Consider the following 144,179-nt stretch of genomic DNA (forward strand, 5'->3'; position numbering starts at 1 on the left):
TTGACTCTGGTTCTTTGGATATTGCACTTGGTCATATTGCAATTTTATTGCAATTGCAATTAACTGTGCATCCTTGCCACTCAGTATAACCTAAACATAACTATCTCACTAAATCAGAAGTTGTCAAACTTCTTCTGGCATGCTTAAAGAAGTTCACGCCCCACATCCCACCATTTATATGAACAGTGATAGAGGAAATAACCTATAAAAAGCATCTAATTTGAATTTTAGTGACATAAAGGTCAGCATAATAGCATCAGCTATTTGTTTGTTTATTTTCTAAATCATATTCATTTAACTTAGTTCACTCTGTATTTTCCCCTGGTCATCCATATCCCACCTGCAGTGGGTCTATGCCCTGACAGTGGGGTTTGAGAACCACTGAGCTAAATGATCTGAGGACAAAATCTAGTTCGAACTGGAATTAACATTTTCTTCATGGAGGATTTCACCTACCAGCACATTCTGAGCGGGTGATGGACTGAATCTGCAGTGTGTTCTGGGTTTTCAACAGGCTGTGAAGAGTTCTCACTATACCTGTAGATGAGAGGTCACCTTGCAGTAAACTTAGCAAACCCATACGTGTATTTGAATGGGGAGTGATTTTGAGATTCAGTTTGTTGGAGGCATGAAAAGTCTTACCAATCCTTCCATTCTGCTTGCAGAGAACCTTTTTATCCAGTAGTTTGTGTGCACTCAGGTCTTTGTTCCAGTCCTCCTCGGCTTCCATATTCCGCCTCCTGCTGACAGAGGCACAAAAACCTTCAGGCTCAGGCGGCCCGTCATCTTTGGCAAGCCGAGCAACACTTCAGCTCCATCGGACAGATTTAATTTCAGCAGCTCGCGGCGTGGACTCACACTCCTGTTAGCATCACTAGCTAAGTTAGCTGCTAACGGCAGTCAGCTAACCCAGCTCACAGTGTGTGAGTCATGTTGTTGAACTGGTGGAGGCTCTAACCGTCGGTTATTTCTGTCCCGAGGGGAAAAGTAAGGCCGAAGCAAAGTAAAGCATCCACACCGGAGGACGGGACTACCATGACGACTGCAGCGGTTGATGTTATCGGTAAAAAATAGTGGAAGGTTAGCAAGCTAACCGCCGCTAGTTACAACTACCCGCTGTCTACGGCTCCACTGCTGGTATCGCCTACCCCAGCATCTTGCATTTCTCAGCCGTTACACAACACGGTCTAATATCGCTGACAAATTCCACAAATATGATCATTTATCCGGAGTTCCACTGAGTAGCTGGCTGGCTATCTATCAGCTTCGCCAGCCCAGCAGCATCACTTTCGTGTCCAGAGGGAAACCTTTGATTTGCGAAACTCTCGCGAGATTTGTAGGCGCTGTTCCTTAAGTGTGGAAGCTATATAAGCTAATCAAGTTTTATAACACGATGACGCGTTGAATGCAATCTGTTTATGCGCAGGGCCAAAAAAAAAAACTTGCGTATGGTTGGTAGAAATTCGTCTTTTTTCTTACAATGATCACTCTCGCGAGATCTTTCGTGTGTCTGGGGTTCCCTTCGATACACGACAGCAGCATCACTGCCGTGAGCGCGAGCCCGACCCCCTGCCGCGAATGCGGTTGGATGGGGGGATTTTTAAATCCCAAAGCTGTGTCTTTCAGGTTGTATTAAACCCCACGACAGGCTCCCCAAATCAAACAGTTCAGGTAATAAGCTGCTAAAATGAGGCTGGAGGTTTTGACTTGTGAAACAGTGTGAAGAAGAGGAAGAGTTTTAAGAATCTTAAGAGGAAAACAACCTGAAAGACTAAACTCGGCGTATAATTTTTAAAAATCAAGAAATGCTCGATAAAAAGACTGGTGTCTCTCAGACGGGCGGAATTATCCAGTTTTTCAACGAATTAAACGCCAGTGAGCCCCCTGTATTCATCTAACGGCTGACGGAGAACTCTAAAACTAATGCCTCTACAACAATGTGACGTTACAAGGATATTAATACAGTTAATAATGATTAATGACCCATCACTGATTAAAAAAATATTTGACTCTTTCCTCTGACAGATTGTGCTGAAAACCTTTATAAAATTGTCGTTTTTGGACTATTTGTCGGGCAGAAGGAGCAATTTTAAGATTTTGGAAAACTGCGATGAACATTTTTACAAAATAATAATAATAATAATAATTTTCCTAAAAAAAATTTCCTAGAATTGACATCCATAGCTAACTCAGGGCCAAGACCTTCCACCAGCAAAATTTAAAGGAAAAGGCACAGAGCCATATAGCCAAAAATGTACATTATTTGCATAAATATTTGAGGCTCAAACTGTTAAAACTCTCCAATATTTAACCAAAAAGGAAAATATTAAAGAAAAGGTTGAAAATTTTGTATCAGAACTTCATTTTTTCAGTCTTTCATCTCCCATTAATTATCTCAACCCCTCAGATTTGTCTGGTGACCTTTTAGAGGGGCCTCAACCCTCAAGTTGGAAACCTCCAGACTAAACTATAAAGTAGTTCAAACTAGTTCAGCTCACTGCTTATACATTGATGCATCAGAATTAACAATTTATTATAATATATCAGTCATGTGGGCAGATTTTCTGCAGAAAGAGTACTGTTAGTTAAGTTTGGTTTTAAATGCAGTACTTTTACTTAAGTAAATGATCTGAGTACTTCTTCCACCACTGCTGTACTGGAAAGAGCCTGTGTTCACACTGTGAGGAGTTTGTTAGATGAAACTCAGGGTTTCATCACTATTGCTTTGAAATCTACTTGTTTGCCATAAATTTTTACTTGCCCCTGATCAAATTGTTTTATTTATTAGCCGGTCCCTCCAGGATTTCACAGACTGTATTTGGGATTGTTGCAGCCTAAAATATCTGATTTCACAGCAGCTTTTTTAAAAAATTGTGATGCATGTTACAGTGTTTTTTGGCTTTTTTGTATAATTCATTAAAGGTTCTAAGTAACCTCACCAAAAAGGTTCATGTTTCCGCTTTATTTGCAGATAAAGAAGTGCACCTGAGGCGTATTACACAAAAAAAGTATTTTTGGAGAAAAAGTGGACCAAGCATTGATAAATGTCAATAACAACAACAACCCTTATGTTTGTTTTAGTGCTTGTGAAAAAAAACAAACAAAACATTGAGTTCACTGAGTCATACATGTATGAGGTTTGCCTTGGTCCAAATCGTGAAAAAGCTGCCGAGTTTGGACAAAATTGTCAGGTTGTGCAGAGTTCACAGGGATTGGTTGAATTTGCGTGGATTGCTGTGATCGCAACATCACAACTTCCTGGAGGGACTGAATAGCGGTTTTCAAATAACAACAAAGACTGAAGGTGGTTGTTGTGTTTCATCTCGGGCTGCAACATCTAAAAATGTCAGAAAATGGTGAAAAATGTCCATCCCAGCTTTTCAAACTTAGAGGTGACGTCTTTAATTGATGATATTCAGTTTAACGTGATAATAAAGAAAGAAAAGTGGGAAATCTCCATATTTGCGAGGCTGAAAACAGCATTTTCTTCATGATTTCGAGAAAATTGCTTAAATTATTAATCAAAATAGTTTCATAGTTATATTCTTTTTTACCACTTGCCCATCCAAGCTGCTAGATTTACTAGCCCAACAAGGCATTTTACTTGCCCTTGCCTCAAATTGATTCACATTACAGTGATAAAAGCAGAAAATCATCACATACTCACACTCTATCCATTCTTCTCTTGTGTTGTGTATTTCCTCTGTGTGTAAAACACTTTGGATCACCTGTGTCGTGTGTAAAGTGCTGTGTAAATAAAGTTGAGTTGATTTGATTAATTTCCAGTTGATCAAATATTAGTTAATAAATTGCACCTGAACAGTGCAGGCAGGTATCAGGTTAAGTTCACAGCGTCCACCATGACAGAATAGTATCATAATAATTGGACATGTATGTTTACACATGAATTACATGTCCAGTAAAACTAATTTTGACTCTAATCTGGTTTAATAAACACCAGCAGGTCAGATATTTTCTCCTCTCCTGCATCTAAAAATCCCTTTAGCTTTCAGTCAGACGAACAAAGACTGAATGTTGTCACATGATTTGCCTGCTTAAATAAAGACATGCATCAAGTCACACATTCATATTAAAAAAAACTCACAGCATATAAATTATAAGCATCATTTCTAATCTACATGTCTGTCACACACCATCAATCTGTTGATGCACTTACCGTGTGTGTGTGTGTGTGTGTGTGTGTGTGAGGCTGGTTGGAGTCGATCAGTTGTCTCTCAGTGTGTCAGCAGACTGACTGACTGAAGCAGCAGCAGCTCGGTCTGAAAACAATTATCTTGGAGACGATCTGGAGCGTCTTTTTCTTTTTCTTTTTTTTTTTCTTCTTCTCCTTGCGTTTAATTGGATGGCCGGGCCGCTCTCCAGGTATCCTGGTAACCCACCGACCTGCTGATGTCACTGATCTCCATAATGAAGAGCGAGTGTATCTAGCAGCCTTTGTCAATAACCGGGCAGGGAAATTCACAGGAGATAAGAGCGACAGTGAAGGCCACGTCTGCCGTGATGTGATTTAAAGGGATAGTTTGGATTTTTTTTCTTGAAGTGGGGTTAGTCTTTAGTCTGTGTATTTGCCCACAGTAGATGGAGGTCGAGATGGAGATGGAGTCCCGTTGCAGGAAGCTAAGCAATGTGCTGCTGAATCAATATCAGTTTAAGTATAAACTATATTTAGAATATCTTCACCACTTTACCTTGTTGTTAGACAGCCTGTTCTGACAGGAAACTGCTGTGACACGAGCCAAATGTCGCTCTCTGCAAACAAACCAAACCCCATTTGCAAAAACAGTCATTTTACCTCGCAGAACACGGGAGTTGCTGGTCTTCCGCAGCGTCAATCAGTTAGTTTATGCATGTAGTTGTGTGACTTTTGTAATTCCAAACTAAACCTTTAAAACGCCAAATTCACACAGTTTCACACAAACAAGCTAACCGATTCAAGCAGCAGTAGAGCAGAAACTCCTGCATCCTGCAAGGTAAAATGACCGATCTTGACAAAGGAGTCTGGTTGCTCTGGATTGAGTAGTAAAAGCTGGGTAATTATTAATTATCTGTAGCTGTAGTTGTTTTTTTTAACGTTTGAAAACTGGTCACCATTCACTTCCATTGTTTGTGAGACTCCGTTTTCCTGTGAAACTCCAGCAGTGTTTTGTGGACTAAAAAACTAAACCCGACCTTCAATCAGCATGGGGGTGAGTAGATGATGAATGAATTTTTATTTTTGGGTGAATTGTCCCTTTAGAAAACATGTAAAAGTGTTGCATCACAGCTGAACGGGTGGGTGTGATATTTGCACTTCAAAGAACCTCCTTGAGCTCCTCGTCTGTTGGACCGTCACTGCCTCCTTTACACCACAGAGGTGCCAAAAGTACTCATGTTCTGTACTCAAGTAGAAGTACAGATACTCGTGTAAAAAGTAGAAGTACTGATTCAATGTCTTTAGCCAAATAAAAGTGAAAAAATGAAATGCACTCAAAATATAAATATAAAAAGTAGCTGTCTTTTACGTTTATGTTTTTTTGTCTTGATACATCTTTGCTGTCTTGTTACATTGTTTACATTGATTTTTGTTTTGTTACATGTTTTACGCTGTTTTTAAAAAAATCTTATTACATCTTCTCTATCTTGTTAAGCCTTTTTTGTCTCTTTTGTAATTTTTTGTGGTTACGTTTTGTGTTGTTACATCTTTTACATAGTTTTCTTCATGTTATGTCCTTTAGTTTTTTGTCTTATATCTTTTACGTCTTGTTACGTCTCTTACATTTTTTTCTTCTTGTTGCATCTTTTTGTCTTGTTGCGCTTTTTTTGGGCACCTGTAATTTTTCATCATTACATCTTTTATGTTTTTTTTGTCTTGCTACATCTTACATTGTTTTAATCTTTTTTATCTTGTAAGATCTTTTTTTTTTTTTATATTATATAATAATATATTATATAATCCCATTATATGTTATCTGTCTCTCACAGGTCAATTTCAAATTTTAAAAATGGTAGAAGTAAATATATCTGTTAAATAGAAAATGTGTGAATTAATTCATCACTAATAATCACCTGTGGAGGCTTTTTGAAGTATTCTGGGTGTGTCTCCTCCTCCTCCAGGTAAAATCACACCTGAGCATCAGGTGCAGACGGAGCACAAATCAAAGTCCTCGTGTTTCCCCGTGGTTGGTTCGAGTGCAGAGCAGAGTTCAGGGACTGTTTAATGAAGATGAGTCTGATCTCTGGAGGCCTGAAGCAGCAGGAAGACACACCTGCTGAACTCAGCTTGATTGATTCAGAGTCTTATTTTAAATCTTCGTCTATCTGGGGAAAGAAGAGTGAGAACGCAGAACCCACAACCTCAGTCTGCAGCTGGTCAGGAGAACATGTGGAAGAAGCCCATTTTATGCTTTGAACCCACGTTTGTAGACTGAAATAGATTAGAAAATAATTTCATCTCCATCTTTGTGTCTATTCTCATGTTCATCCATGCTTACAAAGCTTTGCAGTCATTTCCTGCATTCAATAATCAGAATAATGAGTCCCGACAGGGAAAAATCATGTGAACACCCCATTAAGTACAAAACTCAGATGCAAAAAAAAAAAAGCAGATAATTTGTTGCTTCTGTTTTATTTGTAATATGGTATTATGTTGTAACTACTAGTTGCTGTCCATGTAGAGTGACCGATTAGTTAGAAATGTTATTTATTTGAATTAACCCTGAAAACAACTCAGGTAAAATTCAGTTTTTGTGTCATCAAAGTCGGAGGGACGACTTCCCAACTTGAGAAATGAGACCATGACCCCCATCATCCTCAAGTATGATTGGCTATCTGTCCAGTGAGAGGCGGGACCTTAGTTAGTTTAGTTAGTTCTTTGATTTCTTTTATAATGTTAATTTACATTATTGATCACTTAACACAGGATTGTATAATGAGATGCAGTTGTAGTTTTTTTATGCTATCCACAAAAACAAAAAACTACATTTATGCCACCAAGGACACGCTGTCCCTGCAAAACAAAGTCTGAGGAGCACATGAATGCAGCACCGGCCCTCAGACTTTCCCACTGATCCCAGTCAGTTGGTTTTTACACACTGGTCACGAAGACACAACATTTAATTTCAGCTGTATTTATTTTCTTTATAGTGAGAAGGACACATGAAGTCTGAGTGGTGATTTCATTATAAAACTTTATAAAAGTTCCGTGAATAAAACTACAAACTTTTTTTGGCATTCAGGTTTCGGCTCGGCAAAATTATCCTGTGACACATTTGGGGTCCCAACCCCCAGGTTGAAAACCACAGACCTTGGTGTTCACAGCTCAGGATGTTGAATATTTATGTCCTATTAATGAGCGTCAGCGTGCACTGATGTCCACCACAGTGTCATTCTTAATGCTACCAACAGATGGCGCCAAAAAGTTCCAGAAAGTTTTCGTTGAGCTGATTCTGAACTTTTTAAAAAGGTAAGATGATGCATTAAAGAAGTGTTTCCTGATCTAAAACACATGAAAAGAATATGTTTAATACACAAAACTACAAACTTTATCATAAGTTTGAGGGATGAAATTCATTTTGTATGATATAATTCATACAGGAAGAAAGTGCTCATGTTTGAAATTAAAATATGATTTCTAGACTAAATTTAATACTAAAATATAATCATTCATCTTATGTGTAAAATAAAAAGTAATTAATTTTAATAATTTCCTTCCCTGAGGATAATCTGAGAGATTATTTTTGAACAACATATAAAATCTCCTCGTCCTGATGTAAGTGAAATGTGTTCGTGCTGGACGCCGCCGTGAGTTTCCCATCAGAAGGGCAGTTTGCCGGGCAGTTTGCTGGCGAGGGGTATCTTCTTTTTCAGGGTCAGGGTGGAGTTGACCTGCTCGGCCGACAGCAGGTTGTGCCACTGAGCGACCGGCCGCCGCGGGTTGGACAACATGTCGGCCCAGTGCCTCAGCTGGTTCCCAGTGGCGTCGCAGCCCAGGAAGATCTTCCCCATGGCGTCGTTTCGGGTCATGGCGTCGTGGTCCCACACCGAGATCACCAGGTTCACCCTCTGTGGACGGTCGGAGACTTTAGTCTGATTTAAGATTTATACCCAGGGGTGGAAGTAACTAATTTAGTTTCTAGTTTTTTTTTTGAGTATTAGTAGATTTTCAAGTCTGTACTTTTACTCGTACTGAAGTATTCATTGCAAGGTGTAATCTACTTAGTTACTTTGAGTACTGAGTACAATTTGAATGAATATTTAAACCTTTCGTCTGCATTGTAGTAGCTAATAAGGTGATCTGACTGCAAACAGACCAATGAAAACCAAGACATAGAAATGGAAAACAAAACAAAACGCTGGAGCAAGGATGTTAATAATTAATCATTAATCAGTTAATTAAACTGTATAAAATTGTATTCATGTATATTTAATCAATAGTCATTTGACAGTGTTCTGTGGTTGAACGAGGAAAATTAAACTTGGATTTAAAATGGGAAAATAAAGACAAAAAAGAGGAAACGTGTGTTTTGTGTCTTACAAATTATTAACAATCGATTGATTGAAGGAAAACACAAAATTTGCAGCCCAAGTTCAGAGAGGTGACTGTGACATCAACGGTTAAAAGTAACTAATACTCTGAGTAGTTTTTGTGATGAATTTTTCAACACCAGTTCTTCTATTTGTAATTAAGTAATTTAATGTAACAGTACTTTTACTTGAGTAAAGATTTTCAGTACTCCTACTACTGTTTAAATCTGCGGTACACCTTTTATAAAACATTTAAAATCTGTATATTTTTTTACTGATGTGAGGAAAAAACAAGAGCCTGTTAAATCCATGTAAATGCACTTATTTCACCTCGTTTATGAATTAGGCTAAAAAGTCCAGTGTTGTTTTCCTGATAAGAGGAAATTAAAACAATGAGATGACCTGGAAACTCAGACAAAATACATTTTTTCTCATTTCTAAAATTGTAGGATATGTATATGTGTCAAGACAATAAAAGGTGACGTGGAAATGGGATCAGGAACGTTCATTTATGCACAAATGAACTCCATAAGGTTTGGGAAACACCGGCCGGCCGGTTTCCACTCACCTGGATTTGTTCAAAGGTCACGTCGAAGGTGAAGGACTCGTTGTAATAAGGGTTCAGAGTTTTCTTTTTAACCGACGTCTTTCTTTTCCTCCACTTTCTCTTGTCCAGAGCCAACTGCACCTTCACATAAGGATCTACACACAACAAGTGGATGTTAAATTAATGGGAAAAAAGACAAACACCTGAATTGAAATGAAATTTGTTTAAAAAAGATGAAATATCACAAAAAAAGTCTTTACTTGTCTGAGAAGAAAAAGTGCTTTTAACTACAATGAAAAACAGAAAATATACATTAAAAAAAAGTTGTGTAAATTAAAAAAAAATCACAATGTTAAAGGAGAAATATGTAAAATATTTACTGTGCAGACAGACAAGTGACAGTTACGTTCAACCTATAAGAAATAATTTGAATTTTAATTTGGATTTACACCGAAAACAAATTACTTGTACAGACATGAGGATTATGGACAGGGGGACAAATTTTTCAGAATTAGATTCCATGGACACCAGCAGCACCACCACCAAACATTTGCTCTAATAACAACATGGACAATTTCAAATCAGCTCTTTGCCTTCAAAGTCTAACAATCATCTCCAAGTCCAGAGGTGGGACGTAACTAAGACCAAATATTTCTTTACTGTACTTCAGTAGATGTTTCAGGTATCTGTACTTTACTTAAGTGTTTATTTTTCTGAAAACGTTTTAGTTCTGCTCCCTAAGTTTTAACACAAACGTCTGTACTTTCTACTCCACTCATTTTCCAAACAGGCTCATTACTTCGGTTTTATTGTTTATCTTTTGTTTTGCTCATTGCACGTCGCCTTCTGATGATGGAAAATGTTGTAAATGACTGTGACGCCCCTCCCACTGTGCTGGAGGCCGCCATGGTCAACTTCATCAGGAGACTGACTGACATGAAGTGTCTGAAACCTGGGCTCTTTGTTCACTCTGTCTCTCTGCATTATTGTCTGCTGGTTTGTCTCATGATTTGTCTTAACTTCACTTTAATAAATCATTGTTGCTTTTACATAAAACTCTTGTTTGGACCCGCCTTCTTGCTACATTCCTTCAGCCAGTTTGTGACGATGACATGAGACAAAAAACATGAAAGATGCAACAAGACGAAAAATGACATAAAGGACGGAAAAAGACAAAAAATTATGCAACAAGACAAAAAAAGACACAGAAACAATGAAAAAATCACGTATCAAAATGAAAAATCACTTAAGATGAAAGAAGACGTAACAAGATACAAAACAACAAAACAAGATGAAAAATGATACAATAAGACAAAAATGACGTTACAAGATGAAAAAGGTGTAACAAGATGAGACGACAAAAAAAGAAAAAAGAAAAAGATGTTTGTCCATGAGTGTGTATCACACAGGACAAAAAGACGTAACAAGACGAAACACAGTGAAGGAGACTCGACCGCGGAGAAAAGATGAGGCTCGTTTAGTTTTGCACAGAAACAGAAATGTCCTTCAGAGGACGACTTTTTAGTTTTAAGAAGACAAAAAATAAAAAAAAAATTGGCTGTAGTTTTTCACTTCTACTTGAGTAAAGATGGTGTGAACTTTTGTCACCTCTGGTTACAGACCCATCCAGGTCATAACCTGTTTACATAAATATACACAATATAATTATGATGCACAAAAAGTCAAGTCACTTATTTCAAAACACAAAGAAAAAACATTATTTTGAATTATTGTTATTATTATTATTATTATTGTTATTTTAAATTGATTGTGACAGTTATATTCCTCTGATTATTATTATTATGTGAGTGATTAGAGAAAAATCAAATCACAGATTGATTAAAGCTACTGCAAGGAGTTTATCTCAGATTATTACTGATGTGACCTACATAAGATAATGAGAGCATCAGTGAAATGTTACAGTTACAGTGAACAGTACATTTACCAGTTCAAATGCAGGAAGAGGATTTTTTTATTTAGATCATTTTATTTTTAACATTACATTTTGTGGTTATTACGGTGGGAACATTACCACTTCTGTCCACAGGGGGGCAATAAAATCAATAAAATATGAAAGTTCCTTGTAGTAGCTTTAAAGAAATTACTGCAAACCATGTTTGTTCGTGACGAGGTCAGAGATACTCGGTAATCACACCAGATCAAACTCTGACTGATGTCTTTCCTCTAAATTTCAGTAACATCTTTGGTGGCTGTGTTGTGCCACTGATTGTAACCCTGATCTAACCGTTGGAGAATCTTTGAGAACTGATTGATTTCAGGATGACATGACGTCTCAGTCTGACCTGAACTTCCTCCTATGTCCATGCTCTTCAGGTTTTTGGCCTCCAGGATCACCACAGTCAGTTTGCCGGCAGTGGGGACGTAACGCAGAGAGAAGCAGATCTCGCCCAGATTTTCATCCTGCGTCACACCAACGAGACGCAGAAATCTTTACAAACAAAATATCATCCAACAACTCAGTACAAACAAAACAACACTTTATCTGAAGGTTTGTCCAGTTGAAAGTTTTGAAATGGGTTAAAAATATTTTCTATCGTGCAGCAGGCATGATATTTTTGTCTTTTATTCTGAAAAATACCTTCAGAACAGGACTATGTTGTTAAAAGACTTGGGTTTTGGGAAAGAACGTGACAGATTTGTCTTTATAAAAAGGCTTAAGACCTCAGCTAAGACATCTTCATCTCTCCAGCTACTATTAACTCATGAAATGTACCCAATGTGAGAAAGGGACCAAAGAAAACCTCAAACTTGGCGGGCTCGGCGAGGTCCTGCCACTCCTCGATGACGTGGTTCCAGTCGACGTTGCAGAGCTGCAGCCTGAGCTCACCGATGATGTTGTGTTTGGAGAATCTGTTGAAGTCGAAGACCTGCATCACCACTGTCGACTTCAGGAGGGAAGACTTGCTTATCTGTGGAAAAGATCACGCGGGTTAGAAGCAGAAGCATCCGATTGTTTTCTGGCTTTAAATTCATTAAAGGGTCAGTCCACCTAAAAAGAATAGATACGACAGAGGTAATTTGTCACGACCACAGCCTGCACACACACGAGAACATGTAGAAACAACACAAAACAGCTGGAATAACAGACACAAAATACAAAATACAGTATACATTAGACTGGTTTCTTTTCTTCAGTGGTTTTCTAGCCCCCATAAGGCTGTGTGGCATGACATTTTGACAGAGTGTCCCTATCTGCTGATCTGATCTGTGCACAGTACAATCAGAGATAGTAGAGGACACAAAGCTCTTGCTGTAGCACGCTTTTTTTCAGGCATCTATATCTGCGGCCTGATGGATGGAGAGTGACAAACGAGTTCAGGGGGTGACCGGGGTCATGTGCTATTGTGAGGGCTGCGTGTGTGATGGACGTGTCAGTGAGGGCTGACAGGTTGGGAGTAGGGGGACAATGATTTTTGTGTGGTCCTGAGCGTTTGTACCTGTTTGTAACGGTGAGCATGGTCAGGTCTTGGACGTATGCAATCCTATTGGTGTCGGGTCTTAGACATTGTTACATGCCACAGTGTGTGTGTTGGTGTGTCTCTCCTGTACCCGGGTTCTGCCCCTCCTCCTCCTTGCAGCTGCAGTGATTGGCAGCAGCTGCAGTCAGTCTGCAATCTGGGCCTGGTGGTTAAAAGCTGGGATTCTGCAGCTGGACGGGGCCAGTGGGCGTTTCGACAGGCAGAGGTCTGTGTGTCTGCAGTCTAGTCCTGCAGCGGCGGGCTAGACTGCTTGTAGTGTTTTGTGTGTTACATGCTTTGCTCACACAAGTTAACATGAGATGTGAACAGACTTACTAATCATACAACACCATAATGTCACCACAACAGGTTCTAAGGAGTGCTGATAGGTCGTTACTGAGTTATTGTTCTTGAGAAGTGCGAGTATGACTGTGTCATCTGACTATTTGAAATACTGTGTGATGTGCCTTACACAACTTAACTTACACTGAAGTCAAAATAAGTCTTGGTTTCAGATGGGATACAAACCCTGGTCTCCTGAGTGAAAGTCTTGAGGCTGATCTCCTCAAAACCAACTTTGTTGCTCTTCATACGTCACTTGTCATTTCTTTCTCTATGACATTCATGCATTAAATGGCACACCACCTCTGCATAAGTCAGCACAGACTAGATGCTATGAAATGACATGCAAAAAGCAAAAAAAGGTTGAATCTGATGCTCATTATGACCTTTGAAGACCACCTCTTACCGGGAAGTGGAATTGTTCATTGAAGACGGGGTTCAGCGTGTTTCTGAACACTTTGGTCTCGCAGGTTCTGGATTTGTCGGGTAAGATGTAGACTTTGACGTACGGGTCTGAACTTCCTCCCAGGTCCATGGCCTTCAGGCTGTCAGCTTGTTTGATCCCCACTGTGAGCTTCAAGACGGGAAAACAGACCACGAGTTAAAGTGGAACTCCTGCACATCAACAGTGTCTGCATAGCTGTTGGCCTGCGAGTTGCATTGTGGGTAATGTAGGCACCAACAGATCAACAATAAATCTGTGGAGAGCTCTTTGAATGCAGGCTCAGTGGTCAGACAGGCTTTTACAGGTAAATCACCTCAGACTGAGCAGCGTTGTACTCCAGAGAGTAGAGCAGCTTTCCTCTCTGCTGTTTGGTCGAGCCGTAGTCCACATCCGACACATCTGGCTGAACCTATCAGAGCACAGGAAACACATCAGGTTAGACTCTTCATATAAAAGAGGGGCAACAGTCAGAGCTAACATGAGCCTTTTCAAGCAGCTGCAAGCAGAATCTGATTTACCCTCCAACTTTTGATAAATAATGACATCATACTGAGGACTAAAAGTAACTAAATAAACCAATGCAAGTTCAACACACAAGAGAACGGTTATAATCTTGTTTTCACTGACCAAAGTTGTGGATGATAGCAGTAGAACCATCTTATGGTTCGTCACTCTTGTGCGATTTGGGACTCAATCTACAAACCATTGTGTATATGCATATATATATAAAGATGGACAACATGACAACTCCTGAAAAAAGAAGCAGAAACATCTGGATCGCCCCCTGGTGGCTGGTTGCAGTATAGGTCATAAATCCTGCCTCGTTAATGTTAATCTGTAGGACATGGGCCGACCTGAAAAATCAAAGTGATCATGAAATAAATTTTTCCCAAAGATGGTTTCTGTTGTTTCGTAGCATCACATGTCTCAGTGTAAAACAACAAGACGACGCCACAACCACATGCAACGGGAGCTTTGGACCACTTTGAGGAGGAGGCTGAATAAAGCTAATAAAACTTTATTTAAGCTTTAAAGCTGATAGGAGTGATAGCTGCATGGCTAACTGAGCTAACTGCAACTACAGTTAGCAGTTAAATTAGCAACAAGCAAACCTATCTGTCCATCAGGAAACTCCTTAGATCACAAAGACTGCATCAGGAGGACATCAGAGGGAAAATCAGAAAATGTTTCCTCCATTAAATATGATCCAGTTTCACCAAAATCAGTCAATAAAAACCTGTTTTTGTACATTAATCAGTGAAGCTCTGCCCCCAGAAACACTTTCCAACCTAATTCTTGTCTCATTTTTGGTCTGACAAACAGTAAATGAATCAAATTCAGGTTGAAACTGCCATGAGATGATTGTTGTCAAACACTGACCTCCAGAGGGCGCTGACTGTCACTCACCAGAGCTGTGGTGGTTTTCCCGTTGACTCCGTTCAGGTTGATCTTCTCGTCCTTCTTCTGCTGCCGTTTCTTCTTCTTCCCTTTGCAGCAGCACTTGATGCAGATACACAGACAGCAGAGCAGAATCAGCAGAGCGCCGCCCGCAAAGATGGCGTAAATCGCCCATCGAGGCACTGCAGGAGACGAGACATCAGGATATCTTTTCACTAAAGTTTACATGAAATCCTGTTCTGTAAAAACTTTAAAATCACTATAAAGAAACACAAAAATACAACAAAGAGACAATAAAGAGACAATAAATGACCACAAAGAGAGAAAAGGGGGAAATAATGAGACAAAAGTCTCACATAGTCACATAATGACTACAAAGAGACACAACTTGACCAGAGACACACAAAGACAATAAAGAGGCATAAAATTACCACAAAGAGACACAAAAGGACAATAAAGAGATACAAAAGTACCATGAAGAGACACAAATATATATAAATGATATAAGAGGAGAGCTGGGAGCCTTTCGTTGTCTCATAATCTGTCCACACGTCCACCGCTGGAGTTTATCTGTCACTGAATGATCAACACAGATCCTGCAGCTGCTAACATTTTAAGTTTGTCCTCCAAACTCATCTGAATCCTTCTCTATCAGTTAATCTTATTTTTCGGGGATGGGTGTGGGTTAGTTGGGGGTGAAGCAGCTGTTTGGTGACTCACAGGGGATCTTGTCCAGCAGGTCATTGAAGAAGTGGGCAGCGGCGGCGGCGGCGGGGTTGAGGGTGGTGTTAGTGTGGGTGGAGGTGGTGGAGATGATGGTGACGGGGTGAGAGGTCGGTGGCACGGAGGACGTATTGAGCGGAGACCATGAAGTTGGTGTGTGAGTTACAGGATGAGATGAGTTTGATGATGAATGGAGGGTCGGCATGATGAAGAGGATGAAGAGAGGCGCTCTGGAAGCAGAGGAGGAGAGAGGAGTTTCAGCCGGACACTTCAACCACGACACCACGCCACGTCACACACACCTAACCCTGAACTTGACAGATATAAACCAACATCAGTACTAAGAGACTTAAATAAATAGATAAATATAAGAAATAAAAATAAACATCAATAATAATGATGATAAAAAAAACAAAAACAAAGCTGCAGCATTATATATTTAACTCGGGTACCTGAAAGCAGGTGTGGACTTGAGTCACATGACATGATGACTTTAGACTCAAACAGAGACTTGCAACTCGACTTCAAGACCTCGACTTGGACTTGAGCCTTAATAATACTAATGATGCTTATAATCAGTTATTTCCTCACGAGCTCTTTATCACATTAAAAAGCATAAATATTCACATTAGCTGTATTTAAGTTCTGTTTTTCCCTGTGTGGGTCCTGATGATGCAGGATGACAACTGCCACAACTCTCTAATCAACATCCCTGTACAACAGTGTATCCTCGTCTCCTGCAGGAAGTGGAAGATCCTTCATGATGGCGGAGTGGAAACAACTTCCAGGTCGATGCAGCAGAGAGGAGACGAGGAGGCATAACTCAGGGTGAGGAGGAGGAGAAGGAGGAGGAGGAGGAGGAGGAGGAGGAAGAGGAGGAGGAGGAGGAGGAGGAGGAGGAGGCAGTAAAGAAAGCTAGAAAAAAGTGTTGCCATAGAAGCTGCACAACTTTTCACCGTCATGGTGTGTTTGGACAGTGAAATCTTCTTAACTGGAGGTTTCTTAACAACAGTGACGTATAAAATCAAACAAACATCAGAAGCATCAAACTGCTCTGACATGACTGAGTGGAAACTCCACCTGCAGGCCTCCACCATGAACAAACAGCAGCAGCACATTAACCTGAACGGCCTGATTCACACACTGATAACAGAACAACGCCGTTTCTGTCACAGCAATCCATTAGATTGACTAATGCACACAAACATAAGTGTTCCTCTATCAATACGTCTACTGCCAAACACCTCAAACCTGATCCTAATTCTAATCATAACCCTAAAACTGAGTCTTAACGGCCCCTTGAAATAATGTGGACCACACAAAATGTGCTTGCTTTCTAAAAGCAGTCCTGACTCTAAATTAAATCCTCGCACAGATACAAGAGTACAGTAAACGCTCTGTGACCGCAGGAAACAAATAAAAACGCTGCTGCAGACTGGCAGTAAATTCTTCCTCCATTTCAGGCTGGACGACAACAGAAATGTGAGGAGAAAACGTTGGGTCTTTTTAGAGTCACAACATATTGTACAGGTTTAGCGCAGGTCACATTTACCTCAGGTTGTAGACCAGAGAGAGACAAATTAAAACTTTCAGTCCTTAGTGTGAGATCAAAAACACTGGATCCTACTTTTCCCATAATTCAACCAATGGAATCTATACTTCCTGCACATTTAATTGACTCTTTGCTAAACTCCACCGGCCTGAGAGTATATTATAATATATTGAAATACGAGGTCTTTGATTCCACAGAGATGTAAACAAAAGCAGCTTCTCATCCCAGCTGACAACCGTGGATTTTGTCGGCTAAAATCTCAGCAGCAGATTTCATAACATAACACAACATAACATAAGAACAAACGATGAGAGGAAAATTAAGACATAACAAGAAGAAAACTGTGTAAAAAACTGTAACAAGATTAAAACGACATCAGATGAAAACGACTAAAACATGTAACGAGACAAAAGTGATGCAAAAGGTGTCGCAAGACGAATATGATGTAAAAGACAAAAATGACATAACAATACATAACAAGACTAACATTAAGTAAAAGACAGACGAAAACAAAGTAACAAGACGAAAATTATGTAACAATATACAACAAGACAAGAATGACGAAAAAAGACAAAATAAAAGATGCAACAAGCCGCCAATGATGTAGCAAGACAAAAATGTCTTAAAAGATGTAAGAAGACAAGAAAACATTAAAAAAATGTAACAGGACATAAGACAAAAATCATGAAAAAACGTAACAAGACAAAAACAACGCAAAAGACATAAGAAAATGAAGCAGACAGAGAGGGAGACTCGACTGTGGAGAAAAGTTGAGCTTCAGTTGACTTTGAGCAAAAAGTGAGTAGAAATGTCCTTCAGAGGACGACTTGTTACTTTTATACTTTGAGGACATTTCAGATCCTGGAATTTTTCACTTTTACTTTAGTGAAGAAGTTGAGTCAGTACTTCTACTTTTACCAGAGTCTTTTTGTTTGCACAAGTATCTGTACTTCTACTTTTGCCACCTAAAGTTCTCAAATCTAACAGGACGGTATGTAAAAGACTTCATTTGACTCGTACCATTGGACAGAAGTCCTTGTCTTCAAACTGCTTCTCTTTGCTGGAGCAGTTTACACTCTGACAGAGGAGATAAATAGAAGTGAAGGCTACGCTAGCTGCCTTCCTCCATTTTGGATTTTCTGACTGTCCGTCCGCTCAAAGGACAGGACTCTCAGAACAGCTTGCTATTGGTCAACTGCACAAATTCCCATGTCAGAGTTCACCGACACTGAACGTTCACACGGATTACTTTCCGTTCATCAAGCAGATCCTCTGATTGATGGTGAGTTTGTTGGGTTTGCTGCAGAATTTCAGTTTTTTTTATTGATTCATCCAGTTGGAAAGTTATAAAAATAAAATCGAGCATCTCTAAGACAAAAAGCAAAACAACACCCGACAGTCCAGTTGACAAAAAGTTTCCGTCTCTTAAGTAAAAGCTGTAAGTGAAATATTTTACTCACTAGTGATGTGTTTCAGAGACTCGTCGACATCCCTACTCGCTCCGAGTGTTTCTGATCTGTACGGCTCAGAATAAAACGGGAGTCGTGTTGGAGAACGAGTGAAGAGGAAGGAGGTGACGTTGTGCACAGAGACTGGAGCAGATTTTTCCTAAAAACAAACCTCAAACTGTTTGATCAGAAAGAGGAAACGTCTCCTCCCTCCATCTCCACACACACTGTTTTCACTGCAATCAGCAGGAAAACACACCGTCAACAGTCCATCTGAGACAGGCCTCCAGTCCGGCCTCTTTAACAACATCAGGGAAAGTTCACTTCCTGATCTGGAGCTGAAAAACTCCATCTTTACTCAAAGATCCAAATTTAAACACAGCTGGAAGACAAACACTCTGATATCTCAAATACTTCTTACATCTTACACTGAAAACTTGAGCTTGAGATCTTGAGATGGGTTCAGGTCGGGTCAGGTCGGGCCTTATTTCTCATGTTTCACAGGCTCACGTCGGGTTCGGGCTGTACTATATTTAGTTATTTATTTTCCCTGCAAGTATCGTCGCTTGTCACTAAAACTCATAGTGTTTGGTGCACAGAGGGAAGCTTGTTAAGAAAAATATCGAGCTGTAATCGGGTTCGGGCTGAAATATTCTAATGAGGGTCGGGTTCAGGTCAGTTTTGGACAGAATTTTGTTGACATCAGGCCACGACGGGCTCAACTTTTCAGGCACGATTAAAGTGCCAATGGGATTACCAAATTAGGATACAAAAAAGACGTAATCAGATTACAGACACATTTAGTTAAAACAGGGATTATTAGTACAATTACAATTTTAAAGCACATTTTTAAACAAAGCACAGTATACTGCCATGCACATCACACACATTATAACACAAGTCTCACAACTCCTCTCTGGTCTTCACTGGCAGTTTATCTTACAGTCAGTAAAATGATTTTCTAGACTGAAAAAGCACCAACAGAAGAAGGAGCAAAGAAACTGGTCCATAAAAGCTGCACAGCCACATCAGAACATGTCTGGACACTGAAAATTCCTCAAGTGGAAGTTTCCCAACAACACTGACATATAAAATCATCATCACAATAAATATACTTGTGAATATTATATATAATTTCTGGCACATTTTGCCAAAACATGCCCTTAAATTTTATTAACTTTTATTTTATCATCACAGGACTGAAATGTAAATGAGGCTGAAAAACATGTTTGCTTTACTGGAGGTCTGCAAACGGCCAGAAGCTGTTTGAACATTTTATACACACACGTGAAACTAAAGAAGAAGACAGAATGAAAACATCTGTAGATTTATAGATAATATTATATGATCCAGGTTCACAGACAGGGTGGTATTATCACATGTACTATTTTGTTATTGTTCTGTGTTTTTTACTTCTTCATAACTTTGTGAAACTTTTATTTGGTGGAGGCTTCAACTAAACCCTCTGGGGTTTTTTTTCCTCTCCCTGCACTATATTTCACTTTTCATGTTTGTGTTTTAATTGTGCAAAATAAAACTATAAACTATAAACTATAAGGGTTAAGATTAATCCAGGAGTCGGCCTTAATCTGTACTAGTTAAAGTAGGACATTTAAGTAGCTTTTATGAGCACATCTTAACTTTGTCTTGGTTAGTTTGAGACTGTGGAGTCCTGGAGGTTTACGCTGCCATTTTGCATCTTAATGTATCAACACACTTCATTACAACAGGTGTTTGTTTTAGTCCTGTGGCCGACAACTAAGTGGAAAAAGTTTGATCATCCCTGATTTAGAATCCCAGACACAAACGGCACCAAGCAGAAGTGAATTTAATCCTGCCTCTATGAAGGATTTAAGTTTCAGCTTAGTCCTCGAGAAACTTTATTTTTTTCTTTTTTTAGTTTGTGGAATTGAACATCATGAAGAACTTAGCGGTTGAAGGTCAGTGTTATGTAAGACCAAATCATGTGAATGTCAAGTCAATCAAAGAGTCAATCAGCCAATCAATAAATCAGGTACAAGGTGATGAACGCGGGACTGGAGATGGAGAGTAAAAGAATGAATAACAACCAGAAAAATGTGCGAAAAGAGGGGAAGTTTGGAAAAAGACATTTAAAGAGAAGAACAAGAGAGGAGGAAAGATGAGAAGAATAAAAAAAATAAAGAAAATGTGAGGAAGGGAAGAAAGAAAGGAAGAAGGAAACAAGGAAGCAAACAAAAGACTCAGAGAAGACAAGAGAAAGGAAGAGACAGATATGAAAAGTGAGAAAGATGGAAAAAAGACAGATGAGTGAAGTTAATGCTGAAACAGTGAAAGTGTCTGTTGTGTTTTTGGGATTTAACCACAAAACAAAACAAACGTCACACGTTTGCAAGTCAAACAACCAGAGAAAGTTTTCACACGAACACAAACACAAACTGTAAAACTGTGATATTAACAAGATATTTTTACCATATAATTTAAACATCATTAATGCTGTTTAATATGACATTAATCTGGATGTTTCCCCTTGATGGATATAAAAGACTGACCAGCGGTACCTGAGTGTAACGATGAGAGTTTCTGTCCAGAAGTTTTATTTTCTTTTATTTAAATCTCATTTCTTCTCCTTTTGTTCAGTCGGCTGTTGAGTTTGGTTTTCCGTCCTGCTGAACTTCAGTCGGCCATCTTCAACTTTTATGGTCTGTCTGCTTCAACCTGCAGCAGCCACCACACCTGCTGAACACACACACTAACACACACACACACACACACACACACACACACACTAACCTACGTAGTCAGTGTTCAAACAGAGGTGGAGTCGCTGCTGCTGAAGTACAAGTTATTCAAATATGTGTCATCTAACAGAGCAACAGACACTGAAAGAAGAATAAAGTCTCTCTGCTGCCTCCTTTAAATAAGGACCAGTGGATATTTTCATATGTTGTTTAATATTATTTTAATCTCTTCATGTTTGTATCTTGAGTGTCATACCTCCACTGCTCCTCTGATGTGACTCAGCTGCAGATCATTTGTCTGTACAGTTAAATTTTCTGGCCTCTGACAACATTTAAGGGCAGTTTTATGGATGGAAATGTTCACTGGTTAACTCAGGGGGGTAACTGCCCCTCCTGCTGCCCCCGTCTTCTGAAAACACTGCATGCAAACATGAAACTGCCTTTTAGGATGCCTTCTGCTGGACAAAAGACGATCAAGTGTCCTCTGGGGTGACAAAACATGACAAAGTTGATAAAGTGCCTTCAGGGGAGGAAATTATTTCACCATAAATGCATCATGACTTTCACTGCACTGGTGCCCTTTTATTTTTTTTTCGCCCCTGCCCCTCAGGCAGCCCGAGTCCTCCACTAAAAGTCAGGGGTCAGCGTCTCTTTCCAGAAATTATGACCCGGTTACCCAAGACGATCCACAGACCTCGTTGTGAGCAGTTTCATGTAGGAATCTGGTAGTTCTGGTAGATTCTACAGCAGAAAGAACATGAAACCGCTCACGACAAGGTCTGTGGATTATTCTGAGCAACCGGGTCATGATTTCCAGAGAGAGACACTGCTGTTGAGTTTTTCAAATCTTTTTCTTGGTGCTTCGAGCACCGCAGGACTCGTGCCATCTAGTTCCATAATATTCAAGAGAAGGCAAACATCTCTATGGATGTTATCTCCAAAACTCTGCAACTCACCAAAAAATCTACATGGATAAACAGCAGAACGGGTAAGAGGCAAAATATGTATTTTTGATTTTGGGGTGAACTGTCCTGTTAAATATCTGTCTCAATCCTGATGAAGGTTGGAGGGACCCCAAAAATCCACTTAATGGAAGAAATAAAACCCCCGAACACTGCAATTCATCAGCACAGTCATACAATTAATGTCAGTGATGACACAAAATGATAACTTATGACAAATGTCTGAAATATTAATTTACAGCTCATTATAGTTACTGAGTGTGTGTTATGTTAAGATGTGAATGAGAAATATTTTGAACACATGGACAAACTTTTATCTTTAGATGTGGTCATTAAACTTTAAAGCACACTGTGGATTTCAGTAAATGTAAAATTACACACTGTAGTCTTATTTAACTGATACTGCATTTATTGGTTTAAATGGTGGAATAAGCATGAGCAGGCCAGAGCCAATCACAGTGCAGTAATCAGAGCAGGAAACAGCAACCATCAGCAGCACTCTTCTCCAAATCTGAATTCATGTTGGCCTTTAAAGGGTGAGTCAGTAGTAGAGCTAATAAACCCCGCCTCCCTCCATGTTAGCAGATGAGACATGGACCAAAATTAAACATCAAAGCACAAGTCAAATAATTTTTTCATAAAACTGGGTAACTTTTATCATGCCGATGAATTAATTTGGATTTAATCAGTTATTTAATGCTGACAGTGAGTCAGGCGGGTGTATAGTGTACACTGAGAAGAAGTGGAGACGCGACGTCCATCTTTATATACAGTCAGTAATGTGTCCTTGAGCGTGTGCGAGAGGAAACGGCTGCCCAGACAGAAACACAGCTCCACTAGAAGACTAAAGCTCCAGAGGGAACCTTTAAGTTGAAAAAGGCAAATGTTGTCTTTAATAAATAAGTCAGAAATCATAATTCTCACACAAGTGAACATAAACTTGAGTCAGACAGGAACATTTCGGCTAAAAAATAAAGTCAGTTTTTATTTTTGTGCATTTTGTATTCTTATTTTATTCCCTCAATGTAATTATTTGTGTCACCAAACTATTTCTCTCCTCTGCTGAGGATTTCTTACTTTTGTTTTCATCTTCTTGCTTTAAAGGACAAAAGTGTAGGACTAGAGGCATTTAACAGTGAGCAGATACCCCTCGCCTCACCCTTACATGTGTGAAGGGCCGTGACTTTTTCTAAAGCCAGTGTTGGTTTGTTCGTTCTGTGCGACTGCATCATCACGGCGGCCTCCATGGAGGAGGACCTGTGCCCTCTGTACATATAAACACCTCATTCTATAACAAGACACAACAATTCTCGTTTTCAGATGATTATACACCAATGAAAACACACTTGTGAATATCATATTCCATTTCTGGCCATTAATCCACCCTAAATCTGACAAACTGGACCTTTAATATCAACATAAACTTGAATTCTCTGGTGTGAGAAAGTCAAAGAACATTTCTGATAAATAAATTTTTTATGGTGCCTTATTTTGTCTCAATTCAATAATTTATAACTTTAAATTATCGCTGTCACTGTTTATCATTTTATATTTTCATTTTAATCTGCAGACTTGAAATAAAATGATTTACATCAAATCAAATATAATCCGAACTCAAGTTACACTTAACAGATTTTGCTCAGTTGTCATGACGACTTTAGCATCGCTTATGGAGACTGGACGGTAAGACTCCGGAAAAAGCGAGTAAGTAGACCTTGAAAACTATTTTATGTCTGACTTGTTGAGCTGCAGTCTTTGCCTGAGGGTTCCCACCTGAGTGGAACTTAATGGCTAAAAAAAAAACATTAAAAGTTCCAATATGTAGGATTTGTTGGAATTTATTGGCAGAAATGGAATATAATAGTCATACATATGTTTTCATTAGTGTTTAATCACCTGAAAATAAAAATCATTGTTACCTTAGAATGAGCCCTTTAAAGCCACAGAGGGTGTGAACTTCATGTTTCTACAGCAGCCAGGAACAGAAAAACTAAACACTGACTCAAACAGACTACAGCTAAATCCTACACACTGTGCCTTTAAATGAAGGGAAGAAATGAAGTAATTTGTCTAAACTTACACTGCAATGTCTCTGCCTCTAGATGTGCATTTCAGTTTCCAAACCAAACACACTGATAGTCCAGGTTTGACAGTTTGGACTCACAGAAAGCAACTTTAAGACTAGATTTAACCTCTCAAACTGTGAAACCTCGAGTCGCTATCGTTTCCTGCTCTCATTACATCATATTTGTGGTGCTGAATTCTTTTACACTGTAAAAAACAAACAAAAACACTTCCTTCTTCCTTTACAGGATAAACTGCAGCCCCCCCGAGCAAAAATAATATTTATATCTCTATGTACTGTGAATGAGTGAATAATATGCTCCTCTGGGAAGTTTTAAACTGTGTTAGGAGAGCAAAAAGACTGATCTGCAGTCAAGTGTTTCTTTAGCGCCCAAACCTCCTTTTATCATTTTATTGAGAACATTTAAATAACATTAGAACTAAATGTGGTACAGTTTGGATGTACACAGAGGATCCCAGCGGGTTGGATGAAGGTTTGTACGCAGACACACACGCGGCTTCCTGTTTCTCCTCTGTTATGTACACTGAAGGTGCGACAGCGGCTGGTAGATCAGAAGTTGATGGCTTTGCCGAAGGAGGCGGCCAGATTTGCTTCTCTGAAGGCCTCCGACACGGTCTGCAGGAGGAGGAGGAGGAGGAGGACAGGGTGGATGAAGAGAGGGATGAGAAGCAGAAAGAGATGAGAGAGAGGAATAAGGATGTGTCGGGTTGTGGTTCTCATGTATATGTGGTACATGCAAAAACTGCGTGACCACTTTTGTTTATTTATTTGATTTAGTTGATTTTCTTTGATTTCCAGGGTTTGATATTATCCCTAATAAAATACATGACAGTGACGTTATTTTATTTTTCATATGCACTGTGAAGAAACCCAGGTGGAACTTTTGTCACAGGAACAGATGCACTCTGGGTTCTCAGGTGGAACCTTCCACTCACACCTCAGTCACAGTCTGGACGGCAAACTGAGCGCTCCGTCTCTGCTGCTGCTGCACTTTATATGTATTTTACAGATTTTGATGCTGTGGTGCCACATTCAGGCAACCGTAACAAATATGCAAAAACTTTTGATTTTTCAAAACAAAAGGCTGTCTTCTTATTTCCCAGCCTGACAGATATGGATTCATGGGTGTGACTGATATTCTAACATACTTTGGTGTGTGTGTGTGTGTGTGTGTGTGTGTGTGTGTGTGTGTGTGTGTTGCAGCAGGACGTACAGGATGGGCATGACAGACTCTGGCGACGTCCTCACAGGAAGCACCATACTCCATAGCCAAAGCAGCTTCATTGATCATCTCTCCTGCCCCCTGCAGGGAAACACACAGACAACAACTCTTAACAAATTCTCTTTTCATCTTGAGCCACAATATTATCATGTCTCTGGTGATGTTTGTAGATCAGTCCAGCACTTTTATCCACAACATGAAACATGTCGCGAAGGACTGCAGGACAAGCACGCTCAAGTTAGCATGCTAACATGCTTATATTGCTAATATGCTACATGCTTGCATGTTCATACTAACATGGTAATTATTAGTAACAATACTGATTTTACTGTTATGGAAACTGTAGTTTATACCAACCTGCTAATCATCAGCAAGCTGCTCTGCTAGCTGTGAACATGCTAACATGAACTAGTCCTTCATTCCCCTTGGAGATTTTAAAGTTTTAGTATCTGATGTTTTGTTTATGATTCTTTTAACCATTTTTATATATGTTTGTTGTTGTTGTTAGTGTATTTCTGTTGTTTGGGAGTTTTCACTGATTCATCAGCCCACTTTGTATCTACAGCAGGCGGTTCGCTGCTGGTGATTCTCACTCTGAGTACAACTCATTCAGTTAGTCATGTGTGTTTTCTGTCTGATGTTTGGGATGAAAGCTCTTACTGATCCGAGGATGTGAGCTCCCAGCATCCTGTCTGTCTCCTTGTGGCTGAGGATCTTCACCATGCCGTCGGTGTCGGCGTTGGTCTTGGCTCGGCTGTTTGCTGCGAAGGGGAACTTGCCGACTTTGTATGGGACACCCTGAAGATGAGAGGAGCAGAGTCAGACTGGACTTTCAGGACCACAGACACCACAACATCTGCACAAATCACGTCACATCAGTTTAGGCTGAAGCCTGATGCAGCACGTTCAGTCTACTGTTCTCACCTCCTCTTTGACCTGCTCCTCTGTCTTGCCCACCCAGGCCACCTCAGGATGTGTGTAGATGACGGAGGGAACGCAGTTGTAGTCGATGTGCACGGCGCCGCCGGCCATGCCCTCCACGCAGATGATGCCCTCGTCCTCCGCCTTGTGGGCCAACATCGGCCCAGCGACCACGTCTCCGATCGCATAAATACTGAGGGGGAGAAAAATCAATGAAGCAATAAACAATTAAGCTTCTCAGTTTTCAGTTCCCCATGTCTTTTATGACAGTAACCTGAATATCTTTGTGTTGTGGACAAAACAAGACATTTGAGGATGTTACCTTGGGCTCTGGGAAGAAGCAATCACAATTTTTCCTAATTTTCTAGACCAAAAAACTAATCACCTAATCTGGAAAATGACTGTCAGAGTAAAATAATCATTTGTTGCAAGTGTATTTTTCAACTCAACCTAATTTGGTCACAAGCCCTTCAACTTCAAATTATGGTAACTGTCTCTCAACACAGCTGATAGTTTACCTGGGCACTTTGGTCTGGAAGCGGTTGTTGATGGGGATGCGGCCTCTGTTGTCCAGCTCGATGCCGACAGATTCCAGACCCAGGTTCTGGGTGAAAGGTCGTCTGCCGATACAGACCAGCAGCACGTCACACGTCAGAGTCTCGCTCTTCCCTCCGGCCGCAGCCTCCACTCTGAAGCACAAACAACCCCAACACAAACACGGTTACTTCTACAAGTCACGCCTCAAAAAAAGACTCCAAACAGGACCAGAAGACTCAGGACAGCTTCACTCACGCCACGTCGATCTTGCCGTCGGGCCTCTTGGTGGCTCCCATGACTTTGGTGCTGAGCTTGAACTTGACGCCCTGCTTCTGCAGGATGCGCTGGAAGTTCTTGGAGATCTCCATGTCGATGCCCATGCCGCCCACATGGCCCAGGAACTCCACCGCCGTGACTTTAGAGCCCAGACGCTGCCACACTGACCCCTGCAGGACGGGAGGGCAAAGGCTCATGAGACTTACAGACCTAAAAGCTGAGGCAGTGATACGGTGCTATTCGTTGTGAATGGAACTCAGCTATGCAGCCTGTTTAACTGCAAGTTCAAGTGCACAAATGTCCTGCGACCCAACGCGAGAAACATTAAGCCAAGAGCCAAAAAAAGTCATTTCAGTTTATCACGTCATTATCTTCATTACTGTAACCATGGTTTTAAGTTTGATAAAAACTGGGCTATTTCTACGATGATTGGACTGAAGTGAAGCTGACCAGCTCGACTCCGATGACTCCGGCTCCGATCACAATCAACTCCTCTGGAACTTTCTTCAGGGACAGAGCTCCTGTCGATGACACGACGGTCTCCTCATCGATCTAAAACAAACAAAAAAGAAAACATACAAGACTGTAAACATGTTTCAACACACAACTTGACATTTCAAGTTTCAAAAAGGCCTTAACTCCACACCTGGATGCCGGGGAAGGGCGTGACCTCAGAGCCGGTGGCGATGAGGATGTTCTTGGTGTTGATGACCTGTTCGCTGCCGTCTGCTACTGTGGCAGTCACCTGGTTCTTACCGGTCACCCTCCCAAAGCCGTTGACATGGGTCACCTGAGGGGAGTGATGTCACGCTGTTATCACCGGTTCAGCCTCTCGATAAAAACCATTTTAAAATTAAGCAGAGAGAGAAAGAGGCCTGACTTTGTTCTGTTTGAATAAATGTGCGATTCCTCCCGTCAGCGCTTTGACCGCCCCGCTCTTCTGAGCCATCATCTTCTCCAGGTTCAACGAGATGCCAGAAACTGAGAGAAAAAGAGACGGCAATCATTATTTTTATCCTGAAATATTCATAAAGAACTTTTGCTGAGTTACTAATGATCAGCTTTGTCTTTAAATTATTTAAAATAATAAAATAAAATGTTAATACCAATGTTCAGTTTCGAGGTCTAATGGAAAAATGCTATTGGCTCATAATCACGTCACAGTTATTTTTAGCCAGCAGCTCTGGAGGTCGCTCTGCTGGTTGGCGCCCTCAATGTTGCTGCCACAGTTTTTGCCCCAGGAGGCTGAAATTTGTCATGTTGGTTTGTGTGTTTGTGTTCATGTCAACTAGCAAATGAGGTGTAGTAATGGGAGTGGCTTGTAACAAAAAGGCGCTAGGATTGGGTGACTGGACGAATACAATGACACACGCTGCTCAGCAACACACTCTCATCCAGCGGTACAGGACAGCCCCCATTCAGCCAGACCATGAGCGCACAGAACTGGGTGAGGAGTGAGACGTAAACAGCCTGCAGAGTCACACTGTCTGCACTCTTTTCACACAGTGAATTAAGGATTTAATTCCACCAAACCAGAGCTGGACAGACAGGTTTGTCGGGTCTGAATGACGTGTAGGCAAATTTAAAATTATATTTAGCGCAGTTTCACTATCAGTATTACATAATAAAATACACATTTTGTTGGGTCTTAATAAGATCAAACTAAAGAGATTTCAACCTGAAAGTCTCTCTCAGTGCCTGAACTGACCCGCTGAGAAACACAAAATGTCCCTTTAAACTCCAGTGAAGTCTCTTACTTTCGATGCCTCTGTTTTCAAAGTCCTTGCCATGAGCCAAGTGGTACAAGTAGGAGTTGTTCAGCAGAGCCTGCACACACAAATTATCAATTACATTTTAACATTTATAAATCACACATTTCATGTAACTTGAGTTCATTTATGTGTTTGTTTTGTTTCACCTGGCTGAAAAATTTCCCTTTAACAGAACTTGCGCTAACTTATAAATTAATAATCAATTTTCCAGTTGAACTACGCGAACTTGTTCTCAGCCTTTCAGCTCGTCACCCCCAGTAGAGAACAAGTTCTCCTGATAATGAGAAATTCATCTCTGCAGGTTCGTGAACTCAGACTGACTGGACCCGTGTCTGTTTTTCACACCTTCCTGATATTTCACTTATAGAGGTATACGATATATGATGAATGACTAGAAACTAAGAAATATATAGTAATACCATGAAACCTTGACCAAGCTTAAACTCAACTATTGGCTGAGTCCTGCAGACATTTATCACATTGATGAAGATGAGATGCCCTCAATCACAGAAATAATCACAGTGTGAATGTTTTCCTGCTCAGTTCTCTCTTCCACTCCTCAAACTGCAGGTGCAACATTTTGATCAAGAAGTAAAGCAGTTTGTTACCTTTGAGGGGATGCAGCCGACATTCAGACAGGTCCCACCCAGGGTGGCATTTTTCTCAACACACACTGTCTGTCAAAGGAAAGAATGTGAATCAGAGACGTCCGCATTAATGTGTGTTTTCTGCACTTCAAGGAAGACCTGCATTATTCACTATAGCTATTAAAAAACTGAATTAGATGGGGCGGGTAATGTGTCCAAGCAGAGACAAAAAACAAATGTCACCATGTCCAATTTTTAAAAATGAAAAAGAGGTTGCTGAAATAAAAGCAGAGAGAGCAGACCAAACTTTTCCTGTATTTGTTGCTGCAGCTCTTCAGTGTCAGTGAATGTTTGAGTCGACAGTTTATGATGATTCAACTTGTTTGCTAATTGTTTCCAGCAGCCATGAAATACATCTTTACATCTTTTATTAATGAAAACCATGTCAAACAAGCACAAAGACATTTCTGCACTAATGAAACAGATTCATCGTGTTTTGATATTATATCCAGGATTCAGACGGATTTTTTTGAGTTAAATTCAAGCAATTTTAAAGAACTTTCAAGGAACCTAACCCAAGATTTTCCAGGACTTTATCATCATATCTTAATTGTTACTATAAATGCAACTGCACAGCACAGCAGAGAACTGACACTTTATTGTACCAACTGTTGACAGACCCTTTGATTGTACCGTGTGTTTTGCTCATGATTAACACTGTACCGAGTGCCTCAAAGCTTCTGAGTTTGATTCTTTAAAATCTGAAGGCAGCTTACCTTGAAGCCGAGCTGTGCAGCTTTGATGGCAGCGACGTAGCCGCCTGGACCGGAGCCCACCACCGTGATGTCTGCATCAACTGCAGAGAGGCAACACAGCAGCTTTTATCACGAGTTTATCACAGCAGCTCAGAGTAGAGAGATAAAACTCTGCAGAGATTTCAGACTGTAGAACATTAAAGTCAGTTTAAAGTGTAGGTTTAAAGATGCTGAGATTAAATTATATTTACAATTCAAACATGATTGGATGGGAATTTATTTCTAATTTTGGATAAGATGATTAATACTTATATTAAAGGATGAGCAGTATATCAAATGTTAGAGAAAAAGAGGTGTAGCCCTGGTGATCTCGGGATTAAAGCACCAAACATGAGCATCAACATCCTGATTCGTGCCCTTGTACTTTTGTGGCAAGTTATCCGAATTTAAGTTCTTTGTTCATTCAATAAATATAGTTTAATGAATGAATCACTGCAAACTGCAGTGCAAATGCTAACTTGTTTCTAGGGTTGCAAATTTTGCAAATTTTTCTTAACCAGTAGTTGAAAACCCTAACAATTAATTAATCATTAATAAGAGACAAAATGCATGTTTTCTTCTCATTCTGATTTTTTTTTTCCTGTTTTTTATTCAACAAATGCCTCAAACAGGCAAAACAATGTCAAATGAGGTGTGGTGAAGAATTAATGCCATTAAAGTCATACTCATAATTATGGATTAAGTCAGTTTTGTATTACATCTTTACATATATTTTAAACTCTTATGGTTGATTAATCATTAATATCCTTACATGTTTCTGACTGGTACACACACACAAACACACACACACACACACACACACTCACATTTTTCAAATTCAAACACTCGCAAATTTCAAAATAACATATGACATGTTCCATGACACCTAAACATAAGATTTTAATCGATAATAATGAGTTCCTCTACTGTCACAGAATATCCTCAGACACTGTATCTTTGTGTCCCAGGTGCTACTTGTTTTTGTCCCCAGGACAGAGAATTTATTCATACTGTTAAACTTTTACAACGTCACACTGAAACAGTGAACAGTGTATTCATTTTACATGTTTCAGTTTAATTTAGACAACTTGTTTAGACAAATCTATTTAGATCACAGCAGCATTACAATAATTAAATAAGTTTTAAGAGCCACAGGCTATAATAAGTGTTTTTCCCTGTACTTGACAAAATTAGTGAATACTACAGATCCTCCTAAATCTCTTATATGTGCCGTCTGTTTTTCTGAACATTTCTCGCAGGAGGTCCAATGTCTGCTCAACAACATCAACACATCTGGCTAAAGTTCATGAGCGATCGCGCCATGCATTAAGACTGATGATAAGATTTACAGTTATCTTACTTGCTGCTTTGTCAGCGTAGGTTCTGACGGACACAGCTGCAGCTCCGTGCAGTTTGCAGGGAAGGTGGTGGCTCCGCTGTGAGACAAACGAAAATGTAGTGAGAAAAAACATCCAACACAGCATCACAATCCAAAACTAAACACTCTATAAGAAATGGGTGAGCTAAAAGTAAGTAGCATGTGAAAATGTGTTCTCCCATACAGCCTGTCTTATTAAGAAAAAAACTGAATTATCTTTCACAAAATTTACAGAATTATCTGCCACATTTAAGGAGCTGGAGATGGTAAATGCTTGAGATTTTTCTTTCTTAAAAAAACTAATCAATCAATCGACTAATCGCTGCAGTTCTAATGACTTCAGAAACTGAAAGTAGAAAAGTCAAAGTTATCAAACCAGTTTCACCTCAAATATAGAGATCCTTGTTCGAGATGTGTTTTTTTTTTTTTTTTTAAACAAAGCACAAATACACATTTACAGAAACTCGACAACAGCCTGCTTGATTTTTGTTTTGTGCATTTCCTTCTCTAGAATTTCCTTGTTCTGACTCGTCACACTGAGGAAACTGTGTCAAAACCACAGAGAAATTAGACTGGGAGAAGATACAAAGGTTGTCAACACTGGAAGCACCACAGAAAAGCAAAAGTCAGACTTAATTTTTTTCCCCATTGCTACGGGTGCAATTTTTGGACTATGGATATGATATGGATTTTTTTCAGCCAACACAATAACCACTAACCACCTGCTTCTCATGGTCAATATCAATAAGATAACCAAAAATTTCCCATCTTTGTATTTTAAAAAGAAGTCAGACTGCAGCTAATGATCATTTACAACCCAAAGATATTCAGTTTACTGACATAAGAGTAAATAAAGCTGATTTTTTTCACATTTAATACGCTGGAAACAAAGAATTTTGACTTTTTTGTCTAAAAAATTACTCAAACCAATTAAATGATTAATTAATTGGTTTTGGCTGATTAATTGGTGATTGATAATTTCATATAACATGTCGTAAATGCACACCTAACGAATAACAGGCTATGATGTAGTAAGAAAAGATGGATGATTTAGCCGTCACAGCTTCATAGCTCTGAATGAACCAAATCTCACAGATATATTACAACAAAAATAAAGAAGAGTTCTGTCTCCTCAAAGGCTCATTTAGTTTTCATAGTTTAAGTACATCAAAACTTTTACTGATTATACAGTAAAGAAAACATACTTATGAATATTATATATAATTTCTCTCATTTTCTGCCAATAGATCACTGCAAATCTACCAAACTGGAACATTAAATGCTTTGAAAGAAAGACATTATTAGAACCCCTATTTCATGGCTAAAAATGAACTATCGGGATAGTAAATAAAAATATAAATTTCCCATTATCATTCTCAATGTTCATTGTGCATTCCTACTCTCTTTAGTTTTGTACATAAAAATACACAGCCCCCAGAGCAGGTTTGAGGTTCAGTGTCTGACTCAGAGGCCCTCAGCAGAGATGTTTAGCACTGTAGATAGTGAGGGTGAGTACATGAGGAATGAATTTTAATTTTTTGAGTGAACTATCCCTTTATAACCTCACCCCAAGATCTCTAACCCCCACATAGGCTGAAGGGGAGACAGAGACAAGACAGGAACCGGGCTGAATATGTGATCTAGAGACGTTAATAATGAGTATAGTTTGTCAAAGAGAGAAATATTTAAGAATAATTTGTCACTTGTGAGACGACAATCCGGAAGTTGTTCTGCCACTGACATCAGCCAGGGTTAAGTTAGGTTAGGTAACCACTGCTAACTACATTAGCATGCTTACATGGCTTGTAAGGAGAGAACTGTCAAACGTCAATTAACTACATCTATTAACTACATCTACTGTCTCTACCGTTAGCAGAAAACTTTAAAGTACACTAACATCCTGTAACTATATCTCAAAACCTTTCATTTCTACGCAGAATGGCTACTAATACTTTTGTCTATACTGTATTTTCCTGGGAAACATTGTGGAAACTTTCAACGACTAAAATTCTGATGTTATTCAACCACAAGTTTCTGGTGTAAAGTTTGGTTATGCCGAATTAAAAAGGGAACGTTATCAAACCGGGCAGTATATAACAAAGATGTTAAGCGACACATATTTTCGTAATTAATCGTAACAATTCTTAATTGCATGTTTTTCCAGTGGAGTCAGGCGTGACGATTTCACCGGAGCAGAGCTGTTAGCTGACCCGCTAGCCAGGCCCAAGCCGGGCCGCAAGGCTGAAAATACCAGTATCCACAGGACCAGCAGCCAGTCAGACCAGTAAGAGACCGTTCCAGACAACACACACCGGTTAGTGGGTTAATAAAATCCACCCTTACCGTGGCCAGAGAGCGGTACAACTGAGTCCAGCTCTGCATTTTGTCTGTGTCCCCTCACAGGATCTGTAACCTACAGCAGGCCGACCAGCCAAGGACTCCTGTCATTGCGCACGCGCAGTAAAACACCATTGAAAACACGCCTGTCCGTCGCATGTATATGACGTCACTGACTGAAAACTTAAAAACAAGAAAAATTAAACCATTAAAACAAACAAAAAGTTTCGATATATAAAAAAATATATTAAAAATATCTATAAAAATATCTATAAAAATATATGTAATTTTAATTTAGTCATAAAGGCCCAAAACATGTAAAAATGATGTCAATGTGACATCAACCTGAAACAGCCTGTCATCTATTCTGGACGAGCAGATTCATAAATATTGTAGAAAAATTAAGACATTCATAGTTAAAATGTACAAAGTTTTTCCCTCCTTCAAAGTTATATTTTTTTTTATTGTTTTATGCCTTCCCCTATAAATTAAGTTTTCTGATAGTACAACAAACAGTAGATAGACTCCAGTATTTCATACATCCCCTTGGGAAAATTCAGGGAACACGATTAAAAAATTTAGAAAACATTTTTAAAATAAAAGTTTTGAAATAAACAAAGTTTTGCCAACCTAGAATCGCTCATTAGAGGCCATAGCACCTAAACCATGGAGCTCTTTGCCTGCACTCTTACGGTCGGATGATTCTGTGGACTCATTTAAAAGAAAGACTGACATAGTGTGTCTTTTTCATTGCGTTTTCTTTTAATTTTTAAAAGTCCAGATGGTTTAACATTGTGATTCTGGATAGAAAGACATACTGATGTAGGAGCATGAACAGATATAAAAATAGACCCAATGTCAGATTTCACAATCCTGTCAATGGAGACATGAGAAACTGATATAATATCAATTCAAGAGTGTGTTTTATGAGTGTTGGAGTAAAAAGAAACATAATTTTGACAAGGGTTCATAAGTCTCCATATATCTGCTGGAGTGACTTCGTCCATCATCTGCATGAGCGCTTTGGATCGAACTCCCATATTGTGTGATTTGTGAACTGGGTATTTATCTTTAGTCGGGTCTAAAACACAGTTCCAGTCTCCTCTGATAACTGTTAGAGGGCAACAGTATTCACACAGCAGACTAGTTAGTTTAGTGAAGAGGCACACAGGAGCATTTGGGGCAACACACACATTTACAATAGGAATCTTTTCTACATATAAATAAACATGTAAAAATATATAAGAACCGTGTGGATCAACATCACAGATATCCACCTGAACAGGTAGGTTTTTATTTATCAGCACTGCCACAGTCCTGCTCTTACTATTGTAGGAGGCTGAATAGACTCGGCCGACCCAGTCTCTCTTAAATTTAATGAGCTCTGACTTGTTAAGACGGGTTTCTTCAACTGATGCAATGGAGACTCTCTCTTTTTTTCACAGATGACAGAATCTTTTTCCTCTTAATGGGACGGTGGGATCCATTTATATTCCATGAATCTACTTTAATTACTGCATTAAAGGTCCATGACCATTTTTTGCCTTCAAAAAGTCAAGTAATACATTTAACAAGATGTCTATATAATGTATGTAATTCCATAAACTGCTCTCCCTTTTCACACATACCAAACATAAAGAACACACACACACACAAACACACACACACACACACACACACACACACACACACACACACACACACACACACACACACACACACACACACACACATATTTTCCCTCCCCTCCTCTAAACAGTAAGAAGTTAAGTGAGGGTCCATCAACCAGCCTATGGACCTCATACCAACCTCACTGCTTCACTAACATCTAATGATGGGGTCTTAAGTCTGCCTGACATGATCTGAAGCCAACAATCGATCCAACTGACAGAAACTGGAACCAAAACTCAAGGTGGATCATTTCTCCATATTTCCATCTATATTTTAGCTCCTGCTTCTTTTTAACTGTCTGACTGTAACTTTGTGTGTGAAAATGTAAACAGGCTGCTTTCATCTGATTTCACACATTCAGAATAAATATATAGTTAACTCCTTCATTTTACCTCCGTCATATAGAGGCATCAGGATGAATGTCAGACTGTTTATAACCTGTTATAAACTCACTGCAGGAGCTTTAAGTCACCGCCTCTGCAAGTGACGTCACTACGTTCTTTAGCACAATCCAGGGGTGTCCAACCTGCGGCTCCGGAGCCACATGTGGCTCACAGACTGGTGAAAGTGAGGTGGAGCTCATTTTAACTGCTTATTAACACTGTTGGTTAGTTTGATGTAAACTAAAGCTTCATATTTGATAAACTGATGACATGTTTTGTTTTTAAAATATGAATGTGAAGAGTAACCAGGAACTACAGCTGTTAAATAAATGTAGTGGAGTCAAAAGTTGAAGATTTCCTTCTGAAATCTACTGCAGTAGAAGTAAACAGGAGCATCAAGTGGATGTGCTCAGTACAATACTGGAGTAAATGTACTCGGATACTTTCCACCAGTGGAAATAAAGAAAACAAAGATGGTGCTTTGATGTTTGACTTGAATCCAGCTGCAGCACTTTTTCACCCTTAAAGCTCCTTCAGGGGAAACATGAGGAGAAAAGTGGATTTGAAGACGTTGATCAAATGTCAAATCTTCCTGATTCACAGCTCAACTTGATATTTATGTTGATGGATTTTAGTCGTGTTCATGTCACAGGTTTGAAAGCTGCCAAAACAAAGTAGCTCACAATCACAAATACTTTATTGATCCTCGGGGGGGAAATTGGTCACGTTACAGCTGCTCCCATTCAACAATACAAACATATAGAAGCACAGAGAAATGACAAGAATAGAAAAAGAACAAGTCTGTCAAAATATCGACGTTCTACTACAATATATAAAAGAGATCATAGAACAATAATAACTAAATATATACAACAGCAAGTTCACAAGTAAATATGGGCCTTATTCTACAATATATACCAGCAATATATTCATATTAAAACAGCAATCAATGGGAAATATGAGAAGAAATAGAAAGAACAAATACATCATTATCATCATCATCATCATCATCATCATCTTCATCAGTGGTAATTTAAATTCCTCCAGTTTGATTAAATCAGGGTTTAATGTTTGAACTTGTGTGCTGAGTTGAATTTCAAAGCCAGTTGAACATTTTAAATCCAGTTGAACTAAATGATGAGGACATTGAATTTTTGCCAAATGAAGACAGAAAGCGTCGTCATCAGCAGTTGACAGGAAACGGCGCCATCTGGTGGCAGAAAGCAGCTCCAGCAGGAGCTCCACAACATGAACAACTGCTTCAACACTGATTTCTGAGGGGAAAAAGCTCCACAGGTCGACTTTATGTGTCTGTGTTGATCATGTCATGTGAAAAGCAGCAGGCTCACACATCAAACTGTGATTCACTGATGCTGCAGGAAATATGAGCATCAAAATGTTTTCACTTGTCAAACTTTACATTGAAAACTTTCTGCCTGATCGGCCGCATGTGGAGCAAATCCACCGTATGTGTCACTGATTTCAAAACAAGGCGTCTGCAACATAAAGACAGCAAATGAAAACCATCTTCCACGGCAGAGTAAAGCTTCACGCTGAGTCGTTACCACCTTGTTAAGTCATCATTATCTCATGATTATCATGACTCAGCATGTTGAACCTCAAACTACACAAGTGAGAAACAGCTGCTCCACTTTTATCTGTAATGTACAAATAGTTGATAAAAACACAAACAGCAGAGTTCATATTTGTTGAAGCCACAGGAAGTAAGTTGATCATGTGATTGTTTTGATTCTCAGACAGACAGTCAGGTCCATATATGCTGTTTGTAAAATTTATTTGTTTTGAGTTTTATTATGAACATGAACATTAAAGAAAAATTAGAAAATGTTTCTCTATTACAGTTCTTCAAAAGACAGAAACTTGGACTTCAAGAAAATTACAATCAATGCATCTCTAGTTTTGTTGCATCATAGTGCAAGGCTTTCAGACTCAAAGTCCACTGATTAAAAACATAACAAAGCTCTTATTTAAAGATTACAGTAAGTAATGTGAGACTGTAAAACATTCAGCTGGTGTAGAGAGTCATCATCACACTCCACAGTTTCTTGTTTCTGCTTCAGACGAAGTTCAGCTCTCTGGAAAGGCATGGATCCACCTCACAGAGAGCAGTGATCAGGTCTGAGCTGGGCGCTCTTCCTTTTCTTCGCACTATGTCGATCACGTCTCGGGCTTTTTCTGCTCCGGCTTTTGTTCTGATTGACTGCATTTCTTCATCAGTTATAGTGCCACATCCGAAAAGTTTATCCAGAATCTGGTTCAGGTTAGATTCAGACACTCGCTGTACAAACTCTTCCCGAACTAAGAGAAGCCTGTCCTCTGCTGGGAGCCTGTCGTCTGCTGGGACATTCCTCTGTGGAGCTTCTCTTCTTGGACCTGGAAGATAACCAGAGAAAAGACTCTTTAAAACAGATAGCTTTTATAAATAAGAGCATTTTAAAGTTCAACTGAAACAAAAGTTGATGTTTTCATCTGCTACAGCAACACATCTGCTCTGTAAATCACCTGGAATCCAATCTAATGATCAGAGAAACTGCTTACACTTTCATTTCCATGCATGCAGTAATGTCACTGCAGCAAATCTAATTTATATTTAAGCACCAAAACTAAAATCTGTAGTTCCAGACAGACAGGACAGAGGAAACTCTGCAGAAGAAATCAGTTTTTAGAAGTTCTGATGGAAGTGAGGATTCATGCTGCTTTACTCCAAACAGTTTCACTGTCTGCACTGTGCATGTGTGAGACCTTTTGGACGCGAAGAAGAACAGAGATCATTAATTAACAGATCCTGATGATCCTGTTGGATTTAAACAATCAATGAAGTTATAGCTGCTGTGTCTCGTGTGTAAAAGGCTCACAGGGTCTTAATGTGCAGACACCTCACCCTACTTCTCCCACCTGAAACCATCTAATATTCAGATTCATATTAAGACCAACACACCTGTGGTCGCACAGACGGACACGAGTACATTTGCTACATAGACGACATGGGTGCTGGGCAAGACAATGAGAACTGCACCACTGTGCACCAGGTGGAAGACTGAGCCTAAAATGTTTGATTCATACAGACCCTGGTGTCCATCTCTAATAAGATCCCTAAAAACTGATTAAATGAAGTGGACTGCAGCATGAACGCAGACTGAAGAGGAATCTGAGACAAAAATGAGAATCTGAGAGTAAAAATAAATGCAATAAATGGATGAGGACTTTACCCGTCAGATTAATGTTCCGCTTCCAGACCTCCATCCGAGTTTGATCTTGGACCGTTAATGTCACTCTGTCTGTGTTAGTAGGCAGCCAGACCTCAAACGATGGATGATAGATGGTTCCAAACTCCAGGTCAAACTCTTCTTCCTGAAAACCAAAATGTTAGTACAACCACAATACCAAAAGAGTTGGGACATTGTTGTCAAATAAAAACAGACTGCAATGATTTTCAAATCCTTTTTCACTTATATTCACCTACTGTATCACTGTGATACTGTGATCATCCTTTCTTTTAACACTCAGTCAGTGTTTGTGAACTGAGGACACTAACTGTTAAGGTTTTGAAAGTGAAAATCTCTTTGCACGTTTGTAGAATCTTAACTTGTAGATGCAGCGACAAACTGTGTTTACTGAAAACGGTTTTCCAAAGTGTTGCTGAGCCCATGTAGTATCCTTTATACAATGATGGGGGCAAATCTCTGACAAGTTGAAAATTATTTGCACTGCATTCTGTTTTTGTTCACATTTTGCATGACACCCCAACTTTTTGGAATTGGGATTGTATCTCCAGAGTGTCCAAAGTAAACCAAAGATAACCAACAGCAGTTTGATGAATCATGTCTGCATGTTGCAGCACTAACAAGTCTTTAGCAGTCTGGCCTACAACCTTGCAGTTCTGGTTCAATCTCATCACTCTTGTTGTATCTTTTGTGTTGCAATAGGCAGCTGTTACCGGCTACAGTATTACCTGATATATCAGTAGATGAAATTGAGAAAATTTTGAGTTCATTTCCTGATGATAAATCCCCAGGGTATGATCTTATTTACAATAAACTGTTGAAATCTGCAGCCCTATATATTGCGAGACCTGTAAAATATCTGAATCAATGACGGAAACTACTGCAGGAACAGACGCTGTAAAATGACATTATAATAAAGAGAAAAGAGCCTCATGAGACCCTGTTTTCTCCTGTTTTTCCAATTTAGGAGTTTAGGTTAGTAGTTTGTCAGTTTGTGTTTGGCCTGTTCTTCCCCTGAAGTAAAATAAAACTGCACCTTTTCTTGAACTTGGCTACTTGGTCGCTGGCCTTCTTTGGAGTGGGAAGACTGAGGGAGCACATTATCTGTTATGTCAAGGGTTTCCCTAGACCGGGGCATAACACATGTGTACCACAGAGCTTTGCTGAGGACCGAGAGGACCGGGCGGAGCTGAGACACAGAGCTGACAGACAGCTGCTCAGAGGCAGGGAGCTCTGCAGAGGAGGGTCTGCAGGAGACTGGAGCTTCTGGAGGAAAAAAACACACCAGAGCTGCTGTGATGCGGCTACTTTACTGTCAGGAGAGGAGCTGAGAGTGAATGATTTATCTTCACTCCTGCTTCAACCTTCTGCAGCAACGACAAAGAAACCATAGAACTGCAGACTGGCCAGAGGAGAGCTCAGAGTTTTTTTTTCAACTTTTGGGATTAAAAAGTGAATTTATCTTCATGTTTGCTTGTAAACCTGTGTGCAGCAGCACCATGGAGGAGCCCACAGCGCTGTTTACAGGGTCAGCAAATGACACAATTACAGACATTGTGCTTTTGTACTGACATTTTTGGTCATGTGAGTCAAACTGTGTTGCCACTGAGTTGTATTTTCATGACCATTTATATTGTGCAGCCGCGTCTGACATGAACCGCTAGCCCGACTCACCTCCAAGCGGGCTGCGATCACATGGCGCTGACCACGGCCCAATGGTGGCGAGCCTCCTTTTTGTCCCCCTCCAACAAACGAGTGTTGTGATACTGAGCTCATGTGTGCAGGAGAGCAGAGAGAAAGAAGTTTTTAAAAGTCTCTTTATGTTCAGCTCTCAGTCTGTATCTTCTCACTGAATCTTTATGTTTTTAAATGTAGTTTCTCTCCTCTGTCTGTAGTTTTTACTGTCAGGTGTCCGTTTTATTACACACAGCTGATGTCTGTTGGTCTGTGCTCGCTCACGATAGTCTCAGTAAACTGTAGCTTGTGCTCATCAAGTGCGTGCTGCTTGTCTAGTGGGAGGGTCAAAAAAGACTTTAATTTAAAATACTCACCGTAGGCTGAATTTCACTGGCCTCAGGACAGCCAAGAGTGTATTTTTGTTCATTGATGAATTTGCACTTAGAAGTGGTCGGGATGTTCACACAAGTCTGCTGTGGTTTTCTGACCTGAAAAGATATCAGAACATTTTAACATTTAAATTAGAGGATTCATCCTCAGCCCACACTTTGTACAAAATATATTCCTAAGTTATCTGAAGAGGAGGCCTCAACAGTCTGCATCACACACATCAAATGGAGATCTTCCAGAGGTTGTTTGGTATTAAATTCCGTCTTTGTGTTTCCTTGTTGAGCTGCAGTGGAGGGATAGGATCAAAAACAGGGAATTTATACTGAAAAGGCTCCAGTACCTTTCTACAAAGTTTTTTTTTCTTTTTTTCAAAATTTCTTTATTCAGTTTCTGCAGAGTGTAGAAAAGTACATCAGCTTCACACTGCAGCAAAGTGTCTGCATTAGAGTGAAAGAAAACTCCAACATAAATCCCACTATCCCTCCCAACAACCCATGTCAGATGTGGCCACAATAAACAGCAAAATCGTTACATAGCAACATACAATAAGTAAATGGTTAAAGTAGAGTAAGACAAAATAGAATAAAATATTGGAATAAAGTGGAAGGAAAAAAGAATAAAAATAAATAAATAAATAAATAAGAAAATAAAAATAAATAAATAAATAAATAAGAAAATAAAAATAAATAAATAAATAAATTTAAATAAAGGGGGGAGGGGGTAATAACCTCTCTCTCTCTCTCTTTCCAGCAGCTAATCCGTCTGAGGAGTGTCCTCGGCATCATCAGAAACAACAGTAGAATTATTGCTAATATAAGCCAACAGGGGGTCCCAGGTTTTATGGAATGATGTCAAAGATCCGTTCTGCGAGAACCTTAACTTCCTAACCGTAGAGATCGTAAAACTTCACATATCCAGCAATTGTGAGCCGGGGGAGAAACATGTTTCCATTTGAGGAGAATGATACACCTGGCAAGCAGGGTAGTAAAGGCCATGACACGCTGTGTAGTAAGGGGCAGATTTTTAGTCGGAGGTAGACCAAGAAGAGCAGTCAGGGGGTTCGGTTCTAAATTTATGTTGAGAGCCTTTTTGAGAGTTTGGAATACATTGGACCAAAAGTTGGCCGGCCTCGGGCACGTCCAGAACGTGTGAATGGTCAGCTGGAGACTGTTTACAGCGGTTACAAGCATCACTGTAATTGGGATACATCTTAGCCAGTTTAACGTTGGAGAAATGGGCTCTATGAAGCACCTTCCACTGCAACAGACCGTGCCTGGCACATATAGACAAAGAATGGATCAGTTTCAAAATGTCTCTCAACTGGACATCGGTGATGTCTTCCCCTAAATCCTGTTCTCATGTATTTTTAAGTGATATAGTCGGGACTGGACTCAAACGTGAAATCCTATTATAGATGGCAGATATCAGTCGTTTTTGTTGCAAATTGAGAGAGAGGAGTTGGTCCATTTCAGCTTCAGGGAGGCCGTTTGGGAAATGTGGGAACTGTTTTTGAATAAAATGTCTCATTTGAAGGTACCAAAAAAAGTGTCTATTGGGAAAGCTGTATTTGTGTGACAGAGATGCAAAGGAAACACCTTCATCGTATAGGTCATTAAGTGTTCTGAGACCCTTATCTGACCATATGTGAAAAGTAGGGTCAGAGCAGGAGGGAGGAATGCATGATTATTCAAAACTGGTGCAAGAATCGAAACCCTATGTAAGCCGTATTGCTTCCTGAATTGGATCCAAATTTTACTTGTATTGGTGACGACCGGGTTAGGTTAGATGTTATGGGCAGTTATGGGCAGCTATGAGTAAATTGTAGAATGCAGGGAACAGGAAGAAGATGATATCTCAGTATGGGCCCAGGGTGGACAAGCGCCTATACCTTCACAGTGGAGCCAGTACAGCAGTTTATTAATGTTGCAGGCCATTTTAAGGTCTCCTGGGCTGTTTCCCAGAGTTGGAAAACAACAACATACGATGCACGTAGCGCTATGAAGGCTCTGGGAAACGGGGCCCTGGTCATTTTTCCTGGATGTGTGTATTCTGAGCAGAGTGAGGAGCTGCCTCTGGGAGGCGCTGTGGCACTTGTCTAAAATGGCTGCAGTCAGAACATCACACAGCTGTGCCTGGTGGAACAAAGGCTTCATTATGTGGTAGATTACAGGCTCACTGTGAATATTAACCCTTTGTTTAACCCTTTCTTATCATAATATATTGGGGTGGGTTAATGTTCAGTGTTCATTATAATGGGTGCAGTTCTTAATGTCCAGGTTGGTTTTTAAAGTTACTTCAGTGAAAAAAGAAGAATACTTCATTAAACCCTCCTGGGGATTTTTTTTTCACTGTATTGTTAATTTCCTACATGTTGGCTTTAAGTACACACATGCATAGGTGCGATTGTCTGGGTTTTATGACCCCCAAAGTTAAAGACGGTGTTGCAGTGAAACCCCTTATCCTGAAGCAAAGCGGGGAAGAACACAGTTGTTAAACTGTCATCAACTAATCAATTTCATTTGTGTTTGAAAGAATATCTAATATATATATAGAAAGTCACAGCATATCCCATATTACTTTTAATATTTAATTTACATGATGAGGCCAAGTGTGCATTTTATGTGTTACTCAGTATTTGTGTTATTCAGCAGAGCCCAGCAGGTGAACCGGCACGTCTCTGTTTTACTTTATAAGATCATCTTAAAGTCAGAGTTTGTCTGTCGCTCAATTAACCATCTCTGAAACAGGACTGAAAAACGTCTTTGCTTTGGAAAGAGTATCACCTCAAACTTATATAAGCTGTTAAGTCTTATGTCCTAAAACCCTGAATTCTAATTTGGCTACTGTGTGCCAATTCATATCTGTGGCAAATACTCTGCTCACCACGGCCACTTTGGTACCTGCAGACTTACAAGAAGTTTTCTGACAGCTATGAATGCAGCATGAAGCAGCAACAAAAACTGTCAATACAGCTTAAAGTAAATTTAGTGAAAAAGAGACTTTATCATACTGGATGATGATCTGTTGTTTCTTTGGTGTTGGAAGTTATTTTGAAATATCAAGATATTTCTGGGAAGAAAAATGTGTCTGACTGAGACTGTTGGGAGTTTCATATTCACTTCAGACAAACTGTTGAATACAGATTTAAGAGAACAAAGACTGTGGACTCTGTCCTCCATCAAGTACTCTGAATATACATAATCAGAATCTGAACAGGAGGAATCATCACAGCAAGAACAGACTGTTCTGTCTTCATATGGACACCTGACTGACAGACTGAAAAAGTGTGAACTTGTCATTGAAGACGGATCAGACAGAACTGGACAGACAGCTGAAACATTAAGCTTTACCTCGTTTGGAGGGGTTCTCCCCGGCACCAGAAACACATACAGTGTCTGTATTTCTGGGTCTGTAGGTTCCAGGAACAGCAGAACTTGTCCCCAAACTGGTTTTGTCCACAACCTCTTAACAAAGTCCCAGACCAGGCCTAAGAGAGACAGGTGAGGGACTTTGACAGCCACATGAGTGTCTGTGATCTCCAGCGGCTCGAGGACGCTCATTCCATCATCAGTGATGTGGACGACAGACAGCAGACCATCAGGCAGCGGCTCTGTGAAAACAGAGAGGTTAAACTTTTGTTTTACTGATAATAACCTCAGTACAAAGTTAGTCCTCACTTCAGTGGATTTACAGGACACCAAGTCTAGTCACTGAACAATTAAACTGTTGCCCAAGTTGAGTAATTTATTGAACAGCAGTGAGCCAGTGACGGATTGTGCTCTTGACTGCTGGGGGGAACTACAAGTCCAAATGAAAGAAAAAGGGAAAATATAAAAAATAAGTAAAAAATAAAAAAAATAATAAATAAAGAACTAAAAATTAAAAAAAATCTGTGATCAACAGATGATATGTCCTGACAACTTCAGTGACATTGTGAACTTTAGTTTTGCATCATAAATTTTTGCCTGAAAAGTAACTTTTTAATTTAATTTAATTCAATACACTGCAGCCTGTAGAGGGCGCTAACAGGACTTTAGAGTTTTATCATTGCTCAAGCAAGACTCTCAAAGACTCACAAAGCACCATAAAGTCCTCACCATCCATAATTTCACAGTGTGGGAAGTGGAGCTGACAGACAGCAGCTTCCTCTGAACACTTGATATCAAAGAGCAGCCCTGCAGGCGTCTTCCCAGCTGATTGGAGGAGCCTCTCATCCCATTGGACAGTCCTGTAGAGCAGCTCCGCCTCCCGAGCCACAACAAACACCAGTCCAGTCAAAGCACACTGGAACACACCTGGACCAGGACACCTGAACCTGCAGGACACAGATGGGTTGATTACAACAAGCTTTCAGCCTGCTGGTCACATGATCTGTTGAGTTAAGACGAGCAGACGCTCTGAGTTTTTATTCAGCTCGTACGTCATGTTTTTCATGTTTTAATCTTCCTCTCTGCACAGTCACAACCTGAAAACTCTGAACTCTCCATCCAATCATCCAACAGATCATTGATTGATCAGGTGATTGATCAGGCACCAAACAACAACCGATCTGTCACAAAAACTTCACCACAGTTCTAAAATAAGTCTTTAGGATCACCTGAACCACCAGGTGAAACTCCTAAACTTCAATTTTCCTGTGATTGGTGGTTGATCCTCGAGATGAATGACAGTAATTAAGAAGCTTCAGGTCCATCTGTGAAACCCCCACTGTACTGTGGGTTTAATGCAGTGCTGCCTGAGGGGTCAAAGGTCACAGACAGTCAGTGTTGCTTTTCAGTCTTGCTCCTTACGTGCAGAGATTTCTCTGGATTCTCTGAATCTTTTGTTGTCATTATGGTGGTGAACTTCAAACCATCCATGCTTGTGAACCACTGAGTCTTTCCAGGACGCCCCTTTAATACCCAATCATGATCCTGTCACCTGTTACCAACTCACCTGTTTACCTGTGGAACGCTCCAGCTGAACTGAAAAGACTGAACTTTTCAATGAAAGGTTAAAGGGATAGTTCATCCAAAAATGAAAATCCAGTCATTATCTACTCACCCTCATGCTGATTGAGGGTCAGGTTTATTTTGTTAGTCTGAAAAACACTGCTGGAGTTTCAAAGGAAAACAGTACAGACATGCTGTTTGCACACCATCACACACCACACACACACAGTTCAGACAGTGTGCATGTGAACGTGGCTTCAAGCTAAAGATCTACAGTGAAGATTCAGGATAAAAATATGGTGTAAATAATATTTTAGTCAACTTGGCATGCTGGGACTTTAAGAGACTTGGATTACAGCAGATGAGCAGCAAGGAGGCATTTTAGATTTTTATTCTGTTGCTTTTTACATTTGAAAACTGATCACCATTCACTTCCACTGTCTGAGAGATTCTGCAACTCTGTTTTCTTCCGAAACTCCAGCAGAGTTTTAATGACTAAAAAAATAAACCTGACCTTCAATCAGCATGAGGCTGAGGAGATAATGACTGAAATTTAATTTTTGGGTGAACTATCCCTTTAAGTGCTGAAAGGAGTTGAAGTATTTTGTTGTTTTATGTTTTGGTTACCTGTAAGAAGTCTTTCCAGCTTCAGTCAGCAGCTCAGGTGTGAAACTTAACTTCTCCTAAAATTGAAAAAAAAGGTCCAAAATTAGTGACTTAAACTGGACAGGAGAGTTAATTAGAACACACTGAGACAGGAGCAGAAACTGGCCACTGAACTCTCCCTGTTATGTACAGGTGACAGGATCCTCACTGTTTCACTTTCTACTCTACGTTCACTCTTTACTTTTTATTCATCACTTCGTTATCTCTCATCAAAATGACTAAATTATTATTATTCAGTGAAATGATGCTGAAGCCTGCAGGACTGTGTTGGACAGCAGCTCATAGTTTCATATTAGTAGAATTTAGAAGATAAGAAATATGAAACACTGGAGGAACCAGAGTCTGATCATTGACAGATGAATCAAAATGTTCAAGTGAAAAACTGACATTTGAGTCGAGAGCCTCTGGACACACGAGCTGCTGCTGCTGCTGCTTCAAGCTCTCTGGATCATCAGGACACAGCTGATCCTCTTCATCCTCACACACATCCAGGTTTGGGTTTGATGTGGACAAATCTGGTGGGTGATTAGAGGCATCACATGGGGAGAAGAAGACACAGCAGATGTCAAACTCACTTTTGGACATCCTGGTGACACAACATTCATAAACCTGGAACAGCAACGTCCCCAGGTCAAGACTGGTCAGGGCTCTTTGTAACAGGACTTCAAAACCCTCCAATAAAGTCAAAATGTAGAAAACATCATGTGAAACTTTCAACACTGAGTACAGACATGTTTAAGTTGAGAGCAGGTCCAAAGAGAGTTGAGACCAAGTTTAGACCGAATAACAAGGACTATTCAAGACCTTCCTGCAGTGAGACAGCACAACTGTAAGACTTCATCTTTCATCATCAACACTCAGAACAGACGAGAACAAAGCAGAACATCCTCTGTGGTTTCTGGGATTAACCTGTTCCATGAAGCACACAGCAGACAGTCTTCTAGATCTGCTTTAAAAACACTTTACGTCTCTGTAAGATTTTCCAGAGGACTTTTACTCACGTCCTTCATGTCTGTCAGGTGTAGCTGTGTTTTCTCTGTCATCCAGCCTGTAGGAAGAAACACACATCCAGCATTTATCAAGGATGAACACAGTTAAAATGATCAGACTCAGTTAGTGGCCTTCTCTTCACCAAACCAAACACAACCAGGATCACCAAACTGTCCTCTGTCAACCAGGATTTTACAATCCAGCTACGAGGACATTCTCATCAAACAGGGAGAAGTCTGGGGAGGTGGGCTTCAATAATGGACAATCACATCAGCTCCTGTCATCCTTTTAAAAGCAGCCGAATACATCCAAACACCACATATACCATTTATATAACATATACACCATATATACCATATATAACATATATACCACATATACTGTATATAACATATACACCAGGGGTATTCAATTAAAATTCAAAGAGGTCCAGTTAGAGAAAATTTCCTAAAGCAATGGTCCGGAACATCATAATGTCTAACTTTCTTGAGTGGGCGGAACCAGTAAAATTTAAGTATAATCTATCGATTATTCTGCCGATTAATCAAGTAATCAGATAAGAAATATTGTTTTGCATTTTTTTCTATTACATTACTTTTGCTTTATTTAAGAACAATGGTAATATACAAAAGTAAAGGTAGTAATGTCTGCAGAAACCACAAACAGAAGATGGAACTAACTCTTTTAACTGAAACAGTCACAAGGATGTTTTGTTCATGTTAAAATCACAACATTTTTCTTCTGGAGCAGGACAGATGCTCCCAGACCCCCAGAGGACAGGGGACTGGTTTACCAACATGCCACCTTTTTCTCCTCTTATGAGTTTGCACGTCTGTATTTAGTAATAAAAAAAAATAGCAATAAGAATACCATTAAAGTACAACAACAGCAATAAAAATGTTGATTTTTCAAAAAAGTAAACAATAACATGCACAAAAGGTAACTCTTTATTTGCACAACTCTCGCGAGATTTGTGTTCGTTATTTCAACTAAAATAATCAAACTCGCGCGATCTTTCGCAGGTTTAGGGTTCCCATCTAGACACGACCCTCTCTGTCTCTCTGTCAAACTACAGACAGCAGACTGTCTGTAAACAGCACGATGTTACACTCTGCAGTGTTTCACACAAAGACTTTATTTGTGTGGACACCCCGGTTTGGTTTGTCACCAATTTTGTCATTTTTATTTTTTAATCAGTCTGAGAGGACGACGGTATCAGTGATTGATTAGTGATCAGTCTGCCCTCCTCTCCTCCCTCACCTGTTCACTCTGCTGTGAGAAGATCTGAAAGTTTCTCACAGACAAACACAGACTCTCCTGTTTTACGTTTAGGCCTCTTTATACAGTTGTTTAATTTTTTAAGTGCATCTGGTTGGTGTTGATGTCATTAACCATCACGTTAGTTTCTGTTGTAATAAACTCTGTCATTAACAACAGTCTCCTCCACACGCAGCTTCTCTGCAGTTGGTCTGTGCGTTTCCTGATCAGCTTAACCAGCGGCGGAAAGACTAGAAAAGTTGCGCCAGTTAAAATAGAAGCGTCCCGTAAAAAAATAAAATCTATCTATGTCTTCAAACCACAGCTGTTTTTTAAATCAACATTTCAGATCACCAGTGAACATAAAGTCCAGCTGAGGCTGATGGGATGTCATTAGTTCTGCAGGTATTTGGTCATAAACAAAGAACTGGACAGTGTCAGACATTAATGGTAACCATGGTAACAACTAATGAAGCTGAACAAAGAAAGATGCAGCAGTGAAAAGGAGATGAACAGGTAGATAATGGTGTGATTTAGTCCACTTTGTCACAGACACATTCAAATGTTGACCTGATGATGTAAAGTCAGAGGATCACTAACATTGTTACAATTCATCCTGAGGGGAACCTGAAGGTCTGAACCACATTTCATCACGTAACTGTTGAGATATTTCAGTGTGGATCAAAGTGACGTATAGACAGACTGACAGACAGACGTCGCTACATTAAATCTATGGTCATGTTGCCAACATGGCTACAAACTGATCTGAGAACTGATATTTGCATTAACATGTGGCTGGTCAGGTTGAAACACAAGCTGTCGATAATTTTACTAAATGAAATGAGGTGGTTTAATCATCACAGTACAGTACATTATTGTACTTGTTTGTGTGAACACTTCAGGTCAGTTTACAGTAGAAACAGTTTCTTACTTGAAGTCTGAGGGTCCAGGTTCATCACTGAAGTCTGCAGGTTTTTCTTCAGACCAGTCACAGCTGGATCCTGGAGAGTCTGATCTGTCCTTCAAACCACTCGTCATTGGGACTCCAGTCAGCATGACCAGATAATGTTTATCATCAGAAAACCTAAATGTACATACAGGGATATATTTCAGTTACTGTAAGATCAATAAATTGATCATTTATAGCCAATAGTCACACAGTTGAGCTGATACACTGGACACCAGTATGAATATGACTGGATGTTACTGGTCGATGGACGAGCCACTGAAGACAATCAGTGACTGAAAATGTGACTTCAGCCTGAAGGAACTCAACGTTCCAATCTCCTCTCACACCTTCAACTCTCACTTAGCAAAGCAGTCAGTGTACCTGTGATTCCGGAGCTCTGATTGGATGTTAAGTCCAAAGAACCACCTGAGACCAACAAATGGGTTCATCAGCATGGACAGACTTCAACTCACTACTGACCTCAGGGTCTCCAGACTACAGTGTGGACTCTGCAGAAGATCAGACAGAAGCTTCACTCCTGAGTCCTTCAGGTTGTTGTCACTCAGGTCCAGACGTGTCAGATGGGAGGGGTTGGACTTCAGAGCTGAGACCAGAGAAGCACAGCTGATCTCTGACAAACTGCAGTTCTCCAATCTGAATAAAGAATAAATGATGAAGATAAAAATCCATTTAGAATCCTTCAACATGTCAAACGTGTTTCTTTCCTTCTTGAGATTATTTGTTGATATAAATAATCACACATAAAGTCAAATTAATTGTACATTTAAAAGACTATACTGCTTTGTAAAATAGTAAAAATAATTGTTTAAAATGTAATAATTGATCAAATTATTTTGGTAATTTAAATCATATGATATTATAGACCAGTGGAATTGAATATAACACAGTTGATTATTCTGCACAAACATATCAGCACTACAGTGAGTCAGTGTGCTCTGCAGTGTTTGTGGATTCTCTTCTTACCTGAGATCAAATCCCACATCAGAAAATATCAGAGAACGTCAGAGTGTTTGGGAAAACTGTGTAAGTTGGTTTGAAGAAGAAAACTCTTAATAAGAACAGTTAGTGAATGAGGCCCAGTTTGTTTATTCATTGTATTTATGTATTTTATTATAATTCATTTCAAACAACATTATGTTGAATATAAGATGAAACTCACGTGTTTAACAGGTTCAGAGTGAATTTCTGTGTCCTGTGTGGATTTTTCTTCTGATATGAAATTTTAGGTTTGTACCTCAATAAGGGCTGAAAGTATCCATTATTTTAGTAACTGAGTACTTTATCGAGTATAAATTTTTTCCATTAAATTCCTTTTATTTAAAAGCAACAGTAATAAAAACAAAATAAGGAAGAAGGCAGGTCTCTGAAATCAATAAATAACTGTTTCCTCTTTGAAAAATCAATATTTTTATTGTTCATTATTTTATTGCTTTCTTTTATTTTACTCTAACAGTATTCTGATCTGTACTTTTTCATTGTGAAATATTTTTTTAGAAAATATGATATATTTAAAAAATAACAGAACAGAATTAAAAATGAATAAGTGGAGGAGCAACATATATGTTTATGATATTAACACATTAATATCTCACTGGAAAGAAATCTAACACGTTAATGAAGTAAATCATATTCCTGACATCAAAATACTAAGAGATGTTTAGAAACAATGAAGAAGACAGACATCAGTCAGTCTCATTCATCCTGTCCTCTGTCCTCGTCCCTCTGATGCTGATGTGATTCACTTCCTGCAGAGAGACGAGGGACTCTTTGTCTCATCCAGCAGGAAGTTTACAACAGTTTGACTCATTTAAATTTTCATTTTAAACGTAACAAACTAAGTTAAACACTTTGACAGTGAACAGACAGATTTGATTGGAATCATTTAGAATCACTATCAGCCGTGCTAACAGCTAAGCTAACAGCCGAGCTAACAGCTGAGCTAACAGCCGTGCTAACAGCCGAGCTAACAGCTGAGCAAACAGCCGTGCTAACACTCGAGCTAACAGCCGAGCAAACAGCCATGCTAATAGCCGAGCTAACAGCCATGCTAATATTCGAGCTAACAGCCGTGCTAACATCCATGCTAACACTCGAGCTAACAGCCGTGCTAATACTCAAGCTAACAGCTGTGCTAACAGCTGAGCTAAGAGCTGTGTTTGTGTAAAACAGCAGTGATGAGATGAGAGACGGCAGACACAGCAGATTAAAATATCACTTCATGTTTACGTTTGTGCTCGTTATTCAGCTGTACTGATTAAGTATTGGCTTTTCTGCTCTGCACTGATCTCACTGTGTGTGATCAAGATCAATGATCAGACATTATTTTTTTAAAAAGTTTGAAAGAAATATTCCTCCTTGAAGTAAACTTGATGGAATTAAAACAAATATGATTTCAGATGATCTAAATTTAGTTCAAGAAACATGAAAATATAAACAAAATGAAATTTATATCTTTATGGATGGAAGATATGTGTGAACATGAATTATGTTCAACTGTTTATTAAACATATTGGATCTACAACAGTGAACTGACCTCAGAGTCTTCAGTCGACAGTGTGGACTCTCCAGTCCAGCTGACAGAAGCTTCACTCCTGAATCCTTCAGGTTGTTGTAGCTCAGGTCCAGATCTGTCAGATGGGAGGGGTTGGACTTCAGAGCTGAGACCAGAGAAGCACAGCTGATCTCTGACAAACTGCAGCTCCTCAGTCTGAATAAAGAATAAATGATGAAGATAAAAATGCATTTATAATCCTTCAACATGTCAAACGTGTTTCTTTCCTTCTTGAGATTATTTGTTGAAATAAATAATCACACATAAAGTCAAATTAATTGTACATTTAAAAGACTATACTGCTTTGTAAAATAGTAAAAATAATTGTTAAAAATTAATAATTGATCAAATTATTTTGGTAATTTAAATCATATAATATTATAGAACAGTGGAATTGAATATAACACAGTTGATTATTCTGCACAAACATATCAGAACTACAGTGAATCAGTGTGCTCTGCAGTGTTTGTGGATTCTCTTCTTACCTGAGATCAAATCCCACATTAGAAAATATCAGAGAATGTCAGAATGTTTGTGAAAACTGTGTAAGTTGGCTTGAAGAAGAAAACTCTTAATAAGAACAGTTAGTGAATGAGGCCCAGTTTGTTTATTCATTGTATTTATGTATTATTATGGTCGGATGAGCTAAATCCTCCCGCAGCGTGGTGTGAAAATGGTCAAATAAATCGAAAAACTTAACTTCATCAGCATTAAAAAAGTAATAGTGAAGGTTCTTGTTTGAAGTGAACCTACGAAAACTGAAGAAGGACGGATATAACTTAAATCATTTGTAATGCCAAACGTCACCAGATCACAGACCAAGATGTCAGCTGGAGCCAATTCAAGGTTTGATGACTTGGAAAGAAAGTTAGACAAACTTCTAAATCTCCAAACTGCTACCAACACACTGTTGTCATCTGTGGTTCAAAGAGTTGATGCGCTGAATAAAAAAAACGAAATGTTGATAGGCGATATGCAGGAGCAGGTGGTTAAGCAGGAGGCTCATCAACGCCGCATAACAGAGCTTGAAAACAAACTTCAGCTCGCAATGGATTATATTGATCAACTCAAAAATCATCATCGCCAAAATAATCTGAGGCTTCTGAATGTTCGCTGGAGGAAAACGTGGGGATGTTTGCCTTCCTGGTCAAGCTTTTGGACGAAGAGTGGAAAATAAAAGTGAAGGAAGAGGATTTTGAGAGCGCACACCGCCTCAGCCCACTTAAAGACAATGCACCCTTTCCTCGTACCATCATATTTAAAATGCATCATCTCCAGAAGAAAATTATGATCCTGAAGGCTGCAAGTAGATGAGAACCAGGTGAGAAAACATCAAGGTTCTGAATCATCCCGGACATCTCGACACAGCTAAGGAAGAAACGAGAGGCATTCTGGCCTGTGAGAGAACAAATGCATAAACTTGACATTAAAACCAAACTTCGGTATCCAGCGGTCCTGCAAGTTCAAGAAGGTGATGAGACAAGGGAGTTTGGAACACCACTGGAGGCCCTTCAGGAGCTCCGGAAAAATCATCCGTCCCTTTCTCAAGAGCATTTGCAGTAACAATGAAGAAATTAAAGACATCAACAACCCACAGACTCAAGTAAGGACAATTTGGGGCTAAATGATATGTTAAGAAAAAAAATGTGATCCTCTTAATGTATAAGTGAAATATGTCGATGTTTTTGTCGATTAGTTTTGTTTGTTAGGTCTACAGTAAGGCTTTTGCCATATATATTATTTACTTTCTTCTAATAGCGCGGGGATGGGGAGAGATAAAGTTGAGAGGGGGATATAAGAATATAGGGACAGAGGATATGGGAATGAAGTAGGGCTGCGTGGTATACATGGTATGACGGTAGAAACGATATAAATTTGGCCACGGTAGAGATTTGTGCTCTGCCGTCATACTGTCGATGATGTCATCGCACCTGCCTTCGTGTGAAAATGCCCGCAAGCACAGCAACGGCGGAGAAGGAGGGGCTGGTAAAAAAACAAACAAAAAAACGGTGCTACATCCGTGATTTGGACGTGGTTCGGGTTTAAAAAGTCGGATGTTGAGCAGAAAAATGTCATCTGCAAGATGAGTGTCCGAGTCCGGACCCAGACGCCGCCGTATACAGACCCGGACCTATAACCAGCAAATTATTAATAGATTTTATTTTTTACGGGACGCTTCTATTTTAACTGGCGCAACTTTTCTAGTCTTTCCGGTGCTGGTTTAGCTGATCAGGAAACGCACAGACCAACTAAGTTTATTACAACAGTCGAAACTAACGTGATGGTTAATGACATCGACACCAACCAGATGCACTTATGAAATGAAACAACTGTATAAGGAGCCCTATATGTAAAACAGGAGAGTCTCTGTTTCTCTGTGAGAAACTCGTGAACAGGTGAGGGAGGAGAGGAGGGCAGATTGATCACTAATCAATCACTGATACCATCGTCCTCTCGGACTGATTAAAAATAAAAATGCCAAAATTGGCGACAAACCAAACCGGGGTGTCCACACAAATGAAGTCTTTATGTGAAACACTGCAGAGTGTAACATTGTGCTGTTTACAGACAGTCTGCTGTCTATAGTTTGACAGAGACACAGAGAGGGTCGTGTCTAGAAGGGAACCCTAGACCCGCGAGATTGTGCAAATAAAGAGTTACCTTCTAGACACAACTGAAAAAGGTGCGCAGCTCCAATAATAGAAAATCATGTCGTGTGGTCGATGTTTTTAATGTGGCGGGTCGCCATAAATAAAACACTATTCACTGAACCACAGAGAGTCACTGATCACTGACCTGCTGAGATGGAAAAAATACTCAGATTCTTTACTTAGGTATATTTTACAGATTTTTACAGGATTACAAAACCTTTTCACTGTTTTTGCCATTTCCCTTATAGAAAACCTCTCTTACTTGAAGTACTGTTTACAATATCCGCTTTATTTTTGTAAGAATTTTTGTACTTCTGAGGCACTATCCTTACTTCTGTTGTTCTTCTGCACAATAAATGCTCAAAAAATTACATTATATATTTGCTTTTTGTTGTTGTTGTTTTTTAAATCAATTTAGTTTTGCTTTGGGACTACAAAACCCATTCAGAAACAGTTCCATTATAAGTTTTACACCGCAACATTTATACCGCGATAAATACCGTTACCATGAAGGGATTCAATTTATACCGTGATATGAATTTTGGGTCATAATGCCCAGCCCCAGTATTAGAAAAATTTGAATTTCCTGAGGAACTCATTGACATGATTAAGACAATTTATAAGTCACCAACAGCACAGGTCTATGTTAATGGAACCTTATCTGAGGTATTTACATTAAGAAGAGGCACGCAGCAAGGTTGACCATTATCTCCCTCCTTATTTGCGTTGGCGATTGAACCTTTAGCTCAGAAAATCCGACAGACGGAGGAAGTGATGGGTATAAACGTTGGTAAAGAAAGGTATAAATTGAGTTTATTTGCTGATGATTTGATTCTATATTTTACGAATATTAAAAAATCTCTTCCGAAGGCAATGAAGATCATAGAGGAATTTTCAAAAATTTCTGGCTATAAGATTAACCTTGAAAAAACTGAATTGATGCAAATTAATGAAAGATCTGGGAGCCTTCAAGAGGAATTTAAGAATTTCCAATGGAAGAAAAAGATTTGATATCTTGGATGTAATATAAGCCCGGAAAAAAACAATTATACAAAGATAACTATCTTTCTCTAATTAATGATCTGAAAATCAGCATCGATAAATGGGCGGATCTACCTATAAATTTAATGGGAAGAATAAATTTGTTTAAAATTATATGGTTGCCAAAATTTCTTTTTATTTTTCTATTCTATTTCGTTAATTCCTCCAAAACATTTTTTTACATGGCTCAATGCTTTACTCACCTCCTTAATTTGGGCTAATAAAGCACACAGGTTGAGTAAAACAACTTTGCAAAATGTAAGAACTGAAGGAGGTCTTAAGCTTCCGAATCTAGAGCTGTACTACTATGCTTCTCAGATGTTCTATATTGATCGTATAATCGATAACACAGGGGAAGAGCCCTGGATAAATATTGAAAACCAACAGTTAAAGCCTCACAACTTATTTACTGCTCTGTTTACAAAACACAATATAAAAGTATCTAATTTTGTTATAAATAGCACATTAAAAACATGGAAGAGAATTGAAAATATATTAGGTGTGCAACTTAGTATACCCAGGAACACAGAGCTTTTATTTGTCAATAGAAAATACATTGTCTGAGGATAACAAACTAAAGCAATTCAACAAGGTTTGGGAACACATATATGTTGCTTTATAAGATTTAAAACAAAAATAACTGGTGGCAGAAGTGATAAGGGGGGACTCTGGTGGAGATCAAGGACATAGAACTATTGTGAGTTGTGTATTAATGTGTGTGGGTGTTTGAATGTTGTGGGGGTGAGTGAATTGGAATGACAGAAATGTGAATACCAGGTAGGAATGAAAGTCTTGTGTCTTGTATTTTATGTTTTGTGTATATAAATGTATGGAGGGAGTGATGTTTTGGGTTTCATGACACCATTTAAGGATAGGACATGTTATGGAAAACATATTATGTGTTTAAAGGCATTATTAGTTTTGTGGTTGAAAGATTTTAAGTAAAACCTCATGGTGTATAGTATGAAATCAATAAAGATAATTATACAAAAATGTATTTATATATTTTATTATAATTCATTTCAAACAACATTATGTTGAATATAAGATGAAACTCAGGTGTTTAACAGGTTTCTGTATCCTGTGTGGATTTTTCTTCTGATATGAAGGTTTTAGGTTTGTACCTCAACAAGGGCTGAAAGTATCCATTATTTTAGTAACTGAGTACTTTATCGAGTATAATATCGATTATTCTGGTGATTCATCGAGCAACTGGATAAGAAATATTGTACACTGCAATTTTTTCCATTAAATTCCAAGAGCAACAGTAATAAAAACAAAATAAGGAAGAAGGCGTTATTTATTGAAATCAATAAATAACGGTTTCCTCTTTGAAAAATCAATGTTTTTATTGTTCATTATTTTATTGCTTTCTTTTATTTTACTCTAACAGTATTCTGATCTGTACTTTTCCATTGCTAAATTTTTTTTATTTTTTTTTTTTTTAGAAAATATGATATTTAAAAAGTAACAGAATAGAATTAAAAATGAATAAGTGGAGGAGCAACAGTAATGTTTATGATATTAACACATTAATATCTCACTGGAAAGAAATCTAACACGTTAATGAAGTAAATCATATTCCTGACATCAAAATACTGAGAGATGTTTAGAAACAATGAAGAAGACAGACATCAGTCAGTCTCATTCATCCTGTCCTCTGTCCTCGTCCCTCTGATGCTGATGTGATTCACTTCCTGCAGAGAGACGAGGGACTCTTTGTCTCATCCAGCAGGAAGTTTACAACAGTTTGACTCATTTAAATTTTCATTTTAAATGTAACAAACTAAGTTAAACACTTTGACAGTGAACAGACAGATTTGATTGGAATCATTTAGAATCACTATCAGCCGTGCTAACAGCTAAGCTAACAGCCGAGCTAACAGCTGAGCTAACAGCTGAGCAAACAGCCGTGCTAACACTCGAGCTAACAGCCGAGCAAACAGCCATGCTAATAGCTGAGCTAACAGCCATGCTAATATTTGAGGTAACAGCCGTGCTAACATCCATGCTAACACTCGAGCTAACAGCCGTGCTAATACTCGAGCTAACAGCTGTGCTAACAGCTGAGCTAAGAGCTGTGTTTGTGTAAAACAGCAGTGATGAGATGAGAGACGGCAGACACAGCAGATTAAAATATCACTTCATGTTTACGTTTGTGCTTTTTTGTACTTTTCCATTGTTAATTTTTTTTTTTATTTAGAAAATATGATATTTAAAAAGTAACAGAATAGAATTAAAAATGAATAAGTGGAGGAGCAACAGTAATGTTTATGATATTAACACATTAATATCTCACTGGAAAGAAATCTAACACGTTAATGAAGTAAATCATATTCCTGACATCAAAATACTGAGAGATGTTTAGAAACAATGAAGAAGACAGACATCAGTCAGTCTCATTCATCCTGTCCTCTGTCCTCGTCCCTCTGATGCTGATGTGATTCACTTCCTGCAGAGAGATGAGGGACTCTTTGTCTCATCCAGCAGGAAGTTTACAACAGTTTGACTCATTTTAATTTTCATTTTAAATGTGACAAACTGAAAGTAATCATTTCAACTCATTATCAGCAGAGCTAACAGCCGTGCTAAGACTTGAGCTAACAGCCGAGAAAACAGCCGTGCTAATACTCGAGCTAACAGCTGTACTAACAGCCGAGCTAACATCCATGCTAACACTCGAGCTAACAGCCGAGCAAACACTCAAGCTAGCAGCTGTGCTAACACTCGAGCTAACAGCCGAGCAAACAGCCATGCTAATAGCCAAGCTAACAGCTGTGCTAACAGCTGTGTTTGTGTAAAACAGCAGTAATGAGATGAGAGACGGCAGAAAGAGCAGATTAAAATATCGCTTCATGTTTACATGTTTGTGCTCGTTCTGAAGGATCAATATCAATGATCAGACATTATTTTTAAAAAAAGGTTGAAAGAAATATTCCTCCTTGAAGTAAACTTGATGGAATTAAAACAAATACGATTTCAGATGATCTTCTGTATCCAGATGTGACCATTTACCAAAAATTAACATTAATTCACTTTAACAACCAACCAGTTTCTTTAAGAAACAAAAGTCTTTTGTGACTGACGACTAAATTTAGTTCAAGAAACATGAAAATATAAACAAAATGAAATTTATATCTTTATGGATGGAAGATATGTGTGAACATGAATTATGTTCAACTGTTTATTAAACATATTGGATCTACAACAGTGAACTGACCCCAGAGTCTTCAGTCGACAGTGTGGACTCTCCAGTCCAGCTGACAGAAGCTTCACTCCTGAATCCTTCAGGTTGTTGACACTCAGGTCCAGATCTGTCAGATGGGAGGGGTTGGACTTCAGAGCTGAGACCAGAGAAGCACAGCTGATCTCTGACAAACTGCACCACCTCAATCTGAATAAAGAATAAATGATGAAGATAAAAATCCATTTATAATCCAATCAGATGTGTTGAGGTTTTAAATGTGCAGCTCAACATTACTATGTCGTAATCAATGAACTTTTCTCTAAAATGAGCAGAGTGACTTTGTCATTGTGTTATTGTGGATCATCATAATGTCAGCCTTCTACACACATCATCCAAATGAAGCTGAGAAATGATCGAGGCATCACTGAAAGACAGAAGGTTTGGAGCAGGAGGGAAGATCACAATAACTGAGAGACACGGAGAGAAAGAGAGAGGAGACCAAGACAGACGGAAGAACCAAGGGCAGCATCCCGGGACTGAGGCTCCGGGTTCCTTAGAGAGACCAAATGACTGTGAGGGGAGAGAAGCTCAGGAGAACCACAACAGGTGGAATGAGAGAACTGTGAGAACACATGAGGATCATCATACACACACAGCCTACATGAACATGTTTCTACACTGGAATATTAATGGATGGACATCAGAAAATCATGAACTCAGAATATCCATTCTATAATCAATTAATGAGGACACTGTTTCCTTAAATGAGACTCATCTTCACTGAGTTGGAGGAACATTTATGGTTTTGGTCTAAATAGAAAAACACATGAAAGCATTTCGAGCATCGGGGGGTGTGGGGTTGTTAGTGAGGTCAAACTGATTCAAACATATAAGACTGAAATGAGAGAAAAGCTTGATGGTATTAAAGGCCTTTTATTTCAACTGAAGGTATCTGTGTTTTGTTTTGTTATATTTTCTTGAAAATTCTGCCTGATGAAGAGATGCATCATCTGTTTTATCAACTGTTCAGTCAGATTTATCATCTCTCAGAAGAAGATGAAATTTATATTTGTGGAGATTTAAATGGTAATATTTGGTAATATGGAAGATTTTATCCCTGATATAAACTCTATTCTCCAGTGAGCTGCAACTGATCATCATGTTCATAAACACACAGAAACATTTCAAGAATTTTTAAGAGATTCCAGGATGTTTGTTCTTAATGGAAGGATAAATCCTCCATGTGATCATTTTACATCAGAGTCAGCAAAAAGAAAAGCTGTGGTTAATTACATGGTAACTCCATCTGAATGTCTAGAAAACTGCTTAGAACTGAAGGTGTTGCTCGTCTCACAGGTGGTTGAGGATAGAACCTTATTTAATGTGACAGCTGATCATTATTGATCAATCATTATTGATCAGCAGATCATTCATCACTGTGGATGAACTTTAGTGTTGGTTAGAAAATGTTCCAGTTTCAAAAAAATATATTTTGCAGCTAAACAGAAAACAGAGTGAAAAAAAACCTGAGCCAGATACCTTCTTAGAATCAGACATGAGTTCTACAGCTGTGATGAAACTTACTAAGAAAATACAAGAAAATCACAAGAGGATGAGGATAAATGGTGTAATGAGTTTTGTGCATTAGTGCAACAGAATTTAGGAAATCAAGACAGAATAAACCTTATTGGAATAAAGAGATGATTTATGATCAGACATGTACAGCGCTGATTATCTTTTTTCAAACATAAAGATCACAGTTTAAGGAAGCAGCGTCAGATAATTTACTAAAATAAATCATATATTTTTGACAAAAAAGTAAAGCTCTTTAAACAAAGATGTCAGAGAAGACAAACGTTATATTTGGAGCAAATACAAACAAAGAATACAAAACGTTTTTGTAGTGAAATAAACAATTTGGGCCAAAAACACGTTTAAAAGATTCCTATGCATGTCTGATGTGATGGAAAAATATCATCAGACTTGGATACAATATTAAAGGAATGGGAGGGAACTTTTTCACATCTCTTCTCAGGACAATCTGAAAACTTGGAGCATGAATTTTATGAATATATATGCCAAAAGAAGAGGGAATATAAAAAAGGATGATAGTGATGGATTTTTAAACAGAGAGCTGTGTGGAGAAGAAGTTCAAAAAGTCACTGACACTCTGAAGGTTTAGAAAGTTTACAGTAAAGATGAGTTGACTAATGAAGTGCTGAAATCTCCAGAAATGTTTGGTTCATTGTACCATCCACTGAAAACATGCTTTGATTATAATATTGTTCCCTCCATTTGGTTCAGATCAATTATAACTCCTGTTCTAAAATCCGAAGGTGTAATTAAACTACGTGACATTAGTTTATTGATTACTGAATATAAACTGTTTTCCTCAATTTTAAAGAATAGATGAGTACAGTTTTTTTTTTTTTTTTTTTTTTTTAAACTTTCTTTTTATTGATTTTTTCCAATAGAAAAAACAGGACAAACATATAAATATACACACAACAAAGGTACAATAGACAGGGTCATCCATAGCAAAATACAATGACATGTTAACAACGGGCTGGCAGACATCAGGTTAGTGAATCATGTCTAGGGGCTAAGGCACCCATAGTTCTCCAGTCTTTCTCAGTCCACAGTGGCTCATGGCTCAGGGGAAAAATACAGTAATAATAATAAAAATAAAAACAATCAAATAAAATAAAACTACAGGTTTTCCCACACAGAGTATGCAATTACCTCTCATCTATGTAATTCCTCCATTTTTTCCAGTATTGGTCACCTTTTTCGGTATTGTATCTCAGGGAAAACGTCAACCTTTCCATGTTATAGATTTCTTCAACTATTCCTGTCCAGTCTGAAATTGTTGGACACTCCTTGTTCAGCCAATTCCTGGTTATTGCCTTTTTGCTACTAGCCAATAATATTTGTAATAGATATCTGTCTTGTTTATTTATCTCAGTTGGTATATTTCCCAAATATACAACACCGAAACTGACGCCCAGCTGCAAATTGATTATTGAATTGATTGCTGCTATAATGTTTTCCCAATAAGGTGAAATTATGGGACATTCCCAGAATATGTGACAATGGCCAGCTGACACATTACCACACCCTCTCCAACATCGTCCCTGAACTGGATTATTGGTCTGTAAACTTTTAATTCTGGGAGTTATAAAGAATCTTAGGGTATTTTTCCAGATGAATTCCCTCCACAGATCTGAGCTAGAAGTAGTGGACATTGTCTTACAGATATTTAACCAATCATCTTCAGATATCTGCGTGTTAGCTTCTTTTTCCCACCTTGATTTAATATACATTGTGGAGAAACCTCTGTCCTTCTGTAAAGCTAAATAAATCCTGGAGATCAGTTTTCTGCTCAAATTTCCTTTATAGGCTTTAGCAAATATCTCTATCAGGTTCATTCCTTCTTCTCCAATTGTTTTGATGTTTTTATTAAAATAATCTCTCAATTGAAAATATCTGAAGAGATCCTGTTTTTCCAAATTGTGTTTTTTCCTGAGGTAATCAAAAGAGACCAAGACAGTATCAGTAGAAACTGTACAGTAAGAGGTAATACCTAGATTTGTCCAATATGTAAATCTGCTGTCCAGTTTGGCTGGCGTGAAATCTGTATCGAATGCTACCCAGCGTAATAGACGTGCATTTCTTTCAGATTTAGAGTCTTTAAGAATTTTGTACCATATGTTTAAAGGGTTTATAATCAAATTAGTTAATTTATCTGTCGATAAGTACTTTTTCAAGAGAGTTTTGTCTCCCAACACAGATGGGAGAGGTTCACATATAAAACTTTGTTCTAATTCTTTCCATTTTGCATCACATTCCGGATCACACCAACCAACCAGGAAGCGCAACTGTGCCGCTCTGTAATAATCCTCCAGACAGGGTAGAGCCCTGCCACCTTTATCTTTTGGCAACTGTAGTGTCTGAAATCTAATCCGCGGTCTTTGTTTTGCCCAAATAAAAGTAGATATCATCCTATTCCATTCATTAAATTGCTTTGGTGGTATCTCAATTGGCAACGATTGGAAGAGGTACAGGAGGCGGGGCAGCACGTTCATCTTAACAATGTCTATCCGGTTGTACATATTTGTCGGTAGTAAGGACCAGCGGTTTAAGTCTGTCTTGATGTCAGCTGTTATAGAGATATAGTTGTAGTCATAAATGGTAGTTAAGTCCTTTGGTATTCGTACTCCAAGGTATTTCATAATATTATTTGTCAGTTTAAATTTACATGTTGTATAAATATTTTCATGTGGATTCAGATTATAGGTTAGAGTTTGGGTTTTATGTAAATTTAGTTTATAGCCAGAGTATGAGCCAAATTTTTCAAGTAGACGTAACAATTTAGGGAGACTTACTTTGGGGTTGCTAAGGGTCATAAGAATATCGTCCGCATATAAACAAATTTTATATTGTGTGTTTCCAATCAGTACACCAGTTATGTCCTTATCCTCTCTTATCGCCTGAGCCAATGGCTCAATAAAAAGAGCAAAAAGTGTAGGGCTAAGGGGGCACCCCTGACGACAACCCCTCTCAAGAGATATTGTATTAGACAGAGACCCATTAATTTTTATTCTGGCTGTGGGAGAGCAGTATAGGGAGTTCAAACACCCAATTACCTGATCATTGAAGCCGAAACGTCTAAGAACCAAATACAAATATTTCCAACGAACAGAATCAAAAGCCTTTTCAGCATCAAGGCTAATGGCTATAGATTCCCTGTCACTACTTCTCATCCGATTAATAAGGTGGAGAGCTCGTTGCACGTTGTCTTGAGTTTGCCTGTGCTTCACAAAGCCAGTCTGATCTGGGTCTATCAAATCTGGGACAATGTCCTCCATCCTTTTTGCTAGTATTGATGCATATAATCTGCAATCCATGTTTAGCACTGATATGGGTCTATACGAGCTACATTGTGTCTTGTCCTTACCTGGTTTGGGGATCACTGAAATTATAGCTTGCATCCAGGAAGGCGGTGTCTCCCCGCCCCTCAGGACATAATTAAAGCATTTTTTGAGTATCGGTATAAGGATTTTTCGAAAGGTTTTATACCATGCCGCTGGATAGCCATCAGCTCCTGGCATTTTACCTGTTTTCAATCTTGATATGGCTCTATTAATTTCTTCATCCGTAATGTCTTGGGTCATTATTTTATTTTGCTCTGTTCCCACCGATGGTAAATCTAAAGATGATAAAAAATCTGACACAGCTACTGATTCAGCTGCCTGGGGTTGCGAATATAAATTCTTATAATAAGTTTCAAATGTGTTTTGAATATCCTCCAGTTCGTGACACATTCTATCAGTCCATGGGTCTTTAATTTTGTGAATAAATCTCTCTGCCAATTGTTTGCGTATCTTCCACGCAAGCAATTTTTTAGATTTAGGGCCATTTTCATAGAATGATTGTTTAATAAATTTAAGTCTTTTTTCCATTTGATTTTCGTATATGTTATTCAGAGTTTGTTTTGTGTCTCTGATTTGGTTTAGGACATCATTATCATTATTCTTCATGTGTCTGGTTTCCAGGGATTTTAATTTTGCAGTCAGATCATTAATTTGTTTCTCTTTTTCTTTCTTCTTACGTGCTGACCACATTATTAGTTTGCCTCTGACAACTGATTTGGCCGCATCCCATAGTGTACTGGGAGACACCATCTCGTTATCATTAAACAACATATACTCTTCAAATTCTTTCTCTATATATTTTCGACACTGGGAGTCATTTAAGAGGCTAGTATTTAGTCTCCACAGGGTCTCTTTAGGTCTGTTATCTAAATGCAGTGTCAAATATACCCCGGCATGATCTGAAATATCTCTTACCCCTATGTCACATTTTAAAATCCTATGCATGTCAGTTTTAAACATAAAAAAATAATCAATTCTTGAATACATACAATGTGAGTGGGAGAAGAAAGTAAAACATTTATCAGTCGGATGTAATTCACGCCATACATCCAACATGCTTATTTCTTTAAGCATTTTTTTGGTGTACAATGCTTCAGGTTTTATATTTTTTGTTCTACTTGTAGAGTCTAAGGTGGGGTGTAAATTAATATTCCAGTCACCTGCGCTTATCAGCACACCTGATGTTTCTGTAGCGATCATGTTAAATACCTTTTTAATAAGTCCTTTATTAGTTCCTGGTGGTCTATAAAAATTAAATAATGTTACTTCTTTATTATCGATTAAACCTTTAACCAATAAGTAACGCCCTTCTTTATCTGTAATTTGTGAAGAAAACTGGAAATTTACTCTGTTCGAAATTAATATTGCTACACCTCTTGCACTTCCTTTCTCAAATGAGGAGTAAAATGAATTCTTAAATCCCATTTTGCACAGTTTCCCATGTTCAATATTTGTAAGGTGAGTCTCTTGCCAGAAGATTATATCTTGCTTCTCCCTTTTCATTTTGGCAATGGCCTTACTCCTCTTGATGGGATTATTTAGCCCATTAACATTAAGAGTGATCACTCTGTACTCTTGATGATGCGTTTCAATTGTTGGAAAAAAAACAGGTTTACCCTAATAGTCAAACGTCCATAGATGACCAGAACAACAAAACATCTGTCTATGTACAAAAGTAGAACGTAACATATGAACCTAACATACATAATGAACATTCGTAACTTCCATCCTAGAAGTGTAGTTTCAACTTCTAATTTGGGAGGGGAGTCCCTTAACCTAGAAGGTGCCCCTCCCCGTGTCACCCGCTCTCTCTGACAGGATAACATCAGAGCAGTGCACGTAGAAAAGTAAACATTGGCTCCCAGACATACAGTCAATTTAACTGGCAAAGGTTTATAATAGAGAAACAAACCTGATCATGCTATACAGTCTGGTGTGGTGTTGGATGTAATAGTCTTACCAGTTTCTACAGGTTACTCAGTTATTCACGATACCAAAACCTTTCATGAAGCCTCCTCATTGCGACGAAACCCCTTCAGTTTGTCCTGAATATGTTTGAGGCAGACCTCCTGCTGTCGGCGTGAGTTCGGGCCCGCTGTTTCCCACGGAGTTTGTTTTGATCTCTTCGGGGGTGCGCTCTGCGCGGGGGGGTCTGCTCCATGTCCGTCCGGGATAAGTCCCCTCTTCCTCAGGTCATCAGTCGTCTCCTCCACAGTGTTATAGATAATTGGCCCCGTGTCGAAAAACACTCTGAATTTCGCTGGGTAAAGCATCTGGAAACGGATGCCCTTCTCCTTGAGAGCTTTTCTGATGAAGGTGTATGCCTTTCTTTTCACGTGTATTTCTGTGGGGTAGTCCTGCTCAAAAAACACTCGTTTTCCATTGTAGTAAATTTCCTTTTTTCTCCAAGCGGAGCGGAGTACCTGCTCTTTGGTTGTATACTCCAGGAAATATACAAGCACGGACCTGGGATTGGAATCTTGCGGTGGTCTGGGTCCCAGTGATCGGTGGCAGCGTTGAATACCGAGGGGGGTGGTGAGAGTGAGTTCATTCTTGAGAAACTGCTCCAGAAAAGTTTTCATGTTGTCCCCCTCGGCCCCCTCTGCAATACCGTAGATACGGATGTTATTCCTCCGGGAACGAGCCTCTAGGTCCGTTAACTGAGCTTGAATGGATTTTTGGAGTTCAAGTGTGTACGTTAACAACTCCGCATGCTCGGCGTGACTTTCCTCCATGTCAGCCACTCTCTGCTCCGTTGCCTCAACTCTATCCGTTATTTCTTTTAACTCAGATGAAATGCCGTTTAGTTTCGTACACATTTCTCCTCGGAAGTCCACCAGCTCGCTCTTGAGTGTCCCTATTGCCTCGTTCAGGTCTTTTTTCACATCCACAGTAACCGCCTGTATCTCAGCAATTATCTTTGTTTGAATAGCCTCCATAGCCTCTTGCTCAACTAGTATGCTAACGTTAGCTGTATCCTCACTTTCTGACGGCAAGTTATCGTCTTTTCCTGGGTTTCTTTGTGAATTCTGTCTGGTCTGTCTTTTCTTTCCCCCTGTCATGCTACATTGATATCTTTTCTGCGTGATTATCCAGTATTTTTTAGGGGGAAATAACGCCGTCTGGGAGCCGCTGTTTTTTGCTGCCGTTTGCTCCTACGCCATACCGGAAGTCTCAGATGAGTACAGTTTTTAGAAGAAAACAGAGGAGAAAAACAGTTTGTGGAAGGGAAGAGTCTGTATAGATCATATCAGTACAGTATGTACTGAGCTTCAGAATAGATTGAAATACAATCAGTCCACATTCACCTGCTTTATTGATTTTCAAAAGGCCTTTGATTTTGTTGATCATGAGCTCCTAAAATTGAATCTTTACCAAATAAGCTGTTCAGTCTTTATATGGGTCACCTGCTGCAGGTGTAAAGGTGACTGAATATCTTACAGGATGGTTTTCCTCTGCTGTCAGTCAAGGGGACATCCTCTCACTGTTTTTATTCATGATTTGGTGAGAGAGATAAAGCACAGAGGAAAAGGCCTTTATGTGGCCGTGTACTTGTACATATTCTTTTGTATGTGGATGATTTTATTTTGATGTCAGAAAATGAGGAAGATTTCTGAATGATGTTGTCATGTGTTGCTGAACAGTGTAAAAACTGGAGAAAGAAAACACCAGTAATGGACTTTGAAAAACCAGGTGGAGGAAGGAGAACTTTACAGTTTTACCTTGATGAGGAACAACTTGAATTTACAGATAAATATAAGTATCTTGGTTTTTTCTTGATGACAGTGTGTTTTTTTCTACATGGTACATCAGCTCTAGCAGACTCTGCAGGTCGGGCACTGAGAGCTGTGATTTGTTAAACTAAGTTAATGAAAGGTCTGGATTATTCTACACATCAAACATGTCTATGTCATATGTTAGATTATGTGTCAGGAATATGGGCTTATAAAAACTTGCAGTAAAGTGGACATGTCCACAACAGAGCAGGTGGATTCTTTCTGGGGCTCCACAGGTCTGCAGCTGAGTCGGCAGCTCATGGAGATGTGGGGTGGGACCTCTGTGAAGTTAGATGGAAAGCCAGCATGGTGAGTCTGTGGGACAGACTGCTGGGTTTACCATCTAACAGAGTGGACAGAGAAATATTTCACTGGATCTGTCTGTTGGGGGGAAACGGGCATCACAAGTCTATGACATATTAGAAGAGGGTGGATTTGAGGTGAATTATTTCCAAAGAGCAAAGGTTCAGTTGGAGGAGTTTAAATACCGAACTCAGAATAAATGAATACAATCATGGTCAGAGGAAATCTGGAAAAAGCCTCAACTGACATCTTATTGTTCATTCAAGAAAGTCTACAGGTGTGAAAAATATGTTCATTGTAATTTGTTCTAACATCAGAGCTGAGTGTGAGCAGTTTAGATGTGATATATTACCACTACATGTTGAAACAGGAAGATACAGAGCTGGAAGAGAAGAAGAAGAAGAAAGAATCTGTGACTGTTGTGAGCTGAATGAGGTGGAGGATGAAATTCATTTGATTCTGTTCTGTCTCTTATACCATAATTTGAGAGAAATATTGTTTGAAAAAATTCATGCTCCTGATTTTGATTTGATAGTTTTGGAGAAAGGAGCTTTAACTGAATATGTGTTTGATCATGTTTTTGTATTTTCTGAGTTTCTTTTTGAAGCATGAGAACAAAGGAGAAAAGTAACATGACAGATAAATTCATCAGAATTTAATGTATATTAATATGAACTATGGATTATCTGTTCATGAACTGGATCAAATACAGAGTGTCTGTTGTTTTTGTGTTTGTGTGTTTGTACTGTCTGATCGCGCCTTGACTGATATTTGAGTGAAGATTATAATTTATATTGGAATGATGTTGATCCAGCTGAGAGGAGGACCAGGTGGACGGATTATAGCTCTGTCCAGGCCTGGAAACGCCTCAGGATCCTCCAGTCAGAGACGGACGTCTGGGGTCCCTGCTGGAACTGTTACCCCCAAGACCCGATTTTAGATAAATGGTTGAAGATGGATGGATGATGCTGTTGTTTTGTGCTGCTTGATGATGATGATGGACGACATGCTGGAATGTTTTATTTGGAGTTAATGTGTCTAAATAATCCCATCTGGAGTCATGAGAATGAGCAGATATGAAAATAAAAGATTATTTAATTCATTCATTCAGATCACTCGTCTAATCATTATCATTTCCACACCACGTCAAATATTGGACCTCAGTTTCAAAGTGTTGCTGTGACATACAGATTTATTTTGATTATTAATTTTTGTGTCTTTATTTGAAAGAGCTACAGTCTCTGTCATACATGGACTTTAAATACAAACTAAACTAACTCATTATTTTCAGAAAGTTTCTCATCAGAACGACTCACAGGATATTAATTATTTTCCATCACATCAGCAGAAATGTGTTGAACTTTTTATTTTTTTTATGTTTATTATATGTCTCACATTTAAGAAAACATGAACTGACCCCAGAGTCTTCAGTCGACAGTGTGGACTCTCCAGTCCAGCTGTCAGAAGCTTCACTCCTGAATCCTGCAGGTTGTTGTAGCTCAGGTCCAGATCTGTCAGATGGGAGGGGTTGGACTTCAGAGCTGAGGCCAGAGAAGCACAGCTGATCTCCGACAAACTGCAGCGCTTCAATCTGAATAAAGAATAAATGATGAAGATAAAAATCCATTTATAATCCAATCAGATGTGTTGAGGTTTTAAATGTGCAGCTCAACATTACTACGTCCTAATCAATGAACTTTTCTCTAAAATGAGCAGAGTGACTTTGTCATTGTGTTATTGTGGATCATCATAATGTCAGCCTTCTACACACATCATCCAAATGTCAGCACAACATTCACACACCTATTCATGTCAACACACATTAATAACATGCTGCTGATCTCAGACCAGTCTGGAATAATCATCAAATCAGACATGTTGTTACTTTCACTTTGCAGCTTTTTTTAAAGTTATGTTTTGGTCTTTTTGTCTTTATTGGACAGGACAGCTGAAGAGCAGACAGGAAAGGGGGTAGAGAGAGAGGGGATGACATGCAGCAAAGGGCTGCAGGCAGGAGTTGAACCAGCAGCTGCTGCAGAGGACTAAAAGCCTCCATACATGAGGCAGACGCTCTACCAACTGAGCTACAGGGCCGCCCTGTTAATAAGCATGAACCTTTAAAAAAATATAGAAGACAGAATAGGTCAAGCCTCTGGTTTCATCAGAAATTGATTCTTGACTTTTTTAAACTTGCTGCTCCAGTTGTGGTCGGCCACATTACACATATTTTGAAGCTTTCAGTCAAGGCTCAATCCTGGGGTCTGTCCTGTTCACACTTTATATCAATGATATGACCTCAGCTGTCACTGGCTGGAATATTCATCTTTATGCAGATGACACCATTTTGTTCTGTATTGTGAATGATGCACACTCTGACATAAATTCCCTCCAACACTGCTTTTCTCATCTACAAGTTGCTCTCAGTAATAATAAACTGCTTCTCAATGCAGACAAATCTAAATTCATGTTGTTCAGCACATCAAAAAATATCAACCTTGACAGCCTCATCTTCTCCACCAACAATGGTACAAATATTGAAAGGCTCACAGAGTAGAAGTACTTTGGTATTTGGATCCATGAAAAGTTCACCTTTAAATATCATGTTTCCAAGCTGCTGACTTCTCTACCAATGAAAACTGCTTTCTTCTTTCTTCTCTAAAGTGCTTTTATTTTTTATTGTTTTTTACTTCTTGTTGTCACTTTTATGTAAGTTTCTCTTTGGTGTTTTCTGTGTCTAAGCGCTTTTATTTTTTATTTTACTCTGCAACATTGAAAATGAGTCTCTACCTCAATGTATTTCCAAGTTAAAATAAAGGATGAATGAATGAATGAAAATACTGTGTTGTGAAGGTTTTGTATAAAAAGACATTCCTGAACATGTGTTGAACTTGTTTGACTTTTTTGATTTCTTGATGTCTCACATGGAACAAAAATGATAAATGTTGATTTAATTTGGCAGCACATTGAAGGATAAATCCTACAGTTTCCTTAATAACATGAATCCAGTTTGACTTCAGACTAAATTCACAGATAAACTGTTCAGACTGACAAACTTTAAAAAAGAGCTGTTGTGATTTGTGCTGAAACAAACCCAGAAAACAAGAGAACTGAAGGAAATTTAAAACTTCTCTTGTGGATTTCATTTTGGTAGATATACACTGTACAAGAGCAAAATACATGAACTGACCTCAGAGTCTTCAGTCGACAGTGTGGACTCTCCAGTCCAGCTGACAGAAGCTTCACTCCTGAATCCTGCAGGTCCCAGTTCTGACTCAGGTCCAGATGTGTCAGATGGGAGGGGTTGGACTTCAGAGCTGAGACCAGAGAAGAACAGCTGATCTCTGACAACCTGCAGTTTATCAATCTGAATAAAGAATAAATGATGAAGATAAAAATCCATTTATAATCCAATCAGATGTGTTGAGGTTTTAAATGTGCAGCTCAACATTACTACGTCCTAATCAATGAACTTTTCTCTAAAATGAGCAGAGTGACTTTGTCATTGTGTTATTGTGGATCATCATAATGTCAGCCTTCTACACACATCATCCAAACGTCAGCACAACATTCACACACCTATTCATGTCAACACACATTAATAACATGCTGCTGATCTCAGACCAGTCTGGAATAATCATCAAATCAGACATGTTGTTACTTTCACTTTCATTCTCTTCTGTTTCTTCTCATTCAAACAATCATGTGTCATTTGATGAAAAATACAGACAGATGTTTTCTGTACAATTTCAAAATGTTCAATATGAAATAAATCAGACTTTACGAAATAAAAATTAATTTCATCAAGTCCTGAACTTTACAGACATGTTTAACAGCTGTCCCAGCACTTCTGCTGCTCTCATTTCAAACCACAGATGTGGACGATCTTCATCACCACTGTCATCTTCATCAACACACAGCTGACTGACTGTGAGCTTCATCCTCATCATCTTTAGAAGTGAGCAGACTGACATGAATGTTGTCTTCATCTTAAATGGAAGCTGCCACCTTATTATTTATGCTCCTGTTTACTGGTCGACTCACAACACAAAGTGACATCATTTTCTGACAGGAAGCATCATCACATGTTGAAGTGTCGCCAGTCGTTGGTCACACATCAGACACCAAACGTCAAACACCTGACTTTGGAAATATGCTTCACACACTCTGTGTGTTGTGTGTGTGTGTGTGTGTGTGTTTATGTATCAGTTCCAGTAAAATACTGTGTTCTGAAGATTTTGTATAAAAAGACATTCCTGAACATGTGTTGAACTTGTTTGACTTTTTTGATTTCTTGATGTCTCACATGGAACAAAAATGATAAATGTTGATTTAATTTGGCAGCACATTGAAGGATAAATCCTACAGTTTCCTTAATAACATGAATCCAGTTTGACTTCAGACTAAATTCACAGATAAACTGTTCAGACTGACAAACTTTAAAAAAGAGCTGTTGTGATTTGTGCTGAAACAAACCCAGAAAACAAGAGAACTGAAGGAAATTTAAAACTTCTCTTGTGGATTTCATTTTGGTAGATATACACTGTACAAGAGCAAAATACATGAACTGACCTCAGAGTCTTCAGTCGACAGTGTGGACTCTCCAGTCCAGCTGACAGAAGCTTCACTCCTGAATCCTGCAGGTTCCAGTTCTCACTCAGGTCCAGATCTGTCAGATGGGAGGGGTTGGACTTCAGAGCTGAGACCAGAGAAGCACAGCTGATCTTTGACAAACTGCAGCGCTTCAATCTGAATAAAGAATAAATGATGAAGATAAAAATCCATTTATAATCCAATCAGATGTGTTGAGGTTTTAAATGTGCAGCTCAACATTACTATGTCCTAATCAATGAACTTTTCTCTAAAATGAGCAGAGTGACTTTGTCATTGTGTTATTGTGGATCATCATAATGTCAGCCTTCTACACACATCATCCAAATGTCAGCACAACATTCACACACCTATTCATGTCAACACACATTAATAACATGCTGCTGACCTCAGACCAGTCTGGAATAATCATAAAATCAGACATGTTGTTACTTTCACTTTCATTCTCTTCTGTTTCTTCTCATTCAAACAATCATGTGTCATTTGAAGAAAAATACAGAAACATGTTTTCTGTACAATTTCAAAATGTTCAATATGAAATAAATCAGAATTTACAAAATAAAAATTAATTTAATCAAATCCTGGACTTTACAAACATGTTTAACAGCTGTCCCAGCACTTCTGCTGCTCTCATTTCAAACCACAGATGTGGACTATCTTCATCACCACCGTCATCATCATCAGCACACAGCTGACTGACTGTGAGCTTCATCCTCATCATCTTTAGAAGTGAGCAGACTGACATGAATGTTGTCTTCACCTTAAATGGAAGCTGCTACCTGTGTGTGTCTGTGTGTGTCTGTGTGTGTGTGTGTGTGTGTGTGTTACGGCCCGCCGTTACAGCCCCCTCCGTGTTTAACCCCCTTTGCCGTGTAGTTCTGTTTGTGTTGCAGTGTGTGAGCTTCCGGCCCGTGATTGGCCTACAGCTGCGAGGGGCGTTACCTGCGCTACCTCCTGTTGTTCGGCTTGCTGATTGGTGCACCTTGATCGCCCTCCACCAATCACCGACATGCAGCTGGAAGCCGACGACATTTAAGCTCCGTGAGCGTGCTAGTCAGGGCGGCTGCCTTCCTCATGGACAGTTCGCCTCATTTGCCTCTCATTGGTGTTTGTGTTTAAATTATTGTGAATGAGCTACTCGTTGGAAGGGACTGGGCCAGGGTACAGTTTCAATAACTGACTGAAGCCAACACACACTTATTAGGTTGTTTGTGCATTGTATTAGTTTCACTAGGTATAGGAGTGCTGAGTCTTCTGTAGTTTTGTTCTGAAGCTCGTCCTGGTAGGTAGCTACTGTGTTCTTTTCTGTTTTCCTTTTGTTTGTAGCCCCTACAGGTAGGTGGTAAGCTCCCAACTTGGGAGTTTTCTTTTGGTTATGCTTTTCTTTTGAGTTGAGCAGCACTCGCCGGCCCTGTCGCCTGTACTGAAGCCTCTCGTTTGTGTAAATTGTCACTTTAACTGCTAGCGTGAATAAACAACTTTATTTAACCAATTAAAACCGGTTTTATGTTTCTTCCCTTTTCCACCACGAGCTAAGAGACGTAACAGTGTGTGTGTGTTTATGTATCAGTTCCAGTAAAATACTGTGTTGTGAAGGTTTTGTATAAAAAGACATTCCTGAACATGTGTTGAACTTGTTTGACTTTTTTGATTTCTTGATGTCTCACATGGAACAAAAATGATAAATGTTGATTTAATTTGGCAGCACATTGAAGGATAAATCCTACAGTTTCCTTAATAACATGAATCCAGTTTGACTTCAGACTAAATTCACAGATAAACTGTTCAGACTGACAAACTTTAAAAAAGAGCTGTTGTGATTTGTGCTGAAACAAACCCAGAAAACAAGAGAACTGAAGGAAATTTAAAACTTCTCTTGTGGATTTCATTTTGGTAGATATACACTGTACAAGAGCAAAATACATGAACTGACCCCAGAGTCTCCAGTCGACAGTGTGGACTCTCCAGTCCAGCTGACAGAAGCTTCACCCCTGAATCCTTCAGGTCTTCGTTCCCACTCAGGTCCAGATCTGTCAGATGGGAGGGGTTGGACTTCAGAGCTGAGGCCACGACTTCACAGTGAGTCTCTGAGAGTCGACAGTTATTAAACCTGTGATGACAGAGAATATGAAAGTTAAAGAATAATAAAATCTGACTCTTCATTATAAAAATAAAGTGACAAAGCACATGAACCTGAGCGGCTGCAGCTCAGCTGGTCAGTCACTGATCACAAGGTTTGTGGTTTGAAACTTGAGCTCCTTCTGTCCACATGTCAAAGTTTTCCTGAACAACATCAGGAAACACAAACTGCTGTTTTTGGACACAAGTGTCCAAATGACTGTGATGTAAACGTGTCTTATTTTGATGAACAGCTGAACTTTTAATGAAGTGTAAAATCACTGCAGGTTGTTACTGCACTCGTATATATTTACCTCAGTCATGTGTCTGTGTGCATTTTGATGAATCTTATGTTTCTCCATCTGCTTTTCATCTCACACTAAATGAACTGAATGACTCCTGTTGCATTAATAGTTTCAGTACTAAAGACTGAATGATGATCATTTATGGATGATAGTTTTTCTCAAGTGGAGTTCAGCAGTTTAACAAGATCATTTCTTCTGTGAGCCTGGTGAAGATAAAAATCCTCCAGTGAACTGAACCTACTGAGCTCTCCTTCACTGGCAGAATGAACCTGGAGGACGTCCCAGGAGCTGACTGTGTCCTGAGCTGCTGTCTGAGGAAATCAGCTGACAAATACACAAAGACTGTGGCTGCAAATTCAATGAAAACCAGCGTAGAAATGAGAGCTGCTACTTTCTCTGCATGTGTTGCCTTTAGTGTCACTGTTGTGAAATGGTGCAGAAAGGAAACAAGTTGTCTGACAGTTTGTGTTTGCATTTCTCACATTAGGGTGACCAGATGGAAAAGCTTCAAAGTTGCCATGAAGTCAAAATCTCCATGTTTCATTGTTTTGATGACATGTGTATTGATGTATATGTCAGCAGCAGTGGAAGACATCTATCAGGCCTGATGTCGGGGCAGGGCCTCAAACATCAGCAGAGACTCAGCTCACCCTGCCCACCACCTCATCAAACTCCTCCCCTCTGGCAGGCCATACAGGAAATACATGCACACACCACAAGACTGAAAAACAGCTTGTTCCCTAAAGCTGTAAAACTGCTGAACACAGCCTGAACCCCCTCCCACACCCCCACAAACTCCCACTAGAGAAGGCAAGCTTTTGGCTCTGACTGAGAAGGTGAGACAAGGCATGAGGAGCAAACAACTCCTGAAGAAGGTTAGCTGCAGGGAGACGTCCCTGTTCACTGCCCCGCCACCAGGAGATGTTCTGGGCTAAGGAGCCAAACATCTATGAGCGGTGGTCCCCAGCTGATGACCCTGCAGCTAACAAGTGGGCACCGGTGGAGGAGCTGCAGGCCGAGAGCCTGGCAGGATGAACACCTACCTGTTCACATTAAACACATTCTTAAAAAGAAAAACATGTTTTACCTAATTTTTATGTATCTTTCTTTACAACATAATTCCATATTTCACAGTTCTGATGTCTCCAGTATTAATCTACAATGTAGAAAAATAAAATGAAAGAAAAAACACATATGGATGTATATTATTTTCATACCTTAACATTTCTATGTATTTATATTTGTATATTTCTTTATTTGTATATTGTAATCTTGATGTATTTTTCTAATGTTCTCTTGTATCTTTTCTAATCTCAGGGAGTTCCATCATAATTTCATTGTCTTGTTGTCTGCAGCAGAACAATGACAATAAAGAATCTTGAATCCTAGTTTTGGCCGTAGAGATGTCTGCCTTCTCTACAATATAACAGAGCTGGATGGCACGGGTCCTGTGGAGCTCAAAGTGACAAAAACTACATTTGAAAAATTCAACAACAATGTCTCTTTCCAGAAATCATGACCTGGTTTCTCAAAATAATCCTCAGACTTTGTTGTGAACAGTTTCATGTAGGAACTACTTTCTTTCTGCAGCTGAATCTACTAGAACTACTTTAGAATCGACCACATGATCCACAGACCTCGCTCAGTGAACGCAGCAGTGAAGTGTGTCAACAGTTTAGGATGTTTGTCAGTGAATAAGTGCTACACCTCCTCCAGAACCAAGCCAAGTTCCTGTGTCCTGCTAAAAGAGGGTTAGTTCTTAACTGAACAACAACATCAGCCCAGACTGAACTACCAGAGACAGAGAGCTTCATTACTGGTTATAAAACAAACTCATTTCTAGTGCAGCAAATCATCTGAAAAGATCTTCATTGTTGGAACTAAATGATGTAAAATCACACCTTTTATTAATGAGGATGGAGAGGGGGATGTTTGATTTGTTCTTCAAGAGGGAGGATGGCCTCCCCTCACATCCTCTCTCAAATCAATCAATAATTATAGATATTAGGAATAAACTGTAAAAACGAACAGAACAGTTCTTCATATGAAATAGATCAGAAACTGCTGAGAAGAAATATGACAGCAATAACTGAATAAAAGATAAAGTGAAAAAACTTCCCTCAGATCACAAGTATTACATGTCTGTGTGTCTGTATATAAAAAGATCAATAAACAGACACATTATAGAAACATAGTGCACACACTGTAAAAAATAAAACTACTGTCAAAACATTTTCAAGTCCTCATATTTCTCTGCTGAATTTGTATCAAACCTCCATCACCCAAAGAAACACAGAAGATGACAGAAGAAACTTGTGTTCACTGACTTGATGACTATAAACACAAAAAATGACTTTTGTAGATATTTGTAGTTTAACACGTTGAATTATTTCTATTATTATTATTAAACATTTGTATTCATTATTATTATTTTAATTCTAGTTGAAGGAAACTTTTACAGTGTAGAAGTTTTATATTGTTCATGTGTGTAAAGTCTCTTTAATACTGAAGGCTTCAGCTTTTTGTTGCTTTATAATGTTGATAATCACATCTGGACTTACCGAGCCTTTCTGCAGTTCCTCACAGCTGGAATCAGTCTCAGTCGTCCCTCATCTGATGTGTTGTACTTCTTCAGGTCCAACTCATCCAGAACCTCCTCTGACATCTGCAGCATGTAGGCCAGAGCTGAGCAGTGGATCTCAGAGAGTTCCTTCCCTGATCTGTTCTCTGACTTCAGGAACTCTTGGATCTCCTGATGTACTGAGTGGTCGTTCATCTCCATCAGACAGTGGAAGATGTTGATGCTTCTGTCAGGAGAGATATTAGAACTGTTCATCCACTTCAGGTTGTTGATGGCTCTCTGGATTTCTGGACTGTTGTCTCTCTGACCCAGCAGGCCTCCTAAGAGTCTCTGGTTGGACTTCAGAGAGAGGCCATGAAGGAAGCGGACAAACAGGTCCAGGTGGCCATTTGTACTTTTGAGGGATTTCTTCATGGCTCTACTCAGGAAGTCATCCAAAGATAAGTTGTTTCCACTGTCTGAGTGTCTGTATTTCCCCAGGAAGTCCTCCAGTACCTGTGTGTTCCTGTTGGTGTAACAGTGGAACATGTAGACTGCAGCCAGAAACTCCTGAACGCTCAGATGAACAAAGCAGTAGACTGTTTTCTGGAAGATCACACTCTCTCTTTTGAAGATCTCTGTACAAACTCCTGAGTACACCGAGGCCTCTGTGACATCCACACCACATCGCTCCAGGTCTTCTTGGTAGAACATGATGTTTCCTTCCTCCAGTTGTTCAAACGCCAGCCTCCCCAGCTTCAGAAGAACTTCCCTGTCAGCCTCTGTCAGCTCCTGTGGACTCGTCTCATGTCCCTCATGGTACTTGTTCTTCTTCCTCTTTGTCTGAACCAGCAGGAAGTGTGAGTACAGGTCAGTCAGGGTCTTGGGCAGCTCTCCTCTCTGCTCTGTAGTCAACATGTCCTCCAGAACTGTAGCAGTGATCCAGCAGAAGACTGGGATCAGACACATGATGTGGAGGCTCCTGGATGTCTTGATGTGTGAGATGATTCTGCTGGACAGATCTTCATCACTGGACCTCCTCCTGAAGTACTCCTCCTTCTGGGCGTCGGTGAAGCCTCGTACTTCTGTTACCCTGTCAACACATGAAGGAGGGATCTGATTGGCCGCCGCAGGTCTGGAAGTTATCCAGACCAGAGCCGAGGGAAGCAGATTCCCCTTGATGAGGTTTGTCAGCAGCACGTTGACTGATGACGTCTGTGTGACATCAGACACAACCTGACTGTTGTTGAAATCCAGTGAAAGTCTGCTTTCATCCAGGCCGTCAAAGATGAACAGAAGTTTACAGACAGCCAGCTTCTCTGCTGTGACCTTCTGTAATGTTGGATGGAAAACATGGAGCAGCCTGAGAAGACTGTACTGCTCATCTTTGATCAAGTTCAGCTCCCTGAACGAAAGCAGAATCAGCAGACTGACATCTTGGTTTTCCAAACCCTCTGCCCAGTCCAGAGTGAACTTCTGCACTGAGAAGGTTTTTCCAACTCCAGCGACGCCGTTGGTCAGAACCACTCTGATGTGTCTCTGTTGGTCAGGTAAGGCTTTAAAGATGTCCTGGCACTTGATTGGAGTCTCATGGAGGGTCTCCTTCTTGGACGTTGTCTCCAGCTGTCTCACCTCATGTTGGGTATTAACCTCTTCACTCTGTCCCTCTGTGATGTAGAGCTCAGTGTAGATCCTGTTGAGGAGGGTTTCACTTCCTGTTTCATCACTTCCTTCAGTCACATGTTCACATCTCCTCCTCAGACTGATCTTATGTTCATCTGAAACCTCCTGCAGACCACCGTCCACTAAAAAAGACAAAAAAGCTGTGAGACAAAACAAAGACAATCTGTTGGTATTTTCATTACCAATAAAAAACAATGTAAGAATATATAAAGAAGTAAAGGTTATAAAGTCCAGTTTCAAGGAAACATCAGAAATTCTCTCTTTTTCTCTGACTTCCTTTGACTGTGTGTCCGTGTTAGAGATTCATGATGTGGATTTTATTCAGCTGATACTGATAATTTGATTCTCATGGCTGATACTGATAAGATAACTGTTAATTTCACATTTTTGTATTTTAAAAACAGGTTCATATAACCTGTAGTGTAAACCTCATAAATATACTTCAGCTTTTATAGAACATTTTACCAAAGAATTGAAATTAAATGATTAAACAGAATCTGTCAAATCAGATATTATTATAACTGATATTTATTATATTTATTACAGATCTAGACTGATAGAACTGTGACAGGTCAATATCAGCTGATCATTTATCGGCCCTGATATTTATTGTGCTTCTCCAGTTGGTGTAGGTGTTTGATTGACAGCAGAGGCGACAGGCTGAGCTGCAGTTCTTCATCTAAACCAAGGACCCCTTACAAGATTTACCAGGGACCCCCTCATGTACGTCCCCTGGAATAATTAGATAAAGTCTATTTTTTACTCTTCTCTAGTCTTATTTATGTGAAAGAACAAGATAGGAAAATGTATCAGAAAAATATTAGACATGCATTGAAAATATTCATCACCATCTCAACCAAGTACCTGAACTGAAACAAAATATCAAATCAAATGCAGAGAAAAGAGCTAATCCGAAGTGTATCTGAGAACACAGACACACATATTAAGGGAAAGTGTTGAACAAACATGAGTTAAATAAAACACAGTTTGTCTTCATCACATTCATTCATTCATATTCTGTAACCGCTTATTCTGTAAGGGTTGCGGGCTGCTGGAGTCTATCTCAGCTGACATTGGGCGAGAGGCGGGGTTCACCCTGGACAAGTCGCCAGTTCATCACAGCTCTGACACATAGAGACAGACAACCACTCACACTCACATTCACACCTACGGGCAATTTAGTGTCACCAATTAACCTAGCATGCATGTCTTTGGACTGTGGGAGGAAGCTGTGAGGAAGCCGGAGAACCCGGAGAGAACCCATGCAGACACGGGGAGAACATGCAAACTCCACACAGAAAGGCCCTGTCCCAGCAAGCTGGGGGATCGAACTCAGGACCTTCTTGCTGTGAGGCGGCAGTGCTAACCACTGCATCACGGTGCCGCCCGTCTTCATCACATGTCCCATATAAGAGATGCTCATCATCGTGTTTCCTGACTCTTTGTTTTTAGCTGCTGCTCAACAAAACGACTTCTGTCCTCGATCCACAGAGGAGGATCGAGCTCCCACTGACGTCAGGACAGCAGAAACTCTACACATCTTCAGCCTGAAACTCTAAAACTAAATGCAGCACTTGAAGACGTTCAGCTTGTTTGATGAAGTTGATGAACCTGCATGATTCTTGGTTTACGTGATTGAACGTTCTTATTGTCAGTCTCTAAATAAATGTCATGAAATGTAGCAGGGGACGTTTTGAAGATGGACAGATGTGCAGTCTTACTTTGTTCAGCGCTGCTCTGCCTGCTGGTCTGCAGTCCAGGTCTTTTTCTGGATCTTTTTCCACACTGGGGACAGGAGGAGTCTCCTGATGAACCAGACTGGTCCCAGTATGAGGTAATGCACTGTCTGCAGAACCAGTGTCCACAGCTGGTAGAGACTGGATCCTTCAGGACGTCCTGACACAAAACACAGCAGGACGGCTGCTCCTCCTCAGAAACATGACTCCTCTTCCTCTGTCTGTGAAGACATTTCTTCATCATTAAAATAATTTGTTAAACACTAATTAACTGCTTCTCCCCTCTGACTGTCTCATTAAACATTCAGTCATCTGACTGTAATTTGTTATTAATACAAACTCAACACTTCCTGCAGCTCCTTCACAGTAAAAGTCCTCCATTAAAGAGAGCTGATTATGTCCTTTACTGTTTTACAGTCACTCTGGACAGTTTGAGTTAGTTGGGTTTAACCTGAGGTTAGAAATGCTCTAAATAACTTTGGTAGACCAGCAGTCTCAGACACACAGCATGTAACAGAGGTGTCACAGGTTCAAGTCCAGACTGTTTCCTTTTCTTCACATCATTCCCTTCATGTGTCCTGTCACTCTACTGTCCAGGTACAGACTGAGACATGAAAAATACAAAACATTAATGTCAGTTTTTCCTCATCTGAGTCGAGGCTCTGAGGATAGAGGATATTGTTTGCTGTACAGATTGTGAAGCAATTTTTTGATTTGTTATACAGGGATATATAAATAAAACTGATTTGATTTGACTTTGTTGTTGTTCTTGTTCTGCTGTGTGTGTGTTAGTGTGTGAGTTCACTGACAGAAAGAGTCAAATTCCTTGTATGTGTTCACATGATTGGCCAATAAAGCTGATTCTGAGAGAACACAAAGTTGTAACCATGACAACAGACGATGCTTCAGATATGGATGTTGCTGCAAAGAAGCTGCAAATTGTAAAACATGGCTGCTTCACACACGTCTTCAACTCAGCTGCAGCACAGAAGATCTCTACAGTCAGCCAAGTTTCAAGGTGGAACCCAAGATTACTGTCACCAATTCACCCCCAGCTGAGACACACTGGGGTCAGACACAGACGGCTACATGGATCCATCTGGACACATTTCAAGATCATTTTCTCAGATTTTAAAGATTTAAAAATCTTTACAGCGACTTCAACATCAGAGCAAAGATATATGAACATTTTATGGAAGTTTAAATGATGAAATGGAGGTTCTCAGGTGTTTTGATGAAGAAATAAAATAAGATCCATCTTAGTTTGAAACAGTATCTGCACTCATAGTTCTGCATCATGAATATAAATATTTTAGCATTTGGTCTTTATCCTTAATGAATCATCTTCCATCAGGTCAGTTTACAGTAAAAACAGTCTCTTACTTTGTGTCTGAGGGTCCAGGTTCATTACTGAAGTCTGGATTATTATCTTTGGACCGGTCATTCTTCAGAGACAGACAGCTGGGCACTGGAGACTCTGCTCTGTCCTCCTCCTCCTCCTCCTCCACACAAACACTCATCTTCTGATCTGAGGGGTGTACTACAAAGCAAAATTAATGGGTTAGCGAGCTATGTTGAGTCTAAAGCCAGGATTTTCAGTGTCACGAAAGTGGCTCTCTTTTAATCTGGCTAGATCACCATGGTAACTGATGCTAAACTCATAGCCTGGTCGGGAGCAGGTTATGTTCAGAGTTTATGATTAAATCGTCTGTAAAAAGCGCCGTTCTTTAACTATTATTGTCCTAACAAGATTGTTTATGAGCGATATAGCTTTTAAACTGAGGGAGGAGGTCAACAATGAAAAATTGCTGAGCTGTATGTTTGTAATATCATCGAACGAATCCATATAATATAAAAATGTAACAGCAGCACAAACGGTATACATCGCGCTGTCATGATGGTAACCTCCGTTTGGTGATGCAGAGTCATTTTCCCCGTTTGCTCCAGATCATATTAACACTTTAAATTTACATGGTATATAATCCACACACTAAAATAATGTTGAAGAAACTACAGATACTTTGAATACTTTTTACTGTTATCTGTTTTGTCTTGGTGATTTTGCAGCTCAGATCAGTGATTAGAAAATTCATCATCATTTATCACAGACAATCTTAAATCAGTTCCACTCATTTTACGTTCGTTTAGCCAAAAACGTCAGTGATGTCCACGTCTCTGTCATCATAGGACAGAGTCAGACAGACTTCATCATGTTTAAATCTGCTGTATGGAGTTTTATTGTTTAATGTGCAGTTTTCATGTTAGAATAAACGGCAGCATTAAGAACACATTTAGTCCATCAGTCATTTTCTGACATCATTCTTCTTCTCCTGCTTTATCTGCAGCAACAATGTTGCTTTTTGCCGTAATGTATTTGTATGTTTTCCACAGCTCATAATTATAACAACTTCATGATTTTGACTTAAGTAAGTGGCTCGCGATCGCTTCATTTCATGCGGAAGAAGAGTCAAATGACGCAACAAATGCCCCTTTTATGTGAGCGCGCACAGAGTCTGAGGATGAAAGCCTGGATTAACAAAGTGAGTTGATAACCACCATCGTGATACCCGTTATCTCTGATTGCGGTTTTAGGCTTTGTCGATCCAGATCATGCAAAGAAAGCCTGGCTGTATTGAGCTTGCTTCGTAGTATACCCCCCTGAACTCTGAAGTCTGAGAGAAACAGGAACACTGACTGTGAGCTCAGAGCACAAGAATCAAGAAAAACAAGTTTGGAAAGAAGTAACACACACACACACACACACACACACACACACACACACAGTGTACAGTATAATAAAGCACCTCAGTTTTCTTTAAATCTGTCTTTGTTTTCTCAGGTTTCAGCAGGTTTCATGTGAATTTTTCAGCCAATCAGGACTTTGTGTCGACAGCTGAATCAAACTGTTGAGTTCATTCTAACATTTCTTTCCTCTACAGTCCACAGGGAGAAAACTGACTCACACACTTTGACAGTAAAATCATAAAAATGTTGTATTAACACTCACCCTGCCTCAGCCTTCACTTCTCCTCCGTCTGCTCTGATCTGTCCACACAAAATGGAGCCTGAACATTCTGACTGAACACTTTCACTTTCAGGTTCCCTCCCTGTTCTCATGAACCCAGATCACATGGTCAGTGTTGCTCCTCCCCTCTACATTCACTTGGTGTGTGTGTGTGTGTGTGTGTGTGTGTGTGTGTGTGTGTGTGTGTGTGTGTTGTTAAACATGAAGTGTTTATGAGCGTCTCTCTTGACTTGAACAGACTGAATTAAAATGAGTTTTGGTCAAAATATTGGTCGGCTGCTTCGACTCCTCCACATCTCAGAGGGAAATATTCTACTTCTCTGAGAACTTCTTCAACCACCGGGTCAACTAGCAGACTGTACTGAGACACAGACCTGCTGGAGATAAAAGCTACAGCTACTTATAAGATTTTTTAATTGATTCCTAAATTAACTGCTAAACTATTTTAAAAAATCATCAGTCATTTTTTTTTGTAATTTTTAAGGAAGAATTCTCTGATTTCAGTTTCTTAATTGTGAATATTTTCTGGTTTCTTTACTCCTCTCTGACAGTAAACTGAATATTTTTGAGTTGTGGACAAAATAAGACATTTGATGACGTCATCTTGGACTTCGGGAAACACTGATTGACATTTTTCTCCACTTTCAATTAATCAATGATTTGAGAAAATAAGAACAAGGGCTGGCTCAGATTGTGGCGGCGGCAGCAAGCAGTGTCACTTCCTGCTGCAGCAAATGCTGCTGGTTGAAGCAGCTGCCACAGACCTGCCACGACAAATACCAGTCATGTGTGAGTCTGCTAGTAAGATGACAAAGATTTTTCATGCATATAGCGATGTGAATGGACTGCAGGATTAATGAATGAATCATGTCTTTTAATTAATATGAAGTGATGATGAAAAAACAAAAATCACCGGTGTGTGTGTATGTATGTACAGGTAATTAATAAATAAATTCATTAATATGAAGTCTGAGTATATAGAATTATGTTGACTTCAGAAAGTAAGTTATTTACCATTTTATACAGTAGAGCAATAGTGCTGCTAAAGTCAGACTGATGATGCCTGGAATGAGCGTAGACCCTGATGACAAAGATTTTTCATACATATAGTGATGTGAATGGACTGCAGGATTAATGAATGAATCATGTCTTTTAATTAATATGAAGTGATGATGAAAAAACAAAAATCACCGGTGTGTGTCTCTCCTGTTAAAAGTCGTTTGTAGCTCACCCATTATTCTGATCGCTTCGTTTCTCTCTCTCTCCTTACAATCAGTTTAAAGAGTAATCCAGCCAGATCAAATGAAAATGCATTAAAAGGAATAAAATGACAGTTTTCATAATGAACTGATATACTGATCTACATGATCCATAGTGAAAACATAGATAAGGAGATATCCTGTGCCATTTGAAATAAATATAAACTGCCGACTGAAACTGTTAAAAAGATTTTAAAAGTGTCATAATCAACTGGAAGTGCTCGTCGCCATCCACAGTATGATACCAGTGATTTTTGTTAAAGTGAGATTACTAGTTGGAAACAGTATTAACTTTTGTAATTAAAAGGCCCACACGAAGTTACCGTGGCCCACCCAATTTGTTAATGACTTTTAAGTGTAACAGAGAGACTGCTGTTCCAGAGACAAAGTTTCTTTCTTTCTTTTTTTTTTTATTATTCAACAACAACATTTTAAGTTTTAAGTTTAACCCGCGGCTCCCCTGTTGACATGTATGTGTTCACAGGTCTGTCTTGACCTCACCAAAATGGCGCCGACGTCGACGTAATGTAGCAACAAACCGAAGCGGTAGATGCAGCGTCTATGTATATACGTCTGTGACATTGGAGAAGTACCTTCACACTCATCAATATTGTCTCTCTCTCAACCTACAAATGAGCAAAATGATGAAACTAATTTGTGTTTTGTGACACGTTGATGTTATAACAACATTTTATCTGGTTGAAAAGATGTTCAGACCGAATATCAACCAGTTTTCAACTGGAAATCAAGGTTGAACTCCTGCTCGGTGCTCACTGTCTGCTGTCGTTAGCATAACGTTACCTTTGGAGAAGTTCAGATGGACCCACTGCTGGATAACAAGTTAAATAAATAATACCTGTCCTGTCAGGTTGTTTAGAGAAACGGTAGGTAACGGTAACGACAATGACAGAGTAACGTAAACGTACGGAGTGCTGAGTTCACAGATAATGAGGCTGTGTGACTGTTAGGAAGGATTTCATCACACAAACAAACATGACAAATAAAAAACAACTAGCTCTAAGTTCTTCTAATAAAAGCAAACGGCTATTAACGATAGCATGTAGGTAGTGCTAACTTACCTAGCTAGCTGGTGTGGTGTCAGTGAGCTCCTCACCGACAGTCTCCATCCTCCCCTCCGCGGCTCACAGAGCGACACCTCACTCACCATTTTCTCAGCACACACACACATTTTTCTTTTCATATGCTCACCGGATACCACCATGTCCTTGACTGTCCATTTGTCCCAACAGTCTCCCGGTGACCCACTTCCAACTGTCCAAGCTACTGATGCGTTCAGGTGCACCGCAAAACGACCGTATTCAAGTATTTCTCAAACGTTTACCTATAAAGTATATTTTTGGTCAATCAAATAACTACAGAATCTGGAAATGTGACGGTATTACTTTACAAAAATAAACCTTCACAACTCTTAATTAGTTGCCATCAGAAACGGACATGAGTTACATTACTTACGGACTATAAATGCTGCTTCTCACATATTATATATGAGTTTTATGGATCGTTTTCAGTCGGTAGTTGTAATATTTCCATGATTGTCCTGAAGGCAGCATGGAAACCGGGAGTGTATGGGCGGGAAGCGCGAGCGCTATGGCTGTGTTTTTTGTTGTTTCTGAGTTTGGACACAATGACTGAAAGGAACCACTAGAGGGAGCTACAGTCCAGATGGACACATCAGTCCATCACATCCAAACTCTTGTTGTCTTCTGTCTCTGCTGTCCTGCTGCTCATCACTGTTCATGTCCAAACATTTTACACACACATACTAAAGTCTCTGTGCTGTTAAATGCTGCCTTTCTATCATTCATCATCATATAAAAATATACAGTAAATGTCTTTAGTTTTTGTCCCTTTGGTCAAATGTGTCAACACAACAACATGAGGAGGTGTTGGTGTGTCTGTTTATTGACACTGAGATGTGGACATGACTGTGAGTCAGCTGTGTTTTATTGTAATACCTGTTCTGAACTTATTCAATCTGCCCCTGACAAATACCCCCATATTATAAGAATAAAAACTCCAACTAACAGTGAAACTCATCAAAAAATAAAACCGGACATTTTCAACAATCAAAACTGAACTGAAAGGAGGAAACCTGCTCTGGAAACAAACTGAAACTAAAGTGAACTGGAAAGGAAAATGAACTATAATAAGTGTGATACAGAACAGGTGTAGAGCCAACTCTTTCTAATATTATTTATAGAGAGCCAACAGTTCCCACCAGGAGCAAGCACTAAGGCCACAGCGGTGAGGAAAAAGGTTCTTTTAACAGACAGAACCCTGCAGCAGAACCAGACTGTGGTTGTTCTTGACCGATTGTGCGGTTCTACCATGGAGCTGACCTTCTATGTTTTATTCTCTTCTTTTTTTTTCCCAGGGGAAATAGAGTGGATTGTTGATCACAGTGAGGATGCAGCTCCATCAACAACATGATCCATCTGAGACGGACTAAAGTTAGCAGACCACTCCTCTGTTAGAATTAAATGCACATGGACTCACTTCCTCAAATTGAACTACAGCACGTTCACAAAGACATGTAGTGTACGTTTTCCTAATGATGTGTAATCCACTAACAGGAAATCAACACTTATTAAAGCTCCTACACTCACTTTATAACTGCTTATAAACGCTCTCACTTTAATCCTCATGCCTCTTTATCAATGTTTCACAAAGTGCTTTTTTTTTTCTTCTTTTTTTTTTAAATGACAAACCATCATGACCCAGTTCACAACAGGCCTTATTAATAAATTTTGGGAGAGTTAATCTGGGCATTAATGAATGTTCCTGACTGGTACTGACATTTCCACATCACCATATATTATCTTGACACATGCATATACACATGAAATACTTTAGAAATAAAACCATCTCAATCTTTTTATTTCCTCTCATCAAGAAAAAAAACTGAAAAAAAAGTTGAGAAAACTCAAAATTTCCAGGCAACTTACTTCAACCATTCTACTGAAGTTTTGAAAAATAAATTTTGTGGATTTCTAAAACTCAAAGATTCAAGTTTTGTCTAAAGAAGAAAAGTAAATTATCTCAACAAAACATTATTAGCTGGTCTTTAACTTTAGACTTTGAGTTGGGCTCAAAACTCAAAAATCTATTGAAGTAAGTTTCCTTGAAATGTTGTTGTTTTTATAGTGTCGAACATTTTAGCTGCTTCATAAATGAGACAAAAAAGGAACTTTTAGGTGGAATTAACAGGCTCTTTTTTTCCCTCTCATCAATGAAACAATCAGCACTTTTTAAATGCTTCATAAAAGATGTAAGATGCAGATATAAATCTGACATTTTGCAGAATTTCTCCCACAGTCTTTTATTTTTTAGGGGACCTAAATAAAATCTCCTGTGACCCACCTGTGGGTCACAAGCCAGTGTTTGTGAACGACTGCTGTATATGAGCTCCAGAAGTTAAGGAGAGCATCAGAGAGAAGATTGTCTGTTTCTATAAAGTTCTTCTTAATGTCTGCCAGGGGCTCAGATTCTCCTCAAATCACATGAAAGCAGCCTGTGTTCACATTTTCACATTGATCGTTGTCATTTTCACTTTTGCTGCAGTACTTTTACCAGAGTCTTTTTTTACTCAAGTATTTGTACTTGTACAGTAAAGACTGTGTGGATTTTTTCCACCTCTGCTCACCTGGAGCTTTAAGAGAGGATGTTTTGAAGCCGGATGCCCAGCTTATGTAGGTCATATAGAGGCATCAGGATGAAATTGGGACTGTTTATAACCTGGATAAAACTGGGAAGAGCCAAGCTGCCCATTTCTTTATTTCATCAGAGAAGACTTTGGTTCATTATGAGGTGTTTACCTCCCCAAATAAAACGGTGGATTATTTGATTCAATGAAGGAAAAAAAAGTTTTAGGGAGGAATATGGGGAGACACTGGAAGCAACAGAGAAATTTCAGGATTGGATTGTACCAATCAAAGACAGCAGAAGGCTCCTCCATCTGTTGAAGTCCAGTTTCATTTCATTTAGCAGAGGGGTGAGATCTGTGAGAGGAGAGGGAGCGACTCATTTGTATACCAAGATATTTAAAACCTGAGTGGGATCAGTGAAATGGAATTGAAGCTTGTTGGATTTGTAGCACTTTCTTATTAATTGTGAAGCATTCACTCTTATTAATGTTTAATTTGTAGCCAGAAAATGAGCCAAAGTCCTCAAGAAGTGCAATAACTGCAGTTAGTAACGCCACACGGCGCTCCACCCCTCCTCTCCTCACCCCTTTCAGCAACGGCGAAGTCCGTAGCGCCATGGAGAGCAGATCGATGGCTACGGTGAAGAGCGGTGGAGAGAGGAGGGGCAGCCCTGACGGGTTCCTCTGGAGAACTTAAAGAACGGAGACTTTATAGAAATAGTACAAACTGCAGCTTGTGGTGAGGAATAAAGAAGACGGATCCATGTGAAAAAATTATTACCAAAACCAAATTTGTCAAGTGCTGTAAATAAAAATCCCCATTCAATTCAGTCAGAGGCCTTCTTCTCCACATCAAGGGAGACGACCACTTCTGAAGAGGAGCTGTTACTGAGAGACTAAATAATATTTAAAAGTTTACCAATATTTGAGAAAGAATGGAGATTTTTTATAAAACATGTTTGCTCTTCAGAAATGACACTTGGGAGAAGTGATTGTAAACGGAGAGCGAACACCTTTGCAATAATCTTTACATCCACATGAAGTAGCCAGATGGGACGGTAGGATCCACAGTTAGTCTGATCCTTGTCTTTCTTCAGTAGAAGGGACGTGGACGCCTGATTAAATGTGGGAGGCAATCGGTCATTTTCAGTTGAATGTTGAAACATATTAAGTTAGAGAGGGGAGAGCTTGTCAGCAAACTTCTTATAGAAATCTCATGAACCATCTGGTCCCGGCATCTTTCCGCTCTGCATCGACCTTATAGCTGCAACAGTTTCTGCTGGACCTCCTGGCCTCTAAATCTGAAGCAAGATCCCCACTGACTGTTGGAATATTTAGATTGTTCCAAACATTTTGCATGTTGGAGTTATCTACTGCTGCTTCAGACGTGTATAATATGATTCATGTCTTTAGTGTCTGACACCAGGTTATTACTGGTGTCCTTCACTTTAGGTAGAAGCCCAGAGGCAGATTTGCTGTTTTAATTGATGAGCCAAAAGCCTCCTCCCCTTCTCTCTGTACTCGTAATAAAAACCCTGAGAGTGAAGTAATGAGCGCTCTGCTTTATGTGTGGACAGAAAACTGAACTGTGATTGTAGCTCTCATCTTTTTTTATGGAGTTCTGGTGGAGGCCTGGAAGAATACTGACCATCAATGTTTAAAATTGATTCTGCTGATTCGTTAAGTCGCTTTTTGTGTTGTTTAATTACATGAGAGGAACAGGAAATGATTTGCCCCCTTAAGAATGCTTTTAAAGTTTCCCACAGTAATGAAGGGGAGTTGATTTCATTGTGTTTGTATCGAGGGATGATTCTATGGATTTTGAAAGATAGTCACAGAATTTCTTATCAGATAACAACAAAGAATTAATCTGCAATGAAATTAGAGAAATTAATTTTAAGTGTCAGTGGACAGTGATCAGATATAACAACTGACAAATATTCTACAGATCTGACTTCACTATGAAGGGATGGGTCTAAAAAGAAGTCATCTATCCTAGAAAATGTCTGATGGACATTTGAAAAAAATGAAAATTCTTTGGCTGATGGGTTATAAAACCTCCATGGGTCAGCGTATCCATTCTCTTCTACAAACACGGCCCAGGCTTTGACCGTTCCTGTAGGGGGCGCTGTTCTCAAGCTGGAACCATCCAGTCTTGGATTGATTACACAATTTATGTGGCCTCCTCAGATCAGTTTGTGTGTATTGAAAGAAGGGAGAGAGGACAGGAGTTAGTTAACAAAGTGAACGTCGTCCCAGTTAGGACTATAAACACTGACTAAGAGGACTGACGTATGAAATAACCAACTCATAACAATAATGTGACCACCGCTGGGCTCAGAAATAGTTTTAGAGGGGATGAACTGGATCTTTTTACTGATTAAAATTGCAACACCTCTAGTTTTACTGTTAAAGTCAGAGTGGAAGCTTTGATTAATCCAACCTTTTGGTCATTTTATCTGGTCTGCCACCTTCAAATGAGTCTCCTGCAGAAACACAATCTCTGCATTGAGACGCTGAAGGTGAGAAAAAATTCTTGAGCGTGTAACTGGGCGGTTCATTCCTTTAACATTCCCTGATATGAATCTGATTGGCTGGCCGCCTCTGTTACCCTCGTTATTTGTTGTCATTTACCACGGGAGACAAAGGTCAAAGCCCACGTCTGATACAGCAGAATGAATTTGTAATGTACTTTTGAAAACCATGTGACAGGTAGAAGAGCAAAGATACATCCTAAAGTGAACCCCTTCCATCAACCAATATCCCCAAAACAAAACAACAAACAAACAAACAAACAAACAAACAAAAAGTCTGAGGTCCTGTATTGAAAACAAAAAAGACTGCAGTAAAAAAACACATGCTCAGTTTCTGGTGCATATGAAACTACCTTTCTCCTCATCCCTCAACTGAGAGTGTCTCCATTTATAAAATCCTAATAATATGAAGCCTTAAACGTAACACCATTGATAAACAAGAGGGGACATTTAAAGACAGTCAAACATTTTAAGAATATCAAAATAAAAGTATTACAGACTAGAAAAAAACAAAAGAGGAAAAATTCAGATTGTTCTATTCTGAAATGTGGCAGAGAGGTAAATGATTTCTTTCCTTAACATGGGACCCTGTAAACAGGAGAACAGGAGAATAACACATCTGGATCCATGGAACTTTTTCCTCTTAACTTGGGTCAATAACTTACAAGGTTTTAGGGGAACTTTAGCCTCATTAAGAGCACAAATCAAATTCAGCTTCATTAAATCAGATGTAATAATAATAGTTGGGTTGTTTATTAGCTCATTAGTCTCTAGTATGAACAGAGTAGAAGCTGTAATCAGTTTGTGAGCAGCTCAGCTCGCCATGTTTAACAGCTTTTCTTGTGTTTTTAGTTCTCCCAGTGTTGATCATAGAAGGCTTGTGCATCAGTAGGAGAGTCAAAGAGACGAGTCTGTCCTTGGAAGAAGACTCGCACATGTTACAGGTTTAACCAGAACCTCCCTCATTTCCCATCATGCCGAGTGCTGGACTGAGTAGTTTGTTCACTTTGCTGTTTTATGTTCATAAATGTCAGAAATGTTCTTTAACCTTCTATGACAGTAAACTATCATTTGGTTGTGGACAAAATAAGACATTTGAGGACGTCATTTTGGACTTTTTTCAACATTTTCTGACATTTTATGGACCAAATAACTTATCGATTATTGGAAAAATTATTGTCAGATTTATCACAAGATTGTGACAGGATTCATTGAGAAGAAAGTTCAGATATTTGTGTTCAAATATAAAAGTGAAAAAAAATAAAGACTCAAGTAAAGTACAGACACCTGAAAACTCGACTTAAAGCTGCTACAGTCAATTTTTATATTTGGTTGATTTTGTCACCCCCTGTGGACAAAAGCAGAAGTGTTTCCATGGTAACAACCACAAAATACAAGGTCAAAAATAAAATGATGTCAATAAAAATCTGCTCCTGCTTCTTTTTAACTGTCTGACTGTAACTTTGCGTGTGAAAATGTAAACAGGCTGCTTTCATCTGATTTCACACATTCAGAATAAATATATAGTTAACTCCTTCATTTTACCTCCATCATGTAGAGGCATCAGGATGAAAGTCAGACTGTTTATAACCTGTTATAAACTCACTGCAGGAGCTTTAAGTCACCACCTCTGCAAGTGACGTCACTACGTTCTTTAGCACAATCCAGGGGTGTCCAACCTGCGGCTCCGGAGCCACATGTGGCTCACAGACTGGTGAAAGTGAGGTGGAGCTCATTTTAACTGCTTATTAACACTGTTGGTTAGTTTGATGTAAACTAAAGCTTCATATTTGATAAACTGATGACATGTTTTGTATTTAAAATATGAATGTGAAGAGTAACCAGGAACTACAGCTGTTTAATAAATGTAGTGGAGTCAAAAGTTGAAGATTTCCTTCTGAAATCTACTGCAGTAGAAGTAAACAGGAGCATCAAGTGGATGTACTCAGTACAGTACTGGAGTAAATGTACTCGGATACTTTCCACCAGTGGAAATAAAGAAAACAAAGATGGTGCTTTGATGTTTGACTTGAATCCAGCTGCAGCACTTTTTCACCCTTAAAGCTCCTTCAGGGGAAACATGAGGAGAAAAGTGGATTTGAAGACGTTGATCAAATGTCAAATCTTCCTGATTCACAGCTCAACTTGATATTTATGTTGATGGATTTTAGTCGTGTTCATGTCGCAGGTTTGAAAGCTGCCAGAACAAAGTAGCTCACAATCACAATCACAAATACTTTATTGATCCTCGGGGGGGAAATTGGTCACGTTACAGCTGCTCCCATTCAACAATACAAACATATAGAAGCACAGAGAAATGACAAGAATAGAAAAAGAACAAGTCTGTCAAAATATCGACGTTCTACTACAATATATAAAAGAGATCATAGAACAATAATAACTAAATATATACAACAGCAAGTTCACAAGTAAACAATATATTCATATAAAAACAGCAATCAATGGAAAATATGAGAAGAAATAGAAAGAACAAATACATCATCATCATCATCATCATCATCATCATCATCATCATCGTCATCATCATCATCAGTGGTTATTTAAATTCCTCCAGTTTGATTAAATCAGGGTTTCATGTTTGAACTTGTGTGCTGAGTTGAATTTCAAAGCCAGTTGAACATTTTAAATCCAGTTGAACTAAATGATGAGGACATTGAATTTTTGCCAAATGAAGACAGAAAGCGTCGACATCAGCAGTTGAGAGGAAACAGCGCCATCTGGTGGCAGAAAGCAGCTCCAGCAGGAGCTCCACAACATGAACAACTGCTTCAACACTGATTTCTGAGGGGAAAAAGCTCCACAGGTCGACTTTATGTGTCTGTGTTGATCATGTCATGTGAAAAGCAGCAGGCTCACACATCAAACTGTGATTCACTGATGCTACAGGAAATATGAGCATCAAAATGTTTTCACTTGTCAAACTTTACATTTTGGATTTTGTCTCCTCGACTCTACCAGCCTCCGTTGCTTCAGGCTAAAGGGGAAGTGAAGTTACTTCAGTCAGCTGTAACGTGGCTACATGAGCAGAATAGTTACTGAGAGGCTGTGTGTTGTGTTCACTGTCACAGAAGAGAAATAAAAAGTCTGTTCATCAGTGTTACTACAGCGTCCTCCTGCATTCTTTACAGCACAGTCGTGTCAAATGCTAATTACCACAGATAAATGTTACCAGCAGAAACACTGAGCTAAGCTAATGTTAGCTAGTTAACTGTAGTGACAGCAGTCTCTTCAGTATTTTGGGGTTTGATTCGGCGACTTTACTATAACAATACAGGAGAATCCAGTTCTTGTAAAGTGTTTGTCACGTTTGTTAAATTGAAGTGATTATGTTGTGCTGTTCACCTGCTAGTCAAGTGTGGTGGAAAATCTGAAAATACAGAAAGAATTGTCTTTGTTGTGTTTTAACAGAACTTTGCAAAGGATCAGTACGCAGTCATACAGAAAGAATAGAAGGAACTGACAATAAGTGAAGAATGTACATCTGTCTTATAGGGTAAAGAAATGAAGGAGGTCGGTCAGGATGAACCTTAAGTGCTTATCAGAAGAGTCAGAATGTGTTTGTGTTACCAGAAGTTTTCCTTCCAAAGGAAGAACAGCTGTGTGTTCAAGGATGAGTAACCAATTAGTGCCTGACAGAACATGAGAAACAACTATGAGAAACAAAATACTAAGTTCAGCGAATAATTTTCCAACCACACAAGCAACTTAGCAACAGCTAAGTAGGCCAACTGAGAATCCTGCTTGACCAAAGATGTATCTGCACATATCTCCACACACAAACTTCTGCTGATTCAACCTCTGTGGATCATCAGGACACAGCTGATCCTCTCAACACAAACTCCTCCATCATCAACCACTCTGACTGACATGATCACCATCTGATGAGAGAAGCAGAGAGACAGCAGGAGTCATAAATCAGTGTTTACAGAGACTCTTCCTCATCACCTCCAGTATAAAGAGCAGCAGGACTTCAGTCCTGTTCAGAGCACAAGTGGAGCAGCTGTGGAGCGAAGCTGCTTCCTTTCAGCTCTCATGTTAACCTGTTGGAGTCGACACACTGAGCTGGAAGCTCACAGACCATCAGGTCTGTTGACTCTGCAGATTTCACTCAAGTACACAGTGGAAATAACCTGCTGAGAGTCCCTGAACGCATCATGACTGCAGAAACACAGAGACATTCACTGCTCACTTTAATGATGGATTTACTGCTGTTAGAGTTCAAAGCTGTTAAAAACCAGAGTCTCACTTTGAATATTTCATCTACTTTTCAAATATTAACATGATAAACATGTGAATATTCAAAATATTTGGACAAAACTAAAGACACATGGACAGATATATATATTTATGATGTTAAAGGTCCTACATGTTCATACAAAGACTGAAGACAAATCATCAGCTGTGGTTCCTGGACTTCAGCAGGTTCTGGTCTGTACAAAGACCACATGGTTACTAAATGTAACCATGGTTCTATGAAATAAGAGCCAGTGATTTGCAGGCTTCAGTCAGACTGATCTGAGATCTGTGACAAAGATGAACTGATCAATTGTTTAGTGTTGAAACAAAGACTTTGAGATCCTGAAGCCTGTCACCGTTCTCCTCTCACAGCTTCACTGAGGAAAACAGGAAATACTGGATCTTTACTTTGATTCAAACTGTGTTTACTTCAATACTGCTGAAACCAGCATGGACTGACTCCGCCCCTCTACTGACCTCACATTCTTGAGTCGACAGTGTGGACTCTTCACAAGATCACACAGCAGCTTCACATCTGAATCCTTCAGGTTGTTGTAGCTCAGGTCCAGATCTGTCAGATGGGAGGGGTTGGACTTCAGAGCTGAGACCAGAGAAGCACAGCTGATCTCTGACAAACTGCAGTAACTCAATCTGAATAAAGAATAAATGATGAAGATAAAAATCCATTTATAATCCAATCAGATGTGTTGAGGTTTTAAATGTGCAGCTCAACATTACTATGTCCTAATCAATGAACTTTTCTCTAAAATGAGCAGAGTGACTTTGTCATTGTGTTATTGTGGATCATCATAATGTCAGCCTTCTACACACATCATCCAAATGTCAGCACAACATTCACACACCTATTCATGTCAACACACATTAATAACATGCTGCTGATCTCAGACCAGTCTGGAATAATCATCAAATCAGACATGTTGTTACTTTCACTTTCATTCTCTTCTGTTTCTTCTCATTCAAACAATCATGTTTCATTTGATGAAAAATACAGACACATGTTTTCTGTACAATTTCAAAATGTTCAATATGAAATCAATCAGACTTTATCAAATAAAAATTCATTTCATCAAGTCCTGAACTTTACAGACATGTTTAACAGCTGTCCCAGCACTTCTGCTGCTCTCATTTCAAACCACAGATGTGGACTATCTTCATCACCACCGTCATCTTCATCAACACACAGCTGACTGACTGTGAGCTTTATCATCATCATCTTTAGTGTGTGTGTGTGTGTGTGTGTGTGTGTGTGTGTGTGTGTGTGTGTGTGTGTGTGTGTTTATGTATCAGTTCCAGTAAAATACTGTGTTGTGAAGGTTTTGTATAAAAAGACATTCCTGAACATGTGTTGAACTTGTTTGACTTTTTTGATTTCTTGATGTCTCACATGGAACAAAAATGATAAATGTTGATTTAATTTGGCAGCACATTGAAGGATAAATCCTACAGTTTCCTTAATAACATGAATCCAGTTTGACTTCAGACTAAATTCACAGATAAACTGTTCAGACTGACAAACTTTAAAAAAGAGCTGTTGTGATTTGTGCTGAAACAAACCCAGAAAACAAGAGAACTGAAGGAAATTTAAAACTTCTCTTGTGGATTTCATTTTGGTAGATATACACTGTACAAGAGCAAAATACATGAACTGACCCCAGAGTCTCCAGTCGACAGTGTGGACTCTCCAGTCCAGCTGACAGAAGCTTCACTCCTGAATCCTTCAGGTTTCTGTTTCCACTCAGGTCCAGATCTGTCAGATGGGAGGGGTTGGACTTCAGAGCTGAGACCACGACTTCACAGTGAGTCTCTGAGAGTCCACAGTCATTAAACCTGTGATGACAGAGAATATGAAAGTTAAAGAATAATAAAATCTGACTCTTTATTATAAAAATAAAGTGACAAAGCACATGAACCTGAGCGTCTGCAGCTCAGCTGGTCAGTCACTGATCACAAGGTTTGTGGTTTGAAACTTGAGCTCCTTCTGTCCACATGTCAAAGTTTTCCTGAGCAACATCAGGAAACACAAACTGCTGTTTTTGGACACAAGTGTCCAAATGACTGTGACGTAAACGTGTCTTATTTTGATGAACAGCTGATTTGTGTTTGTTAAACTTTATTTTAATGAAGTGTAAAATCACTGCAGGTTGTTACTGCACTCGTATATATTTACCTCAGTCATGTGTTTGTGTGTATTTTGATGAATCTTATGTTTCTCCATCTGCTTTTCATCTCACACTAAATGAACTGAATGACTCCTGTTGCATTAATAGTTTCATTAGTACTAAAGACTGAATGATGATCATTTATGGATGATAGTTTTTCTCAAGTGGAGTTCAGCAGTTTAACAAGATCATTTCTTCTGTGAGCCTGGTGAAGATAAAAATCCTCCAGTGAACTGAACCTACTGAGCTCTCCTTCACTGGCAGAATGAACCTGGAGGACGTCCCAGGAGCTGACTGTGTCCTGAGCTGCTGTCTGAGGAAATCAGCTGACAAATACACAAAGACTGTGGCTGCAAATTCAATGAAAACCAGCGTGGAAATGAGAGCTGCTACTTTCTCTGCCTTTAGTGTCTCTGTTGTGAAATGGTGCAGAAAGGAAACACGTTGTCTGACAGTTTGTGTTTGCATTTCTCACATTAGGGTGACCAGATGGAAAAGCTTCAAAGTTGCCATGAAGTCAAAATCTCCATGTTTCATAGTTTTGATGACATGTGTATTGATGTATATGTCAGCGGCAGTGGAAGACATCTATCAGGCCTGATGTCGGGGCGGAGCCTCAAACATCAGCAGAGACTCAGCTCAGCATTAAACACATTCTTAAAAAACAAAAACACGTGTTTTCTGAGAAGTTAATGAACCAGTTAAACTTGTCTTACTTCAGTAAAAGACAGAAACTATAGTTCAGAGTGTGAACGAGGTTATTTCTTTCTTTAAAAAGGAAAATGAGTGTGAGAATATTTAATTTCTTGACTCTTTTGTGAATTTATTTTGTTTATTGGGCGTAGTGACCGGACGCAGATTACATAATGTACTGAATTTGCTGTTTGTGCAAATCTCCTAGCTGAGCATTGAGAAGACAGGAGTAGAGAAGGAGGTGGGTGGAGGAATGATGGTCATTTGGAAAATTTTAATATTTCGCCAAACCCTTTAATATTAGGAATAAACTGTAAAAATGAACAGAACAGTTCTTCATATGAAATAGATCAGAAACTGCTGAGAAGAAATATGACAGCAATAACTGAATAAAAGATAAAGTGAAAAAACTTCCATCAGATCACAAGTATTACATGTCTGTGTGTCTGTATATAAAAAGATCAATAAACAGACACATTATAGAAACATAGTGCACACACTGGAAAAAATAAAACTACTGTCAAAACATTTTCAAGTCCTCATATTTCTCTGCTGAATTTGTATCAAACCTCCATCACCCAAAGAAAGACAGAAGACGACAGAAGAAACTATTAAATTATTAATTATTAAACATTTGTGTTCATTATTATTATTTTAATTCTAGTTGAAGAAAACTTTTACAGTGTAGAAGTTTTATATTGTGCAGGTGTGTAAAGTCTCTTTAATACTGAAGGCTTCAGCTTTTTGTTGCTTTATAATGTTGATAATCACATCTGGACTTACCGAGCCTTTCTGCAGTTCCTCACAGCTGGAATCAGTCTCCATCGTCCCTTATATGATGTGTTGTACCTCTGCAGGTCCAACTCATCCAGAACCTCCTCTGACATCTGCAGCATGTAGGCCAGAGCTGAGCAGTGGATCTCAGAGAGTTTCTTCTCTGATCTGTTCTCTGACTTCAGGAACTCTTGGATCTCCTGATGTACTGAGTGGTCGTTCATCTCCATCAGACAGTGGAAGATGTTGATGCTTCTGTCAGGAGAGATTTTATCACTGTTCATCTCCTTCAGGTTGTTGATGACTCTCTGGATGATTTTCTTGTTGTCTCTCTGATCCAGCAGGCCTCCTAAGAGTCTCTGGTTGGACTTCAGAGAGAGGCCATGAAGGAAGCGGACAAACAGGTCCAGGTGGCCATTTTTACTCTTGAGGGATTTCTCCATGGCTCTCCTCAGGAACTCATCCAAAGATAAGTTGTTTCCACCCTCTGAGTCTGTGTATATCCCCAGGAAGTCCTCCAGTACCTGTGTGTTCCTGTTGGTGTAACAGTGGAACATGTAGACTGCAGCCAGAAACTCCTGAACGCTCAGATGAACAAAGCAGTAGACTGTTTTCTGGAAGATCACACTCTCTCTTTTGAAGATCTCTGTACAAACTCCTGAGTACACCGAGGCCTCTGTGACATCCAGACCACATCGCTCCAGGTCTTCTTGGTAGAACATGATGTTTCCTTCCTCCAGTTGTTCAAACGCCAGCCTCCCCAGCTTCAGAAGAACTTCCCTGTCAGCCTCCGTCAGCTCCTGTGGACTCGTCTCATGTCCCTCATGGTACTTGTTCTTCTTCCTCTTTGTCTGAACCAGCAGGAAGTGTGAGTACAGGTCAGTCAGGGTCTTGGGCAGCTCTCCTCTCTGCTCTGTAGTCAACATGTCCTCCAGAACTGTAGCAGTGATCCAGCAGAAGACTGGGATCAGACACATGATGTGGAGGCTCCTGGATGTCTTGATGTGTGAGATGATTCTGCTGGACAGATCTTCATCACTGGACCTCGTCCTGAAGTACTCCTCCTTCTGGGCGTCGGTGAAGCCTCGTACTTCTGTTACCCTGTCAACACATGAAGGAGGGATCTGATTGGCCGCTGCAGGTCTGGAAGTTATCCAGACCAGAGCCGAGGGAAGCAGATTCCCCTTGATGAGGTTTGTCAGCAGCACGTTGACTGATGACGTCTGTGTGACATCAGACACAACCTGACTGTTGTTGAAATCCAGTGAAAGTCTGCTTTCATCCAGGCCGTCAAAGATGAACAGAAGTTTACAGACAGCCAGCTTCTCTGCTGTGACCTTCTGTAATGTTGGATGGAAAACATGGAGCAGACTGAGAAGACTGTACTGTTCATCTTTGATCAAGTTCAGCTCCCTGAACGAAAGCAGAATCAGCAGACTGACATCTTGGTTTTCCAAACCCTCTGCCCAGTCCAGAGTGAACTTCTGCACTGAGAAGGTTTTTCCAACTCCAGCGACGCCGTTGGTCAGAACGACTCTGATGTGTCTCTGTTGGTCAGGTAAGGCTTTAAAGATGTCCTGGCACTTGATTGGAGTCTCATGGAGGGTCTCCTTCTTGGACGTTGTCTCCAGCTGTCTCACCTCATGTTGGGTATTAACCTCTTCACTCTGTCCCTCTGTGATGTAGAGCTCAGTGTAGATCCTGTTGAGGAGGGTTTCACTTCCTGTTTCATCACTTCCTTCAGTCACACGTTCACATCTCCTCCTCAGACTGATCTTATGTTCATCTGAAACCTCCTGCAGACCACCGTCCACTAAAAAAGACAAAAAAGCTGTGAGACAAAACAAAGACAATCTGTTGGTATTTTCATTACCAATAAAAAACAATGTAAGAATATATAAAGAAGTAAAGGTTATAAAGTCCAGTTTCAAGGAAACATCAGAAATTCTCTCTTTTTCTCTGACTTCCTTTGACTGTGTGTCCGTGTTAGAGATTCATGATGTGGATTTTATTCAGCTGATTCTGATAATTTGATTCTCATGGCTGATACTGATAAGATAACTGTTAATTTCACATTTTTGTATTTTAAAAACAGGTTCATATAACCTGTAGTGTAAACTTCATAAATATACTTCAGCTTTTATAGAACATTTTACCAAAGAATTCAAATTAAATGATTAAACAGAATCTGTCAAATCAGATATTATTATAACTGATATTTATTATATTTATTACAGATCTAGACTGATAGAACTGTGACAGGTCAATATCAGCTGATCATTTATCGGCTCTGATATTGATTGTGCTTCTCCAGTCGGTGTAGGTGTTTGATTGACAGCAGAGGCGACAGGCTGAGCTGCAGCTCTTCATCTAAACCAAGGACCCCTTACAAGATTTACCAGGGACCCCCTCATGTACGTCCCCTGGAATAATTAGATAAAGTCTATTTTTTACTCTTCTATAGTCTTATTTATGTGAAAGATGGACAGATGTGCAGTCTTACTTTGTTCAGTGCTGCTCTGACTGTCGGTCTGCAGTCCAGGTCTTGTTCTGTGAGGTAAAATACCTGTTTCTGTCCATGAAGTCTGGAGGCTGTGAAGAGAGCAGAGACGGCAGCTTCAGTTTCAAGATTACTGTCACCAATTCACCCCCAGCAGAGACACACTGGGGTCAGACACAGACGCTACATGGATCCATCTGGACACATGTGAAGATCATTTTCTCCGATTTTGAAGATTTAAAAATCTTTACAGCGACTTCAACATCAGAGCAAAGATATATGAACATTTTATGGAAGTTTAAATGATGAAATGGAGGTTCTCAGCTGTTTTGATGAAGAAATAAAATAAGATCCATCTTAGTTTGAAACAGTATCTGCACTCATAGTTCTGCATCATCAATATAAATATTTTAGCATTTTGTCTTTATCCTTAATGAATCATCTTCCATCAGGTCAGTTTACAGTAAAAACAGTCTCTTACTTTGTGTCTGAGGGTCCAGGTTCATTACTGAAGTCTAGAGGAAAATCTCTGGACCAGTCACTCTTCATGGACAGACAGCTGGACACTGGAAACTCAGCTCTCTGTCTGTTGGACTGAACTCTGCAAACACCAACATGTTTTTATTTACATCACATGAATCCTTCATAAATCCTCTGATGAAAGTCATTTATGAAGCTCTAAATACACAAACTGCTGCTGCTGTTGATCATCAGGAGCTTTAACAGTTTGTATCAGTCCTCTTAGATTAGATTACAACTTTTCTATCTGACTGACAGCTGTCACAGATACTAAGAGGAAGACGGGACAAATTATTGATTTTATTATTTTAAATTATTATTTGTGTCTCAGATACATTGAGAAAATTTGTATGAATTCAGTTTGTGACAATAATCATTTTCTGTGTTTTAGAAGTTTTTAAAGTGACTCCAACAGATATCAGTAGGGTTGGTTACTGAACCAATATGACATCACTTCCTTTACGACCAGAACCAACTGGACTGAATCACAACACAGATTTCGGTGCCTCATTTCAGAGCCACACGCCTGAGCTGTTGATTGAAAGTTGTCCTCTGGTTCAGACGTTACAGACACATCAATAAACATGTGTAGTTAACATCAGTGACAACACTCTCTCTACATGGCTCTGGCAGCAGGCAGCCTGTTCGCTCGTAGACACCGGAAATACAATTCAAATCAAACTGAATCAGTTCAGGGACTGTTTAGACACCGGCACCATTTTAAAAGCATCATGTTGACACTGTTATCATAAAAAACAAATGATACCCGACCCTAGAGGTCAGTGATCATCCTGTCAGAGTTCAGTCCAGTCAGCAACAGTACATCAGGTAGGGAGCTGATATTACTGCTGCTGGACAGTGAGCTGATGTCAACAACAGGATGTGTGAAAGATCCTGATTTTAAAACACATCTGACAACTAGAGCTTGTTGTGAAATGTGGAGGTTTGTCAGAGGATTCATTTAATAATGTTTAAACATACTGTAGTCCCCCGGTGAGAGTATGGTGAGTGTAGACGTGATACAAAAACCTTCTGTCATCATGAAGCACAATGTTACTCTACAACATTACCAGAAACACTGAATGACTCAGTTATCAGTTCTCTTACTTTGTGTCTGAGGGTCCAGGTTCATTACTGAAGTCTGGAGGAAGATGTTTGGACCAGTCACTCTTCAGAGACAGACAGCTGGACACTGGAGACTCTGCTCTGTCCTCCTCCTCCTCCACACAAACACTCATCTTCTGATCTGAACTCAGTCTGAGAGAAACAGGAACACTGACTGTGAGCTCAGAGCACAAGTTTGTTCAAGAGTCAAACACAGGAAGTAACTTGCATTTTGAATTTTTTTAAACTCAGTTTGTGAGAGACAGACAGACAGAGGGTCATGTTTAGAAGGGAACCCCAGACCTGTGAAACATCCTCAGAGTGATCAGTACAAATCTGGTAGTTTTACAAATCAAGGTTTTCCTTCAAGACATGACCGAGGGACACAAGCACAGCTCCAAAATAATATAAAATCAGTTTGTGGCAGCCCCTGTTTTCATTGTGCTGGGTCGCCACAAAAAAATGAATGTATGGGAAACAATGACATTCAATATTTTTGTTCTTGATTCTGGAAACCTGCATGCATTTATAGGCCACAGACTTATTATAGAACTAGACAGGGTGTTGCTGCTTAGTCCTGCCACCAACTTTTCCCAGTAGCCACTCACAGTATTTTAGCAAATACTCCCCCACCACCCCAGAAAGCATCTTCCCCCATAGGCCACCATTATAAAAGAGACATCTGTAAAAACTAGGGGTGGTGAAAAAAAACGATTATTAATTAATCACGATTATGTTATGGACGAGTATGAATCGATTATTAAATTTTCAAAAATCGATTATTTTTTTGCATTAATTTATTTTGAAAAAATGTTATCCCGTGGTCAACAGAAGTTGAACGTCATGCGAGCATGCCCAGTTCCAATTCGCAAGTGCGTGCAGCGGCCAGAGCGAGTGAGCCGTACGAGCAGGTGCGTAAAATGGATGAGAAACAACCAGCAATGAGCAACCAACTAGGGCTGCAACGGATCGCAGCTGATCCGTGTCCCGTATGGATCGCCCTCTGCGGTTCAGCATGCATGTGATCCGCGGACCACATGTGAGCATCATAGTTTTCCTGTCTCCATGCAGAGTTGCAGTGAACAGACAGGACAGATGCTGCTGTGTGCAGCGCATCTGTGCGAAGAGCGACTGATTTAAAAGCGTCACACCGCCTTGAGTGAAATCCAGACTATAACTTTTTTCACTGATGTAACTCTGCTATCACCAAAGAAACAGATCATCAAACTGTGATGTTGATTGAAACTTTGGTGATATCAGCTGTCTTAACTTCTACACAGCTCCTCTCTGCTCACCGCTGCAGCTCTGTCTCACCCCGTCTGTGACACAGTGTGTCTGCTGATTGATTGATTGATTGATCATGATGATGTGCCGTGCTGTAGGCGGGACATTGAGCCAGACTACAGAGCGTAGTTGTGTATTATATTGTACAGTGTATAATGATCTAATATATGTATAGTACATAATATTATTACCATTATCATTACTATTATCATTATTATTACATTACATAACTATGGTGATAATTACAGACAAAGATCAAAGACAAGTGCATTTTTAAAATAATTTAACCCAAAATGCCACCACTATTTTCTTTTTTGCACTACACAGGAAGTGCTTGTTACTCAATAAAAGAGTTAAGTAATTCAGCAACTGATTTTTTTTAATGGTGCAACTGGTGCAACTTTAACTTGTCAAATGGAAAATCAATAATCGCTAATCGAGAATCTTTAACAATCGAAAATCGGTTGGTAATCGAATCGGGACCTCAATAATCATAATCGGATCGGATCGGAAATCAGACAGATTAACCACCCCTAGTAAAAACGTTGACAGGACACCTCAAACTGCAAACAAGATCAGTTATGACTATCCACCCATCCAAAGTCCGTAACCGCTTATCCTGATGGGTCATGTGGGGGCTGGAGCCTATCCCAGTTCACACTGGGAGAGAGGTGAGATGCACCCTGGAGACGTCGCCAGTTCACATAGAGGCTGACATATAGAGACAAACAACCACTCTCAATTACATTCACACACTCACACACTTTGACAGTAAAATCATCAAAATGTTGTATTAACACTCACCCTGCCTCAGCCTTCAGTTCTCCTCCGTCTGCTCTGATCTGTCCACACAAAATGGAACCTGAACGTTCTGACTGAACACTTTCACTGTCAGGTTCCCTCCCTGTTCTCATGCAGCCTACCTGGATCACCTGAGCAGCGTTGCTCCTCCCCTCTACATTAACAGGAATTTGTGTGTGTGTGTGTGTGTGTGTGTGTGTGTGTGTGTGTGTTGTTAAACATGATGTGTTTATGAGCGTCTCTCTTGACTTGAACAGACTGAATTAAAATGAGTTTTGGTCAAAATGTTGGTCGGCTGCTTCGACTCCTCCACATCTCAGAGGGAAATATTCTACTTCTCTGAGAACTTCTTCAACCACCGGGTCGACTAGCTGACTGAACTGAGACACAGACCTGCTGGAGATAAAAGCTAACATTAGCATGCTCACAGAGACAATGCTAACATGCTGATAACTATCAGGTCAATGTTTACCACGGTCACCTCAAGGTTACAGGATTTTTTTATGGATCATTTTACAACACAGGGTTGTATAACAAGATGGTAGTTGTAGTTCCCTTTATGCTCACAAGAACAAAAACTATATAAACATCATTTACAATATATGACAGTTCAACAAATCAATAACTGGAAAAAATGTTTAAACTGTGCAGCATTACATCACCTTTTTGGGAGCCTCCTCCACAGATGTGTGTCTCTCTGTGTGTTTTGGAGCCTCATCCTCTCTCATGTTGTGTGATGTGAGCTCAGTCTTCTGTAATAAAACATGGAGGTCTTCTGTTACACCTGTGCAGGTAAATTCATGTCATTCACTTTAAAAATTAATAAATCTTATGTGATAATAAACTACCTAGAAAAAGAACATCTTTAAAGTATGTAAATATAACAAGATGTTGTTCTTGTCAGACCTGGGGCTTTTCTCAATATCAAGTACAAGTTCAGACTTGTGTACTTGTGTAGTTTGGACTTGACAAGTTCGACTTGGGAGTTCAAACTCTGGAGGACAGACGGACACAGGACAGTCATTCAGCAGCGTACTTGATGACGATGCTGTCTCAGCTCATCTTAGCTTGTTTATTGCAGTTATTTTCATTGTAATGTACATTAACAACAAAAAACAAAGAAATATGATATAAAACACAACCCTGCCTCTTATTGTTTTCATTTAAAAAATATTAATATATTTGAAGCCTACATACAAAAAGTCAGTGGTGGTAAAAAGGTTGTTGTTGTTGTTGTGGACGTTGGTGAATAAACAAATGAGAAACAGAACTAGACATCAGAGAAGAACCAGAGAACAGAGAGACATGCTGTATCTTCATTATTACTTCATTGTGCTTTTTTGTTAACCTGTCAACCCATTTATATGTAGATGTGACAGTTTACTGGTAAAACTAATGCACTTTAATATTCTATTAAGTCTTTACTTCATGTTTTAGACAGGTGCTTATTTATTTCATGGTCAGCTGTAGTTTGTGATCTGTTGAAGTGTACTGGGTTAAACTGACAGCTGTTTCCAATATTTACTTTATTCACATTCATATGGGACAAACATGTCTCAGAATCAGATGAGATACACGACATTATGACCTGCTGAAGTTCACTGATTTATTGCAGGTCTGTTAATGATTACATTATACTACAATATCTTTATCAAGGTCGACCTTATAAACTGGTGAGTACAGGGAGATTTGATTCTTTTAATAGTTTAATAATACTGAAACTGATCAGCCGTCACTCCAAATACTCACCTGCTGTTTGTCTTCTTGGTCCTCAAACATCCAGAGGTTGATCCTCAGTCTGACAGGCCTTTTACAGTTACATCACTATACATTAATACAACAAGTACCTGGACCTCATCTGTGTCACGTACATCATTAGTGATTAACCAGGATGGATTTCAGCATCAAAAGGACATTTAATATGTAAGATAAGATAAGATGGACTTTATTGATCCCACACTGGGCAAATTCACTCCAGCAGTACAGATAGAAAGTGACAATAAGTACTTGTAAAAATTAAGATAAAAAGTAAAATATGTATATACTTATTATATTAAACAAATATAAAATTTACGGAATATAAAATGTAAAGTACTAAGTACAGGGCTGTGCACACGAGATTATTTACAATATATACACCTTTCACTTGGTAGACATAGGCGTATTCTAATAGCTGCACAGGATAATTGCACATACAAGAAAATGTAAACTGTGTTGCCTTGCAGAGGCAGATTGCACAGTAATATGTGATACAGTGATCATGTCAGCTACAGTAACTTCTCTGACTCTCAACCTGGGAAGACAGGTGTGCTCTCAGACTGCCTGTCAAGAAACGAAAGAAACAGAAACCTTCTCAAATGAAAGTCAGAACCTGAATAAAGAGGTCAGATGTTAGAGAGAAATTTGATTCTGGTAGGTTTCAACAATTCACTACAGACAATTACTGCACAATTAATCCAGATATTATCCAAATCACAATATGTGATAAGAGCAATATTCAAACCAGAGAAGCTGCAATTTTTTGATGTAATTTTTCCGTTTCTGCAGCTGTCCAGGCTCCTCCTGTTCTCTGGATTCAGATTAATGTACATTAACATCCATCTTCTACCCCTGAATGGTCGCAGCAAAGAAATTATGGATTACATGAAGTCCCTCAACAGGTTTAAAATAATTCTGTTTATTATACAGTTAAAAAAAAATGCAGCTAAAATTACCTGAAACGTTTTTTCTTTTTGTTTTTGAAATGACAAGATCAACAGTTTATTTCCTGTTGAATGTAAAATGTGAATCTGCAAAATAACCTCCAGAAATCCAGCTGTTAGTCAGATGTAGTGGAGTAAAACGTATTTCCCTCAATATGATCCTCTTGGATGTTGTGGTGGAAAAGTAAAAAGTCTCTAGGAAAGTAAAGCCTCCTGATTGTTTTACTTTTGCACATCAGTAACTAACAACTGATCCCTCTGCACTTCACTGCTGTTCTCCAAACTGCTGAGCAGCTTTTCTCTACCTGAAAGATTGTTCACAGATTACATCAGAAGGAGGAAAATCAGTTTTAAACTGGTCTGATTGGACCACAGCAGCAGATTAATGTGCTTCTCTGTGATTCTCCCTTTTTAAAAGCAGTTGAATTATAACATTCTATAAGTAAAGGTCTTCTGCAGTGCAGGTAAAGTTGCTAATTTTAGAATGAGCAAAAAAAAAGGACTACAAAACACAGAAAAAGCTCCTCAGTGACATTAGACGGAGAACTTGTACCAGTTACACGTAGATTTCATTGTTCTCCTTCATTCATGTGATCTGCTTCAGCATCAGACTGTGTCGTTGATTATTAAGAGCATGTCCTCATGTGTCCACAGGCTGCAGTTTGTTATAAACTCCACCAGAGGGAGTCCTCACCTGTCATAATATTCTCTACAAACATTGGTTTAGTGTTCATATCCTCCTCCTCAAACATGACTAAACACAACAAAAGCTTCACATTCCACTGCTGTATACATTATGTATTATTTGACATTATACGACCTTAGATGACTCTCTCAGTCCAGAGAACTTTCTGTGGATTTAACAGTACGAAGTCATAATATTTTGACAATAAAGTAAGACTTTTTGCAAGAGAGAAAAAAAATCGTACCATTTCATGAATGCAATAGTAAGAAAGAAATATCATTTGCATACATCAGGTTGTTTGGAATACATATGCATGCTTTAGCCTTTCTGACAGCCCATGCTGTAGCCTGCAGTTACCATCTGTACTTGTAAAAGACCTTTTGAACTGCAGTGTCACTTTCCTTTGATGATATGCAGCTCATTTTCATAAAGCCCACTGAGCTTTAATCATTTTCCCGTGGCATGACTGTGCATCTTCAAAACACATCTGATTTCTGACTCATTCAAGTCTGATAATATAATTTATTATATTGTCTTATGATTACACCTTTTTTTCTGTGATTGCAACTTTTTTCAATATTACACCTGTTGACTTGAAACATCAAAATATTCTCAAAATATTACAGCTTTTTCTTCTTGAATTACAAGATTATTCTGGTAATAATACAACTTTTTTTCTTGAAATAATTCTCAAAATATTTCTCAAAATATAAACATTTCTAAAAATTCTTATAATATTGTGACTTTTTTTTAACTTCATATTCTTACAACTTATTCCAACATTATTACTTTTACCACCAAATATTACATTATTGTAGGAATATTACAAGTTTATTCATGCATTATGGTTTTTTTCTTGAAATGTTCCAACTTCATTCCAGTATACATTGTGATTTTTTTTCTCATTACAACATTTATAAAAATAAAATACATCTTTATTCTTATATCAAAACTTTTTCTCATAACATTTAATTCAAATTAATTCAAAATATTAGGACTTTTCCCCAATATTTCAACGTTATTCTCAAAATTTCCAATCCCAAAGCCCTAACCCTTCTAAATCATGTGGGTGACAACATAGAAAGTAAAGGCAAAGTTTTTTTATATGTTAAAACTAATTTTGTCAGGGGTTTCATTTGTTTGCTTCTTTTCTTTTCTCGTTTTGATGTTTTTGTCTGATTTGTTGACACTAAAGAAAAAAACCAACAGAGTAGAATAGGCTACTTCCCTTTATTGCTTTAGCGATTTTTACTTGTTTATTTAAATGTATTTGTTTAAAACTTTGAATTACCAGAATGATTGTGGTTGCATATAAAAGCCATTTGACCTTTTCTCTTTCATGTTTGTCCCCGGTTTACTTCAGCAGGATCCCACAAGAGCGTTTTCATAATAAGCTTGTTTGGGCCCCTTTGAGACCTGCTGACAGTCAAATTCAATTAAAACATGATGCCAACATCCCGGCAAACACTCCCTACTACTCTCAGAGAAACGCTGGCTTTCAAAGTCAATTGTGTCCGATGTGAAGAGCCGGCCTTCATGTCCCCGTCTGGAGCCTTTTCACGTGCTAAAATAAGAGTTTCCCCCTCTTTCCTTGAGTCGACATGAGCAAAGTGAGCGCCGTGAAAAGCCCAGAGAGAGCTTCCATTTGACGACTGGCAGCCTCAGGTCTTGTGTCTGTGTGACACTATGGGCCACTACAAAAGCCCGTCCTTTCTCTTGCTGCAGAATAACAGTGAGGGAAAAGAAAAGAGGTGGTGCATGATGGGGAGGAGGGGGGATTTTGGAGAAAAAAAAGGGGGTCTGGCTTTTGAAACCGGCCCGGCGCAGATGTACAGGGCAGGAGGATTAGGCTGCGGGTGTTGGTGACGTTCACCCGGCTCGACTCTCCCTCCGTTGTGGCCCTTTGTGGCTCTCAGTAGCCTCAGGATGGTAAGCTGCTGGCCGGCGTGCCAACGGTGTTCAATGGTGGAGCAGCTCCCCCCACCAAAAAAACCCCCCACCCACCTCACCCATTGCAACTCCACACACACACACAGGATGTGAGAGGAGAGCTAATGTCACCCCGTCCGACCAGCAGCCGTGTGGCTATGTGTGTGATGATGGAGCCAAGATACTGTGAGAACAACAACCTGTTCAGGAACCCACATTCTAATTACATCTGGGGACCACAGTCTGGTCCCCACAGTGTAACATGTCTGTAAGGGGAACTCCACCAATTTTAAGCATCGCATTCTACTTACAGGTGTTCTTCTTGAAACTTGAATGATATAAATGAATTAATGATTTTATTTTGAACATAAAATTAAAAACAAGAATAACTGTGTCCAAAAAGATATTATAATAAAAGTAATAATTATATATTATATAGTATAATATAATGTAAAATAATATCACAGTAACTTCCCATACAATAATTTAGTTATAACCAAATATAATACTCAAACATTTATCCTAGATTTATTTACAACCCAAATATCCAACACCTGTAAATGGCAAAGGAAAAAAAAAGAAATTTCTGAAATTCCACAGTTAATTCAAAATGGCTGACTTTTGACACCACACCACCAACACACTGTTCAACAAACCCAAAAAAGCTTAACAAATTTAGCATTAAAAAGGTCTTGATAGTGGACTGACCCAATCTGAAGTTGACCATAATAATTCTCTATTAGGAGTTTGTTCAAATCCAACACCTGTAAATAAAAGAAAAAAAAAAATACATCTCTGAAATTGCACAGTTAATTCAAAATGACTGACTTCCTGTTGGGTAGTCCTGTAGGTAGGGTAACTTCCTGTTGGCACCCAGAGGCTTTTTTGTACATCTGGACGTTATACAGGTGCTTACTGAGTTTTGTGCATCTAGGTCACAGTGCGAGGGCTGCTGAGTTACAACAGCTTCCTTTTTCAGGGTGAAAGATGCGACATAGTGTTCAACAAACCCCAAAAAGTTTAGTGAATTTAGCATCACAAAGGTCCTGAGATTGCACTGACCCAATCTGAAATTGCACAGATAAGTCAAGTTAGCCGAGGGTACAGTTCTAAGAAGCTTTGTCGTATGTGTGGACATGTACATGTGCCGACTGAATTGCGGACACCTACATGAAACGTGCTTCGAGGGCTGCATCATTGAAATTTTGTAGGGGGCACTACTGGGCCATTTCACCACACCCAAACTTGAATATTTTGGCACTCCTGATGCACCAAGTTTTGCAAGTTTTCCCAGCACTTCTAGCCCTTCAACAATAGCTTCCTGTTTCATGGCGAATAATGGTTTGCCATGGCAATAGCATTTGACAAAAACTCACAACCTTCATAATATAATATCATCGAGGTCTTATGGTGTTTCTGACTAGATCTGATGCAAATCTGGTCAACCTACCGGGAGGAGTAAGGTATAAAACATGACATTTCCTGTTGCCAGTAGGTGACACTGACTGAATATTGTCATGTAGATGTCTTTGGCGTTGAACTTTTATCAAACATGAAGTCTGGGGATTGCTTCTGTGATAGGAGGATAGTATTTTTCCTATCTTTGATCCTTAAGTTGGAAAGTTTCTTGGAATGGGAAACAGCCATGATGCTGATGTTCATCATCAAATCATCGCTGTCCTTAGGTACAGCCTCACAGAGCTGCTTGCATGGCTGTAGACTCACAGTCTTGTTTGTTTTTGTCTCCTTTCTCACTTTTACACAATTTGTTTCATTTTCGACACAGAAATATTTCACTTCCTGATCCCCACACATCATCCCAATACATCACCCAGAGCTGAAAGAGAGGAGAGGGAGAAGGAGAGGGACAAGCACATATTCTCAGAGTGCATTGTGGAGAGGAATGCCATTGAATTTGGGTGTTTTTTCATGCGCCAGCCTCTTTTGTGTGCAGGCTAAGGAAGTCCATTGTGCGGGCAGACACCCTGAGAAAAGAGGCGAGCTTGGAGCCGTTGTCTGCCGGTGCTTCTGCAGCGCTCGAGTCCTAAAAAGACCTGAATGAAGCTCTGCCATCGGAAGCAGCCGGCCCGAACCAAGAGACAATGCCACTGGGCAACTTTGAACACCAGCAACAATTAAAAATGCCGCTTCACTTTATTAATTATGCATTCATGCTTTTGTCTTGTTTTTTTTTCCTGGGAGGGGAGAATGGGGGAGCTGTGAGGTTTAAGATTCAACAGGTCTGAGGCAGAGAGAGAGATTACAGTGAAAAAACAACACATGCAAATGATTTTGCAAATGCTGCTGTTGGAAATTCATTGATGTAGAAATGTGTGTGTAGTTGGATTTGAGTTTCAGTGGATTACAAATACGTAGAGGAACTTGAGCAATAAAAAATATCCCGGTATTTACCTAACAAAACCAAACTTCATGTCTTCAGTAAGAAGACATTGAAGAATTAAAAAAGCAAATCCAGAGAGGTCAGCAAAACTCTTGGTTTCATCTCGCAGAGCATGTTGCTAGGAAACTCTGAGTTACAGCTTGGAGTTGCACTTTGCAGACTCTTTCTTTAAGGCCTTTCTCTCTCTCCTCCCTCAGTTGCCGGCAGGGCACACATAAAGCAGCTTTCTGAAGGCATTGAGGTGAATTTCTGCTGGCTGGCGGCTCTGTCAGGTGGCTCTGTTGTGCTCGGAGTCGCCAGCAAACAGCTCCTTTTGGACCAGTGGGAAGGTTTATTCAGAAAAAGCCAACACTGCTTTGAAAAATCGCTCTGTTTGGGAGGAATTCATGCCTCGTTTACAACCGAATCTGTCAGACTCAGGACAGAAGAACGTGGAATCACAGGGTCTCCCCCTGCTGGCCAAGAGACAAACTACACATGCACCAAATTTGCTGCTGTATTTATTCACCTGCACTGCAAGCACCTTTTATTTGAGCATCCGCATCTCAATTCAATATGATTTTTGCATGTATCTCAGCCTGTGGACTTTTTTTGTGGCTTTCAAGCACATCTAACTTTTTGTGCTTTTCTGATGTACTTTAAAACACATTAGCAGTAAAAGACCAGCAGCTCCTGTGTTTTTGTTGAAGTGTACAAAAACTTAAAGCTATGATACTGTATGTATTGTTTACACATTAAAATGTCTAACAACACTAGTTATAGAGTTGTTGTATACATCATCATCCCAAATGTTTCCAACAATGGTCAAAACCCAAACAAATCTGTAATTTAATCAATGTAATGGTGTGTTTCCTGCTAGTCCCTAGTTGCTATAACATCCGTCAGAACTTAAGGAAGAAAGTCGGTAAACATGATTAAAAATAACATGAATAAAACTTTTATTTTACCTTGCCTATGATCACGATTTCTGCCTGCCTGAGTCATATCAGATAGATGTTTTTTATCAGCAATGATGATTGCTTAACAATGAAGCTAACAACACCCACAATCCAATGCTACTTAAGATCAAACTATGTCTTTTGTTATTGTTTTAATGTGAGAGAGCCCTCTCGTGGCAGAATTTACGTATTATACATTTACGTGACAATTTTTAATCCCTAAATTATAAAATTAGAAGGCTGTTTATCGTGTTAATTGATTTGGGTCTCAGCCTCTCACAGTTCAGTCATTTCTGCTCCATGATGAGTCGTCACAGGTTGAGGTAACCTTCATCGCTCCCTAATCCTGCATGACTCAGTTTAACCTGCTCTTCTGAAAAACAACATGACGGGACACAGACCGAGCAGGGAAAGTGAACTGATTGGTCACTCAGCAGTAAAACAGGTTTCTGTGTCACACACAGTAAACTACCAGAGATCAATTCTAATTAGCTTTAGGAGGTTTGCAGACACAGTAAACAAATGTTTGATGAACAGAAGTGGAGCAGATGGAGAGTTTAACTGTCGGACAAACCTCTAACCAGACTGTTATTCCAGCCTGTGGTCACCTCCAACACGGCAGCTTAGTGAGTGTCCCTCTGCTTCCATGCCCACTAGCATCATTCATTCATTTCAGTTTTGATGAGCTCTCAGGTGACGTAGTATAAAAAGTGAGAGTCTGTGTTTGGAGGATGGGTGAAATAAACACAGCACTTTGATCCAGGAGAATGCTGTTCATGTTTCTTTCTTTTTTCTTTTTTTTTTTACATGTTTTCCTTTATTTGGAATCACGTGTCAACACAATTTCATACGATCATCTTGATCACATAATTACTTAATTTTACACAGTGTTCCATTTTTCTTTTCTTTTCTTTCCTCTAATAAAGCATTTTGTGAAATAACAAATGAATATGGGGTGTTTTCTATTAGAATAATACAAAAGATAGATAAATAAATAACCTTATTATGAGAAAAAATAAATAAATAGAGAAATGAAAAATAAAAATAAAAAACTTAAACAAAAGAAGGGCGTTTCAGGGAAATATACATTCTTCATTTCTTCCAGATATCTTTGAATTTGGATTGCTGAAGCCTCATTGAGAAAGTGATTCTTTCCATCACAAATATATCATAAATTATATCATACCACTCATCTATTGATGAACGCTGTTCATGTTTCATGTGAAACCAACATTTAAAGTTGTGTAAAACATAAATAAAACCAGAAAGCAATTATTTGCCAATACTTTTTAACTTTTATCCAATTGAATACAGTACAAAGATATTTAATGTTCAAACTGATTAACTTCAAGTCTTTTTGTATTGATACACTCATTCTTAATTTGATGGCTGCAACAAGGAGCATTTTTACAGGTGATACATCACCTTCTCACCTTTTAACAACACTCAGTCTGTTAGGGAACTGAGGACACTAATTGTTGAAAGTCTTGAAAAATTGTCTAACCCTAACCCTCACAGATGTGACAGTTACCCATGATGCCATGGACACTAAAACACCCTCATACCATCACAGATGCTGGCTTTTGAATATTAATTTTTGGATGAACTATCCCTTTAATGAAATCTTTTGAATTTGAACATTAAATTCTTCTTTTTGTACCAAATTCAATTGAAAACAAGTCAATAGGTAATTGCAGATTATTGCATTCTGTTTTTATGTACCATCCCAACTTTTTTTGGAGTTGGGGTCTGTACATTATTAACACTCACTCAGCTGATTACTTTTTCTTTTTTACATGTCAGGTGACTGCTGGACAGCTCTGATTTATGCTTTCTGTAAACTGACAAAATGACTTCAAGCTGCTGCGGTTTCTCGGATCGGAACAGATTCAACACAACACTCACGTCGGTGTGTTGTGGAGTGCAGCAGGGGTCAGAGGTCACGTGTGTTGGCAGCGTGTAACTCACCATGTGCTTTAAACACAAGCAGGAGTGCATGAATGAGCGGCTGAATGCAAAGCTCATTAGTGCTGCAGGAGACTGTACGAGGAGAGTCAGAGATCGTATAGTTGAAGTGAACGGAGAAGTGCCTCAACACATTCCTGCCTCTTTATTAAGGTGATCTGTGACCCCGTCTGTCCCAGAATAGAATGTTTTTCCATTGTGTGAGTGTGAGTGTGTGGTGGTCGAGGCTAATACAGAGCATATCGGACCTCTTCTCTCCTAAAAAGGAACTTGTTGTCAGTTGAGAGACCACTTACTGCTCTTACACTCTCGTCAGTGTGCAGATAAAAGCGAATCAGACCTGCTGTTTTCTGAAGCCTCCTCCACTGGAGAGGCTGGAGAGGAGCGTTTTGTTTCACTGCTGGTATGCAGAGAGCAGCCCGGACGCACAAAGACGCCGGTAATAACAGTTAATCTTCGCAAAGGTTCAATGGCTGCCAACCAACCAACCAACCAACCAACCGGCCTGCCATTCAGAGGCGGCCCAACAATGGCAACGCAACATCAAAGTCGGAGGGAGTGCGGAGCGGCCGGTTCCCATCACCTAAATCAACAAGAACTCGACAGAAAGTAAACATGCAGAGTTAACAGAAGGAGTCACATTCATACGGATGTTACAGACTGCTTGTTTGGACTCCTAAATTTACCACAACAGACATTTCCACCTTAATTAAACACCCAATTACTGTGTTTCTTTGTGTTGAGCTGAAAAGGATAAACACAGTTTTTTGCCTGGGTTCACTGTGACATGGAACAGTGGTGAAACGACCAATGAGCTCCGCAGGGGGACTAATGATTAGCCAATCAGTGCCAAGGGGTGGGATTAACACCGTTGTCAAGCTGTTGTCAAGGTTTGTCAAGCTGTGCGCCAGAACCTTTAAATTGATTTAGTTTCCAATAGGGCTGCACAATTATTATTATTATTTTTTATCAAAATCAAAATCATCTCTTAAAGGCAAAGTACCAAATGGTGCAAGGACTCTATGCTCTGATTCTTGTTATTATTTTTCGTCTTTTTCTTTCTATCATCAGTTGCTTTTTTGAGGGGCTAAACAAGCTTGATAGCCAATGAAACGTGGCTAAATGGCTTAGCCACGCCCCAAAAAAAATCAGCCCCAGCAGCTCGTTTCACAGACATGCATGAAAATCTGTACACACATGTATCATGGCCAGGCGAATAAAAAAAGTCTCTTGGACCCATCGCCTAAACTCAACAGGAAGTCGGCCATTTTGAATTTCATGGTCAATTTTCCATGTGTTGTATTTTAATGAACTCCTCCCTCAGAATTCATCATAACAATCCCAATAACCCACTAATCATATCACAATTCCAATATCAGTCAAAGTAATCACCATTAGATATTTCTTCAAAATCATTTAGCCCTAGTTTCCAATCAGTAATTGTTAGTATTTTCAAGCACTTTGTTGGCCCTGGCACGCCTGGCGCCTGCTGTCATGCCTGGATAAGGCTGTTTTTAGCGGGGTAACATGAATGCTAACCGCTCAGTCATCTTGCTAGCTGGGGAGGTATGCTGGCCGTCCCGTTAGCAGGACGACACATCTCTGAAAACTTTCAGGCAAATCGACCATAGATGTTAAGTTTTAACGTCTGCATTCTCACATTAAATAAGCTTAAAATTACATTCCGTGATAATAAAACAGTAGTATTTCGACACTTGTAACTTAAAGTTGTGGAACTTCTCCTCTGCCATTGTTGCTACCAAATGCATTCTGGGATACGTGGCTGCCCCAATTCCACACAAGTCACCATCCGATGCAACCTCAATAAAACAGACAGGGCAAGAACACATCCGGGTATTTGACTGTACTTGGCGAGATGCAGACTTTTGAATTGGAACAGTACTTGGACTGAGACTGATGACGTTTCTCAAGTACACAAGAACACAAGTACAGAGAAGAACGAATACTGAGAACGGGCTCTACTGTTGTACAGTTTCTACATCTACAGTTTTCTAAGGTGGTTTTCCCCCTACGTTACATCATAACTTCCTGTTAGGGTGGGGCAGTGAATTTTGGCACCGGTTCCCACATGACTGACACCTGCTGGACTGAATCACTCTCGTGTGTACGTTCAAGACACATCAGCAAACGCCTCGTCAACATTGGAGCAACACTCACTCTCCATGACTCTGGCCTTTTGCGTGGTAGTCGCCACGGTAAACATGGTTAAAATGCTGAGGTAAGCGGTCTAAACTGTACCTGTATCTCTCTCGTAATGATTCCACCTCAGCAGTATTAAAAGTATTGTTTTGGCACCAACGTTCATCTGCAGACTGATTCCCCGTTGCTGACTGACCCGCCTGCTTCGTCTGTCTCACGGTAAACGCACCAGCCTTCCGTCCTCGACCACATTTCCACTCAGCGCGCCAACAGCAGGTGCAGTTTTCTACCTTCTGCTGTTCACATTTCTCGGGTGACATCTGTATTTGATGTGAACAGATGTGATCAGTCACCGTGAGCGCGCTCCGTTGTGAACTTGACCCACGTGATCGATGGATCTGACCGACGGTTTGTGATGTGACAGAAACAGCATGTGGGTTCGATGAGGATCCCCAGAGGGCTCTGAACCTGCCTGTTACCAGCTCCACGGCCCGACCTCTGACCTCTCTGTTGTGGGGGGTGGAGAGGCGGGGCAAGGGGGGGGTATACAGTAAGTGTGGTAGCAGGGGGGTGATAGATGAGGGGAGGTGGGGGTTTAATGACACCCAGTCTGTTCTGACCTCATTACCTCAATCCATGTATTGATGGGGGGGGGGGGGGGGGATTATCCTCGGCCTGACAACAAACTCAACACCACTGCTGCTGTTAAAGGGTCATTTCACCAAAATAATGAAGGTGAAGCGGCACTTCGAAGGTGCTACTTTATTAAATGCATCACGTTTAATACTGGTGGTTGTTTGTCCCATTAACTACTGAAGAAAATTGCTTTCATATTGATTTATTTTGTTTTGATGTTTTTGTTCTTTTTTTCTGTTTTGTTTCCCTCCACCTCTGCTTTTCCTGTTTTTTTTTTTCTTTTAATTTTCATTTTTTCACAATCTTACTTTCATTTTCATATTTAATTTAATGCTTCCTTTTTCTTGTATTTATTAATTTATTTTCTTTTCATTATCCATGTTTCCAAATGCAGCTGCAAGTTTTGGGCAAATTGGCAAAAGAAAGCGCAAATGAATTCATCAGAAGCAGAAACTTTCTGCTTTTCTATCTTTAAAAAGGTAGAAAAGTGCAGCTGCAGGCTTCCAGTAAGCTACACTGTGTCATCTTTGAGGTGTTTTTTATTTTGTTTTGAGTTTTTTTGGACATGGACCAGATGCACACAAATTGGCGGGGATGACGAGAAAAAAAAATCAACTGCCTTCAATTGATTTTTGATTGAGAATTGAAATCATAACACCCCTAGTTATTAGCATGTTGTTTATGACTGAATCAAGTCAGAACATAAAGAGTAAAAAGTATTTAGCTGAACAGGAAAACAACAAAAAAGTTATCTCAAATATATTTTAGAATATTTAAATTTAAAGACGTGCAAATAAGAAATGGAAATGACATCACAGATCTCAGATGATGTGATCCAGGAGCAGATTATACTCAGGAAGTATAATAACCAAACATCTATTTACTTTAAGGTAAAACTATCTTTCCAGCACTGAGACTTTTCCTCTGGACTTTTCTCTCAGTGTGAGCTTGTTAGTGTGAACGTGGTGACCTGCATTAACTTGAAGCAGGGCGGAGTTGAAGACGAGCCTCTCTTTAAATAAAAAGAAAATAAAGGTAAAAAACACATCAACAATAAAAAGTGGACGTGCTTATCTGATGTCCTGAAAAAAACGCCCTGGGAACCTTCCCTCAGGGGATTTGTTGTTGTCCGTTTGTTTCAATGGCTGCTGCGTTTTTCCCACGAAACATCATCCGAGGGTGGAACCTGTCTGTGGATGACAGAGGGACGTTTGCTGCAGCTTTTTTCTGTGACTGTACAAGGAGACTGATTATCACTTGAGCGTTATTTATTCCATTAACATTAAAACAAAGATGTGATTCGTCCTGTTGAGCTGAAGGTCAACAAGTTCTGATACCTAAATGACAAAATAGACCATTTGTAAATTAAGTTTAGACAACTGAAATGATCTATTACTGCTGTTTATTTGCAACTTACGGTTTATTCTTGTAGTTCTGTCCATTATTTTTCAGCATAGCTCCACAACAATAATTTATCCAGATAATTTAAATCACTTTATTTGGAGGTCAGATTGGATATGAACACACCTGAAATGTTGCTAATAATCCCTTAGGTCACAGCGGAAAGTTTTTGGGTGGCCTTGACACAGAAAACTGCCTTAAATCACATAAAACAATTTTAATCTAGACCAGGTTTTGGGACTATTTCACCATAAATGCATGAGTCTTTCACCAGCACTGGGAAACAACTTATTCTGTCGTTTATGTCTGAGAACATGTTGACCTGCACACCATAGCTGCAGAAAAGAAAGGATAAACTAGAAAAGGTCACTCACTGGTGGGCGTTTCCCTGTGCTAATTAAGAACAGCCGGCATTTACAAATTCAGAACGCCTTCATGAATCTAACTTCGATTTTTCTTAGGACCTTTCTTAAGAACAGATATTTGTGGATTGTGAGGCCCAAAAGTTTTCAAGGTTTTTTCATACAGCGTGCAGCTGACAGTCGTGAATTTGCACAAAAAAAATTGATGTTTAATCCCGCATGCACGCAGTCACACACACAAACAATTGCATACATCCGGCAGACATTTTTTTTAAAGGGACAGTTCACCCTCCCCCAAAAAACTGCTGGAGTTTAACAGGAAATCAGTGCTGCAGAATCCCCCAAATGTGAATGGTGACCAGTTTTCAAATATAATAAACAACTGGAAAAAATAATAATAAAATGCCTCCATACTGCTGTCTGGCATAATCCAAGCCTCCTAAAGTCCTGACGTGCTGTTTGCACACCGTCACACCATGAACACCCAGTTCAGACAGTGTGCATGTGAATGTGAACGTGGCTCCAAGCTGAGGATCTACAGTGAAGATTCAGGCTAAAAACGTGGTGTAAATAACATTTTTTTTAGTCAGCTTGGCATGTTGGGATTCTAGGAGACTTGGATTAGATCAGGCAAGCAGTATGGAGACATTTTATGTTTTTATTCTGTTGTTTTTTATGTTTGAAAACTGGTCCCCATTCACTTCCATTGTCTGGAAACTGTGAAGCATTGTTTTGTCAATCAATCATTTTTGTTTCCTTTGTTCTTCTAACAAACCTTTTGGGGTAAATTCCAAGTACACTTATACTTATGTTACTTTTCTGGCAGGGGTAATAAGAAATCATTTTTAAAAAGTTTACAATCACAGATAAATAAACAACACTGAGTGTTTATTCATGTCTACTGTAGCTGCCAAGCTAACAGCAACATGAATAGAACTGAGGCCTACAGAGTTATGACATACGTCGCTTAACAAGTTCAGGTTTCAGTGTTTTTGGAGGGTTTCGTTCTGCTGCTGGTAAAATTCAAACCTGCAACACTTCCATCAAAAATGCTCTGTCACCACATCCACCGCTTGCACCGATTGGTTGATTGATCAGTGCTGTTTCCCTGCAGGATCAATAATGCGTGCATGACTGAAAACCATTTTAAGCCTCCTCACAACGGCTTGATGTGTCCTGGAAATATTCTGTTCTCTGATGTTTGATCATGTGGGCGGGGCACCATGAGAAGCAGCTCTGTTCAGTAAATAGGTGAAACAGAAAATCTGTCTCACTTTCTGACCTGTTAGTTTCCCTCTGGAGATCACTTCAGGTCACAGGCTCATGTTAGAGGGAAAAATCACTCTCAGTCTGAGTGCATTTTGTAGGAAAGTCATGGAAAGCTGTTGGAAAGCCCCCACCCCCCCCAAAAAAATCCCCTGAATGGGCACTCTGTGGGAGTACAACTAATTTTATTAGCCCCCTTGGAAACATTCAACCTAACAAGTGGAAAGCAGTTTCTGCATAAATTAAAGATAATCCAGAGTAAATTATGCAAATATATTCGCTCAGATAAAGAAGGGGGTGGTGTGGTCGTTTATTGTGAGGTTAAAAAATCTGAGCCAGTGGTTGAAACTGAACCGAGGGGAACTTTACTTAAAAGTTTGTGAGGGCTCGGCCTGTGAGGAAATAACACAGCGAGGTTGCATCATCTGTAAATCACTGAGAGACAGAATGAATGAAGGATGATGAGCCGGGAATCAAACCGAAGAGAGAAATCACAAACAGCAGGTGAAGTTTTCCTGCTGTAAAAGGTTCATCTCATCAGTTTTCTGGTTGATTTCTTTCCTCCCAGGCTGCCATCACTTCCAGTTCATTTCCATGAGAATCAGCATGCAGAGACTCAGTTCAACGACAACATATTTTATTTGTTTTCAGCCAAAACAGGCGATCTTGTGCAGAGATAATCCATCAGTCAACATTTATTCAGGGCGAAAGATGTTGTGATGCAGTTGAGAGAATTTCAAAAACTCTCCCTGGTGGCCACGGTCAGACTGACCTTTTAAAAATAACCCCTTGGACCCCCCACTGGGGTAGAATGGTGGAAACTGAGATCCTGGTGATTCCTTTTAAATCTCGCCAAAATCTGGTCTCACATCGCAGAAGAATACCTGCCGAGCTGTGGTTTTTAGCTTCTGCAAACTAGAGATTGTCCTAAAATAATAGCACCGTCCTCAAACCACGTTAACTCACATCATGCAACCGTCGTAGATACAGTCCCACGTGGAAAAATATAACTACAGCAACTTTTCAACTACAAAGGTTTCTTCCAATTATTTTTCCTGCAAAAATGGCCACTTATTGTACAGCTGTCTGGAAAAGCAGTGGAAGAAGAAGAAGAAGCTTTACTTAAATGGTAATTCTGTTATCTTTATGCCTGGGCCCTATTTATTTTGGGGTTTTAATGACTAATAGGTGCAAAACGGTTTGGAACTGGTCCAGTGCATCACCTCACCTGGTAACCACAGAACAGGCTGCAACGTAATCCTTAAAGAAAAACGTTCCCGTCAGAGTGTGTCCTTTAAAAGTGCTTGTTTCTGCCACCGACAAGTCAGTCAGGGGTCAGCAGCCTGTGGCTCTTTTGCTCCTGTCCAGTGGCTCCCTCTTATTTTAACATTTTAACTTTCATTTATAGGGCAGCATGGTGGTGCAGTGGTTAGCACTGCTGCTTTACAGCAAGAAGGTCCTGAGTTTGATCCCCCAGTTCCCTGGCTGGGGCAGGCAGTTTGCATGTTCTCCCCGTGTCTGCGTGGTTCATGGTTTTTATCAAAATGACTACGTCCTTAACGTTGATTATTTGTCTCACATGGGAACAAAAACTCAAGACTCCCATCCACTGCGACCGCCTCCCTGCGTGACTGTTTCACAAAATGCCATAAAACTGATTTGATCTTCATTTTCTTTACTGACGCAGGAGAAAATTCAAACTGTTAAACTTCTTCTTTTCAAGACGCTTTGCATTAATGTTTTTAAATGTCAGACACAGATAACAACACGATACACGTCCTGTGAACCCTACCAACGCTTTCTCACTGGTATGCACATAAAAATGGACGACACACACACACACACACACACACACACACACACACACACACACACACAGAGACACTTGTTCCACATTCCCAGAGTGAATTGTGATTTCTGGGTCACCGCTGATGTTTTGGTCTCCATTTCAGAGCGAGGTGGAAGCGTCTCTCAGGGGTCAGGAGGTCGGCGGCCCTGTGAACTCCACCGCACACACTTAAAAACAAAAAGACACTCCTCTCAGCCGTTTCACTCAATTACTCTTTACGTTGTGTTAATGACTCCCCGCTGTCTGATGCCGGCTGCGCCTCACTCTGAGGAAACTCTGATGGAAGAGTCACAGCAGCTGCTGATCTTAAAAGAGAAACTTTTACTTACAGGTTATGAGGAGGCTAATTTTGATTACTCAGCTATTTTTTGATGGTTTTTATTTGCATCCTTATTCTTAATCCTGAGAGCAACTTCTTTTCTTGTAGCTTTTAGGAGAATAAATGACGTGGATCACAACCTTTTAACACCTTAAATAAGACCATGTGATCACACCTCTGACTTCTGCTACAGAGGGATGGGAAGATGACTTGAAGAAGTGGCTTTGGATAACAAAACAAGTTCGCCATTACGTCCTCATCCTCTCTCTCTCTGTGTTGAGCTGTTTAACTGTGACTCATGCAGCTGTTTCAGAGGTGCACATGGAGACGCACAGTCCATGAACCAGACCTACCAACCTTGAGCGTGGCATTAATTATTCAGATTTCAGCTGAGGCTGCAAAATATTAAACTGAACGTGCGATGCATGTTTTTGCACCCTGGACCGGGCCTGTATCAGACAAGCATGTAAAATTTATAACGATTATTCATAATAAAGTTTGAAGGACATGCAAGTTATGGGAGTTTCACTGGGAGATGGTCATGAAATATGAGAGACACACGGGAAAAACAAGAATGTTGGCAGGTATGGCTGCAGTTAGCATCGTGTTGGATAAAATGTTATAGAGTTCAGGGTTTGTGTTGTGTTCGGCTGCAACAATAATCAAGCTAAACTTAATGTGTGGCTTTAAGAACAGTGTGTCAAACATAAACCAAAAATGAAAAAGGGACTGTTCCTCTCAGTGATGCTTCAGTTTCAATCATGAACCAAAAGAAGATGAAACCAAAACTTGTCTGGTCCGGCTGCGTCTGCTTTTGAATGCACAAGGATGTGTTCCACTTCCTTTAATAAGACACATCCAACATTATATGGAAGCGCTGATGAACCTCAGAGCTGCTGGTACCAGAATCATTAAAGCAGCTAAACATTGCTGTCGTACATTAGGTTGTTTTTCTCATCCCTCAGGTGCAGAAGGTGAAGAATATAATCACATGATCCCATTTAAGCTGTGACAGGTTGTTGTTCCTGAGCAAACCAAAACAGGAAAGCTCCATAAAGATGAGTGGAGCAGCAGATTCAGCTGGTTACTGACACAGACCATATATTAAATAGCAGTTAATAGCTTTGAAGTGAAGCCAGTGCAGAAGTGCCTTAAACCTGCATTCTTGCTAATGATCAGCAGGGGGCGACTCCACTGGGGGCAAAAGTCAGACTATAGTTTATGAAAAACTGAGGCTACCTCTCACTTTATTATCTCAGTAAACAGTTTTCTAATGAGTTTATGATTTCAGTCCACAGATTCAAGTCAGCATGATATTCATTTAATAAATTATGGTCCCATTTAGAATAAAATTTGCAGGGTCTGATTTTAGGGAAGGGCTACTGTCCAGGTCAACACACAGGGCTCACAAAACTCAGGTCAAACTGTCAGACTAACAGTGCAGATCGAATATGGATCAGGATTCTGCTGCTACATTGCCTTTTCTTTCTAGCTGAAAATGTTTTTGGGAACCTTTCTTGTCAGGCAGGCCATCATCATTATTTCCTACTGAAAGGTCGAGCCAAAACCAAACATCGCCCAGGCTGCTGTACATCACCCACCAGCTCCACTCTCCTGGTCGTACTGAGCGTGCTCTGGTTGCAAAAATCCAAGATGGCAACCACCATATCACCAGATTCAAGGCTTCTAAACTGCAGGCCACAAACCAACAGGTGATGTCACAGTTGGTTTACACTTCTACACCTGTTCTACCTCCATTATTCTAAAAATGACTGATTATTAAATTTCTTTTGTTTTAGTTTATATTATAATTACACAACTAATAACCAACGGGCTCAGTGGGGCCCCAGCTTGCATTTTGCCCCTGGGTATCTTGCAGTCAATCCAGCCCTTCAAGTTACTATGAATTTATAGAATCAGAACATTTTTAAAACTTCGGTGGCTCGTCCAACATTTGTGAGGTGGTTGGGGCTCTGCTGGCCAGACCATGATCATCTCTTGCCTTTCTTTTATATTTTTCTCTCCTTTTGACTCCTTTTTCTGCTCTTCTTTCCATCTGCATCCATTTCATTTCTCTTGTTTCCACCAGTCTTTCCAATTCCCCCATCACATTTTCCTTTTTGTGTTCTATTTCTTTTTAATTTTCCCTGTTTTCTCTTGTTTAGTTTTTTGTTTCTCTTTTCTTTTTCCATGCTTGTCTTTCTTCTCCTCCTGAATGTATCTCCTTCTTTCTCCCTTAAACTTTTCAGAATTTTAATATTGCTTCTGAATCAAAATATATTAGGAAATGTAAAATGCAAAATAAATATTCAAGGGAAAAAAATAGCGAAAAAAAAATTAAAAACATAAATACATTTTAGAATAAACAATTATTACTTTTTAGTTTTTTTTTTAGTTTTTTATTTTTGGCAGTTGTGGTCCTCCATACCTGTCAGCCCTGCCTACAAACAATAGACATAAATAAATAAAAATAAAAGAAAGTAAATAAATAAATATGTTAATCACAGCAGTATCGGATGTGGTTTTTGGGGGAGTGAGGCCGGTGTGTCTGCGGGCTGTGGGCGGCGCACAGCGTCAGTCTGGCGGCTCCCCGTCACTCAGTCAGTCGGTGTGGAGGAGAGAGGACGGAGCGGAGGACGGAGCTGCGCACCGGGAACCGGCGGGATCTGTACTGCACATACACAGCAGCAAGACCACAACCGACCGACCGACCGACCGACCGGCAGGCAGGAGCAGAGCGGAGCGGAGCGGAACGGAGCAGCATGGAGCTGTGAGGGCTGCGGGCCGACCGGGACCTGCTGCCCACAATTCAGTTTGATTTGTTTATTTACCGCATCTGCGAGCTTTTTTTTTACCCCCCCAACATGGAGACTACAGGCTGCTGGCTGCTCCTGGCTGTACACTTCATCCTGATCTGTCCACAAGGTAGGACATGCTATCATTCATGTTTTGTCCTCTGACGACGCAGAAACCCTTAAATATGTTTAGATTTTTGTTTGTTTGTGGTTTTCAACTTGCTGCGCGAACTTGTCGGTGATTGCGCAGCAGCTTCAGGTGATCTGGGAAGTGAGCTGTGGTCCTAAACAACCCGCAGAAGTCTTCATGCAGTCTGTGTTTTCGTATTTTTGTTAGAATTGGGCTACCCTTGCTTCGTTTTATTCTCAGAATTGAACCTGCGGTGCGTAACGCGTTGTGCGTCTTTGGACACGTCCGAGGGAACGAGTCCAAAACGCCAACTGCTTTTTAAAAACCAACCAGATTTTCTCATGTGACTCGAGATATCTGTGGTGCTTTCTGGCGGTGATCACCGCTCCTCTCTGGGTCTGTGGGGTCGCAGATTAAAACGTTTGAGAGGCGCAGGGCGTCACATATCAGCTCCAAACCGGAGCTGTCAAGCATGAAAAGAGAAGTTTGGACACGGTGGCTTATTGAGGGTGTCAGAGGCTCCATATCTGGCAACAACAACAGCAGTAATCCTGTAATGCTTCTCAGAAACATACACTATCACTGCAAAAACTATAAACTCATGTTTTATTTCCCATCCTGAAGTATTATATTGAACTGTGCAGGAGGTGAAGTTAATGTGACTGTAAGTGAAAAGGCTCTGATATTTCTGTCTCTGTTAAAAGGGATGGAACTATCAGTTTCAGTGTCTGTTGCAGAAGTTTGAGTGTCTGTTTGGATGGAGGTGACTGTTTGCAAAATGAAGGTTTTAAAAAAGAGCATAGTGAGAAACAGCCTGCAGGGTTACAGCTTTATGCCCAGTTTTCAGAATCAGTAAACCCTCTTTTTTGATGTACAGCAGCAGACACCATGTGTTTGTCACTGGATCATGTTTGCTTTGCTTAGATATCTTATACTTTCAGGAATATAACTGTGTTTTCTGGAAAAACTGCAGTGATACAAGAACTTTGACTGAAAAAAGATACAGTCTGAAATCATAACTTAAATCAGAAAGTATTTGGTCCAAGAATGATTAGATAAGCCTGATGATAAGCAAGCATTTGATGTATACCTTCAGTTTTGCTGTTGACATATTTAAATGAGTACCAAGAAAAAGGCCTGAACGATTTGGGGAAAAAAAAATCTAATTGTGATCATTTTGGTCCTGATTTACAATACTGGAAGGAAAAGATTATCTTGCACCATCATTTTCACATCATTTTTACCTGCCTTAGCAGCTCACTGGCTGAACTTGTATTAGTATAGAAGGAAAACCCACATGGTGTCCTCAAATGAAAGGTCACTGACAACTGAATAAGCAGCAAATCTGTCTGTAATCAAGCCTGCAGGTGAAATTATGATTGTACTGACTTCTGCAGCTTATGTGCCTTCTGTGTTTTCTTATTACATGCATGTGTTTCTCAGAGTCAGATGTTGACATCAGGGGGGAAACTGGGTCACATCTCCATTACTGGACCAAAGAGTAGAGCAGATATGAAGGCTTGTAAACCCTGATACAGGACATTTAATTAAACAAATTATATTTAAGTGTCCGTAATCAATATTTTTTATACATCTGCAGAGAATTATCACCTGAGTCTGCAGCTCCCTCAGCTTTACAGAGCTTTATAGTGAGTTTCAGCTCTTTATTAAACTGTCCAAGTGCAACTTTATGTTTTAGTTGATTCTCATTGCTCTTGTAGTGTCACCTTTAGCTGTAGCTGTTTTGAAAAAAAAAGCTGTAAAAATCCTCTGTACTCCACCTGTTCAGCAGCAAACAGCAGACAGACACAGTTAGAGACTAAATGGTGAGCAAAGTGGAGCATTTAGCAGCCAAAGAGTGAGACATTTCCCTCAGGAGTTGGTGGAGACCAAAAACTGAGCTAAAACAGAGCAAATGTTAAATATGTTAGAATTTGACAACAGATCAGGAGCTGAGATGTTATAGAATATTTTATTATTTCATCCATTTGTTAACTGTTCTGGAGCTTTTGATCACCAGCTGGTGGTGTTTGGTCGTTTGTGATGGAATTGTAAATTTTTTAAATTTACATTTCTTCTTGTTCATGTTGGTTTAGAAGCTGTAAGGCTGAAACCTTCTGGTTGGTTGGTCCATTGGTTGCTTGATATGCTCTTGTCCAACCAAACTGGTTGGTCAGACACTCACTGGTCTTTACTTTCATGATGTGATTAATCTATTATCTTTGGGCTGCAGAGACATAGTCTGACCTCATGTGTTTTATTTTTGAGTTTTAGGTTATTTTCTGAACATTTACTTGGCTCCATGTTTTACTGGCGCTACCTCAGAGTACCTGCACAGCTGGTTACATCAGCCTCAGACCTCAGAGGACAGAAGAACTGAGTGTATATAAAGTTGATTTTGGATGCCTGCTGATGGATCACTTCATCAATGAACGCCAACTGCTGACTGTTAAAGCTGGATTGATATCGTTGTTGGCTGTACTTGACTTTTATGTTGGTTTGTTGTTTATTTTTCCTGTTAAGGTTGGTGTTAGCATGTTGCTAATGTGGCGACTCCCACAGGCAGGTGTGGTGTGTCCATGAAACACTGTAAGGTGCTAGTAAGTGGCTGTACTGTGTGCACCTACCTTGCACTTAGAAATCCCCAGATGATTGATAGACAGAGCGAGCTCAAATTGTCCTGTGTTGCAAGACTCAGTAGAACGCAGTCAGTGCACTGTTGCTAGTTTAGTTAATTTACAGACATTTCCTTTTACCTTCAGTGTATAAAAGTATCACAGGTTCACTATATCCCGTATCAGCTTGATCCAGCACTTCAGTGAAGCTGCATGATGCTGCACTGAGGGAGATACTCAAACCCAGGATGCTATTTTTAATACAGTTGCTTATTTAATCAAAATGAGAAATATTCTAGCTGTCTTGTATATTATACACATTATCCCAAGCTCAGCCTCTCACTGACGTTGGGTTTGGTAAGTTTCTGGCCACACAACAAGTATTTGTAATAATGGACCCACCAGCGCGTCCTCCAGGGTTGAAGAGGTTTAAGAAGTCAGTGGAGATGAATCAGGATTTGTCACCATAAGCCTGAACACTGGAAGGGTTTTCCAGCTCCTTATCCTCTGGTTTGCCCTCCCAGCCGTACGGTACCATCGCAGCGTGCCAGAGAGGACACTGATCTGCTTGGTTGAATCCTTTCGGGGGGTGAGACGTGAAACAAAGATTAGGGGGAGAAGCTGGTCGGAGCCAGTTTTTAGCTGAAGAGATGTGAAACCTTTTGTGCCCGGGCCAGTGAGCCTGGGTCTGTGCTGGATGGTTCGGTACCTGCAGAAAGCCCCCGGGCTCCCTCACGCCTCCTCCCTTTTCATTTGGGCTGTTTTTAAATGAAGCTTTGATGAAACGTCGGGGCACAAAGGAGGTGCCAGCTCGCTGAGGAGGCAGCGCAGGAATGGCTGATGGTGGAAGAAAAGACACATGAGGAGAAAACTCAGCACCATCTGTCCTCCCAAAAGATATTTGTGAATGGGCAGTGCCAGTCGTGGAGTCCCCCAGAGTCTGCGGGCCCCTTGTTGTCTAACAGGGAGTCTGCTGACAGATGGCCGTCACAGTCAGACAGTCTGTCAGTCAAACACATGCAGGGGGCGGCTGTAGATGTGATGCCCGCCACCACAGGCATCGAGCATGCCAACCTAGAGACCAGCTAAAGATGACTAATAATATTTATTGTCTGTCATTTCTAAAGGATAGAGTCACGTTTTTCAAGTGTGTCTGTCCAAAAACAATCCTCACATGACCACATGCATTTTAAAAGTAGGGGTGGAACGGATCGCTGTTGGTCTGTGGTCTGTACAGATCGACCCCACAACATGTTACAACCTGCATGATCAATAATTATTGATATCGACTGTTATGAAACTTATCAACCATATCGCCCAGTCCAGCTTTTACTTATGACTTCTAACCAATCAGAGATTGGGACATTGAGTCAGACTACAGAGTGTAGCAGTGTCCTATACTGTGTATAATTACACAGTATAGTAGTTGAAGTATACTGTAAAAATAACATAAATCTAATCTTGCATGTTTCCTTTTTTGCTCAAACTGTGATAGATTGCTAACTGTGATTTTTGTGATCTGTTTTTGTGATACATTAAAAGTGTCATTAGTCGCCTCCAGTCCATACTGGGATTGTCCTGATCCCAGTATCTGAAATGCCTCTGATTCAGCCTGAAATGCCGGTGATGTTGGTCCAATGTTGTGATACTGAGGGACGGTTTAGAGAAACTGTGTTACCCTTAAGCCTCATTTGAAGCCAACTAAATAACAAGAGTAGTAGGTCAGATGTCAGTAAGTGTTTTTTCCTGTTGCTTTTCGTGGACATTCATACTGCAGTGTGAGCTGCGTTAGCATTAGCTTTGTTTGTACATGGAAGCTCGTTCTGTTCTGTGAACCTTGCTGGTGTCTGGGATTGTGTTGCTCCTGTGTAGAAATTTGAGATATGCAGTTACTTCACTAAATGATTAAACGTTACCAACCTCAGTAGTTGGCACCAGAAATACAGGTTTGTTAAATTATTAATATTTTTTATGTACAGTGCCGGTTAACTGTTGCTTCTAAGATGTTAAGTAGCCACATGTTCCCTTGCTAAAGATGACAAAATAAATGTGCAAGTCTATGCACTGATCCAGTATCATGTAATTTATTCTACCCCAAATGGGACCAGCCCAGCAGTGTCCTGTATGCAGTTTTTTTCAGTGATGACATCAATACATACTGTAGAATCCATTCTCAGCCCTCAGTCATTGCCAGTGCATCATTAACTCTTGTCTTGCCCTCACGGTACAAAAGCACAACTTTATAAGTGATTTGAGTGAGGTTGGATCATATTTTATGGAGAAGAACTTTTCATGCACTCATTCTGAATTTGCATGCCTGCAACATGTTAAAAAACACTGGGACAAGATCAGCAAAAGACTGAGAAAGTTGTGGAATGATCAAAAACACCTGTCTGGAACATTCCACAGGTGAACAGGTGAATTGGTGACAGGATCATGGCTGGGTGTGACAGCGGCATCCTCAAAAGACTCAGTTGTTCACGAGCATGAACGAGGTGTGAGCAATAATCCGGTAGTTTAAGAACGTTTCTTAACACAAAACTGCAGGAATTTGGGTATTTCACCATCTATGATGTATAACACTGTCAAAAGATTCAGAGAATCCAGTCTCTCTTACATTTCTGCATGTAAGGGGTAAGACTGAAAACCAACACTGAGTGTCTGTGACCTTTGACCCCTCAGGCAGCACTGCATTAAAAACTACATTAAAAACCCACATCATTGCATAAAGGACACTAAATGGGCTCAGGAACACTTTGGAAACGTCTTTTTCAGCGACGTTCCTGCTTATTTCAACGAGACGATGTCAAGACACATTGTGGACGTGTCCCAACAGCGTGTCTTCATAGTAAAAGAGTTCAGGTACTAGACTGACCTGCCTGCAGTCCAGACCTGTCTCTCACTGAAAATGTGTGGTGCTTTATGAAGCACAAAATACAACAACCGAGACCAAACAGGACTGTTGAGCAGCTGAAGTCATATATCAGGCGAGAATGAGAAGAATGACATCATGCAGTAGAGCTGCACAATTTGGTAAAATGGTCATATTGTGACTATTCTGACTGAAATTGCGAGTTGCAAGATGCAATGTGATTAGTGGGAATGATGAGTTTTGTATTATAATTTTCATGTTCGCTCTAAAGAAGACTATTAAAATTACGTGATATTTATTGAGGTCTGAACCAAACAAACATCTCACATCTGGAGAAGAAGATTTTTAGGTCAGAACATCTGTACAGCACTACAGTACCTCATTATAATGCTGTTTTCTCACACATTTGTCCTTGCTCTTGGCCATATTGCATTTTTCTTGCTTGTTTTAGTTTTTACCATCGTATCGAACTGTGTGTTGAGAATTGTGTAATTTTGCTGGTATTGGTATCGACCTCTAAAATATCTGATGAGGACGCGTGGGCCAAACTCTAACACACCGACTACAGACAGGAGGAAGGAAACAAACACAAAGAGACATGAGGCTGTTTTCCTCAACATTTCAGTACAGTCTTTGGATCCAGTTAAACTTGAGTTTGAGAATTACAAACTGTGTAAAAGGTCATTTGAGGAAAGATGCAAACGAGACTGCGGTCACCTCAGATGACCTCCTCTTCTTCCTCTCCTTTACATTCAGGCCTCCTGTCTCTCACCATCTTCTCTCTCTTTCTGTCACTTTTCTTTATTCTGTTTCATCTCTCCGTCTCTGTCCAAAGCAGCTTCAGCTGGGCAGACGTCCCTCGCTGCCCCACTGGAAAAAAAAAAAAAGCAGCAGCAGATTTCCAGTCGTGGCAGCGGGGGTATTTGATGACCAGATTAGTGGGTATTAGGCTCAACGGCATTCACTCAGGCATACACAGGGGCCACCGGTTTGAATCCTCCTGAGTCGCCCCTCTTTTTCTTTCCACGGGCCCTCGGCTGAATGGAGGCCGGGGTTACGTGGGGAAACAACCAGCCGGGTCCTCGGCGGAGGTCAGCTGAGGAGGCCCGTCCGTCCTGCGCCGCCTCCTCTGGCCCAGCCCGGTGAATTATGCTGTCAGAGGGGAGATTTGTTTTGTAACAGTAGGAAAGGGGGCAACTACAGAAAGACGGGAGGTGTAAGGGGGCAGATTGAGGAGGGGGTTAGCAGGGAGTGAGGGGTGGGTGCAGAGCAACAGAGAAAAGAAGAGGGTGAGGGGTGGTTTCAGGGGAAGGGGGGGGGGCATTTAAGCGTGACGCATGATGGCACTGCGATTTGTCCCAGTGGCGGCGGCGGTGAGGAGGCGAGGACGCTGTCACACTGTGAAGCTGGAGCAGAAGTGTGGGAGCGCAGTGTGTTAGGATGGGGGGGTGCACACACACACACACACACACACACACACACACACACACACACCTCGAGGTTGGAGGCCTCACAGAGCGATGGAGTGCAGGTTAAGCAGCACTCCTGCCTTCATTAGTCTTCGTTAACACCCCCCAGCCTCATTACCACCCCTCCACCCTCCATCTTACTTTGTGTCCCCCATCACTGTTCTCAGGCCTCCTTCCCCTCACACACTGTAAAAAAGCACCCGTCCTAACAATTCGTTTGGTCTCATTCTAGTCCATCATCAATCGTTGAAAGTGTAGCTGTGGTTGCTCATGTGGTGTTACTCGTGTGTGTTTCTCTGTGTGTGTGTGTGTGTGTGTGTGTGTGTGTGTGTGAGAGAGAGAGAGAGAGAGAGAGTCCTAAGGATTTTTAGTTTGAGCTAATTTTGACAGATTAAAAATGTGCATCCTTTAAGAGGAGTGCCAATCAAAATTGATATATTAACAATTTTCCGCCACCCTCACCCTCCTCTGTGTAAGCTGGTTATTGCCTGGGCTGCACAATTAATCGCAATATTATCAGAATCGCAATATGGCCAAGTGCAATATCCAAATTGCAGAGCCAGAAACAAATCGCGTTTTTTTTTTTGAAAAAGGAAAAATGTGTGAGAGAACAGCATTATAATGAAGTCCTGTGGTGCTGCAGAGATGCCCTGGCCTAAAAATCTTGTTCTCCAGATCAAAGAAATACCTGTTTATTTGGTACAAACCCCAACTAATGTCATATAATCACGATTTTTTGTTCTTTTTTTTTTCCATAAAAATGAAAATTATAATGCAGAACCCTACTTATTATAACTCCTATATGTTAGGTGGCGGCCTCTAGTGGCCGGAGTAAAGATTTGGGGTGGAAACATGGATTAAACAGTAGGTCTAGGCGATATATCAATTGTATTTGTTATATTAGAGTATGAATTAATGTGTGATGTGACAGATGACCGTATTGTCATGTAGTTTTCAGTGTTTCCACCGGTCGCTGCTGAGGGACAGTTACTTTACTTCAGTCAGCCACAAAGGTTGTAGATCAGCTCAGATCGCAGTATAACAGTTACTGTGTGTTGTGTTTGCTGCCACAGAAAATAAATTTAAAGTCCCTGTTTGTGTGACGTTACTGCAGCGTCTTCCTGTGCTCTCTGTCTAAAGCAGAGATGGTCTGTGAAAAGCTGTTCTAGCCAGTTAGCGGCTAAGACTAATTCTGCTGTGGTGGAAAAAAAAAATCACAAGCTAAAACAAAATCAATCATCTGATCACATTTGTTGCTCTACGTGCAGCTTCCAGCTCCAGTGAGTATGTACAGACCTCTGGTTTTAGGATGTTATAATTGTCTTTGGCTAACTAGCTAGCTCACTTTCTACAGCAAACCCCTCTAACCTTTGTCATGTTGTCATGTTGATTACCCACAAACCCACCTTCTTTAAAGGGGAAGTCTTAGCCGGTAACACAGGTGCAGTGGGTTTATAATTAGTCCATAACTTCTGCAAGTTTAAAATGCAGAACTTTTACTTCTTTAAGCAGGTATAAAACATGTTCACACCTGGTATTAGCAGGTCTACACCACAGCAGGTGTGAACGTGTTAACTGCGTTGTTTTTTCTGTCCAACTTTATTTCCCTCTTACATTCTCCCTTGGATTTATTTAAGCTCAGACAAAGCAAATACTTCCCAAACTGTGTGAAACCTCAGGCTCGTGTGTTTTTATGGCTGCATCAGTCAATCATATGTAAATATTCTGGATGTCTTTTGCATCAGTTAATACTCATTTCCCCCTGAACTCAGCATGTTCAGACATATCTGGTAACTTTTAAAACTCATTTAAAATAAAGTTCTCTGAATTTTGACACTATTTGGATCAACAAAATGTGATTGTAAATTGAGGAAAACAAGAGTTTTAGTTGTTAAGGTTGTTGAGAATGGGAGTTTTTTGCAGTGCTTTTCCTCGGGGCGAGATCTCTCCTTTCTTTTTTTTTGTTTCTTACTCTTCAATCTTCTTTAACATTTTTTCTGTCCGGCTCCTTTTTTCCTTTTTCTTTCCTCAGCTCTTAATCTCTCATTTTCTCTCCTCCTTTCACCACCTCTCTGTGCTGCTGCACATCCTCCGTCACCCTGTTGTCCCACATTTCTCCCCTTTTAGAGCCTCATGCCTTCATCCTTCTACTGTCTGCCCCCCCTCCACCTCCTCCTCCTCCTCCTCCTCCTCCTCGTCCCCCTTAACGTTTTTTAATCCTCCTCCTCCTCCTCATTTGTCTCCCCTCTCGTTTCTGGGCGGGTGAGGGATGAGGGGTTTTTTGGATAGCCAACCATCTTGTCTCTGCTGGTGTCCGCCTGGTGTTCTGCCACCACTGTCACCCTCCCCCCTTCCTCCTCCACCTCCTCCTTCTCCTTCTTGGTGCCCACCGCCGCTCTGGACGCTGTAATGGATGACGGGGCAGATCCGGGTGGCCCACGGCGCCTCTGAAAGGGGGGCCGCTCACACCGGGTCCCATTGCAGAGGGGAGAACAAGTGGAGCCCCCGTGGAGTAGCTGGTGGAGAGCCATTTGATTTGTCCTCCACTTTTCTCCCTGTTTTCTCCACTCCTCAGCTGCCTGCAAGTGTGTGGTCCCCCTTCGATCCTGGATGTTCGATGGCCCTCATCTCTCAAACTGCTGAATGCAAAACCCCCAAAAAAGTGACGCAGAAAAAGGCCAGCGATAAAAGGCCTGCGTGGAGGACGCGGGTCGGTCAAAGTCCTCTTCAGTAAAAGGGGCGATTCACTCCTTTTCTTCGCCCCATTCACCGGCTGGTGGAGGGGATCTAAGCAGGTGAATGTGGAGACGCTTTAGGCAGATGTTGGCCTGCACAAAAGGCTTCGATGGGCTTCAACAAGGCTTTTCAAGTATTTACAGAACATTTACATTTACATTTCAGACATTAGTCTGATCCTCTTATCCAGATCAGCCTCCATTGAGTGCAGCAGGAGAATGAGCTTAAATTCCTCGATCAGCGACATTACAAGCTAACAGTAGCAGGGGGTCGAGCTGTACAGCACCGTGTCAGGGCTCCAAAGAAGTAAGAGAAGAAGAAAAAGGAGCAGAGACGAGACTCAGATATGTTGGTTTTTTGCAGTGATGTGAAAGACTGGACTTACAAGTGAATTCCACACAGATTTAGTGGATTTTCTGGCCACTTTGGGCATAAAAACAAACAAAAAACACAGAGTTTAACAGTTGGATATTTACACAACCTGTAGAGATTGTGCAACAAAGACAGTATTCCTACTAAGCTGTGTATATGGATAATGATAATGAATATTCTTCTTATATCCCCATTCACATGAAGTCATGCATACTCTTATTATGGGTGCTTCTTTGTGTGAAAATAGAATATTTTCCTGTTTTTCCAACGGCACACACACCCTGCCTCTTTCATTCATTTTATCTTTTTCTTGAGAAAGTTATTGTGATATTTGCTCATATCCAAAAGCCTGTTCATATCTACATCTCTGATAATGTTTAAAAGTACATTGTATAAAACAAAAAAAAGTTCAGAAAACAATAATGATAAAGAAGTCACCTTCCCTAGATTTTTAGTTTTGAATCAAACTCTTAAGTTTTGAAATAAACTAAACAAAGCTTGGCTGACCTGTAATCTTTGATAATTTAGTTTTCTTCTTTGGATATACTTGAATCCTTGAGTTTTAGAAGCCCTGATATAATCAAAAATAATTCACAGTAGCTTGTGAACTTGATTTGCCATCATTTGGGTTTTTGAAAATTAAATGGTTAAATTAACAATATAAAACATTCACTTTCAGTTCAGTGAATTTACTCAGCATTTTTTCAAATGCATTTTTTTCGGGGGTTGTTTCCTTGCTTGGTTTATTTTGTGTATCCAGCTGTGATGTCTGTGTCTGACTGCACTTTATGCTGCAAAATAAGGATAACATGAAGCTCCCATTTGGTTCTGGTCCATTTGTTTGAGAGAGAGAGAGAGAGAGAGAGAGAGCAGCTGTGGTCCTGCGAGATAGAGACTGAATGAGGTGAGGGAGCGCTGATAGTGAGAAAGTAGGTGAATCAGAGACATAAAGGGTTATTTCCTGATTGTCTTGCACAAATATATGGCTGATTACTATAACACCTTATTGTTGACTGTTGAATGCAGCCTATCTGTTTAGTGTTGGGCAGACAGTGTGCAGTGGTACGGGGGGGTATCAGACCTTGTTTGGTGAAAACTGGTGTCTCTTGCTTGTAGAAACGTTGAGATTGAACCAAGCAGTAAATGTGCCGATAAACCCCAAAGGCAGAGGACTGACGGGAAAAAGGCAGCAAATTGCTGCTGCAGTAAACACTGTGGACTCCAACCAGCTGGTATAATAAAGTGGCTGTTGATAGAATCTACTGACTTTAATTCACTTTGTGAAAAGATGCACTTTGGCTCTGGTTTGACTCACACTGTCAGCTGGACTCAAGCTCAGTGAATGTTTCAGTCTGAACCTCTGACAACACTCAGAATAAAACAATGTTAAAGGATTAGTTTGGATTATTTAATGTGGGGTTGAATGAGGTGAGATGAGTATGAGGGATAATGTACAGTGAGCAGGTTGTTATTATAAAATAAACCCTGACAGGGTTTGCAGGACAGGAATCTTGAATCACCAAGAAGGGGTTTATTTTGCAATAATGACCTGCTCACTGTTTATTATCCCACTTATTATACAGCTGCTTTCTTAAGAAAATCAATAATTTGACATAAAATATTGATTTTAAAATGATTTTATCACTGCCCTAGAGTCTATGATCAGGGCTGTATCCATAGCAGTGGTTAATCCTTCAAAGCAACAGACTGTAACCGAGAAATAACCGACCGTAGACTGCTGTAAGAGACCAATCAACAGTAGATCAGCAACTCCTGTAAAATTACTGTCTTTGCCAATGGAGTTTGGTTGCTTTGGAGAGAGCGATATTTGTCTTATATAACCGTGGTTTCCCGTCTGATGGCAAGGTGAATCGGGGAAAATATTCTAAATATATTGGTCATTTACACTGACTTTTTAGGTGCCTAAAATATATAATATGAATAATATGAGTGATCCCTTTAAGTCCAAATTATAGCTGTACACGCTAAAACTGGTTGCCAGATAGAAAATAAATTGTCTTGTCGAGAACATGTAGTCAAGTAAAGACACTGGGAAAAAATATCCAATATATCTGTAAATGTTTGCTAAATAAAACACACATGGTCTTTATGGTGCCCAGAAAAGATTGCAACAGAAAATAATCTAATTTTGGAGCAGTTTCAGGGCTTCATGTTGATCTAAAGCTTTATATTCAGGTGTGTCATTTCTGAAGGTAAACGCCTGCAGAGGTCAGCGGTCACTTTGACCTGCAGTTTCAGACTCGTGCAGCTCTGAACAGATGTTTTCCTCCAGAGGACAAATCCGTCCTCCTCCTGGTCAGACTGGTTCTGCTCCTCACAGACAGGCCTCAGGTCGTGTTGACACACCTGAGCTGTTGTAGAATGACAGGAAAGATTTGGGACATAAAATTTCTGCACTTCACCCCCTGAGGCTCGTCTGCAGGTGGAGGCATGTCAAGCTGTGAAAGGTTAATCCTGTTAGTCTGTGAAGCAGCGGACGATTGCAGCAGTTAAATCTAAGTGGAAGCAGATAGGAAGTTTTCACGTTGTCACTGAATGCAGCTGAAACTGATTTGGGATGAAACCACAGCTAATAACTGCCAGATGTGCTGTTCAACCTGCAGGTCTCTGTCAAAAAACGAATCTTTTTCTGCCGTATACATTTATGAATTTGTTGTACTTTAATTTTGAATGCAGTCTAAAGCTGCAGTTGTGATCTCTAGAGGATGCACTTGTCATCACAGCCACAATATAAAGGTTTTAGATTAAACAACACTTTCTCTGGGTTCTTACAGTCTTTCTGCTAATGTTGCATTCATGTGCTCCTTGGATGGTCTCTGAGGAAGTCTTTCCTCCAACTTTGGTGTCTTCATGAGCATTTGAGCCAAAATTTGAGAAGTAATTGTTGCAGTAGTGCTGCAACTAATGATTATTTTTGTAGTTGATGAAACAGTTGATTATTTTCTCGATTAATTGATCAGTAGTCTTTGTTTTAAAATGTCAGAAAATGTTGAATGTTGATCAGTGTTTCCCAAAGTCCAACATGACGTCCTCAAATGTCTTGTTTTGTCCACAAAACAAAGATATTCAGTTTACTGTCAGAGAGGAGTAAAGAAACCAGAAAATATTCATATTTAAGAAGCTGAAATCAGAGAATTGTGACTGTTTTTCTTAAAAAAATTACTCAAAACATTAAGTGATTATCAAAATAGTTGGTGATTAATTTAATAATGGATTAATTATTGAATTGATTAATACTTGCAGCACTAATTGTGAGTTGACAGTGTTACAGAAGTTCAAACCTCTTTTAAAAAATAGGTGCAGAGGTCACTAAAATCATTATAATTCATCCTTTAGGAAATATGAATGTCACCTGCAAATTTAACAGCAATGAAGGGTGAAAAATGCTCTTTGTAATTTTCAAAAATTCAAAGTGACGTGTTTAAGATGTCGTGTTTTGTCTGACAAACAGTCGAACACTCAAAGTTCAGTTCACAATGATAATAAGCAGCAAATCATCACACTGGAGACGCTGGAACCACAGAATTTTGGGTGTTTTTGCTACAAAAATAGACTAAAACAGTTAATTTTCGTGTCACTCAACAAATCATTTATCAGCTACTTGTTTCAGAATGAATGTGATTATCTAAGTGTCTTTTCTTTGTCTCTCCATGATGTTTTCTGGATGAATAGATTCGACTCTTTCCTGTCATGCAGACACTGAACGTTCATGCATGTTGTCGGTCAGCTGGTCGTCTTTGTTCAGCCCACATTATAAAATGACTCCTCTTCAGCTGTATGGCTGCTGTAAGTCACTGTGTACATGCAGCAGATGGATGTTTATACGTCTCCTCGTGTTACTGGCTGGTGAACTGGTACAGTAGCCCACGGTGGGTTAACTGGGGGATGCTGGTGGTGCGATGGGAGGCAGCTGGTGGTGGAGGTGAACAGCAGGAGGTCGACACTAACCACCAACCAAACTGCTGCATCTGGACCACCAGGAGCTCATTTAGAGGAGATATTTTTAGGGACAAAGTTTAGTCACAGTTCACCTCAGTAGATTTCACACGTTTTTTCCCCTAATTTCATTTAGATAACAGAGCTGCAGGGATCAGTCGACTAATCAATTGCTTGTCAACTATTTAATTAATTTTCAGCTGTTTTGATAATTGATTAACTGTTCTGAGTCATTTTTGAACTATTTTCTAAGAAAAAATGACTAAATTCTCTGATTTCAGCTTCTCAAATGTGAATATTTTGTGGTTTCTTCAGTTTTCTGTGACAGTGAACTGAATATCTTTGGGTTGTGGACAAAACAAGACACTTTTGCACTTCTTCTGCATATTGTACCTTTACCCTGTTACAGTTATTTGCAAGAAAGGAATCAGGAAAGAGAGAGCTGGCAGCTTCTTCTTTTACTGATTGTGTTCGATGTGCATCTCATACTGATTGCAGGGCTCTGGATTAAATCAACATGAAATCATATTGTGGCAAACGTAATGATATCAGCAAATATTGTTTATATCTAAAGAATCAATATAATTATATCTTGATGAAACTTCTGATTTACATCCCTCGTGATCCTAAAGAACATCGTCTCCAATTTCTGACATTTCACGAACCAAACAGCTAATTTATTTGTCTAGAATATGATTGACAAATTGTTCAATAATGAAAACAATTGTGAGTTGCATATTGGGTAAAGTAAGGAGTTGCTTTGTCATTCAGAAAAAAGAGCAGAAATAAATCATGAACACATTCAAATCAAATCAAATTCAACAAATGAAAATAAGCAAAGATGTCATAAGTATCTTAGATTTTACTGCAGTCAGACATCTGAGATTTTTATTTTATGTTTAATACATTCAACGCCAGACTGTTAAAGAAAATAATCCCTTAAAGAAAGAAAACATGGATCAAAATGTGTTTCATAGTCAGATGATGATGAGGAGGAAACGCCTGCCGTCATTAGTTTACATTACTAAAACCCGGCACAAGTGTGTCAAGGTTAAAGAAGGACAAAGTGTAAAATCCATAATTTCCTCTGCGTCCCGCCCCCCGTTGCTAATTTCAATTAGGTCATTCCTCAAAATAGTCATCATCCCCAAGGCACCGTCTCAAAATGTCTGCCTGTTAATGAGCCGCTGATTGTGCTGATGATGATCGGCCGGTTACGCCGAGGCGGCGCCGTGGGTTCACGCAGGTGTAAAAGCAATTAGTGTTTGGCTGCCGACCCGCTGCTCCTGCTGCGACCTGCAGATGATGTCGCGCTGAGATCATCTGGAGCTCGGAGGCGGAGGAGGGACGTCCTGCTGAGAGAGACGGAGAGGACAGGTGAAGGGTTGTCTGGACAGAGGGAGACATAAATGAACATTGAACCCTTCTTTGGGTCGTAACATGCCAGAGAGGAGCTCAGTTTTTCGCTTTTTATCAGTATTTTGCCTCATTTTCTCAACGTCTCCTTCCTCATGTAAAAAAATACACCCCTAGCATTCAAACATTGATGTGGATGTTACCATGACAACAGTAGCAGCTTCAATTTAGAGTTTTTGAAGCCACTGTCGAGTCAGCAGGGTGGTCTGAGGGACTAACATGGACAGTGGAGTCCACAGAAGTCTTTGAGAGGCAGGTGGGACATGTTGGTGTCTCCCTGCTCCGCTGCTGATGTGTGAAACTCTGCGTGTTCAGTTCAGTGAAGGCCACACACAGAGAGCAAAGCATGCTGGGAAGGAAGAGGGCAGCGACGCGCAGCTCCTGCTGGAGCGTGAACAGAACACAGTCCGTCCGCAGGTCCAGAGGCAGTGAGTCATCAGGCTGTCGTCGTCCTTCACAGAGATTCACAGCCACAGAGTGAAGCTTCAGTCTGTCTGTGGTGACGTGGGACATGTGATTCAAACACAAAGACAGAGACACCGTGGACACGATGCAGACCAACTGCAGGAAACGCATCACTGTTGAACTTGGTCCTCACTGGCTCTTTCCTCTAAAACTGTGTGAAGATATTCAGTAGGGCTTGGTGGTGCATTTATGCCTTTTTGCAAAGTTTTGGTTTTAATTACCTCTAAACTTGAAGGAGATAATACATTTTGTGCAGATTTATGACCGAATACTCATGGACTTTTCATGGTTTTGGTGATCCACAATTGTTAAGAAACACTGTAAAAAAAAAAATATATATATATATTGACTGCTCTGTTTTATTGCAACTTTTGACTGTTGGTAGGGGCTGCAGTTCAACAACAACTACTAGGCTTAAAACAAGGCTTAGCTAGTTTGTTGGAGGCCACATTTTGGCCTTTGT

At 39.8% G+C, this 144,179-nt stretch overlaps 7 protein-coding genes across 13 annotated transcripts in view; 1 reads left to right on the forward strand and 6 right to left on the reverse strand.

Annotated features, from left to right (window-relative positions):
- Positions 1-1,373, reverse strand: part of LOC146317091 (uncharacterized) — a 4,672-nt gene extending 3,299 nt beyond the window's left edge. The window contains exons 1-2 of the mRNA XM_084733678.1: positions 643-1,373; positions 457-537 (exon numbers count right to left, since the gene is read on the reverse strand). Coding sequence (XP_084589804.1) covers positions 457-537; positions 643-730 — 169 coding nt within the window. The 5' untranslated portion in view covers positions 731-1,373. The remainder of the gene's footprint in view (positions 1-456; positions 538-642) is intronic.
- A 5,800-nt stretch (positions 1,374-7,173) lies between these two features.
- On the reverse strand, positions 7,174-21,806 carry syt8 (synaptotagmin VIII). Of its 2 annotated transcripts, XM_084733669.1 has the most exons (10): positions 20,998-21,806; positions 15,455-15,687; positions 14,744-14,916; positions 13,650-13,745; positions 13,298-13,465; positions 11,833-12,000; positions 11,374-11,491; positions 9,331-9,357; positions 9,092-9,225; positions 7,174-8,061 (listed from the first exon to the last, which is right to left on the reverse strand). In XM_084733669.1, exons 2-10 carry the CDS (start codon positions 15,660-15,662, stop codon positions 7,813-7,815), a joined length of 1,341 nt encoding a protein of 446 aa, XP_084589795.1. In that variant the 5' UTR covers positions 15,663-15,687; positions 20,998-21,806; the 3' UTR covers positions 7,174-7,812. The 2 variants fall into 2 exon arrangements, with proteins under 2 accessions (XP_084589795.1, XP_084589796.1); XM_084733670.1 differs by lacking the exon at positions 9,331-9,357.
- Positions 21,807-22,525: 719 nt separating this feature from the next.
- dld (deltaD) lies at positions 22,526-36,266 on the reverse strand. The gene is given in 16 exon segments (XM_084734172.1): positions 22,526-24,840; positions 25,439-25,528; positions 26,108-26,245; positions 26,372-26,561; positions 26,887-27,057; positions 27,161-27,351; positions 27,632-27,733; positions 27,828-27,971; positions 28,062-28,162; positions 28,939-29,008; positions 29,562-29,630; positions 30,317-30,396; positions 31,695-31,770; positions 34,056-34,092; positions 34,094-34,195; positions 36,247-36,266. Coding segments are annotated over 16 exon segments (1,647 nt in total). The 3' UTR covers positions 22,526-24,774.
- A 516-nt stretch (positions 36,267-36,782) lies between these two features.
- On the reverse strand, positions 36,783-84,769 carry LOC146317094 (protein NLRC3-like). Of its 2 annotated transcripts, XM_084733636.1 has the most exons (19): positions 83,066-83,222; positions 81,668-81,903; positions 78,265-80,068; positions 75,214-75,390; positions 73,242-73,418; positions 71,860-72,036; positions 70,090-70,263; positions 59,693-59,866; positions 52,763-52,936; positions 50,689-50,862; positions 50,191-50,343; positions 48,014-48,060; positions 47,400-47,527; positions 46,974-47,029; positions 45,513-45,730; positions 44,766-45,025; positions 41,400-41,513; positions 39,334-39,475; positions 36,783-38,497 (listed from the first exon to the last, which is right to left on the reverse strand). In XM_084733636.1, exons 1-19 carry the CDS (start codon positions 83,200-83,202, stop codon positions 38,181-38,183), a joined length of 4,839 nt encoding a protein of 1,612 aa, XP_084589762.1. In that variant the 5' UTR covers positions 83,203-83,222; the 3' UTR covers positions 36,783-38,180. The 2 variants fall into 2 exon arrangements, with proteins under 2 accessions (XP_084589762.1, XP_084589761.1); XM_084733635.1 differs by lacking the exons at positions 36,783-38,497; positions 39,334-39,475; positions 41,400-41,513; ... (11 more) ...; positions 73,242-73,418; positions 75,214-75,390 and adding an exon at positions 84,690-84,769 and having other exon boundaries at positions 78,261-80,068.
- Positions 84,770-96,129: 11,360 nt separating this feature from the next.
- On the reverse strand, positions 96,130-99,869 carry LOC146317095 (ribonuclease inhibitor-like). Its single transcript, XM_084734173.1, has 4 exons — positions 99,864-99,869; positions 98,845-98,914; positions 98,093-98,366; positions 96,130-97,072 (listed from the first exon to the last, which is right to left on the reverse strand). Exons 1-4 carry the CDS (start codon positions 99,867-99,869, stop codon positions 96,847-96,849), a joined length of 576 nt encoding a protein of 191 aa, XP_084590299.1. The 3' UTR covers positions 96,130-96,846.
- A 204-nt stretch (positions 99,870-100,073) lies between these two features.
- On the reverse strand, positions 100,074-106,663 carry LOC146317096 (protein NLRC3-like). Of its 2 annotated transcripts, none has more exons than XM_084733630.1 (5): positions 106,280-106,663; positions 104,195-104,344; positions 103,050-103,169; positions 102,572-102,660; positions 100,074-101,899 (listed from the first exon to the last, which is right to left on the reverse strand). In XM_084733630.1, exons 1-5 carry the CDS (start codon positions 106,387-106,389, stop codon positions 100,074-100,076), a joined length of 2,295 nt encoding a protein of 764 aa, XP_084589756.1. In that variant the 5' UTR covers positions 106,390-106,663. The 2 variants fall into 2 exon arrangements, with proteins under 2 accessions (XP_084589756.1, XP_084589757.1); XM_084733631.1 differs by having other exon boundaries at positions 100,074-101,881; positions 106,280-106,660.
- A 20,818-nt stretch (positions 106,664-127,481) lies between these two features.
- ptprz1a (protein tyrosine phosphatase receptor type Z1a) overlaps positions 127,482-144,179 on the forward strand; it is a 120,232-nt gene continuing 103,534 nt past the window's right edge. For 2 of the 4 annotated variants that reach the window (XM_084733587.1, XM_084733589.1), the window contains exon 1: positions 127,484-127,814. In XM_084733587.1, coding sequence (XP_084589713.1) covers positions 127,754-127,814 — 61 coding nt within the window. In that variant the 5' untranslated portion in view covers positions 127,484-127,753. Of the gene's footprint in view, positions 127,815-144,179 lie in introns of all 4 variants that reach the window. The other 2 variants (XM_084733586.1, XM_084733588.1) reach the window with 2 other exon arrangements.

Source organism: Lutjanus erythropterus, chromosome 13 (genome assembly GCF_056507025.1).
Source record: "Lutjanus erythropterus isolate fLutEry1 chromosome 13, fLutEry1.hap2, whole genome shotgun sequence".
Classification (NCBI taxonomy): Eukaryota; Metazoa; Chordata; class Actinopteri; order Lutjaniformes; family Lutjanidae; genus Lutjanus; species Lutjanus erythropterus.

Bases quoted from the DNA above. Each gene is read 5' to 3' on its own strand.
- LOC146317096 (XM_084733630.1), bottom strand. From the start codon at position 106,389: ATGAGAACAGGGAGGGAACCTGACAGTGAAAGTGTTCAGTCAGAACGT. The intron at 102,661-103,049 runs GTAAGAGACTGT...CTCTCTTCACAG, and splicing joins CCTGGACCCTCAGACACAAA to CCTCCAGACTTCATGGACAG. The intron at 101,900-102,571 runs GTAAGACTGCAC...TTTGTCTCACAG, and splicing joins TCAGAGCAGCACTGAACAAA to CTTTTTTGTCTTTTTTAGTG.
- LOC146317094 (XM_084733636.1), bottom strand. From the start codon at position 83,202: ATGAGTGTTTGTGTGGAGGAGGAGGAGGAGGAGGACAGAGCAGAGTCT. The intron at 70,264-71,859 runs GTCAGTTCATGT...TTCTTTATTCAG, and splicing joins TGTCGACTGAAGACTCTGAG to ATTGAAGCGCTGCAGTTTGT. The intron at 39,476-41,399 runs GTGAGTATTTTA...TTTGGTTTTCAG, and splicing joins CCAGTGAAATTCAGCCTACG to GAAGAAGAGTTTGACCTGGA.
- syt8 (XM_084733669.1), bottom strand. From the start codon at position 15,662: ATGCCGACCCTCCATTCATCATCAAACTCATCTCATCCTGTAACTCAC. The intron at 12,001-13,297 runs GTAAGAGGTGGT...TCTTTTCCACAG, and splicing joins ATGAACAATTCCACTTCCCG to ATAAGCAAGTCTTCCCTCCT. The intron at 8,062-9,091 runs GTGAGTGGAAAC...GACCGTCCACAG, and splicing joins TGACCTTTGAACAAATCCAG to AGGGTGAACCTGGTGATCTC.
- LOC146317095 (XM_084734173.1), bottom strand. The intron at 98,367-98,844 runs GTAGGTTCAGTT...TGACCAGCTGAG, and splicing joins TGCCAGTGAAGGAGAGCTCA to CTGCAGACGCTCAGGTTCAT. The intron at 97,073-98,092 runs GTCAGTTCATGT...TTCTTTATTCAG, and splicing joins TGTCGACTGGAGACTCTGGG to ATTGAGTTACTGCAGTTTGT.